Here is a 144,179-nt window from a genome sequence, read left to right on the forward strand (position 1 = left end):
AAGTTGCTTTGGAGGAGTGGAGGCACTGGCTGGAGGGAGTGGAACATCTGTTTATTGTCCGGACCAATCACAAGAACCTCGCATATATCCAAACCGCCAAACACCTGAATTCCCGCCAATCCCGTTCGGCATTATTTTTTGGCCGATTCAGATTTACGCTCACATATCATCTGGGGTCCAAGTACGGGAAGCCCAATGCTCTCTCCTGTCAATAATTTCCGAAGAGAGCGTTCCCAATCCCGAGACAATCCTTCCGCTATCCTGTGTGGTGGCTACCTTCACCTGGGAGATCGAGGCCATAGTCAGAGGCCCAACGGGCTCAATCTGACCCAGGAAACGGACCCTCCAATTGCCTCTTTGTGCCTGATTCTGTTTGGTCTCAGGTTCTCCAGTGGGGGCATACTTCTCATTTTGCCTGCCATCTTGGGATTGATCAGACTCTATCCCTTCTGAAGAGATATTTCTGGTGGCCCTCCATGGACACTGTCACCTGTTCCTTCGTCTCTGCCTGTTTTGTTTGTGCCCATGGAAAAGCTTCCCACCAACCACCTGCTGGATTGCTTTGTTCGCCTACCTGTCCCTAACAGCCCTTGATCTCATATTGTACTGGATTTGGTTACTGAACTACCCCTACCACTGCCTTTCTCATCATGGTGGACAGCTTCTCCAAAGCAGTGCACTTCGTAGCCCTTCCCAAACTCCCTACAGCTCAGGAAACAGCCGACCTTCTCATCTATCATGCCTTCCGCCTTCACGGGATTTCATCTGACATAATTTCTGACTGGGGTCCCCAATTCGTGTCTCAAGTCTGGAGATCTTTTTGTCAGGCCCTTGGAGCTACTGTAAGCCTGTCGTCCAGCTTTCATCTGCAGACAAACGGGAAAACAGAGCGAGCTAACCAGGATTAGGAAGCAGCACTGTGCTGCATAACCACCAACAACCCATCTGCCTGGAGCACTCATCTCTCTTGGGTACAGTACGCCCACAACTCCCTGGTCAGCACCGCCACTGGAATGTTTCCCTTTGAATGCTCCCTCAGTTACCAACTCCCTCTGTTCTTCGCTCATGAAGATGACATTGCTGTGCCTTCTGTTCAGGCCCATCTCCATTGGTGCCGCAAGACCTGGAAAGACACACATGCAGCCCTACTTCGCTCAACCAACAGCAACCGGAGGATTGCTGATCGCCATCGGATTCCTGCACCTGTTATCGGCTGGGGCAGAAGGTTAAACTTTCTTCTAAAGACATCCCCCTAAGAATGGACCCAAGATATTCAGCCCTTGGTACCTGGCACCACTCGAGATTGAGAGTATTATCAACAACTCGGCAGTCAAACTCAAACTGTCCAAATCTAAGCATATCCATCCTACATTCCACGTTTCCCAATTGAAACTGGTATCTGTCAGCCATCTGTGCCCTCCTGCCAAACCCACTCTACCCGCCCGGATCATTGCTGACACTCAGCGTACACCGTCCGGCGATTACTGGATGTGGTGCTGCCGAGGCAAGGGTCTCCAATACCTGGTCAATTGGGAGGGATACGGTCCTGAGGAGCGCACCTGGATTCCCCACTCCTTTATCCTGGACCCTTCCTTCATCCGTGATTTCCTTCGGGATATCCAGACAAGACTGGTGGATTGCCTGGAGCCTTCCCTTGTGGAGAGAAGGTACTGGCATGGTCCCGATCGTTAATTCCCTATCTTGCTCGTAATTTCCTTTGATTATGACTTGTTTCCAAACATTAATTTCCCATTTACTGCTAAGTCTCTTTGATGACAACACACCTGGTTCCATTCAAGACCTGCAGCATAAGAACCCTGGTGTTACAACCATTAATCGCCAGATCGTTGGACTTGGTCCTGTGAGATAACTACATATCCCGACCACTTAGAATCATTTGTTCTAATTTTAGCTCCAGTTTCAAGGATTACCTATGAGTCTCCATTTCTCTGAGTCAAGGCTCTGTGTCAAGGTTCCATTTCAGGGCTCTGTGTCAAGATCCCACCTGTTTGCTGTTTGGTGTTTACGCCGGTGTAAGCATCCAAACTCAATCTCTGTGCCTGTGTCCTGTACTTGGGTTGGCTTCCTTCACTCCTTGCAACATTCATGTCAATGGAGAATGCAGGATTCCAGGCTGCTGTTGGAGAAACCAGGTGACACTGTTGCCATATCATCTTATTTATGGTGGGACCATGAGTCTACAGTGAACCAGCAGAGAAAAGAGTCAGTATCTGAGAGCATCAATAGACATCTCTTCACTACAGCCAATCTATTCTGGATATCAGTGATTGTCTTGTTAGAGTTTCACATTTACATTCAATTAGAGAAAATTACTTTATATCTCTCACATACACTATCAATGTTACAGAATAGGAGAAGCATGAGACCCCACTGTCCACCTCCTCACAGCATCCTGCTCTGATCTGGTCCATTTGCCATTTGGCTGGTTCGTTAGATTTTCTGATCATGTTGACAGTCAGCAGGTGCTTGTTGGCATTTGCTGCTGCTCATTCCACTACATGATGTTACCGTGTAGACGTGATCAACACATGGGCAGACATAAGCATATAATAATTTCTCTGACTTCATATCGTTAGTTATATCAATTTGATTAATTCCTGACCAATGCAAATTATAACATTTTGTGAACATTTTTACAAGTGTGCTATTATTTACTACTCTCAGAACTGAAAGAGGAACCAAAACAATGTTGTCATTTTCTTAGGAAATGAAAAGCGTAATCATCATCTGTATTGTGACAGGAAGAGGATGTGTCTGTGATCAGTTCCCGTTTACTACCGCAATGAGCAAAATACTCAGCTGTTCTTTCCTTCAGACTCAGAGGTGTTAAAACATTGACTAAATACACTCCAGATTTACTTCAGGTCATTTCAGGAGTCTGGATCTACATGTTTCAGAATTTGTTTCACTCTGACAGTGAAAGGGATGGAATCTGTGAAATGAAGTTTCAAACTGGCTGCAGCAAAATGTCTTCTCTTCTGATATTCAGTTTATTTGTTTCGCTCCTTCAGTCTGGTTTCACCCAAAGTAAGTACTTTAGCTCACTGATTAGTCACTGTTGTTAGCTGCATTTTCAGTGCGTATACTTACCAGATGCGACTGTGGATCTGGTTTGTCTGGACTTTTAGCTGTTTCTTCAGTAAATATGTATACAACAAGTTAAAAGGAAATGATTCAGATGGTACTGGGTGTAACATGGAGATGTGCACCAAGGATATTCCAACAATTGCACTTTGGAAGGACAAACCAAGGTAGAACATACAAGGTAAATGGTAGGGCACTGAGGAGTGCAGTACAACAGAGGGATCTGGGAATACAGATACAAAATTCCCTAAAAATAGTGTCAAAGGTAGATAGGGTAGTAAAGTGAGCTTTTGGTACATTGTCCTTTATAAATCAAAGTATGGAATATAAGAGTTGGAATGTTATGGTGAGGTTGTATAAGGCATTGGTGAGGCCACATTTGGAGTATCATGTGCATTTTGGTCACTGAATTACAGGAAGGATATTAATAAGGTTGAAAGAGTGCAGAGAAGGTTTACAAGGATGTTGCCAGTACTTGAGTAACTGAGTTACAGAGAAAGGTTGAATAGGATAGGACTTTATTCCTTAGAGCGTAGAAGAATGAGGGGAGATTTGATTGAGGTATATAAAATTATGATGGGTATAGATAGAGTGAATGCAAGCAGGCTTTTTCCACTGAGGCTAGGGGAGAATAAAACCAGAGGACATAGGTTGAGGGTGAAGGGGAAAAAGTTTAAAGGGAACATTAGAGGGGGCTTCTTCACACTGAGAGTGAGGGGGTGTGGAATGAGCTGCCAGATGATATTTAATGCGGGCTCACTTTCAACATTTAAGAAAAACTTGGACAGGTACATGGATGAGAGGTGTATGGAGGGATATGGTCCAGGTGCAGGTCAGTGGGACTAGGCAGAAAAATGGTTTGGCACAGCCAAGAAGGGCCAAAAGGCCTGTTTCTGTGCTGTAATGATCTATGGTTCTAATTGAGGTGCTGTGGATATTGTTCAACAAAACAGGTGAAGTGGACTAGAACCGAGTTATTCAGTGGTTAAAAGAGTGCAAGACGATCTTACCAAAACATACAAAATTCTGGTGTGTCTAGAGTCAGATCAAGAAAAGGGAAAAAATAAAGATCCTTTTTGTATACTAGTAATTGTTCAGGATTTTCAGTTGTATGGAGCTGTGTACACTGTGTCAGAGCAAGTATAGGGATCAATAGCATTCTGGATGTTCAAGAAATTATGGAACATGGGGTCAGTAGAAGAAAGTGGTGCTGAGGATCAGGTCAGACATGATCTTGTTGAATGATAGAGCAGGAATGATGGGCTGAATGGCCTACTGCAGCTTCAATTCTTTTTATTATTACGTATTGAACAAAAAGGCTCTATTTCTTTCTATTTCATGCTCATTATTTATTGCTATTTATTTATAACTGCATTTGCACAGTGTGTTGTCCATTGATCCTGTTTACAGTTACTGTTCTATAGATTTGCTATGAATGCGCACAGAAAAAAAATCTCTGTTTTTTTTGTGGTGACATGTATGTACTCTGATAATATATTTCACTTTGAACTTTGAATTTCTTGAAGTCATACACTGGTTATTTTGGAATGTGTTCTTTATGTCCACAACGCCACACCTTACAATTTGTGTAAAAATGCTTTCAGCTTCCACAACACAAACAGCATCTCAGCAACTTTACCAGGAATTGTACAGTTGTCGAATTTGTTTTCCAGTCTTGTTCCCTGTCTGTATTCCATAACTTTAATGCTTCATCTATTTCAAAGACTGAATACTTGACATGTGACACATATCTGAACGTGTCAAAGATATGGAATGTTTGCAGTTACTTTTTCAGATCCGGTGTTAATTACTAAAGATACTCTTCAGTCAAAAGTGTTTTTTATCAGTGTTGGCTTATCATATGTGGAGTGGTAATCTTATTTCACATGCTATTCTTACTGACCAATTTATTATACTGTGTGTCGAGGTGGTACCTGGAGAAACAGAAACAGAATGCAGAGTAAAGTGTACAGCAGCAGAGAAAGTACAGTGCAGGTGTCAATCAGGTGCAATATCTGAACGAGTTGAACTCAGATAGAGAGTCCAGCTAATCACACTAGGAAGCCGTTGAACATTCTTATAACAGTGAGATAGAAGCAGTCCCAGAGCCTGTTGATACGTGCTTTCAGTACAATGTATCCTCTGTCCAATGGGAAAGGGACAATGGACAATGCCTGGAGAGGGTGGGCTTGTTGATGAAGTTGGCTGATTTACTGCAGCTGTCTTTAAGGAATACTGAAACTGCTCACACGGGCCATTGGGTTGTGAGTGCTACGTTATGTTGTGATGTAATTTAACATCGAGCTTCTGGACCACTGCAGCTCAGAGGTTGGGCGTGATTTTGTGACTGTGGTCAGAAGAAATATAGGATGGGGCCCTGAGCTGCATGACCGAGGTATTGTTGAATGCCTGAGCCATGTCTGCTGTCATCACTGATACTCCAGAGACAACCTGTAGCCAACTGGTGGTGTGGTCCACCATGGTAAGGAGATGTGTGAAACTACAATAGTGGGTGGTGAGAGGACTAACCAGGCCCACGTTAATGTTGTCAAACTGTCTCTCTGGGATGTCAAAAGACTTTGATGTTGACTGCACATGACAAGTAATCTTCACCCTATGACACACAATATAGGCTGCACTCCAGTCTCGCACATCCTCCCTAAGGCCATGCCACACAAAGTTTAGAGCAACCAGTTTCTGTGAAGCCTTCTCGCCAAGTTGGGAGAGGCTGTGAATGGAGTTATAAACAGTCTGCCTCCAGTTTGCAGGCACTATGGGGTGAGGGCAACCAGTTGAGACATCACACAGGAGAGAAACTCCGGTGTCCCTTCAGCACCTGACCTCTATCCTGTAAGCCTCTAAGTCAAGCAACACACATAAAATGCTGGTGGAACGCAGCAGCCCAGGCAGCATCTATAGGGTGAAGTACAGTTAATGTTTTGGGCCGAGACCCTTTGTCAGGACCTAAGTCTCTAAGTCAGTAGCTTGGTTGAATGCCATGCCAGCTCAGTCAATCCTGATGTGTATAGCATTAATGGCGGGCCATGAGAGGCAAACAGCCACAGCACTACTTTTCACCTCAGTGTGCTGTATGTCAATCATAATGTCCAAAATGCAGACCAGGTAGCATTGCTGCCATGCTGACAAGTTGTCTGATGCTTTGGCCATCGCGTACATAAAGCATTTGAGGTCATTGAACACCGTACACTGCTGACCCTCCTGTGGAAAACAAAATTGACAGATGGTCAGATGTAGGCCACAGAGCTCACTGACAAACGTCCCTCAGAGGGACAGAGGATCCGGCTGAAGAATGCAAACGTCTACTACATTCCTCTAACCAACTGTTCATGCACAGCACACACAGCAGAGACTGAAGTATCAGCAGTGATGGCTGTAGGTCATTGGCGAGCAGGTGCGCCAGTTGAGTCATGCTCGAAAGAGCTTGTTTGGTATCGTCAAAAGCTTTGATCAAGTCCATTGTTCAATCAAGAACACGATTAGGGCACGGCCTTCAATGGTACTTTTCAAGGGGAGTTAAAATTCTGCAGCTCATGGAATTCAATGGTGATAGAAATTCATCATAATAAGAATTCTTTCTGTGCTTCAGTAGTGTGGAGAAGAGGAAGTCTATAATAGTGGTGACTTTTCATAGCTGGGGTCGCACCTTCTGTGGTTATGTCGTGGCCAAGAAAGTTGATAGTAGACAACAAGAACTGGCATTTGGCAGAATTAATAATCATACAATGTTGGCTGAAGCTAGCGACAAGAATGTCATTTAGGTAAAGAAGAAGAACATCTGAAAATTTTAACATGGTCTTCATTAGGCGTGGCATGTTCAGCCCCAATGGCATGCCCAGAAACTCAAATAGGCCAGAGGGGGTTATAAACATGCTGTCTGGCGAATATTCTCTCCACATGTAGGCACTGGAAGGTAGCTCCTGACTAAGTCCACTTTAGAGAATTTCATCTTAATGACTAAACATGCTGAAAAATCTTTAATATGTGGGTCTGGTTAATAATTGCGGGTGGTGGCTTCATTATGATGGTGTTCATGACAACATGGATGGCAACTACCATCGGGCTTAGCGACCATGTGGGGAGGTGAAGCCCGAGGGCTATTCGACCCATGTACAATGCTAAGAATTCTCATGTTTACTGTCTCAGCTTTTGTGCTGGCCAGCTTTTCTGAGTCTGTCAACATGGACGGGCATGGACTGATGAGGCAGCTGTGGAAATGTGGTGCCTAATCCCATGCTTTGTGACTGTCGTGGAAATTGTGGGTTTGTAGAAGTTTCCAAATTTGCTCAGCAAGAGAGTGAATTCACATATGGTGGTGCATAGAAACATAGAAAGCCTGCAGCACAATACAGGCCCTTCGGCCCTCAAAGCTGTACTGAACATGTCCTAGTTATAAAAATTATCTAGGGTTAACGATAGTCCTCTATTTTTCTGAGCTTCATGTACCTATCCAGTTGTCTCTTAAAAGACCATGTCGTATCTGCCTCCACCACCGTTGTTGGCAGCCCAAATCACGCACTCACCACTCTCTGCATAAAAAAACCTACCCCTGACATCTCCTCAGTACCTACTTCCAAGCACCTTAAAACTGTGCCCTCTCTGTGCATGTTCTGGACAGAATTGTCTTGGAGAACTTACTGGGGGTACAGGTTAACAACTCAAAGTCCTTTCTGTCCACAGACCACCAGTTCTATAGATCTACAAGCACTCCTTTGGTGCACAGGAAATCTGCACCAAGCAGAGGTCTAGCAAATTTAGTCAAGAGAAAGTCCCATAGGTAGCATTGCCCACTGAAGCAGAGCGTCACATGACATGTCCCTGCTGCCACTAGCGCCTCCGTTGAGGAGCCATTGCTCTCCACCTTGTGGACGATGCCAGCAGCACACTCTGTTGAGCAGCAAGATCACACAGCTCGTGTCACCAGCATATCCACTGCCAATTTCGCTTGCCCTCCTCTCCATGGTAATACTGACCCCTGTAGATGAGCAATTAAAGTAAATTTTGTGTATCATCCCTTTTCAATGTCAATTGTTTTGTTTCAATGGTATATGACTGCAGTCAGGACAACATTGAACATACAGTATAATTGCCCATTTGTATTTGTAATAGATGCTACCTTGGTAAAGCAGGCAACATAATCAAAGACTCCTCCCATCCTGAACATTCACTTTTCTCTCCAATACCATTGGGCAGAAGATACCAAAGTCTGAAAGCATTTATCACCAGGCTGAATGAAAGCTTCTGTTCTGCTGTTGATAACAATTCAATGGATCTCTTGTACAATAAGATAGATTCTTGACCTCACAATACACCTCATTATGGCTCTGCCTACACTACACTTTCTTTGTTACTGTAACACTTTATTCTGCATTCTGTTATTGCTTTTCCTTGTACTGCCTCATAGTGCTGAAACAATTGCATGAACTGTGTGGAAGGGAGCTTAACAAAGCTCCATCATTCCCCGAACCACAGTGTGGATTTCCCTCACCACACCTCCACAATGTGGAGCTCCCTAACCACCTCCCACAATGTGAACTCCCACAGCACCCCTCCCACAGCATTGATTTCCCTCACCACATCTTCCACAGTATGGAGTTTTCTCACCACTCCTAACACAGTGTGGAGCTCCCTCTCCACCCATCCCACAGTGTGAACTTCCTCACCACCCATCCCACAGTGTGGAGTTCCCTCACTACCCATCCCACAGTGTGGAGTTCCCTCACTACCCATCCCACAGTATAGAGTTCCCTCACCACCCATCCCACAGTGTGGAGTTCTCTCACCACCCATCCCACAGTGTAGAGTTCCCTCACCACCCATCCCACAGTGTAGAGTTCCCTTCCCACACATCTCATAGTGTGGAGTTCCCTCACCATCCATCCCACAGTGTGGAGTTCTCTCACCACCCATCCCACAGTGTGGAGTTCCCTCCCCACACATCCCACAGTGTGGAGTTCCCTCACCACCCATCCCACAGTGTGGAGTTCCCTCACATCCATCCCACAGTGTGGAGTTCCCTCACCACCCATCCCACAGTGTGGAGTTCCTTCCCCACCCATCCTACAATGTGGAGCTCCCTCACCACCCATCTCACAGTATGGAGTTCCCTCACCACCCATCCTACAGCACAGAACTCCGTCACCAACATTCCGACAGCTTCGATTTTAATTGTGTTAGTGGCTATGCTGCGATTTCCCTCCCCACCCATCCCACAGTGTGGAGTTCCCTCAACACCCATCCTACAGTGTGGAGTTCCCTCACCACCCATCCCACAGCGTGGAGTTCCCTCACCATCCATCCCAGTGTGGAGTTCCCTCACCACCCATCCCACAGTGTGAAGTTCTTTCACTACCCATCCCACAGTGTGGAGTTCCCTCTCCACCCATCCTACAATGTGGAGCTCCCTCACCACCCATCTCACAGTGTGGAGTTCCCTCACCACCCATCCTACAGCGCAGAACTCCGTCACCAACACTCCGACAGCTTCGATTTTAATTGTGTTAGTGGCTATGTTGTGATCAACTGATAAAATAGTAACACTGCATTAATGGGACTCTAATATGAAGTGAAGTAGAATGAAGCATTTGTGATTTCATGCTGTAACATTTTTATTGTTTCTCTTTTTTAAACAGAAAATCCAAAATATATATACATTTTTGATAAGACAGATCAAATTGTGTTCACTGGACCAGACATTCCTGGAAATGGCCCTGTTGGCTGGGATTGGAAACCAAGCTACATTCAAGGCACACAGCCACTTGTGACATTTTTTAAAGAAGGATCCAGAGGGTGGACCCCACGTTGGGAAAGAAACTTCATATACACTGGCATCTTTCATGCTATGGACAATACGGCTGGTACCGTTGATTTGATAATTACTCGTCCCACATTTAAATTTACAGGATCTATTATCTTGGTGCAAAGAGAGCCCAGTTATGAAACCTTGAAACAATATGAAATTTTTGGTATCGAAGGTAAATGGGACAAAGATTTGAAAAGTGTGAAAAAAAAATTTCTTCATGAATAATTCACTTTCCAGTACTGAAAGTTTTATAGGGGTCATGTGAGATTTGTATTCTCTGCTTATTTACACAACTTATTTCTCCTAAATGGAGAAAGTTCTGTCCATTTAAGTGCCCCTCAACAATATAAACTGACAGGTGACTCGCCCTTGTATGGGGGCAATTTAAAAACCCTCTGATGGTCTGATTACATCATCTTCAGGAGGAAATGAAAGTCCAGGCAGGCATTTGGAGAACTATTCTGTCCGAAAGAGCTGTTCCTCATGGAAGCTCAGTAAATGGAACTCTGATAAGGTGCATTTTGGGACTTCAGAGATTTAAACTATTTCTGAGCTTGTCACCAATTTGATGTTTGTTTTGTGCACACTGTATCATTTTATACAATGGGGGGTCTTAATGAAGTGTGCCAGTAATCCAAAGATAGAATCAGACTGGACTGGTCCGTTACTCATACAATCAACCATCCTGTGTTTGGGATATGGGAAGGTCACCTGAATGAAAGCCACAGGATTTCAGGGAGAAGATGCCATTTCAGGACAGCACCATGGGTCAAGATTGATTCAGGGTCGCAGGAGATGTGAGACAGCAAACACCAGTCTCTGTGTCAGGGCACCACCCCGTGGTTGGCATCCACAGATAGTGGCCCAACTGTGTGACCCTAAACCAGGGGTGGGCAAACTTTTTGACCTGTGGGCCACAAAGGGTTCTAAAATTTGACAGGGGGGCCGGACCAGGAGCAGATGGACGGAGTGTTTTGGTAATACACCTCATAAGAGAAAATAAAATATCATGGGATATGTAGAAAACATGTGCTTTAATTTCAATTGAAAATGAACAAATGCATTACAACAAAATATCTGTCTTTGAAGTCCCATGGTATTTAGCTATTTATTGAAATGACTTTTAAAACACTGAAAATTAAATGAATAAAATACAGCTTTTTTAATAGTAACAGTTATTATTTTAAAGCACTGAAAATTCTGTTATCCTTCAAGATATTATCATCATCACTCTCCTCCTGACTGTCTTTATTTCAAAAACGGTAGGAAATGCAGGTCTACTTGTCCTGCTCCTTCTTATTCAATTGTCCCCTGTGCCAAAACTCAACAACGACCAGTGTCACTGACAGAACAGTGACAGCGCGCCAGTATGCGGAGCGCGTTATTTGATCTGGAGCGCATTTTTTATTTTGAGAACGTACGTGCACCTGCGCACTACTCATGTCCATCACTTAACAGAAATGACATGTAACATGTAAGGCTTATTGAAAAAAATATTTTCAAATGCATTTTTTACATAACACAACGAAGAAACTTATTTTTAATTTCAGTGGGAACAGTGTTGTTGGTCTCCCTTTTTAGCCAGCGCATCAAAGTCTGGATTTAGTTTTGTTGTGGCGATTCTCAGGATGGATCTGAGGTGTTAACAAGGTTTATTAATATAATTTCATCAAGTTCTGCAGGCCGGATTAAAAAGCTTAACGGGCCGCATATGGCCCGCGGGCCGTAGTTTGCCCATGCCTGCCCTAAACTGAACCCTGACATTCCATCAGGTTCAGGAGGTGGGTAAAGTGTTCAATCCTCTCACTGTCCTGCAGCAAGACACAAGTGTTGATCATAGTCACATCCTAAGGTCAGTTTGAACCCAATCATTGGGCATGCTACTACTCACTCCACTCATTCATTATACGCACCAAAGATTGAAAGGTTGAGATAGATTGGATATGCAGATGATGTTTCTGATAGTGGGAGAGGATAGGACCAAAGGGCACAGCCTCAGACTACAAGAATGTCCCGTGGGACACAGATGAGGAGGAATTTCTTTTGCCAGAGTGTGCAGAATCTTTGGAATTCATTGGCACAGGTGGCTGTTCAGATCATGTTAATAGATATATTTAAAGGGTAATAGGTTCTTGATTAGTTGGTGTTAAAGGTTACAGGGACAAGAGAGGTAAAAGGCCTCACAAAAGGAAATAAATCAGCTATGATAGAATGGCAGAGCAGATACAAATGGCAACTTGGTCTAATTCTGCTCCTGTGTCATTTTGTCTCATGGTCTTATTTCTCACAGTTGTAGCAAATCCACAATCACCTCTGAAGGGCAGTGACGTCACCCTCAGCTGTACCATCTCCAGACTCCCAGATACCGTCAGTCTCCACTGGAAACCAGTGGGCTCATCCCAGCAGAACAGGAGAAACACTGATCAGATCCGGCTGAATAACACCGTCTATCTGATGCTCCGACACGTTACAGTGGAGGATGGGAAGTTGTATCAGTGTGAAGTGCGGGAAAACGGAAATGTTGTTCTCACAAGCAAAGCAGATTTTACTGTAGACAAGGGTAAGTGCTGTTACCTCACTGTAGGTATTGGGCTGGAATATATCTGTCTGGTAGGAGATTGTTAAAAATAGCTCAGGAAGAGATCATGGCCAGGTCTTTATGGATACTCAGCAGTATTTACCATGGAAATTAGTGAATTCAGGCCAGAGAACACTGATATCAACAGTATGAAGGAGGAGACATCGGCAGTCTGAAAACCACGGAGTCGTAAATCATGGAAACAGGCTCTTCAGCACACCTGGTCCATGACGATCTAAGCTCATCTCATTTGTGGAAAAACTTGTTCCGTGTGGAAGAGTTGAACCGAGGGATCTGCTTCCCCAACATTTAAACCTGTGACTGAGATCGTGCAATGAGAGGACATTGAGGAAAATAATACATAGATCAAGAGAGGCAAATCTGTGGTGGGAACAATTTCAAATTTCATCATTACATGTTGAATTGAATTGACTTTATTTATTATGTCCTTCATGAACTTGATGAGTTAAAGTCTTTACGTTACGTTTCTGTCTAAATGTACAATGTGCAATTTAAAGTAATTTATAATACATAGTATATGCAACAGAGCAGTCAATAAAACATTGAAATAGAATTGTATCAGCATGAATTAGACATTCTGATGGCCTTTTGGAAGAAGCTGTCCCAGAGACTGTTGGTTCTGGCTTTTATACTGTGGTACTATTTCCTGGATGGTAGCAGCCTGAACTGTTGGTGGTTGGGGTGATGTGAGTCCTCAATAGTCATTCAGGCCCTTTTACATGCCTATTTTTGTGAATGTCCTCAATAGGTGGAAGTTCACATCTACAGATGTGCTGGGCTGACCACACCACTCTCTGCAGAGTCCTACGATTGTGGGAAGTACTGTTCCTGTACCAGGCAGTGATGCAGCCAGTCAGGGCGCTCTCAATTGTGCCCCTATAGGAAGTTCTTAGGATTTGCTGTTATGTGTTTTTCACCAAACAGCCAGTTTGTACAGAACATGTGAGATCCTCGGTGATGTTTATGTCCAGGAACTTAAAGCTATTCCCCCTCTCAAGCCCAAATCTGTTGATATCAATAGGGGTTAGCCTGTCTCCATTCCTCCTGTAGTTCACAACCAGCTCCTTTGTTTCTGCGACATTGAGGGAGAGGTCATTTTCTTGACACCACTGTGTCAGGGTGACGACTTCTCTGTAGGCTGCTTCGTTATTATTTGAGATTACACCCACTCAGTGTAGTGTCATCAGCAAATTTAATTAGCAGATTAATCAACAGTAATACAGTCATGGGTATACAGAGAGTAAAGGAAGGGGCTTAGGACACAGCCTTGAGGGGCACTCATTTTGTGGCTCAGAGTGGCAGAGGTGAGAGAGTCCACTCTTACCACCTGCTGGCGATCTGACAGGAAGTCCAGGATCCAGTTACACAAGGCAAAGTGAAGGCCAAGATCTCTGAGCTTCTTGTCAAGTCTTGAGGGAATTATGGTATTGAATACCAAACTGTAGTCCAAGTACAGCATTCTCACTTCAGTAGTTTTGATGGGATTATACAGTTCATTCCAGCAGGTCAATCAATATGTCAGCACTATATTCTCCAACCCTGAGACTAAAACCAATCTTAATCATGATTAGGTACTGTAATTGTTCAGCTGCAGTGGTGGATATTAAAGTGTTACTCATATCAAAGTGTTACAGAGAAGGAGGAGTCCACATGACATCCACCAGTACTTCCTACATACACTCAGCACTGGGTCGCGGTTCACAGAGCAACACTGAACAGCAAACCATTCTCTCTTTCAGTGACCCTTCCCACCAAGGCTTTATCATATTTGATGTGAATCCAGCTTTCGCGGCAGACTCAGCTGCTGCAGGAATCAAATCCCATGTGTGGACTAATGAGATGTTGAAAGCACGTGAGGTCCATTCAGAAATTGCAGCTGAATATGTGACTTAAACAAATTTGGAGAATGGGCTATTTTCTAAGTAGGGAGAAAATTCAAAAATCATAAGTAAAAAGAGGCTCAATATTCCTTGTGCAGGATTCCCTAAAGGTTAGCTTTCAGGTTGATTAAGTGGTAAGGAAGATAAATGCAATGTTAGTAATCATTTTGAAAGGAGTATAAATACAAGTATGTCAAGGCTTTATAAAACATTATTCAGACTGGATTTGGAGAATGGTGAACAGCTTTGGGCTTCTTATCTCAGAAAGGATGTTCTGGGTTCGAAGAGTGTCCAGAAGAGTGTCATGAGAATGAATCTGGGAATGAAAGGGTTAAGAATGAGGCATACCTGATGGCTCGAGGCCTTTCCTCTCTGAAGTTTAGAACAATGAGGGAGGTCTCATTGAAGACTATTGAAGTTTGTAAGGGCTGAACAAAGTTGTTGCAGAGAGGATGTTTCTAATAGTGGGAGTGTCTAATATCAGAGAGCACAGCTCAGAATAGAAGGTCATCCATTTAGAGATGAAGAGTGTGATGAATCCTTAGCCAGAGGGTGAGGAATCTGTAAAGTTAATTTAAAGTGGTGACTGATGGGTTCACAGTTAGTCAGGGCATCAAAGGTTAACAGGAGAAGGCAGAAGAATGGAGTTGAGATGGATAATAAATCAGCCATGCTGTAATAACAGAGCAGACTCGATGGGCTGAATGGCCTAACATTGCTCCTATGTCTGATGGTTTGATGGCAGCTTCTCATCACTCGCTCCCGAATGGCATTATAACATTTTAATGAGTTCTCCTCTCTTTCATGCAGGTCCATATAATAAACATTACACACTGTATCGCTCAGTTATGGATCACAGTGAATTTCACCTCATGTGTTACAGCAATACTGAACATTACAACAATGCTGCCTGGACTTGGCTGTCACATCTTCATCAAAGTTCAAGGAAAACAATTGCAACAGCATTTAAATCTCAGCCCATGAATGTCAGTGAGAGTCACTTTGTGAATCGACTGATGCTCACAAAGACACCTTTTAACGGCTGGAATTTCAGTATGAGGGTTTTTCCTGTGGTGTTTGAGGATGCAGGAGAATACACCTGTACTCTGGAAACTATTACATTTATGACTATCAGACTAAGCACAGTTAAAGGTAGGAGACAGAATGTGTGATAACAGATTTCCCAAAATCACTGCATTTTTCTTTTGTGCAAAATGTCGGTCCTGTTTTTAAGGAGACCAGTAATGTTTTTCTTGTTTCCACAGTCACAGCTGAACCGTCTGATACAGTGACTGAGGGAGACACCGTTACCCTGAACTGCTCTGTGTCTGACGTCCCTGCATCAACCAGACTGGTTTGGATCAATGGAGACGGTGAGACTGTTGGAGAAAAGACACTGAGTGGGGAAGAGAAATCACTGAGTCTGGTCATACAGAAAGCTGACAGAGGCAGAGGGAAATGGACATGTGGTGTTTTTGATCAGAAAACACTCCAACTTTCAGTACCATATAATCTGGAATTCAGAGGTAAGCATCTCAAGTTTTTCCGTGTACTGAATTTCACAATGAGGCTGCATTCTTTCTGCAGCAGTGATATTTTAGTTCCATGCTGTGGATCAATCCTATAGCTCTCCCTGTGACTGTGAGGGCTTTCAGCATCACAATGGTATGTGAGACATCAGGCTGATTTGCCTCTGGAAGTGACAATTTTTATTGATGACTGTTGGGAGTATTGTCAGGACATGCTTGTGGGCAGGTGAGGTAGGATCGGGTACTGGGAAATAAGTGTGGAATGAGATTGCACTGAGAGATGCCACACATTCATGGGATTAAATTACTTCCTTCCTGTTGTGAGAGATGTGGAACATCTCTTAACCAATCCAAGTTAACGATTCAGAATCAGAATCAGTTTTATTATCACTGTTATATTCTCCCACAGGTCTGTTTCAATATGTTCCATATTCTTCCAGGCATCCCAGAAAATTCCATTAATTCAAACCCTATGTGTTCTGAGAAAACATAACATATTGTATTGACTCCAAATAAATTACCCACTTCTTCATCTGTGTCATTCTGCATGTCCTATGTCATCAATTCATCACCACCCTATCTTCTAAACTCTAGTGGATACATGTCTAACCTACCCAGTCTTTCCTCATTGATGCAAACTAGGTATCCAGATATCAGCCCCGTGAAAATTAATGAGATCAATACTCCCCACAATCTCTCTCTCTTTTGCAATCCATCCCATAGGATGATGATGGCTCCTTTTGGTCAGTTAGTGGGAACTCCACTCCTCACAATACTCCAGATATGGTGTCATAAATACTTGTATTTATTTATTGTGACACAGTGCAGAATAGACCCTTCTAGCATTTTGAGCACAAAGGTATATGGGTTTATAGACAACTTGGCTCCTGAAACCACCAAATGAGTCTGAGGGGAGCATAGACATGTCAGAGTTCCTGAGGTGTTGGGGGGAAAGGGGAGGAGGGAGGGGTGCAAAATCCCTGAGCTTCTAGGATGAACTGATAGAAATGTATAAATATTATGAGAATCACAGACAGTCATAGATTTTTTTCCAGGATAGATATTACAGATACTGATGGTGTGGTAGGTAGTGCAACAGTATTACTACTCAGGGCCTCAGTGTGGAATTCAATTCCAGCACCAACAGAAGGAGTTTATACGTGCTCCCCGTGACCACATGGGTTTCCTGAGTGATGTATTTTCATCCACTATCCAGACATATTGGTTAATAGGTTTATTGGTCATTGTAAATTGCCCTGAGATTGGGCTTGGGTTAAATAGGTGGGGTGCTGTGCATCGAGACGAGGGTTAGATTTATGGGGTGCTGTTCATCAAGGCCGGGTTTAAAGGGTGGGGGGCTGATAGGCTGGAGCTCACTAAAATAATGTTCAAAGTGAGTTGGGTGGAAAGTTCATGGTCACAGAGAGGAATTTGCCTGGAATCCGCTGATGGAGATTTGGTAGCAACATTGTTGAAGAGGCAACCGGACAGACACGTGAAAGGTAGGGTACAGAGGGTTTTAGACCATGTGCAGAAAATCAGAAATTTCCTGCTCAGCACTGTAACTCACCATGGTTTGCTTTCTTGTGTCTGAGCAAAGGAGTCTGTGTATAAGACCATAAGACATTGGAGCAGAAATGGGCCACTTGGCCATTTGAGTCTGCACTGCCATTCAACATTGGCTGAGATGTGATCCCTCTCAAACCCCTTACCCTGCTTCCGGCCCTTAAACTTTGATGCCTCCGTAGACATCTGTGGCAATGAAATCCTCAGATTCACCATCATCTGGCAAAATAAATTTCTCTTCAAATTGTTCTAAAGAGGTGCCCTTCTATTCTGAGGCTCTGCTTTCTAGCTCTAGTCTCTCCCACTGTTGCAAATATCTACTCCATGTTCACTCTGTCTGAGGAATTCAATATTCAGTAGATCTTAATGAGTTCCCCTCTTGTTCTTTGAAACTCTGGCAAGAATGGCACAGAGATGTCACCTTTTCCTCATCCATTAAGCATTTCATTCCGGGATCATTCTTGTGAGACCTGGACCTGGACCTGGACCCTCCCTAATGCCAGCACATCCTCTCAGAGACAACTGGTCTAAAGCTGTTCACGATAGTTGTCGCACACCTGACATGCGGAATGAAGTGGGTAAACCTGGATTGTGAAAATACCGGTAAAACAATTGTACTACTTCTTGAAACATCGTGCTACTTAAAACAGTCCAAATGTTTATGTTGATATTTGCATTGAAACTTCTAGAGCAGAATACACTTTGAAAATGATCAATATTATGATGAACAGAAGTCTATTTCTTCCAGTCATCTTGATCTTGTTACAGTTGCTGCATCCACAAAGATCAGATAAAAATCATAAAACACAAAATCATAAATAATTAAAAGTAATTCTCAAAGTGTCCAACCATGAATATTTGTCATTATTTTATTGCAGACTGTTTTTGCAATCATGTCTTCTGCTGAATGTCTGACAGAACTACTTGGGCATTAAATGTGATGTAGAATTGTTCTCCTTTACTTTCTCCTTTACAGTGAGATCACTTCCGGACCGTTGGATCACCACAATTTCTGGATACCTGTTTGTTAAACTGGTCGTTGGTCTTGGACTCATCTACAGTGTGACGAGGAAAAACAGAGTAAGTTTTTTCTTAATTTTGTCGTGAATACCTGCAAGAGAATGAATCTTGGGTAGTATATGATGGAATACTGTATACCTCCTTGGTTCGTAAATTTACTTTGAACTTTAAAATCTTACTGACATTGCTCCTGGCTCCCGTCAGATTACAGAAAACAGCCGCAATAGCTGTTTCATTGGCCCTTCTGGCCTGTTGCACCCTTCAAAACAATCACGACTTATCATCTGCTTCAGTACCTCATTCCTGCTGGAGGGAGAAGCTGGAGACCAACGAGCCCGCCCTCATTAGGTGATTGGTTGTGGAAAGAATCAGTGGGGACTTCCGGTAAGATGGAGATTGTTTAGTCGCTTTAAACTTTCGCTCCGTTACATTTCTTACCTCCGCACTATGTATCTCCCTTCTTTTATTTCAGTTTGTTAATTTTTTTGTCTTTCTCATCTGCCTGCGAATACGCCTATCTCACAATGGCTACAAAGATTCCTAAATCTGGGAAAAAAGAAGCCTCCACGTCTCTGTCTGCCGAGATTCTCTCTGTCCTGGAACAGCATCAACAAGAAATTCTAACTGATTCTAAGACTGAATTTAGAGCTTCTATCAGTCAGTTGGAGTCAACATTGGATCAGATTAATGCTAGAGTGGATGAACATGCTGAACATTTATCTCGCATCAACTTAACTTCCGAAGATTTAAAACGTCGTGTTCAGCAGCTGGAAGCTGTCTGTTCCAACTTGATGGAGTAAAACAGCAAACTTTCTCTCAAAATTATGGATCTTGAAATTCAGAGCAGACGTTATAATCTATGAATTCTCAGTTTGCCAGAGGCCATCGAAACGGGCTCTCACATTGAATTTTTCTCTTCTTTACTTTGTGAGATTTTCGGGAAAGAAATTCTTCCGACCCCACCTGAGTTAGAGAGAGCCCACAGGATATTTGTTCCTCAAGCTGTTTTGGGTTCTAGATCACGTCCAATTATTCTCTGTTTTCATCGATACCAGCTGAAAAACCATCTGATCATGGAGGCACGCTGCAGAGGTAATTTGGATTACCGAGGTAATACCATTTGCATCGTTGAAGACTACGCCCCTCAGGTTTTGAAGATGTGCGCTGAGTTCAAAGGTGTTCGGAAAGAGTTCTTTAATCGTGGACTCAAGCCTTCCCTCCTTAATCCCACTGATGTCCGAATTACTCTTTCTACTGGGGACTATAAATGGTTTAAGTCAGTCAAGGAGGCCCAGAAGTTCACAGAAGATCTCCCAGCCGTTTCGACTTCTTTGGACTCGGTTTGACTTTCTAAAATGGCCGATAAGTACTTTCTAAAATAAAAGTATTTTTGCAGACTCAGATTTTATTTGAGTGATCTAGTCCACTTTTGAATATCCTTAACTACTAAGAACCATTAATGGCTTTAGTTGGTTTCTCTCTAGACTTGGTGTGACTTTCTAAAATGGCCAATAAGTACTTCCATTTTTTTTAAAAAGCCATCTTGTGGACTCAGATTTTATTTGCGTAATTTAGTTTACTTTTGAGTAACTTTAACTACTGAGCACCACAAATTGTTTCAGTCGATTTGGGAGGCTTAGAGTTTTATTGAAGGTCTCCCTGCCCATTTATTCTATTAGATTTGTTTTTTTTTTTTAAACGGCGGATAAGTACTTTTTATATATATATATAAAATTTCTCTTTTCTTTTTTTTCCCTTTTTTTCTCAAATTTACTTTTTTTCTCTCTCGTTTTTTTATATTTTCTCACAGATAGATTATTTCTCAATTATTCTTTCGTATTAAGTTTTTTATGATATAGTTTCTTTCTATTTGTAATCTTGATTTGCAGTGCATAAATTAGCTAGTTGCTATATTATTTAAATGGAGCCTATGTCAATGTTACGAATCTGGAAGCTGGTTTTTGGGGTCTCTTTTTACTTGTAGGGCTAGCTGCTTTCTTGGGTAGCCATCTAGTTTTGAGTTGCGAGGGTGGGGTGGGTTCTCCAGTACCAACACTATCCAATGCTTCTTTTGCTTTTCCTTGTTACTCGGGACATTTTTTGTCCTGATATGATTAATTTATATGTATATTTTTGCTCCCAAACTGTTATTTGAATGTTGGACCTTATATATGCCTACTACCTTTTATGTTTTAACAATTGATAATGGTTAGCCCATTGAAATTTGTAAGCTGGGATGTAAAGGCATTGAATCATCCTGTTAAAAGAAGGAAGGTCTTCTCCTATCTTAAGCAACTTAAAGCTGACATTGCCTTCCTACAAGAAACTCATATTCGTAGTTTCGATAACTCTCGTTTTATGTCAATGTGGGTGGGTCAACATTTTCATTCCTCCTTCCTGGCCAAAGCCAGGGGGGGTTTCTATCCTTATCAATCCAAAAGTTCCTTTTGAACTCCACAGTAAGATATCCGATACAAATGGCCATTTTATTATTGTTTCTGGCAAATTATATAGCACTAAACTAGTATTAGCTAACTTGTATGCTCCCAATTTTGATGATGTGAACTTTTTCAAACATTTTTTTCCTTATTACCACATCTGAAACTATATTCTCTTATACTGAGTGGTGACTTTAATTGCTGGTTAGATCCAGCTTTGGATTGATCATCCTCTGTTCCTAGATTACCTACTAAATCTGCTTTAGCTATTCATTCTTTTCTTTCTAATTATGGTATCTCTGATGTATGGTGTTTTCTTCATCCTACTGAGAGAGATTATTCCTTTTTTTCACATGTCCATCATACTTTCACTAGAATTGATTATTTTTTAGTAGATAACCAACTTATTTCATTTGTTCACTCCTGTGATTACCAGTGATTAAATGTTGATGTCAAAATTTTGGCCAAAGTTTTGGCCCACAGATTGGAAAACGTTATACCCTCTATTATTTCCGATGACCAAACTGGTTTTATTAAAAATCGTCTTCACCTTTTTAATATACGGTGTTTATTCAATATTTTATAATCTCCTTCAATTGGGACTCCTGAATGCGTTATTTCTCTTGATGCGGATTTAGGGCAATCAGACTGGCTATGAAAAAAGGACCAGAAGGTAAGATAGCGAATATTGGCTGCCCAGTAATGCAGACGGAAGTTAGGTAGAGCTATGCCACCTTCTTTTTTAGATTTTTGGAGGTAAGCTTTATTAAGTCTAGAACGTTTACCCTTCCATAGATAGGACAAAATAATAGAGTCTGAGGAATCATAAAAGGTTTTAGAAATAAAAATTGGAATAGATTGAAATAAATATAAAAATATATCCCCATTCTCCTTTCGAATCTTTGTAATACGTTGCTTAGATGCGATGTTTGATCGTGGAGAGTGGAATTACCTTTTTGCGGTTTTAGGAAAATTTGATTTCGGTCAAAGTTTTATTTCTTGGATCAAATTGTTATACCTATGTCCTACTGCCTCTGTTCTGACTAACAATCAGCAATCCCAGTCATTTAGCCTTAAACATGGCACCCGTCAAGGATGCCCTTTAAGTCCCTTCCTTTTTGATTTGGCTATAGAGCCACAGGCAATTGCACTTCGAAGTTGTCCTGAACTGACGGGGATCTGGAGGGGAGGTGTTGAGCATAAAGTTTCTCCTTATGCTGATGATTTATTACTTTTTCTTTCAAATCCGTCCACTTCCTTACCCCAATCTTTTCACATCTTGATCAACTCAGCCAGTTTTCTGGCTATAAACTCAACCTACACAAGAGTGAACTTTTTCTAATTAATAAAAAAGCACAAGCATTAGCATTTCGTGACCTCCCTTTTAAAGTAGTTAATAATCAATTTACTTATCTTGGTATTACAGTTACAAGGAATTTCAAGGATCTTGTTCATGAAAACTGCCAATCTTTTGAACTCTACAAAACAGAGTTTGTCACAATGGTCACCCTTATCTATGTCTCTGGTAGGTCATGTTAATGTTATTAAAATGTATATCCTTCCTAAATTTTTATATTTATTTCAGTCTATTCCAATTTTTATTTCTAAAACCTTTTATGATTCCTTAGACTCTATTATTTTGTCCTATATATGGAAGGGTAAGCGTTCTAGACTTAATAAAGCTTACCTCCAAAAATCTAAAAAAAGTGACATGGCTCTACCTAACTTCCGTCTGTATTACTGGGCAGCTAATATTCACTGTCTTACCTTCTGGTCCTTTTATCATAGCCAATCTGATTGTCCTAAATGGGCGGCAATGGAGTTGAACTCTACTAAGGATCTCTCTATTTCTGCACTTCTTGGATCTGTACTCCCTAGTCGCTTGCCTAGACTAATTGTTAATCCTCTTGTTAGATCTACTCTAAGAATATGGGCCCAGTTTAGATAATTTAATGGTCTTCGTGGTTTCTCGCTTTCTAGTCCTATTTTGCATAATCATCTTTTTTACATTCAATGCACGATTAAACATTTCATGATTGGTAAAGAAATCCTTTATTACCCAACTTTCCTGCAATGCCTGAGAAAAACGTTTGTGGACTTGTTTCTTTCTATTAATCCACTGTGGCTTAATATCTTTTATTCATGATAAATTAGTGCCCTTACGGCGCCCCCCCCACTTTGATAATATTAGAACGGCTTGGGAGCATGACTTAAATGTTTCTTTATCTGATGCGGTTTGGGACTTAATTCTCAAGTAGTTATTTCAACTTCTCTTTGTGTTCGCCACTGTCTTTTACAGTTTAAGATTCTACATAGGGCTCACATGTCCAAATCTAAATTGTCCCGATTTTACCCTAACATCAGTCCTGTTTGTGATAAGTCTAAAAGTGGCCAGGCTTCTCTTATTCATATATACTGGTCCTGTCCTAGTCTAGAGAAATTTAGGAGGGAAGTTTTCTAACCTTATCTCATATCCTTAATTGCCACTTAGAACCTAACCCTCTGATTGCTCTTTTTGGTGCCTTGGGTGAGAGGAATATACGTTTGAGTCCGGCTAAACACTGAACGTTATCTTTTGCTTCTCTTTTGGCTAGACATTTAATTCTTCTTTGGTGGAGAGATGTTGCCCCACCCACTCATGCTCAATGGCTTAACGATATTATGTCCTGTTTAGATCTTGAAAAAAATCACTACTCACTTCTCAATTTGGACATAAAGTTTCATAAGGTGTGGGGACCTTTTCTTGAATATTTTCATAACTTCCCTTTAGACTAGGTTTTTTTTTCAGTCCCTTACTTTCAGCTCTTTTTTTCCTTGGTGATAGGCATTATTATCTTTTGTTCTTATTTTCATTTACAGTTTTGGGGCTTTGAATGCTCCGATTTATATTTCCTACATCTCGTAATGGTTGGTCCGGAGTTTTTTTTTTCTGTGGGGGGGGGGGGTGGATACTAACTCTACATGACTTTATTTTGGATGCTTTTTCATCATTATTTTGAACCATATGATTACTGTATGTTTATCTTGCACTGTATTAATCTCTTACTTTGTAGTTGGGTTTTTGTTGTAGCAATAGTAGAAATGCATAAAAAAGTCAATAAAAAAGAAAGTAACTTTAGATTTATTAACAATGAAATCAAAGGATCTGATCTGATACCAACATGTAAGTGCCATTATGAAGTAAACATGGCAGTGCCTTTCTTTTCTTGGATGGTGGAAGTATCCTGACAGTTTGTATCACAGCCTGGTATGAAAATAGGAATGCCCAGAAATAGAAAATACTCAAAAAACTGGTGGAGACAGCTCAGTCCATCTCAGGCAAAGCTGTCATCATCAATGAACACATTTGTTACCAGCACGGGTGAATTATTGGCTGATCGGCAGAAAGCAGAAAGTGGGAATAAAGGGATCCTATTCTGGCTGGTTGCTGGTTACCAGTGAGTTCCACAGGGGTCAGTGTTGGGACCGCTGCTTTTTATGATGTAAGTCACTGATTTGGACAATGGGATTAATGGATCTGTGGCTAAAGATAGGTGGAGGAGCAGGTAATGTTGAGGAAACAGAGAGACTGCAGGGAGACTTAGATATTTTAGGGGACTGGACAAAGAAGTGATAAATGAAATACAATGTTGGAAAATGTATGGTTATGCACTTTGGTGGAAGAAATAAATGGGCGGACTCTCTCTGTCTCTCTCTCTCTCTGGCTATACATCCCATGGGATGATGATGGTTCCTTTCAGTCAGTTAGTGAGGTTTGATACATGCATCCTGGAGTGGCTATACAGGCCAATCCTTGACAGGCACTGTTTGCCACATACTTGGCAGGTGAGGCCTGGAGGGGCAGCAGGGGCAGAAGCTCTGCTGTGGCGCTTCCTGTGCCTTTCCTTTGTTGCCTCTATGAGCTTGTTCTCAGCAGCGTCCACACCTTTTGATGGTGTCCCTCCACTGTGAGCGATCTTGAGCCAGATCCTCCCATGTTGATGGGGCAATGTCAGTTTTCTTGAGGTTCCTGTGCAGAACATCCTTGTACTGTGGTCACTGGCCTCCTCGTTTTCAGGTACCATCGGACATTTGGCCATACAAGATGTCCTTGGGAAGTCTTCCGTCAGGCATTCTGACACAGTTGGGCAGACATCACCAAGGTTGAAACTGCTGGCATTCCAGCTCAAGAGAGGACCTCGGTATTGGAGACCTTGTCTCAGCAGGTGATCTTCATCAGAGAACGTAAGTGACGCTGCTGTGGTTGGTCAAGCTGGCGTAAGTGACTCTGATATGGGCACCACGTCTCACATCCATACAGCAAGGCTGATATGACAACGGCCCTGTATGTCTCGCACACGGTTGCCAACCTGATGTTCTGTGACTAAACTCGATCTTTCAGCTGACCAAAGGCAAAGCAGGCTTTTCTGGTTCTTGACTCAATCTCTACATTCAGAGAAGCTGAGGATGTTAATATGCTGTCCAGGCAGCAAAACTTGTTGACAGCATCGAGACGAGTGTCATCAATGAGGACAGTTGGTTCTTCGTAGCTTGAGTCAGGAGCCGGTTGGTACAAAAGTTCCATCTTTTTCAGTCTGATTGTCAGCCTGAAGCTTTTGGCTGCACTGGCAAAACGACTGGTGATCTCCTGTAAGTCTTTGAGGGAATGGGCAACCAGTGCTCAGTCATCAGCAAACTGTAGCTCACGTGCCACAATGTCCCTGACTTTTGTTTTTGCTCTCAGTCTTGTGAAGTTGAGGAGCCGCCATCAACCCTCGTTTGTAGGAAGACCCCTGACTTCAGTTCTGATGTGACATCCTGAAGAACAGCCACAAAGAATAGTCCAAACAGAGTAGGAGCCAAAACACAACTCTGTTTTATGCCGTTGGGGATGGGAAATGGGTCTGACCACTCACCACACATGTTGATGCAGCCTTCTATGCCTTTGTGGAACTGACGGATGATGTTGGTTAGGCGTGAGGGCAACCAAATTTTGGTAGGACCTCCTACAGTCCATCTCTACCAACAGTGTCAAACGCTTTCCTTGGATCAACAAATGTGACAGAGACTTCTCTGCTGCTCAACACATTTCTCTTGGAGATGCCTCAGTGAGAAGATCATGTCCATTGTACTGCAGCCTGTTTGAAAACCACACTGGCTTTCTGGAAGGATGTTGTCACTGATGTTGGACACCAAGCATCTAAGGATGATTTTTACGAGGTATTTTACAACAACTGACGGAATAGAGATGCCACGGTAATTGTTGCAGTCTGTCTTGTCTCCCTTGTTTTTGTAGATGGTCACGACTGATACGCCTTTGAAGTCTTGTGGCCGTTCTGCAGCTCCCCACAACTTTGCGAATAGCTGGTGCAGGCATGATGATAGTGTGTTACCGCCATATCGGTAGATCTCGGCTGCGATCCTGTTAGGGTCTGGTGCTTTATTGGGTTTTATCTGTTTGATGGCTTTGATGACCTCGTGAAGAGTAGGGGGAGCATCTAAGTCGAACAGTATGGGTTGAAGGTGTACCAGTTCAGTGCAGTGAAGTACCCAGTGCTTCATCGGTGATGGGTCCTGGTCTGTTCAGCAGCTTGTGGAAGTGTTCTTGCCGTCTTTTCATGTGCTCTGACTTCTCAGTGAAGATGGATGTACTGTCCTTGCTCAGGAATTGTGAGGTGTGAGGAGGTGTGAGGTGTAGGTGTTGCTCACTGAAGATGGATGTACTGTCCTTTCTCAGGAGCTGTGAGGTGTGAGGAGGTGTGAGGTGTAGGTGTTGCTCACTGAAGATGGATGTACTGTCCTTGCTCAGGAGCTGTGAGGTGTGAGGAGGTGTGAGGTGTAGGTGTTGCTCACTGAAGATGGATGTACTGTCCTTTCTCAGGAGCTGTGAGGTGTGAGGAGGTGTGAGGTGTGAGGAGGTGTGAGGTGTAGGTGTTGCTCACTGAAGATGGATGTACTGTCCTTGCTCAGGAGTTGTCAGGTGTGAGGTGTAGGTGTTGCTCAGTGAAGATGGATGTACTGTCCTTGCTCAGGAGCTGTGAGGTGTGAGGAGGTGTGAGGTGTAGGTGTTGCTCACTGAAGATGGATGTACTGTCCTTGCTCAGGAGCTGTGAGGTGTGAGGTGTAGGTGTTGCTCACTGAAGATGGATGTACTGTCCTTGCTCAGGAGTTGTGAGGTGCCTTGTTTTGATGGACCATACACAACCTGGATTGCTTCATAGAAGTTTCTTGAGTCATTACAGTCAGTGAAGGCTTGTAACTCCTTGGCCTTGTTCGCCCACCACTGGTCTTTCACAGCTCTGAGCTGCCTCTGCAAAGTTGATTTTGCACTCAAAAAGACACATTTATTAGAACTTGAGTTTGAATGTTGAAGAAGAGCCCGGTGTGTAGCTGCCTTAGCTCTTAGAAGGTCTTGGACAGATTGGTTGCTCTCATTAAACCAGTCCTGATGCTTGCGCTTGACTTTCCCAAAGGTGTCCTGGGCAGCGCTGTAGACCGTTTCTTTAAAAGGCATTCCAGTGCTCCGTAATATCGTCTGGTGGATTCTCAGCCGGTTTGCTTAGAGCAGTTTCCATAGAGGATTTCAGGGCATCTCAGCACACTCACGGTGTTTCACTTTGGTGGAGTTCAGCTTTTTGCGTGGTTTGGCAGCATTCAGTCTGCGTGAAGGTTTGATCGGTAGATATAGATCCGACCACACCATTCAATGATCAGTTGAGGACTCAACTCCACGCTTAGCTCTGGTGATATGAACAGGCAAACTATTAGTCAGAGCATGGAGAATTCTAAACGCAGAGATGCAAAGGGACTTGGGAGTCCTTTTGCAGGATACCCTATAGGTTAACCTCCAGGTTGAGTCAGTTGTGAAGAAGGCAAATGCAATGTTCACATTCATTTCTAGAGGTATAGACTGTAAGAGCACGGATGTGATGTTGAAGCTCTATAAGGCACTCATGAGACCACACTTGGAGTATTGTGTTCAGTTTTGAGCTCCTTATTATAGAAGTGATATACTGACATTGGAGAGGGTTCAGAGAAGTTTAATGAGAATGACTCCACAAATGGAAGGTTTACTGTATGAGGAATGCCTGGCAGATCTTGAGCAGTATTCCCTGGAGTTCGGGAGAATGAGGGGGATCTCATAGCATTTCCCATGGTAGGGGAATCTAGGACAAGAGGACATGACTTCAGGATTGAAGGACGTCCATTTAAAACAGAGATGCGCAGAAATTACTTTAGTCAGAGGGTGGAAAATCTGAGGAATTTGTTGCCACGAGCGGCTGTGGAGGCCAAGTCATTGGGTGCATTTAAGGCAGCGATAGATAGGATCTTGACTAGCCAGGGCATGAAAGGGTATGGTGAGAAGGCAGGGGAGTTGGGATGACTGGAAGAATTACATCAGCCACTATTGAATGGCGGAGCATTTTTGATGGGCCGAATGGCCTACTTCTGCTCCTATATCTTATAGTCTTATGGAGTCCTGCAACAAGAAAGCAGTATTCAACATCAAGGCCACAAACCATCCTGGCTTCACCTTCTTCCTCACCCCCATTCTGGGCCACAAACACCCCTTCTAGTTGAGACAACACTTCATCTGCAAGTCAGTCCGGTCATCTATTGATTCCAATGCTCCCGGTATGGCCTCCTCTACAGCAGCAAGTAATAATAAATGTACTTTGAATCTTCAAATCCTTCAAAGTTTGAATGCTGAACATTTTCCAATACAGCATATCTGCTTCGTTGGTTAGTAATGTAAACATGGTCAGGTCTTATCAGGGGACAGATGTGTGATGAATCACAGAGTACAATTTACTGAAGACATGAATATACATTCTATCAGTTAAAGAATAAAAATCTATTCCAGCAGATCATGCCTCAGGGATGGAACAGAAGGGGATGAGCCAGAGGTCACAGAGGGAGAGGAATGTCGCATCAGAGTTACAAGTTGGTAAGTATAATCATAGGAAATCTTCACACTATTTTCTCTCAGGAAGTTGAGTTGGTTTACAGTGTTAAATGGGTCCATTCCTTACAGACTTTAATGGTTGGCAATATCACATTAATGTTGCACCAATGATGTTTGGATCATGCGGAGATCTGTTCCTTATTCTGTAAACTCACACTTCTCTTTAATTTATTTATATCAATCATTTTCAGTGCATATTTCATGTTTCATGTCTGATTCATCGCAGACAGAATTCAGATGAAGTGAGAGGAAGAGCAACAGATGTTTCACAGGAAGATGCCACATTTCAGGCCTCGAAATCTGATACTGATCTGAGATTCGTGAATGAACATTGCAGCCCGCAGGGGTCTATTCGGCCCATCATGCCCATTCCCCAGAGAGATCTGCCAATTCCAGAATCCAGATTGATACAGCCTGGAAACTTTGGAACTTCTGATTTTACTCTCAATTTATTGCATGCGGCAAGAAAACTTTATTCCTCAAAGAAAATATTGCAAGCAATTTTCACCTCAGTACTGGTAACTGTGCTTGGCAAGAATATTCTTTCCAGGGAACTGTATAAATTTCCAAACTCCAGAAAGTACCTTTGTAAGCATCTCAAACACAGGCAGACTGGAGAGCACAGCATCATTTTGGACAAAATTTGTTGCACTTCCTTCACAGTGAGAACTTTGCAAGAGATGAAATTTGCACACAAATCTCTGTATAGCATTTCATCAACTACTGCACAGCTGCAGCAAAGCATTCTTGCTTGAATATTTAATTCCTCTTGCATTCAGTGCCAACAATATACTGTTTGCCTTGTTAATAGCTTACTGCTCCTGAACACAGTGCTTGTTTTCTGTATTTGATGTACAAAGACACCAAGATTTAGTTGCAACTTCCATTTACCCATTCTTTTATCATTCACATTATATTTCTTTCAGCTTTTATGGCCATAACTCAGTGTAGCATCGTAGCATTTTGGTAAGTGTAACATCATTATAGTGCAGCAAACCAGGTTCAATACTGCTACTGTCTGTAAGGAGTATGCACATTCTCCCTGTGACTGCGTGGGTTTCCTCTGTTTACTCTGGTTTACTCACATAATCCAGTGACATAGGGTCTAATATGTTAATTGACCACATGGTGTAATTGGGGAGCACAAGCTTATTGGGCCAATATTGCCTTTTACTGTGCCCTACATCTAATTAAAAAATAGATAATATGTGCTTCTTCAACATAGTCAAGGTCTATAATATAACAATTAGTGGCACTATCTGTCATGAATACCTCTAATCTGAAAGACTTTGTAAGTTTTATGAAATAATAAGTCTGTAGTTTGTGAATTAGACTCATATGATTGTAGAACACAGAAGCTCACCGTGTCCATTCTCACCACCCAGAATCCATTTCCTATCAGAGGGCAAGTGCCGGTACAATACAGCTATCACATCAAATAATGATAAGTCTCTGAACATAGACTCAATTCTCTGTTGTCTGCGTAATATGTCATTCTGAATCTAGAAACAGCTTATATTGTATTTGCCTGCAATAAAAGTCAAACTTACTACAATCTGTTGTCATTAAAAGTTCCTGCTTTGAATTTTATTTCATGTGTGAAACATTGATGACAAAATGTGGTGGTATGTTTATAGCTAGGATGTGAGAGTCACACAGTTTGCAAGACTGGTCTCCTGTAGATCGCTGAGACCTGATGAAGATTGAGAGACTATCTCAGGGTAGCAAACTACTCCTCCTCTGTAACCTGCACAGGGTCAAGAGAGTTGATGCACCTTTGCCTCATTTTTGTAGACACACTCAAGATGCAAAGAATTCATTTAAGATCACCCCCATCTGTTTTGGCAGCACACATGGATTACTAATCTGGATTTCCAGATGACCAATTTCATCCGTTGCAAACATTTTGTTCCGAAGAATCTGTAGAATCCCTTCGGATTCTCCTTCACCTTGTCTACTAGAGGAATCTTATGCTTTCTTTAAGCCTTCCTGATTTATTTCTTAAGTTTTCTCTGTCATTTCTAGTACTACATAAGCACCTCATTTATTACTGCTTGCCTGCACCTATTATACACCTTCTTTCGCTCTTAACCAGGGCCTCAACATCTCTTGAACATCAAGGTTCCGCCCTCACCACCATTCAGGGCCCCAGACAGTCCTTCCAAGTGAGGCAACACTTCACCTGTGAGTCTGCTGGTGTGAAACACTGCGTCCAGTGCTTCCAGTGCTGCCTTCTGTATACTGGTGAGACCTGACGCAGACCAGGAGATGGTTTTGCTGAACACCTATGCTCTGTCCACCAGAGAAAGCAGGATCTCCCAGTGGCCACACATTTTAATTCCACGTCCCATTCCCATTCTGATATATCTATCCATGGACTCCTCCACTGTCAAGATGTAGCCACTCTCAGGTTTGAGGAACAACACCTTATATTCTGTCTGGGTAGTCTCCAACCTGATAGCATGAACATTGATTTCTCTAACTTCCGTTTACGCCTCACTCCCATTCTTAACCCATCCCTTACTGATTGATTGACCAATATATTTATTTATTTATCCTTTTTTTCCTTCTTTTCTCTCAGTCTTTTTACTCTCTCTGTCTCTCTCACAATCACTCTTTGTTTGCTCTCCATCTCGCTCCGGTGCTCCCTTCCCCCTTTCTTTCTACCTAGACCTCCCGTGCCATGATCCTTTCCCTTCTTCAGCTGTGTATCCCTTTTGCCAATCAACTTTCCAGCTCTTAGCTTGATCCCTCCCCCTCCTGTCCTCTCATTTTGGATTACACCCCCCCCTCCCACTTTCAAATCTCTTACTATCTCTTATAACCATGTAACAATTACAGCACGGAAACAGGCCATCTCGGCCCTTCTAGTCCATGCCAAATACTTCTCTCACCTAGTCCCACCTACCTGCACTCAGCCCATAACCCTCCATTCCTTTTCTGTCCATATACCTATCCAATTTTTTTTTTAAATGACAAAATTGAACCTGCCTCTACCACTTCTACCAGAAGCTCTTTCTGCACAGCTACCACTCTCTGAGTAAAGAAGTTCCCTCTTGTGTTACCCCTAAACTTTTGCTCCTTAATGCTCAACTCATGTCCTCTGGTTTGAATCTCTCCTACTCAATGAAAAATGCTTATCTGGGTCTCCGAAGTGGACGCTGCCTTCTCGGAGCTGAAGAGGTGTTTCACCTCTGCTCCGATCCTGGTCCAGCCAGACCCCTCTTGTCAATTCATTGTGGTGAATCTGGGGTGAGAGCCGTCCTCTCCCAACATTCAGGCCCTGACCAAAAACTTCATCCCTGTTGCTTCTTTTCTCATAAACTGTCCCCCTGCTGAACGAAATTATGACGTAGGGAACTGGGAGTTACTGGCGGTCAAAGTTGCTTAAGAGGAGTGGAGGCACTGGCTGGAGGGAGTGGAACATCTGTTTATTGTCCGGACCAATCACAAGAACCTTGCATATATCCAAACCGCCAAACACCTGAATTCCCGCCAATCCCGTTCGGCATTATTTTTTGGCCGATTCAGATTTACGCTCACATATCATCTGGGGTCCAAGTACGGGAAGCCCAATGCTCTCTCCTGTCAATAATTTCCGAAGAGAGCGTTCCCAATCCCGAGATAATCCTTCCGCTATCCTGTGTGGTGGCTACCTTCACCTGGGAGATCGAGGCCATAGTCAGAGGCCCAACGGACTCAATCTGACCCAGGAAACGGACCCTCCAATTGCCTCTTTGTGCCTGATTCTGTTTGGTCTCAGGTTCTCCAGTGGGGGCATACTTCTCATTTTGCCTGCCATCTTGGGATTGATCAGACTCTATCCCTTCTGAAGAGATATTTCTGGTGGCCCTCCATGGACACTCACACCTGTTCCTTCGTCTCTGCCTGTTCTCTTTGTGCCCATGGAAAAGCTTCCCACCGACCACCTGCTGGATTGCTTTGTTCGCTTACCTGTCCCTAACAGCCCTTGATCTCATATTGCACTGGATTTGGTTACTGAACTACCCCTACCACTGCCTTTCTCACCATGGTGGACAGCTTCTCCAAAGCAGTGCACTTCGTAGCCCTTCCCAAACTCCCTACAGCTCGGGAAACAGCCGACCTTCTCATCTATCATGCCTTCCGCCTTCACGGGATTTCCTCTGACATAATTTCTGACTGGGGTCCCCAATTCGTGTCTCAAGTCTGGAGATCTTTTTGTCAAGCCCTTGGAGCTACTGTAAGCCTGTCATCCGGCTTTCATCTGCAGACAAACGGGAAAACAGAGCGAGCTAACCAGGATTTGGAAGCAGCACTGTGCTGCATAACCACCAACAACCCGTCTTCCTGGAGCACTCATCTCTCTTGGGTACAGTACGCCCACAACTCCCTGGTCAGCACCGCCACTGGAATGTTTCCCTTTGAATGCTCCCTCAGTTACCAACTCCCTCTGTTCTTCGCTCATGAAGATGACATTGCTGTGCCTTCTGTTCAGGCCCATCTCCATTGGTGCTGCAAGACCTGGAAAGACACACATGCAGCCCTACTTCGCTCAACCGACAGCAACCGGAGGATTGCTGATTACCATCGGATTCCTGCACCTGTTATCGGCTGGGGCAGAAGGTTAAACTTTCTTCTAAAGACATCCCCCTAAGAATGGACCCAAGAAATTCAGCCCTTGGTACCTGGCACCACTCGAGATTGAGAGTATTATCAACAACTCGGCAGTCAAACTCAAACTGTCCAAATCTAAGCATATCCATCCTACATTCCACGTTTCCCAATTGAAACTGGTATCTGTCAGCCATCTGTGCCCTCCTGCCAAACCCACTCTACCCGCCCGGATCATTGCTGACACCCAGCGTACACGGTCCGGCGATTACTGGATGTGGTGCTTCTGAGGCAAGGGTCTCCAATACCTGGTCAATTGGGAGGGATACGGTCCTGATTCTCCACTCCTTTATCCTGGACCCTTCCTTCATCCGTGATTTCCTTCGGGATATCCGGACAAGACTGGTGGATTGCCTGGAGCCTTCCCTTGTGGAGAGAAGGTACTGTCATGGTCGCGATCGTTAATTCCCTATCTTGCTCCTAATTTCCTTTGATTATGACTTGTTTCCAAACATTAATTTCCCATTTACTGCTAAGTCTCTTTGATGATGACACACCTGGTTCCATTCAAGACCTGCAGCATATGAACCCTGGTGTTACAACCATTAATCACCAGATCGTTGGACTTGGTCCTGTGAGATAACTACATATCCCGACCACTTAGAATCATTTGTTCTAATTTTAGCTCCAGTTTCAAGGATTACCTATGAGTCTCCATTTCTCTGAGTCAAGGCTCCGTGTCAAGCTTCCATATCAGGGCTCTGTGTCAAGATCCCTCCTGTTTGCTGTTTGGTGTTTACGCCGGTGTAAGCATCCAAACTCAATCTCTGTGCCTGTGTCCTGTACTTGGGTTGGCTTCCTTCACTCCTTGCAACATTCATGTCAATGGAGAATGCAGGATTCCAGGCTGCTGTTGGAGAAACCAGGTGACACTGTTGCCATATCATCTTATTTATGGTGGGACCATGAGTCTACAGTGAACCAGCAGAGAAAAGAGTCGGTATCTGAGAGCATCAATAGACATCTCTTCACTACAGCCAATCTATTCTGGATATCAGTGATTGTCTTGTTAGAGTTTCACATTTCCATTCAATTAGAGAAAATTACTTTATATCTCTCACATACACTATCAATGTTACAGAATAGGAGAAGCATGAGACCGCACTGCCCACCTCCTCACAGCATCCTGCTCTGATCTGGTCCGTTTGCCATTTGGCTGGTTCGTTAGATTTTCTGATCATGTTGACTGTCAGCAGGTGTTTGTTGGGATTTGCTGCTGCTCATTCCACTACATGATGTTACCGTGTAGACGTGATCAAAACATGGGCAGACATAAGAATATAATAATTTCTCTGACTTCATATCGTTAGTCATTTCAATTTGATTAATTCCTGACCAATGCAAATTATAACATTTTGTGAACATTTTTACAAGTGTGCTATTATTTACTACTCTCAGAACTGAAAAAGGAACCAAATCAATGTTGTCATTTTCTTTGGAAATGAAAACCGTAATCATCATCTGTATTGTGACAGGAAGAGGATGTGTCTGTGATCAGTTCCCGTTTACTACCGCAATGAGCAAAATACTCAGCTGTTCTTTCCTTCAGACTCAGAGGTGTTAAAACATTGACTAAATACACTCCAGATTTACTTCAGGTCATTTCAGGAGTCTGGATCTACATGTTTCAGAATTTGTTTCACTCTGACAGTGAAAGGGATGGAATCTGTGAAATGAAGTTTCAAACTGGCTGCAGCAAAATGTCTTCTCTTCTGATATTCAGTTTATTTGTTTCACTCCTTCAGTCTGGTTTCACCCAAAGTAAGTACTTTAGCTCACCGATTAGTCACTGTTGTTTTCTGCATTTTCAGTGCATATACTTACCAGATGCAGCTGTGGATCTGGTTTGTCTGGATTTTTAGCTGTTTCTTCAGTAAATATGTATACAACAAGTTAAAAGGAAATGCTTCAGATGGTACTGGGTGTAACATGGAGATGTGCACCAAGGATATTCCAACAATTGCACTTTGGAAGGACAAACCAAGGTAGATCATACAAGGTAAATGGTAGGACACAGAGGAGTGCAGTACAACAGAGGGATCTGGGAATACAGATACAAAATTCCCTAAAAGTAGTGTCACAGGTAGGTAGGGTAGTAAAGTGAGCTTTTGGTACATTGGCCTTTATAAATTAAAGTATGGAATATAAGAGTTGAAATGTTATGGTGAGGTTGTATAAGGCATTGGTGAGACTGAATTTGGAGTATTGTGTGCAGTTTTGGTCACTGAATTACAGGAAGGATATTAATAAGGTTGAAAGAGTGCAGAGAAGGTTTACAAGGATGTTGCTGGTACTTGAGAAACTGAGTTACAGAGAAAGGTTGAATAGGATAGGACTTTATTCCTTAGAGCGTAGAAGAATGAGGGGAGATTTGATTGAGGTATATAAAATTATGATGGGTATAGATAGAGTGAATGCAAGCAGGCTTTTTCCACTGAGGCTAGGGGAGAAAAAAACCAGATGACATAGGTTGAGGGTGAAGGGGGAAAAGTTTAAAGGGAACATTAGAGGAGGCTTCTTCACACTGAGAGTGATGGGGTGTGGAATGAGCTGCCAGATGATATAAATGCGGTCTCACTTTCAACATTTAAGAAAAACCTGGCCAGGTACATGGATGAGAGGTGTATAGAGGGGTATGGTCCAGGTGCAGGTCAGTGGGACTAGGCAGAAAAATGGTTTGGCACAGCCAAGAAGGGCCAAAAGGCCTGTTTCTGTGCTGTAATGTTCTATGGTTCTAATTGAGGTGCTGTGGATATTGTTCAACAAAACAGGTGAAGTGGACTAGAACCGAATTATTCAGTGGTTAAAAGAGTGCAAGACGATCTTACCAAAACATACAAGATTCTGGTGTGTCTAGAGTCAGATCAAGAAAAGTGAAAAAATAAAGATCTTTTTTGTATACTAGTAATTGTTCAGGATTTTCAGTTGTATGGAGCTGTGTACACTGTGTCAGAGCAAGTACAGGGATCAATAGCATTCTGGATGTTCAAGGAATTATGGAACATGGGGTCAGTAGAAGAAAGTGGTGCTGAGGATCAGGTCAGACATGATCTTGTTGAATGATAGAGCAGGAATGATGGGCTGAATGGCCTACTGCAGCTTCAATTCTTTTTATTATTACGTATTGAACAAAAAGGCTCTATTTCTTTCTATTTCATGCTCATTATTTATTGCTATTTATTTATAACTGCATTTGCACAGTGTGTTGTCCATTGATCCTGTTTACAGTTACTGTTCTATAGATTTGCTATGAATGCGCACAGAAAAAGAATCTCTGGTTTGTTTGTGGTGACATGTATGTACTCTGATAATATATTTCACTTTGAACTTTGAATTTCTTGAAGTCATACACTGGTTATTCAGGAATGTGTTCTTTATATCCACAACGCCACACCTTACAATTTGTGTAAAAATGCTTTCAGCTTCCACAACACAGATAGCATCTCAGCAACTTTACCAGGAATTGTACAGTTGTCGAATTTGTTTTCCAGTCTTGTTCCCTGCCTGTATTCCATAACTTTAATGGTTCATCTATTTCAAAGACTGAATACTTGACATGTGACACATATCTGAAAGTGTCAAAGATATGGAATGTTTGCAGTTTCTTTTTTCAGATTCAGTGGTAATTAATAAAGATACTCTTCAGTCAATAGTGTTTTTTTATCAGTGTTGGCTTATCATATGTGGAGTGGTAATCTTATTTTACATGCTATTCTTACTGACCAATTCATTATACTGTGTGTCGAGGTGGTACCTGAGAAACAGAAACAGAATGCAGAATAAAGTGTACAGCAGCAGAGAAAGTACAGTGCAGGTGTCAATCAGGTGCAATATCTGAACGAGTTGAACTCAGATAGAGGGTCCAGCTAATCACACTAGGAAGCCATTGAACATTCTTATAACAGTGAGATAGAAGCAGCCCTAGAGCCTGTTGATACATGATTTCAGTACAATGTATCTTCTGTCAAATGGGAAAGGAAAATAGACAATGCCTGCAGAGGGTGGGCCTGTTGATGATGTTGGCTGATTTACTGTGGCAGCAAGAAGTATAGATGGAGTTCCTGGAGGTGATGCTAGTTTTCACAATGAACAAACCAAACACAGTCGCCTTACACTGATGTCATTACATCTGAAACTGTTTCTTGAAGTGAACACAACAACTCGATGACAGTGTTTTTGAATTATGTAGGACAGCTTCGTCCATGAACAATATGTGTCATCTGTCACCCATTACTTTACAAGGGCTGCCCCAGAACTCAACAAAACCATTATTGTGAGTCTGTCTGGAGCTCAAACAAGCCATGTGGCCTGCGTCTTATGTGCCTTGGTTGGAATAACAACAAGTGTCTCTGGCTCGTGCAGGGGTGTGCTGATACCCACATTGTCACGTCGTGATGCACAGGGTATGAGAGTGGAACCTAGTTTAAGGCAAGCTACAAAAATACATTCAGGTTTACACTTCAGAACTACAATGAAAATCTTTATGCCTCTTTCAAAAATGCAGAACAGACGATTGTAAGAGGGCTTAAGGAGGGATTGATGTCATCATTGCAGACAAAAAGGAATGAACATTGGTCAACTGGAACACAATAAAGGGTGCGGCGTGGTGTGAGATAGGAAAAGGATTAGAGGAACTGATTTCTCTGAGGAAGGCAGATCGCTGCTGAGAAGCCAACCAAGTCATCATGACATCAGGAATAAAATCACCAGCCGACAATGCCACTGCAGATAAACCAACTCACCTGCAGAGGACTGCAAATCATCTTTTGCAGCCATTCAGAAACACAGGAGAACCCACAGGAGATGATTGTGCGAATCCTTGTCCATCAGAAGGGCCCCAAGAGCTGTCTTTAAGGAATAGTGAAACTGCACACACAGACCATTGGGTTGCGGGTGCTACATTATGTTGTGATGTAATTTAACATCGAGCTTCTGGACCACTGCAGCACAGAGGTTGGGCGTGATTTGAGGACTGTGGTCAGAAGAAATATAGGATGGGGCCCTGAGCTGCATGACCGAGGTATTGTTGAATGCCTGAGCCATGTCTGCTGTCATCACTGATACTCCAGAGACAACCTGTAGCCAACTGGTGGTGTGGTCCACCATGGTAAGGAGATGTGTGAAACTACAATAGTGGGTGGTGAGAGGACTAACCAGGCCCACGTTAATGTTGTCCAAGTGTCTCTCTGGGATGTCAAAAGTTTGATGTTGCCTACACATGACATGTAATCTTTATCCAATGGCACACAATATAGGCTGCACTCCAGTCTCGCACATCCTTCCTAAGGCCATGCCACACAAAGTTTAGAGCAACCAGTTTCTGTGAAGCCTTCTCGCCAAGTTGGGAGAGGCTGTGAATGGAGTTATAAACAGTCTGCCTCCAGTTTGCAGGCACTATGGGGTGAGGGCAACCAGTTGAGACATCACACAGGAGAGAAACTCCGGTGTCCCTTCAGCAGGTGACCTCTATCCTGTAAGCCTCTAAGTCAAGCAACACACACAAAATGCTGGTGGAACGCAGCAGCCCAGGCAGCATCTATAGGGAGAAGTACAGTTGTTGTTTCAGGCCGAGACACTTCGTCAGGACCTAAGACTCTAAGTCAGTAGCTTGGTTGAATGCCATGTCAGCTCAGTCAAACCTGATGTGTATAGCATCAACGGCGGGCTATGAGAGGCAATCAGCCACAGCATTACTTTTCACCTCAGTGTGCTGTATGTCAATCATAATGTCCAAAATGCAGTCCAGGTAGCATTGCTGCCATGCTGTCAAGTGGTCTGATGCTTTGGCCATCGCGTACATAAAGCATTTGAGGTCATTGAACACCGTAAACTGCCAACCCTCCAATGGAAAACAAAATTGACAGATGGTCAGATGTAGGCCACAGAGCTCACTGACAAACGTCCCTCAGAGGGACAGAGGATCCGGCTGAAGAATGCAAACGTCTACTACACTCCTCTAACCAACTGTTCATGGACAGCACACACAGCAAAGACTGAAGTGTCAGCAGTGATGGCTGTAGGTCATTGGCGAGCAGGTGCGCCAGTTGAGTCATGCTCGAAAGAGCTTGTTTGGTATCGTCAAAAGCTTTGATCAAGTCCATCGTTCAATCAAGAACGCGATCAGGGCACTGCCTTCAATGGTACTTTTCAAGGGGAGTTAAAATTCTGCAGCTCATGGAATTCAATGGTGATAGAAATTCATCATAATAAGAATTCTGTCTATGCTTCAGTAGTGTGGAGAAGAGGAAGTCTATAATAGTGGTGACTTTTCATAGCTGGGGTCGCACCTTCTGTGGTTATGTGGTGGCCAAGAAAGTTGATAGTAGACAACAAGAACTGGCATTTGGCAGAATTAATAATCATACAATGTTGGCTGAAGCTGGCGACAAGAATGTCATCTCGGTAAAGAAGAAGAACATCTGAAAATTTTAACATGGTCTTCATTAGGCGAGGCATGTTCAGCCCCAATGGCATGCCCAGAAACTCAAATAGGCCAGAGGGGGTTATAAACATGCTGTTTGGCGAATATTCTCTCCACATGTAGGCACTGGATGGTAGCTCCTGACTAAGTCCACTTTAGAGAATTTCATCTTAATGACTAAACATGCTGAAAAATCTTGAATATGTGGGTCTGGTTAATAATTGGGGGTGGTGGCTTCATTATGATGGTGTTCATGACAACATGGATGGCAACTACCATCGGGCTTAGGGACCATGTGGGGAGGTGAAGCCGGAGGGCTATTCGACCCATGGACAATGCTAAGAATTCTCATGTTTACTGTCTCAGCTTTTGTGCTGGCCAGCTTTTCTGAGTCTGTCAACATGGACGGGCATGGACTGATGAGGCAGCTGTGGAAATGTGGTGCCTAATCCCATGCTTTGTGACGGTAGTGGAAATTGTGGGTTTGTAGAAGTTTCCAAATTTGCTCAGCAAGAGAGTGAATTCACATATGGTGGTGCACAGAAACATAGAAAGCCTACAGCACAATACAGGCCATTCAGTCCTCAAAGCTGTACTGAACATGTCCTAATTATAGAAATTAACTAGGGTTAACGATAGTCCTCTATTTTTCTGAGCTGCATGTACCTATCCAGTTGTCTCTTAAAAGACCATGTCGTATCTGCCTCCACCACCATTGTTGGCAGCCCATTTCACGCACTCACCACTCTCTGCATAAAAAAAAACTTACCCCTGACATCTCCTCAGTACCTACTTCCAAGCACCTTAAAACTGTGCCCTCTCTGTGCATGTTCAGGACAGAATTGTCTTGGAGAACTTACTGGGGGTACAGGTTAACAACTCAAAGTCCTTTCTGTCCACAGACCACCAGTTCTATAGATCTACAGGCACTCCTTTGGTGCACAGGAAATCTGCACCAAGCAGAGGTCTAGCAAATTTAGCCAAGAGTCAAGTCCCATAGGTTGCATTGTCCACTGAAGCAGAGCGTCACATGACATGTCCCTGCTGCCACTAGCGCCTCCATTGAGGATCCATTGCTCTCCACCTTGTGGACGATGCCAGCAGCACACTCAGTTGAGTAGCAAGATCACACAGCTCGTGTCGCCAGCATATCCACTGCCAATTTCTCATACCCTCCTCTCCACGGTAATACTGACCCCTGTAGATGAGCAATCAAAGTAAATTTTGTGTATCATCCCTTTTCAATGTCAATTGTTTTTTTTCAATGATATGTGACTGTAGTCAGGACAACATTGAACATACAGTATAATTGCCCATTTGTATTTGTAATAGATGCTACCTTGGTAAAGCAGGCAACATAATCAAAGACTCCTTCCATCCTGACCATTCACTTTTCTCTCCAATGCCATTGGGCAGAAGATACCAAAGTCTGAAAGCATTTATCACCAGGCTGAATGAAAGCTTCTGTTCTGCTGTTGATAACAATTCAATGGATCTCTTGTACAATAAGATAGATTCTTGACCTCAAAATCCACCTCATCATGGCTTTGCCTATACTACACTTTCTTTGTTACTGTAACACTTTATTCTGCATTCTGTTATTGCTTTTCCTTGTACTGCCTCATAGTGCTGAAACAATTGCATGAACTGTGTGGAAGGGAGCTTAACAAAGCTCCATCATTCCCCGAACCACCGTGTGGATTACCCTCACCACCTCCCACAGTGTGGAGCTCCCACAGCACCCCTCCCACAGCATTGATTTCCCTCACCACATCTTCCACAGTGTGGAGTTCTTTCACTACCCACCCCACAGTGTGGAGTTCCCTCATTTCCCATCCCACAGTGTGGAGTTCCCTCACCACCCATCCCACAGTGTGGAGTTCCCTCACACCCATCCCACAGTGTGGAGCTCCCTCACACCCATCCCACAGTGTTGAGTTCCCTCACACCCATCCCACATTGTGGAGCTCCCTCACACCCATCCCACTGTGTGCAGTTCCCTCACCACCTCCCACAGTATGAACTCCCTCAGCACCTCTCCCACAGCATTGATTTCCCTCACCACATCTTCCACAGTGTGGAGTTCTTTCACTACCCATCCCTCAGTGTGGAGTTCCCTCACTTCCAATCCCACAGTGTGGAGTTCCCTCACCACCCATCCCACAGTGTGGAGTTCGTTCCCCACCCATCCCACAGTGCGGAGTTCCCTCACACCCATCCCACAGTGTGGAGTTCCCTCACTACCCATCCCACAGTGTGGAGTTCCCTCACTTCCAATCCCACAGTGTGGAGTTCCCTCACCACCCATCCCACAGTATGGAGTTCGTTCCCCACCCATCCCACAGTGTGGAGTTCCCTCACACCCATCCCACAGTGTGGAGTTCCCTCCCCACCTATCCCACAGTGTGGAGTTCCCTCACACCCATCCCACAGTGTGGAGTTCCCTCATTTCCCATCCCACAGTGTGGAGTTCCTTCACCACCCATCCCACAGTGTGGAGTTCCCTCACACCCATCCCACAGTGTGGAGTTCCCTCCCCACCCATCCCACAGTGTGGAGTTCCCTCACCATCCATCCCACATTGTGGAGTTCCCTCACACCCATCCCACAGTGTGGAGTTCCCTCACCACCCATCCCACAGTGTGGAGTTCCCTCACACCCATCCCACAGTGTGGAGTTCCCTCACCACCCATCCTACAGCACAGAACTCCGTCACCAACACTCCGACAGCTTCAATTTTAATTGTATTAGTGGCTATGTTGTGATCAAGTGATAAAATAGTAACACTGCATTAATGGAACTCTAATATGAAGTGAAGTAGAATGAAGCATTTGTAATTTCATGCTGTAACATTTTTATTGTTTCTCTTTTTTAAACAGAAAATCCAAAATATATTTACATTTTTGATAAGACAGATCAAATTGTGTTCACTGGACCAGACATTCCTGGAAATGGCCCTGTTGGCTGGGATTGGAAACCAAGTTACATTCAAGGCATACAGCGACTTGTGACATTTTATAAAGAAGGATCCAGAGAGTGGACCCCACTTTGGGAAAGAAACTTCATATACACTGGCATCTTTCAAGCTATGGACAATACGGCTGGTACCGTTGATCTGATAATTACTCGTCCCACATTTAAATTTACAGGATCTATTATCTTGGTGCAAAGAGAGCCCAGTTATGAAACCTTGAAACAATATGAAATTTTTGGGATCGAAGGTAAATGGGACAAAGATTTGAAAAGTGTGAAAAAAAAATTTCTTCATGAATAATTCACTTTCCAGTACTGAAAGTTTTATAGGGGTCATGTGAGATTTGTATTCTCTGCTTATTTACACAACTTATTTCTCCTAAATGGAGAAAGTTCTGTCCATTTAGGTGCCACTCAACAATATAAACTGACAGGTGACTCGCCCTTGTATGGGGGCAATTTAAAAACCCTCTGATGGTCTGATTACATCATCTTCAGGAGGAAATGAAAGTCCGGGCGGGCATTTGGAGAACTATTCTGTCCGAAAGAGCTGTTCCTCATGAAAGCTCAGTAAATGGAACTCTGATAAGGTGCATTTTGGGACTTCAGAGATTTAAACTATTTCTGAGCTTGTCACCAATTTGATGTTTGTTTTGTGCACACTGTATCATTTTACACAATGGGGGATCTTAATGAAGTGTGCCAGTAATCCAAAGATAGAATCAGACTGGACTGGTCCGTTACTCATACAATCAACCATCCTGTGTTTGGGATATGGGAAGGACACCTGAATGAAAGCCACAGGATTTCAGGGAGAAGATGCCATTTCAGGACAGCACCATGGGTCAAGATTGATTCAGGGTCGCAGGAGATGTGAGACAGCAAAACCAGTCTCTGTGTCAGGGCACCACCTCATGGTTGGCATCCACAGATAGTGGCCCAACTGTGTGACCCTAAACTGAACCCTGACATTCCATCAGGTTCAGGAGGTGGGTAAAGTGTTCAATCCTCTCACTGTCCTGCAGCAAGACACAAGTGTTGATCATAGTCACATCCTAAGGTCAGTTTGAACCCAATCATAGGGCATGCTACTACTCACTCCACTCATTCAGTATACACACCAAAGATTGAAAGGTTGAGATAGATTGGATATGCAGATGATGTTTCTGATAGTGGGAGAGTATAGGACCAGAGGGCCCAGCCTCAGACTACAAGAATGTCCCGTGGAACACAGTTGAGGAGGAATTTATTTTGCCAGAGTGTGCAGCATCTTTGGATTTCATTGGCACAGGTGGCTATTCAGATCATGTTAATGGATATATTTAAAGGGTAATAGGTTCTTGATTAGTTGGTGTTAAAGGTTACAGGGACAAGAGAGGTAAAAGGCCTCACAAAAGGAAATAAATCAGCTATGATAGAATGGCAGAGCAGATACAAATGGCAACTTGGTCTAATTCTGCTCCTGTGTCATTTTGTCTTATGGTCTTATTTCTCACAGTTGTAGCAAATCCACAATCACCTCTGAAGGGCAGTGACGTCATCCTCAGCTGTACCATCTCCAGACTCCCAGATACCGTCAGTCTCCACTGGAAACCAGTGGACTCATCCCAGCAGAACAGGAGAAACACTGATCAGATCCGGCTGAATAACACCGTCTATCTGATGCTCCGACACGTTACAGTGGAGGATGGGAAGTTGTATCAGTGTGAAGTGCGGGAAAACGGAAACATTGTTCTCACAAGCAAAGCAGATTTTACTGTAGACAAGGGTAAGTGCTGTTACCTCACTGTAGGTATTGGGCTGGAATATATCTGTCTGGTAGGAGATTGTTAAAAATAGCTCAGGAAGAGATCGTGGCCAGGTCTTTATGGATACTCACAGTATTTACCATGGAAATTAGTGAATTCAGGCCAGAGAACACTGATATCAACAGTATGAAGGAGGAGACATCGGCAGTCTGAAAACCACGGAGTCGTAAATCATGGAAACAGGCTCTTCAGCACATCTGGTCCTTGCCAATCTAAGCTCATCTCATTTGTGTAAAAACTTGTTCCGTGTGGAAGAGTTGAACCGAAGGATCTGCTTCCCCAACATTTAAACCTGTGACTGAGATCGTGCAATGAGAGGACATTGAGGAAAATAATACATAGATCAAGAGAGGCAAATCTGTGGTGGGAACAATTTCAAATTTCATCATTACAAGTTGAATTGAATTGACTTTATTTATTATGTCCTTCATGAACTTGACGAGTTAAAGTCTTTACGTTACGTTTCTGTCTAAATGTACAATGTGCAATTTATAGTAATTTATAATACATAGTATATGCAACAGAGCAGTCAATAAAACATTGAAATAGAATTGTATCAGCATGAATTAGACATTCCGATCGCCTTTTGGAAGAAGCTGTCCCAGAGACTGTTGGTTCTGGCTTTTATACTGTGGTACTATTTCCTGGATGGTAGCAGCCTGAACTGTTGATGGTTGGGGTGACGTGAGTCCTCAATAGTCATTCAGGCCCTTTTACATGCCTATTTTTGTGAATGTCCTCAATAGGTGGAAGTTCACATCTACAGATGTGCTGGGCTGACCACACCACTCTCTGCAGAGTCCTACGATTGTGGGAAGTACTGTTCCTGTACCAGGCAGTGATGCAGCCAGTCAGGGTGCTCTCAATTGTGCCCCTGTAGGAAGTTCTTAGGATTTTCTGTTATGTGTTTTTCACCAAACAGCCAGTTTGTACAGAACATGTGAGAACCTCACTGATGTTTATGTCCAGGAACTTAAAGCTATTCCCCCTCTCAAGCCCAGATCTATTGATATCAATAGGGGTTAGCCTGTCTCCATTCCTCCTATAGTCCATAACCAGCTCCTTTGTTTCTGCGACATTGAGGGAGAGGTCATTTTCTTGACACCACTGTGTCAGGGTGACGACTTCTCTGTAGGCTGCTTCGTTATTATTTGAGATTACACCCACTCAGTGTAGTGTCATCAGCAAATTTAATTAGCAGATTAATCAACAGTAATACAGTCATGGGTATACAGAGAGTAAAGGAAGGGGCTTAGGACACAGCCTTGAGGGGCACTCGTTTTGTGGCTCAGAGTGGCAGAGGTGAGAGAGTCCACTCTTACCACCTGCTGGTGATCTGACAGGAACTCCTGGATCCAGTTACACAAGGCAGAGTGAAGGCCGAGATCTCTGAGCTTCTTGTCAAGTCTTGAGGGAATTATGGTATTGAATACCGAACTGTAGTCCAAGTACAGCATTCTCACTTCAGTAGTTTTGATGGGATTATACAGTTCATTCCAGCAGGTCATTCAATATGTCAGCACTACATTCTCCAACCCTGCGACTAAAACCAATCTTAATCACGATTAGGTACTGTAATTGTTCAGCTGCAGTGGTGGATATTAAAGTGTTACTCATGTCAAAGTGTTACAGAGAAGGAGGAGTCCACATGACATCCACCAGTACTTCCTACACACACTCAGCACTGGGTCCCAGTTCACACAGCAACACTGAACAGCAAACCATTCTCTCTTTCAGTGACCCTTCCCACCAAGGCTTTATCATATTTGATGTGAATCCAGAGTTTGCGGCAGACTCAGCTGCTGCAGGAATCAAATCCCATGTGTGGACTAATGAGATGTTGAAAGCACGTGAGGTCCATTCAGAAACTGCAGCTGAATATGTGACTTAAACAAATTTGGAGAATGGGCTATTTTCTAAGTAGGGAGAAAATTCAAAAATAATAAGTAAAAGGGGGCTCAATATTCCTCATGCAGGATTCCCTAAAGGTTAGCTTTCAGGTTGATTAAGTGGTAAGGAAGATAAATGTAATGTTAGTAATCATTTTGAAAGGAGTATAAATGCAAGAATGTCAAGGCTTTATAAGACATTATTCAGACTGGATTTGGAGAATGGTGAGCAGCTTTGTGCTTTTTATCTCAGAAAGGATGTTCTGGCTTTGGAGAGGGTCCAGAGGAATGTCATGAGAATGACTCTGGGAATGAACGGGTTAAGAATGAGGCATACCTGATGGCTCGAGGCCTTTCCTCTCTGAAGTTTAGAACAATGAGGGAGGTCTCATTGAAGACTATTGAAGTTTGTAAGGGCTGAACAAAGTTGTTGCAGAGAGGATGTTTCTAATAGTGGGAGTGTCTAATATCAGAGAGCACAGCTCAGAATAGAAGGTCATCCATTTAGAGATGAAGAGTGTGATGAATCCTTAGCCAGAGGGTGAGGAATCTGTAAAGTTAATTTAAAGTGGTGACTGATGGGTTCACAGTTAGTCAGGGCATCCAAGGTTAACAGGAGAAGGCAGAAGAATGGAGTTGAGATGGATAATAAATCAGCCATGCTGTAATAACAGAGCAGACTCGATGGGCTGAATGGCCTAACATTGCTCCTATGTCTGATGGTTTGATGGCAGCTTCTCATCACTCGCTCCCGAATGGCATTATAACATTTTAATGAGTTCTCCTCTCTTTCATGCAGGTCCATATAATAAACATTACACACTGTATCGCTCAGTTATGGATCACAGTGAATTTCACCTCATGTGTTACAGCAGTACTGAACATTACAACAATGCTGCCTGGACTTGGCTGTCACATCTTCATCAAAGTTCAAGGAAAACAATTGCAACAGCATTTAAATCTCAGCCCATGAATGTCAGTGAGAGTCACTTTGTGAATCGACTGATGCTCACAAAGACACCTTTTAACGGCTGGAATTTCAGTATGAGGGTTTTTCCTGTGGTGTTTGAAGATGCAGGAGAATACACCTGTACTCTGGAAACTATTACATTTATGACTATCAGACTAAGCACAGTTAAAGGTAGGAGACAGAATGTGTGATAACAGATTTCCCAAAATCACTGCATTTTTCTTTTGTGCAAAATGTCGGTCCTGTTTTTAAAGAGACCAGTAATGTTTTTCTTGTTTCCACAGTCACAGCTGAACCATCTGATACAGTGACTGAGGGAGTCACCGTTACCCTGAACTGCTCTGTGTCTGACGTCCCTGCATCAACTAGACTGGTTTGGATCAATGGAGACGGTGAAACTGTTGGAGAAAAGACACTGAGTGGGGAAGAGAAATCACTGAGTCTGGTCATACAGAAAGCTGACAGAGGCAGAGGGAAATGGACATGTGGTGTTTTTGATCAGAAAACACTCCAACTTTCAGTACCATATAATCTGGAATTCAGAGGTAAGCATCTCAAGTTTTTCCGTGTACTGAATTTCACAATGAGGCTGCATTCTTTCTGCAGCAGTGACATTTTAGTTCCATGCTGTGGATCAATCCTATAGCTCTCCCTGTGACTGTGAGGGCTTTCGGCATCACAATGGTATGTGAGACATCAGGCTGATTTGCCTCTGGAAGTGACAATTTTTATTGATGACTGTTGGGAGTATTATCAGGACATGCTTGTGGGCAGGTGAGGTAGGATTGGGTACTGGGGAATAAGTGGGGAATGGGATTGCTCTGAGAGCTACCACACATTCATGGGATTAAATGACTTCCTTCCTGTTGTGAGAGATGTGGAACATCTCTTAACCAATCCAAGATAACGATTCAGAATCAGAATCAGTTTTATTATCACTGTTATATTCTCCCATAGGTCTGTTTCAATAAGTTCCATAATCTTCCAGACATCCCAGAAAATTCCATTAATTCAAACCCTATGTGTTCTGCGAAAACATAACATATTGTATTGACTCCAAATAAATTACTCACTTCTTCATCTGTGTCGTTCTGCATGTCCTATGTCATCAATTCATCACCACCCTATCTTCTAAACTCTAGTGGATACATGTCTAACCTACCCAGTCCTTCCTCATTGATGCATACTAGGTATCCAGATATCAGCCCCGTCAAAGTTAATGAGATCAATACTCCTCAGTGATCTTTTTATTTCCATGCCATGTGAGAGAATCCCATGGATATGAGCTTAGAATTACAGTACTGAGCAAAAATCTTAGGCACATACAGCTCGGATGCCTCAGACCTTTGCACAGTACTGTACTTGTCAATGTGAGAGGAGAGCGAGTTTGTAAACCTGGTGTGGAGCAAAGGATTTTGGGAATGGTTTTGGTTGGGTGCCGCAGCAGAGATGTGGGTCATGTGACAGAGGGGTGCTGAGGTGGGGGAAGGTGTGGGTGCATGAGACACCAGGCAAGGGCATTTGCTTCCTAACAATTGGTTTTTTGATCATTATGCAATGTTTTTCTGTTGCTTCATGCTCCTTCCCCTCTCCCTGTTCCTTTTCCCAAAAATGATTTCTCTCTCCCTGCTCCTTCCCACTCTCAGTCCACAATAGAAAACTGTATCAGAATCTGATTAATCTTTACTCACATTTGTCATGAAATATGTTATTTTTTGCAGCAGCAGTACAGTGCAATATATAAAATTACTACATTCTGCCAAAGTCTTGGACACTTCAGCTGTATATATGTGCCTAAGACTTGCGCAGTACTCTGGTTGGTATTGAAACCAGGTTTGTGTATGTGTGACACAACCTATCTTCAAAACTCTAGCAGATACATGTCTAACCTACCCAGTTTTCCCTCATTGGTGCAAATTCAGTATCCAGATATCAGCCAGATCAAAGTCAATGAGATCAATAGTCCTCACAATACTCCAGATATGGTGTCATAAGTACTTCTATGTATGTATGTATGTATGTATGTATTTATTTATTTATTTATTTATTGGGATATAGTGCAGATTCAACCCTTCCATCCCTTTAAGCCATGCTGACTAGCAATCCCAAGTTCATCCTTAATTAACCACAGGATAATTTACAATGACCAATTAGCCCACCAACCGATAGGTCTTTGGACTGTGGGAGGGAAACCCACATGGTCACAGGGAGAGGGTACAAGCTCCTTAGAGGCAGCAGTGGGAATTCAACTTGGGTCACCTGTACTGTAAAGCATTGAGCTAACCACTATGCTACCATACCACTACTCAATATCATTGAAGTATAAGTATCATTAAAGTACGAGAGCCTACTTTTGTGTACAACTGTCTTTGCAGTAAATGAAACATGTTAACTTCCCCATTTATATGCCCTGGCAGTACTTCATGTCTTAGGATCTCCAGATTCCTCTGGATCTCAAGGCTCTACTATTTTTTACCATTTCGATGATAAGCTTTTTTTCCCCCTTTCATTTATTCAGCCAGATCACTGCACCTACATCTGTATCACTAGGAATGACAAGGGTGCATGGGAGCAGCTCCACCAGTATGTTTCCCTCTAAGTTGCATGTTGTCCTGATTTTGAAATGTATCTTTTAATGCTTATTAATTATAAGATCCAAAACCTGGACCTCCCCACCCAACAGCACCGTGGGAGTACTTCACCAGAATGTCAGTGTGAGTACTCCCACCACTTTGTCATGGATAACAAGCAAGGAACAATGAATGTTGGCCTTGCAATGACACCACGTTCTGCAAAATATATTTTTAAAAATTAGATCTGTGCATCTTTACGATGTGGTCAAGTGATGGAATGTGTGTGAAGTAGGTAAATTTTTCAAACAAGCACAAGCACAATGGCTCAATGCCCTCCTGTGTAGCAAATTTTATATCAGCCCATGAAATACATAATGTTACACAAAGGCAATATCTTCCTTACATTGTTTAGTGTTCTTCTGAAATAGTAATTATTTCAGTGTCAGTCTAGAACAGGTGTTCCCAACATTTTTTTATGACATTGACCCCTACCATTAACAGAGGGGTCCATGGACCCTATGTTGGGAGCCCCTGGTCTAGACAATGAGTAATATACACTCAGAGTCCTTTTATTATATACACCTGCTCCTTAACGCAAATATATAATTAGCCCATCCTATAGCAGGAATTCTATGTATATAAACTTTTATAAGGCCAAGTGTTCATTTGTTGTTGAGATCAAACATCTGAATGGGGAAGAAATGTAATCTAAGTGACTTTGATCATGGATTAATTGTTAGTGGCAGATGGAGTAGTTTTAGTATTTCAGAAGCAGCTGATCTGTGATATTCACACACAACGGTCTCTAGAGTTTACAGAGAATTGTGTGAGAGAGGAAAAAATCCAGTGGGAATCAGTTCTGAAAATGCCTTGTTAATGAGATAAGTCAGAAGAGAATGGGCAGACTTGTTCAAGCTGACAGGAAGGCAAAATAACTCAAATAACCACACATTACAGCAGTGGTGTGCAGAAGAGCACCTCAAACGCATAACAACTTGAACTTTCAAGCAGATGGGCTACAGCAGCAGAAGATCACAAGCATACTCTCAGTGACCAATTTATTTGGTACAGTAAAAACTCCACTGAACTTATGGCTGTTATACATCAAAAGGTAAAGCTGAATCAGATCCTTTATTGATCAGCCAACTGTACATATCTACCAGATGGAATCTCTGAGTTGATACCACAAATGAAATCCCTGTGTGGTTCTTTTGCTCTATCTTAGTCAGAAGGGTCATTTGTAATACTCCAGTCTTCTTTATTGATTAATTTGGATTAGGAATCTAATGCAAAAGCATTTGGTTTTTCAGAGACCTTTTAAATAGTGATTAATTACTGTACATGCATAATCTGAAGGTGAAATTTGTGCTTACTCTTCTAGCAGATAACAACACTAATAAAATTGCTATTATTGGAAGTCTGGTTCTTCTGCTCATTATTATCCTGGGACTGGTGTTGTGTTTCAAGAAGTACAAGAGAAAAGGTGAGAGGCATGACAGAAATCTAAATTAAATCACAAATCCAAAACAAAATTACTATTGAGGATTTTATCTTAGATGCATTTACATGCAATCTGTTAAATATTGAGTGCATGCCATTGCCTGATTCTTTCAGTAATTGATTTTGCTTTAAAACTTAGCATTGGTAGGGAGGGTTCTGGTAAGGGTTTAGAAGGGTTTAGTATTCAATTGTGGTGAGAAATAAGGTAGTTGCAGTTCTACCAATAGTTAGAGCAATCACTTCCACTCAAAGTTTGGACAATAGTATATACAATGAATGGTCAATTTGCTGATAATTTGATGCTGGTGATGGGCAATGATGTTTAAGTTCAAGCTTACTCTCATTCAACCATACACATGTATACAGCTAAACAAAACAACATTCCTCAGGGATCAAGGTAATTGACGTATGGAGCATAATATAGGAAAACAGAGACTTTGAGTAGAGAATGAAAAAAACAACTTATTATTGATATGTGTGATACTAATAAATTTTGTGAGAAAAAAAGGATATACGTGCCCTATAGTGTGAAATACAAAGAAGTTGCATGCAGCTACAACAGATAATTAGGAAGGGTGATAGAATATCTATGGAGAATAACAGTTAAGAAGTTTTTATGCAACTTTATAGGGCATGCTGAAATCATACCTGAAGTGTTTGTGATAGTCTTGGTTTGCATACATAAGGAAGGATATATGGATAACATTGATTTCTGTAATGAAGGGCTTTAGAATTTATGGTAAAATGTCCCGTGTGCAGATATTCAGAAATGGAGTGTGGGGAAATGGTTCAGAACAAGGGATTGTTCTTTTAAAATGGAATTTCTTCTGTGAGCTCCTGATGCTTTGTAATTCTCTAATTCTAGAGCAATGTGGATGATCATTGAAGGCAGAAATTGACATTTGTCTGAATTATAGTGGAGTTAAAGGGTGTAGGGAGAGTGTGATGTGGTGTTACTCAATCACGATTAAACTTACTGGCACAACAAGTTCAAGTGGTTAAGTGACTGTTCTTGCTATGGCTACTTACGTTGATAGGGTTGTAAGTTGTGGTTATAGTATGCATTTGACTATTTATTTCAGTGTTCACAATGTTACGTACCTCATAACTGGGTGTCTTACCAGCAAAGCTAGAAGTATCCGTTGGAGTCTGGTACTATTTTCAAAACAGTGTTTATTAATAAAATATACAAATCAATATCAACAATGCAAATATACAGATAATACACATTAGAAGTACTAAACCTAAAAGTGTGGGTATAATAATAATCTATAATAAACAAGCTCTATCATTGTCTAGGGGTTAAGGAATTATCATGGGAAAGTATAAAGTTCAGTTCAGTTCAGTTCATGTAGGCTGAGGTAGTTGTTGGTTCTTTTGTTGTAACCGTTGGAGGGGGAGAGAGGGAGAGAGAGAGAGAGAGAAAGGGCAAGCAAACAGTGACAGCTACAGTCATTCAAACCTTCCTTTACTTTCTTGATCCGTCGATGTGTTGTTATGGCCATTCAGGTATGACCCCTCTGTCCTTTAGCTAGACCGTTCTTCCATGGTGGACTCGTCACCCAGGCAAGGGTGGACACACACACAAGCCCCCACCGGCCTCGCTATAAACACTGTGAGTTAAAATTGACCAATCCTTTGTTCGGTCTCCAATGCCCCACACTTTTCTCGTGGGTTCCAATCCTTAAACAGTGCTCACTAGTGTGTCTCTTGGTGTGTCTCCTGGTATGTCTCCCCAGACCTCACTTTTATCCCTACTCACGGGGTCTCAGGTATCAATCAATTTTGAATGGCTTAGTCCATCAAACCAGCCCACTTCGGCTGTCCACTGAGGAATTTTAATGAACAGAATAATACCAAGTAAACAGCCCTCTCCAGAGCCGTGAGTCTTACAGGAGTCATAATATGGTCTCTCTGCCCCGGTGTTATCTCGCCCTTGTCTGAAGTAAATGTTCCAGTCCCAGTATGTTTTGTTCCATCTCTTTCTCTCTCATTAACAGCCTGACAACAGTAATGGTTTGTAATTCTCCCAGGGGAGGGGGACCTTGCACCCTTCTGCCCATCAGAGCTGTTCATCCTTCGTAACACCCCCATCCTTCTAGGAATTTTCACCAAAGGGGAAACTAGTACAGTGTTTTACAGGATTACAGAGTTTAGCAAAAAAAAATACAGAAGTGTTCTTAACTATAAAGCAATACAGATATACCTTCACTTAGCATCTAGATAAACAGTCAGTGATTACATTATCACTTCCTTTAATATATTGTATCTTAACATCTTCATATCTTAATAAATTCCTGTAGCATCAGACTCCAATTTAATAACCACCTATTTTTTTTTCCCGTTTCCCTGTTAGCCAACAAATACCAAGGGTTGTGATCTTAGCTTAAGTGTATATTACAAAATGTGAACTAATACATGTGTGATTATACTGTAGTACATTACAAAAGTTTGTGCAAATACTAATCTTTATTTTACTTTTAAACTTAACAGTTAATCTTCCATATGTTTTTATCTTTCACATGCTTTGTCAAAATCCCTCAAAACCAGATCCTGTGTCACTTGTCAACCTTTGTCCCTTTTCCATTTATCTCTCATGTGGTTAGCTTGCTCACCAGTGTGGAATAGGCCTTTGCATACTCCTTTCATAGGAGTTATCTTATCACCAATGTTTTCCAAACTTAGCCCATTTTCTGAACTTCCACACAATTCTTTATTTTTGAGCAAGTCATTAATTTTATCTTCAGGACCCTTTATTCTATTAGTTTTCAGTTTAACATCTACAAGTGATCCCTCTTTGTCAAAACAACATTTTTGTTTCTGTCCCTCCAAATCACACCCTTGAATAACATCAGCAAGTTGTTTATCTTTACATTCCAAAACAAACCGTAATTGCTTCACAGGCACCTCGTTAACAAGCCATCGTTCCTTCAACCTGGTTACTGCTTCTAAAACCAATTCAGACTTTAAATTTTCTTTATTCAATTTAGGAACAACACCTTTCCCTTCTCCTTCAATAATATTCACATCACCACCTTTCATCTCCTCACTAACTTTTAACACACCTTCTAACACAAACAACTGAGAATTCTCACTCTCCACTGGTACCAAGGTTAGCCCTTTCTTCACTGAACCATGTCCATCTGACCCAAAAGGACTGCATTTCTTTTCAACTAAATCAGATACCCCAGACGTTTCCTGAGTTTCAATACTAGGTTCAGTATCATGTGCATCCACATCTTGAACACACTCAAACGGGACATCTACCTCTTCCAGGCTTTCCATACCAGTCCCTTTTTCAAATTCTAAGTTCCCCTGATCCTCCCAGTTACTCTCTGGGCAACTCCCATCTGGAGTAAACTCAACCCTGCGGGTTAAAACAACTTCATCTGCTAACCCAGCAGACTCCTTCAAGGTAATGGCATCGTTTTCATCTAGGACTGCCCTTATATCATTATTGGGAACACATTTAAATGTTTCAACTTCTTCAAACTGCTTTGTCAAGCCAGACAGATCATCCATGTCCAACCCTGGACGTTCTAACTGCCTTATCTGTTTCTCATCTTTACTCTGTGCCTCTATAAAGTCCCTCCTGGCTAAGGGTAGGTCTATCTCCTCTCCTTTACTCTCTTTCACCTCAATATTCTCCGCTTCACCATCCCCTAACCCCTCTTGGTACAGGGTCAGTAAAAACTTCTCAGCCAAATCAACACTGGACTCATTTAAACTGTCCTCTTTCTTGTCCGCCTTTCTTGCGCATGCAGGGTAGATCTTAGAATCCAGGGGCGGGTCCTCAGCACTCACAGGCTTGCTCGTTAATTTCTCTGCTGAACGCACGTCACCACCTTCTAAATCATTACCAAGAAGGATGTCCACGCCGTCTCTCAGTAATTCTGACTGCACCCCTACTTCAAATGGTCCAGATACCAGGTCACATTTTAAAATGATCCCATGCAAAGGCACAGCTTCTGTCCCTTTTCCTATACCTCTCCAGTCTCAGGACCAAAATCAGACCTAAAACTACCTCTCCAGTCTCAGGACTAAAATCTAGCACCTTACTTAGGATCAATGACTGATCAGCCCCAGTATCTCTCCAGATTCTCACTGAAACTGGGGTCTCTCCTTCTTTCACAGACACCGTCCCTTCTGAAATAAATTTCTCACATCCCTCTCGTACTCTATCTACATTTGCCTTCCTCGTCGATTTGCTAATCGACTCAATACACCCTGTAGGGACTGCTGTTTTCCCTTTTCCTGTCTCCTTCTTCAGAGCAAAGCACTTAGATACAATATGACCAACCTTTCCACAATTATAACAGGTCAAGCCAGGAACCTTCCTGCCAGCCTGCTTGTCCTCCTCCTCACCTTTTCCACTAGCTCCCGACCTACTCTCTACTTTAGCCGGTGGGCTTTCTCTACCATCCCTACTGCCTTTCTGGTAACTCTTATTTGAGGAAAACTTTGTCTTGTGGGTTAGGGCATATTCATCTGCGAACCTGGCAAATTCCGATATAGACTTAATCGTCTTCTCATTTAGATACATCCTGATATTATCCGAAACACAACCTTTAAATTCCTCAATCAGAATTAACTCTCTGAAACAATGGAAATCCTCCTCCACCTTTTCTGCAGCACACCAGTGATCCAAGAGCACACCCTTTTCATAGGCAAACTCTGCATACGTCTGATTCCACAGTTTCTTTAAATCTCTGAACTTTTGTCTATATGCCTCAGGTACCAACTCGTAGACCCAAAGGATAGCCTGCTTTATTTCCTCATAATCCTCAGACTCTCCCTCGGACAACGCCGCATATGCCCGTTGAGCCTTACTTTTTAATGCACTTTGTAACAACGCCACCCACTGATCTCTGGGCCACTTCTGATTCACTGCCACCTTTTCAAAATGCAAGAAGTAACTATCAACATCTGTCTCCTCGATCAGAGGTATTAACCTAATCTCCCTACTAACATTAAATTTCTCCTCTCTTGAGGCTTCCTCTCGGTCTTTTCCCTGTTGCTTTACCCTCTCTATTTCCAGCTCATGTTGCCTCTCTTTCTCTTTCTCCCCTGCTTCCAGCTGTTTTAACCTAAGTTCATGCTCCCTCTGATTCTATAAGTCAGCTTTTTCCTTATCCCTTTTAGCCTTTTCTTTCCCAGGCAGCTCTTTCCCGCTCCCTTTTCACCTCCAACTCCTTTAGCTGGAGCTCATACTCCTTTTTCTTCTGCTCCGTGTCCAACCTTTACTTTTCCAAGTCTAACTGAACCACCCCAACAACTGGTTTATTTTCAGGGAACAGATCCAATGCATCAGGTGTGAACACATGCTTGGATATATAATACTGGGCTATGGCCCTCTGTATCTCCCACTTTTTCATTGACGACTTCACCTCTGTGAGATTTAATCGTTTTGCAATATTCATCAATTCAGCCTTCCTGGCAACCTCTAATGCCCCTGCAGTCAGGTCTTTTACAAATTTGACAATGTCCATCTTTGCTGGTTTCCCATCTGGTTACCTACGCAACCAGATCAAATAATGGACTTATAGCCTGATTCACCGGCTCTCCAACTTGGTAGAAAATCCCGGACGAGCCCCCAATTTGTTACATAGCGCGTAACTGGGTGTCTTACCAGCAAAGATAGAAGTCTCCATTGGAGTCTGGTACTATTTTCAAATCAGTGTTTATTAATAAAATATACAAATCAATATCAACAATGCAAATATACAGATAATACACGTTAGCAATACTAACCCTAAAAGTGTGGGTATAATAATAATCAATAATAAAAAAGCTCTATCATTGTCTAGGAGATAAGGAATTATCATGGGAAAGTATAAAGTTCAGTTCAGTTCATGTAGGCTGAGGTAGTTGTTGGTTCTTTTGTTGTAACCGTTGGAGGGGGAGAGAGAGAGAGAGAGAGAGAGAGAGAGAGAGAGAGAGAGAGAGAGAGAGAGAGAGAGAGAGAGAGAGAAAGAGAGAGAGAGAGAGAGAGAGAGAGAGAGAGAGAGAAAGAGAAAGGGCTAGCAAACAGTGACAGCTACAGTCATTCAAACCTTCCTTTACTTTCTTGATCCGTCGATGTGTTGTTGTGGCCATTCAGGTATGACCCCTCTGTCCTTTAGCTTGACCATTCTTCCATGGTGGATTCGTCACCCAGGCAAGGGTGGACACACACACAAGCCCCCACCGGCCTCGCTATAAACACTGTGAGTTAAAATTGACTGATCCTTCGTTCGGTCTCCAATGCCCCACACTTTTCTCGTGGGCTCCAATCCTTAAACAGTGCTCACTAGTGTGTCTCTTGGTGTGTCTCCTGGTGTGTCTCCCCAGACCTCACTTTTATCCCTACTCACGGGGTCTCAGGTGTCAATCAGCTTTGAATGGCTTAGTCCATCAAACCAGCCCACTTCGGCTGTCCACTGAGGAATTTTAATGAACTGAATAATACCAAGTAAACAGCCCTCTCCAGAGCCGTGAGTCTTACAGGAGTCATAATATGGTCTCTCTGCCCCGGTGTTATCTCACCCTTGTCTGAAGTAAATGTTCCAGTCCCAGTATGCTTTGTTCCATCTCTTTCTCTCTCATTAACAGCCTGACAACAGTAATGGTTTATAATTCTCCCAGGGGAGGGGGACATGGGCAACTTTGCACCCTTCTGCCCATCAGAGCTGTTCGTCCTTCGTAACAACAAACTGACAACAGAGCTCTCCCTCTGTATTATATGGATGACGAGACCTTATCATGTGCCCATGATATAGAAGAGGTCCTGATGCCAAAACGCTTGGAAACAAACTGCATTGTACTGTATCTTCATATCTGCATCCAGTTTCATTATATGTTATTATAATATATTTCATATAATGAAGCATTGCAGCAAATCAAGTGTTTTATAGAGTTTGTTTAGGGGGAATACAAGGAAATCATAAGAAAAAATGAATGCATTTTAATCGGTGTCATCTATGTAAACAGATTCAGGAAATCAAAATCAAAAGCCTCTGCAAACAGGTGGAAATAAAGAAGAAACATCTCATCTTTACTCAAATGCTGTTGAAATCCAGCAAATGCAAGGTAATATGAAAACATTTAAACCAAAACTGGGCTTTTACTCACCAAGTGTTCTAATGCTATTGACAATGGTTCAGTCACTTTTGCCATTTTCAGATTAGGAACTCTTCATGGCACAAGCTGTGTATTTATTTAGCTTCAGTCAAAACCTCAGAGGACTTGAGAGAATTTGATAATTCTTCACAGTCTCACTTGTTGCTTTGTCTCACACATACACAAGACACACATAAAGTGCTGGAACAGCTCAGCATGTCCAGGCAGCAGCTATGGAAATGAATAGACAGACAACTTCTTCCAGCATCTGCAGACTTTCTCATATTTATGATTTACGGATTATACATAATACATTTTCTCTATAAAGATCCTGAACAATTGTTCAAGTTGCTACAATCAGCCACCCAAAACCCAATGAAGCTCATTCATTCAAAGCAGTGGAAATGATCTGGAATATTTACAGTTGAGTACATTATTAATTAATGATGTGATCTGGATACCAATAATTGTCAAATTTTACATGCAAGACAATGTATCATATTCTAATTTTATTCTTCATCCCCTGTAAACACTGGGAAAACATAGCATGCAACAATCACTTGCATGAAATTAAATCTTAAATGATGATTAACTTGCACCTTGATGAATCCTGAAAATAACGATGCCATACTGACTGGATAATCGTTTACTTCCAGGAGTGATCCTGCATTTCTTGTGAAATCATCTTTCTGTCATTAAATTAATCTGACATACACCCAGTGTACTTTATTAGGTATACCTACATACCTGCTCATTAACGAAAATATCTAATCAGCCAATCATGTGTCAGAAACTCAATGCATAAAAGCATGCAGGCATGATCAAGAGATTCAATTGTTGTTCAATCCAAACATCGGAATGGGAAAGAAATGCGATCTAAGTAAGTTTGACTGTGGAATGATTGTTGGTGCCAGATGGGGTGGTTTGTGTATCTTAGAAACTACTGGGATTTTCACACACACCCATTGTGAAAAACAAAGAACACCCAGTTCTGAAAATGCCTTGTTAATGAGAGAGGTCAGAAGAGAATGGTCACAGTGGTTCAAGCTAACAGAAAGGTAACAGTAACTCAAATAACCATACATTACAGTGGTGGTGTGCAGAAGAGCATCTCTGAATAAACAACACATTAAACCTTGAAATGGATGGGCGACAGCTGCAGAAGACCATGAACATACACTCAGTGGCCATTTTATTAGGTACTGGAGATACCGAATAAAGTGGCCATTGAATGTATTTCACAAATTATCTTCAGAGATGAAGTTATAGATTCTCTCTACAATGAGTATTGCTTTTACATAGGATAGTTTTCTCTGATGGGCGGTACACATTCCTACTCATTCTTATTGCTCTCTATAGCAATTGAGTACTTTTTGTGTATATATATCTGGGAAAAATGTTTTAAAGTTAATCTGAATTAGAAAAATATGTATATTTTCCAGGAGATCTGACACCTGTAACTGAGACCAGTCATGTTGCTGAATATATGTCTGTTCATAACCAGTCAAAGCAAGAAGGTAAGGGGATGAACCCAGTTATACACCTCTCAATGCAAGTTTTTTTTTTTTGCTTGCACGTTACTGTTTCTGACTGGCAAAAAAATTGTTCTTGGCAAGTGATTAAAGTTCCTGGACTTCATGCATCATCATTCTGGAGGCATTCTGTCAGAAACTTCAAAGTAGGTTGTCATGATAGAACTGACAGTTCCTCAGGAAGAACGGATTGAGGATGAATTTGAGTGTAAGAAAGTCACACACCAGCAACAGCAGGTAGAACAGTGCCAAAGACATGGTGGAGCACACAATACAAGCTTATAGAGGTGGAGTGTTGAGGTTTTGCTGGCTGTTCACTGTGTAGAATCTACTCTCCCCTTGGCATTACAGGGGTTGCAAAGAGCTATCAAGACTATAACAGAGGCTGCTGAAGAAGCCTCAAGATTGCTCTGGATCAAGAGGTGTAACTCGTGGACTAATGCTGCTAGGAATCAAGCCACGGCCTGATCTACCCTGGCCAGGTTGCCTGGGTGAGAGTGTCTGATGTTGAAAGACCTGAAACACCCGATGACCCTAGGTTACATAACAGATGATGTGTCCCAGGTCTTCCTAGGATGTATCTCAGCATTCTTTAAATAAAGACACTGCCATATTTCACAGACCTAAAGTTTTTGTAGGTAATTTCATGTTTCATACTGGAAGCCCTATATATTTATCAGAAATCTGAACAATCTTCGGTAATGTTTGATTTTGTAAAGCTGTATGATCGTATGTTATAATGATGGTCCTGAGTTTTGATTTTTTTTCAGAAGTACATTATTCAAGCAAACCTCACAGAATGTTAGAAATCTTTATTGGCCTCTCACTACTTATTGCTCACTTTACACATTCCAGTATTTGCATCATTTATTAAAAAATATCACCCCATATTTCTGAAATCATCCTTATGAAATGTTGTACTTTCTCCATTTGCTTTTCTAGTACAATGCCTCAATGTGGTCAAACTAACATTTGGTGAAAGTTCACTTCCTCTCAACAATATATTCATTGTCCTTATTAGGTTGTGACCCTACCTTTAGTGAGTTACTTATTTAGTTCCTGGACTCCTTTGCTTAAGTTTGATTATTTTTTAATCCATCCCATATTTTTTCTTACCAAACAATAAAAGATTACCTTTATAATTGACAGCTAAATGTCAACACTGATAATTCTATTCTGAAGTTTCTTGAAACTTCCTGCAAACTTCCTCTGTCATGACAGTTCATTCACCTGCACCAAAGGCCTGAATTAGATGGCCTTTCAGATGTTCCTCTACTCTCCCAAGGTCAGATTGTTGTAAATTTATTCCATGTTTGTTTTACTCTACATTGTCAGACTGCTGCTACTCTGCTGCAACAGTAAAAAATCCTTGATACTTCACAATCTTGATATTTCACATTCTCCAGTCATTTGTAGATGTGAAAATGAATAAAGTATACCTGATGAAGTAAACGTGGATGTCAGGAGCACACTTGATTTTGTGACTTCACATAATCATTTAGCTTCCCATCACTATTCAGGCTGAAGGAATAAAGCACATTAGTTTGCAAGCCAGAAAACTCTTGGTATTTGTAGAAATACAACATAATGACACATTGCAGAGATGGAAGTAAAGAGAAATATATTGGAAAAGAAAATGTGATTAATAGGATTTTTTTTATTCTAAGTTAGTATAATTTTGAAAAGAGAAATCTGGGTTCAAGGCCCACTTTGGCCTTCATTGTGTTCTTTCTATTAACAAAACATTTGGAGAACTAAATTTGGAAAAGTGTCTCCTTTCAGATGAGACCTTCCTAAAGAACGTATAACATAGAAATTTATAGCACATTACAGGCCCTCCAACATGCTTGTAAATCTCCTCTGCACTCTCCCTATAGTATCCACATCCCTTCCGTAGTGAGGTGACCAGAATGGAACACAGTAAAATTAATGTTCAAATTAATGCTATGATTGTATTGATTGAGGGAAACCAAAGGAGTGGACAGGTGAAAACTCTTCCCTAAACTGTTAAGACAACTACAGATTAACTATTTATTTGATTTTTTTATTTTTCTATTTTTAAAAGCATGAATACTGTTTGTTTGTCTGACATTTAACATTTCCATTTTTAAGTCCAATGTATGCATTATGTAAGTTTTATGTTACTTGTCTCTGCAGACACAAAGGAAGCTATTCATTATGAGGATATATACTTTAAAAATGAATCATCAGGTAATGAAAAACAATTTTTCTTCAATTTTCTTTTTCACTTTTGCTTTATCTTTTCAGGCAGTTAGTGCCGGGTAATAAAATTCATTGCTGTTAGTCTCCTTTGAACAGCTCAGAAGATGGTGGTGTAAAGTTCCTCACTATGTACCTTATCAGGAAATTAGCAGCAGAGGCACAATCAGTTTCACATGCATCTCTGAGTCAGATCAGTGGTTTAATCGTTTTAAGAATATTGGTTGACTGGTATCCACCTGTCTCAAAGGACAATGGGTGAGGATCATCATCATTCCGGGCTTGGGTGGAAGGTATGAAGATCCTGAGATGCCTGGTTATCAAGATCCCTCTCTTGGCTTTACCAGTGTAGTCCAAAGGAAAGCATATGAAGCAATATGTTTGGCATCAACTTTGTTGCAAGAGCTGCCAGAAAGATGTTCAATGACATCCAGCTGCCTTAGGGGCTCCAGTCTAGATTTGCCTGTCTAGGTTTACTTTCATAGCCTATGTCTTTTCTGAGGCTGCCCACAAGGCAGTGGGGCTATTTACTCATAGCTGGGATCTGGTTCATGAGCACCAGGGTGTGTCCACACAGGTGGGCTTATATGCTACATCTGCAGGGGCCAGACCTCCTCCCCATTCTCTGTATTTCAGCCTGAGTCCAAGTAAGTTCAATTTCATATGTCATTAACAAGGGGGCATTACATGAGGCTTGCTGCTGGAGAGGTTATGTACTGGCAGCAGAGACTTACACATTCAGCTCACTTTTTTGTGAAACTGCTAGCCAGTGATGTAAGCCTGAAGTGAGAGCAACAAGCACTACCCGCTACACCACCACACTAGGCCTATCACAACAACGAATTTGACACCAGTACTGTAAGACTTTTAAAACACAGGAAACTATAATAATGGCCAAAAGTGCTGCTTTTCAGATAAAATGTTACACCAAGGCATTGTTTGCGTACACAGGTGATTACAAAGCTCTTTAGTTCAATGTTTGTTTTGATAAATGCATTCATTTACATATCAAATAGGAACACTATATGGAATTTTGAAAAAAAAATCTACATGTGGTCCCAAATTATTAGAAATTTTATTGAGTTTGCAGAACTTGAAACAAATAACATGAAAACATAAAGGACAGACCAAGCATTCAATTGATATTGAATATGACAAAGCTAAATTGAATTTGTTTTTCCCTACCATGATAATGTCAAGGGCTTCATGGGGCAATTTACATGAAAGCTGCTGGGACTTAAGGACATGAATTATAGGGAAAAGTTGAAAGGTTAGGACTCTATTCCCTGGAAAGTAGGAAAATAAGGGGAGATTAGATAGAGGTATAAAAGATTATGAGGAGTACAGAATAGGTTAATGTATGCTTTTACCATTGAGCTTCTGTGAGACTAGAAATGGATGTCATATGTTCTGGTTGGAAAGTTAAATATTAAAGGGGAAGCTAAGGGGAAAGCTCTTTACACAGAGAGTGACACAAATATGGAATGACCTGCCTGCGGAAGTGGTACTTGCAGTTTCCATTGCAAAATTTAAAATAAGCTTGGGCAAGTACATTTATGCAAGGGGTTTAGACAATAAGATATAGTAGCAGAGTTAGGCTATTTGCCCATCCAGTCTCTTGTGCTGTTCAATCATGGCCAAACCTTTTTTTCTCCCCTATTCAGCCCCACTCCCTGGCCTACTCCCCATATCCTTTGATCCCGTGGCAATTATGACTTTCACAGCTGCCTATTGTAACAAATTCCATAAATTCATCACCCTCTGGCTAAAGAAATTTATCCACATCTCTGTTTTAAATGGATACCCCTCTATCTTAAGGCTATGCCCTCTTGTCCTGGACACCCCAGCATAAGAAACATTCTTTCTACATCTACTCTCTCTAGGCCTTTCAACATTTGAACGGTTTCAATAAAATCCCCCTCATCCTTCTAAATTCCAATGAGTTCAGGCCCAGAGCAATCAAAAATACCTCATATGATAAACCTTTGAGTCCCAGAATCATCTTTGTGAAACTCCTCTGGAGCTTCTCCAATGCCAGCACATACTTTCCTGGATGAGGAGCCCACATCTGTTCACAATAATCAAGGTAAGGTCTCACCAGTGCCTTATAAAGTCTCAGCATCACTTCTTTGCTCTGTATATCCTAGACCTCTTGAAATGAATGCTAACATTGCATTTGCCTTCCTCGCGAGCGACTCTACCCGCAAGTTCATGTGTTCTGCACTTGAACTCCCAAGTCCCTTTGCATTGCATATATTTTGGATTTTCTCCCCATTTAGAAGATTGTTTGTACATTTATTTTTTCTACCAAGGTGCATAACCATGCACTTTCCAGCACTATATTTTGTTTGCTACTTTTTTGCCCATTCTCCTAATCTGTCTAAATCCTTCTCTAGTCTTCTTGTTTCCTCAACACTATCTACCCCTCCACCAATCTTCAAAAAAAAGTTGAATTTCCCCATGGGGATGAATAAAGTATCTATCTATCTATCTATCATCTGCAAACTTGGTACCAAAGCCACCTATTCCATGATCTAATCATTGATGTACAGCATAAGCATAAAAAGATGCAGTTCCAACACTGACACTTGCCGAACACCACTAGTCACTGGCAGCGAACCAGAAAAGGATCCTTTTATTCCCACTCACTGCCTCCTACCAATCAGTCAATGTTCTAACCATGCTAGTTGCATTCCTGTAATACCATGGGGTTATAACTTAGAAAGGAGCCTCATGTGTAGCATCTTGTCAAAAGCCTGAATATCCAAATATACAACATCCACTGCATCCCCTTTATCTATCCTACTTGTAGTCTCCTCATAAATTCCTACAGGTTCATCAGGCTAGAGTTTCCCTGAAGGAAACCATGTTGACTTTGTACTATCTTGTCCATATTGACCTTGTACTATCTTGTCCTGTGTCACCAAGTACTCCATCCTTAACATTGACTCCAACATCTTCCCAACCACAGAAGTCAAGCTAACTGGTCTATAATTTCTTATCTGCTGCTTCCCTCCTTTCTTAAAGTGTGGAGTGACATGTGCTATTTTCTAGTCCTCCAGAATCATGCCAAAGTCCAATGATTCTTGGAAGACATTAACTCATGCTTCCACAATCTCTACTGCTACCTCTGTCAGAGCCCTAAGATGCAGTTCATCTGATCCCGGTGACTTATGTACCTTTAGGTCTTTCAGATTTTTGAGCACCTCTCTTGAAATAGTAAATGCACTCACCCTTCTTCCCTCATATCCTTTAACACCTGTCACACTGCTAGTGTCTTCCACAGTGAGGGCTGATACAAAATACTTATTTAGTTCATCTGTCATCTCTTTGTTCCCCTGTATCATTTTTTTGGCCTTATTTTCTTGTGGCCCTATATCTACTCTCATCTCTCTTTTATTTTTTATATACTTGAAAAGGATTTTTCTAACCATCTTGATATTATTTGCTAGCTTGCTTTCATATTTCATTTTTTCCCTCTTAATAATTCTTTCAGTTGCTTTCTGTAGGTTTTTAAAAGCTTTCCAATCCTCTATCTTCTGGCTAATTTTTGCTTTGTTGTATGCCCTCTCCATTGTTTTACATTGACTTTGACATCCTTTGTCAGCCATGGTTGAACTATTTTGTCATTTGATTTTTTTTTTGGATTACACCTATTTTACAGCTTCCTCATTTTTCCCAGAAACTCAAGCCATTTTCATTCTGCTGTCATCCCTGCCAGCTTCTCCTTCCAATTTATTTCAGACAACATCTCTTTCCTAAGAGTGCAGTTTCCTATACTCCAGTGAAATACTGCTATGTCAGATTTTACTTTCTACCTGTTACATTTCAAGTTGACCTCAATCATACTGTGATCACTGCTCCTAAGGGTTCTTTTACTTCAAGCTCCACAATCGCCTCAGGTTCATTACATAACACCCAATCCAGTATAGTAGGCTCATTGACAAACTGCTCTAAAAGCCATCCCATAAGCATTCAACAAATTCACTCATCTTGAGATCCATTACCAATCTTATTTCCCCAATTGACCTGCATGTTAAAATCTCCCATGACATTCATTACATTTCCCTTTTTACTCACCCTTTCTATTTCCTTTTGCCATCTGTTGTCCACATTCCAGCTACTGTTTGGAGGCCTGTATATAACTGCTATCAGAGTCCTTTTACCATTGTAGTTTCTTAACTCAACCCACAAGGATTCAATATCTTCTGATCCTATATCACATCTTTCTAATGATTTGATGCCATTCTTTACCAGAAGAGCCACACCTTCCTATACCTCCAATACAGTGTGTAACCTTGGACATTCAACTCTCAACTACAACCATCCTTCAGCCACGATTCAGTGATGATCACAATTTGATACTCGACAATCTGTAAAAGCGCAACAAGATCAACCACCTTTTTTCCTATACTCCATGTATTGAGATATGACACTTTGAGAAGTGCATTATCTATCCTTTTTTTTTGTTTCCCGAATGCAATGTTATTCACCCTGCTGGCTGCAATTGACCTGTCATCTACCTGCCCTTCCTGAAATTTTAACTGCACACTGTCTTTGTTCTTTTACTATCCGCCCTCTCCTGAGTGCCTTCACTACAGTTCCCAGACCCCTGGCAAATGAGTTTGAACCCTTCCCAATAACCTGCTGAGTTCTTCCAGCATTGTGTTCATACTCTAACAAACCTCCCTGCGAGAAAATTGGAGGGCTATGATCCTCCTGCCAGTCGACAGGACTAGGCACAATATCAGCTTGACATGGACTGGATGGGCAGAAGGGCCTGTTTCTGTGTGGTGCTGCCCTATGATTCTACAATATTGCAGTACCTCAATAACCAAATTATCATGGGGGCAAAAGTGAAAAAGGTGATGAAGGCCAGACTGAAGGTGTTATATTTGAATGCAAACTAAGTTAGATCAAGTTGTACCACAATTGGAGATTAGTAGGTATGATGTTGTGGACATCATTGAACCCTGGCTGAAAGATTATAGTTAGGAGCTGAACATCCAAGGATACATCTTGGATCTAAAGGACAGGCAGGTAAGAAGAGGGAGTGAGAATGCTCTGTTCATAAAAAATAAAATAAAATCCTTCGAAAGAGGAGACATCAGATTGGAAGATGTAGGATCCTTGTGGGTGGAGTTAAGAAACTGCAAGGGTAAAAAGATCCTGATGGGAGTTATGAGTAGGCTTCCAAATAGTGGACAGGATATGGGACACAAATTGCAATGGGAGATAGATAAAGAATGTAAAAAAGGCGATGTTATGATAATAATAGGGGATTGCAAGATGCAGACAGATTGAAAAAATCAAGTTGATGCTGGATCCCTAGAGATGGAATTTGTAGAATTCCTACAACTTTGCTTTTCACAGCAGTTTATGGTTGATCCCACTAGGGGATCAGCTATTCTGGAGCGGATGTTGTATAACGAACTGGAGTTGATTAGAGAGCTTAACGTAAAAGAAACCTTAGGAGACAGTGATCATAATATGACAGAATTCACTCTTCAATTTGAAAGGGAGAAGCTAAAATCAAATGAATCAGTGTTACAGTGGAATAAATGGAATTACAGCAGCATGTCTCTCATGCCAGAGATGGCCAAAGTTGATTAGAAGGGGACTCTAGCACAGATGACAGCAGATCCGCAATGGGTGGAGTTTCTCTGTGCAATTCAGAAGGTGTAGGACAGATACTTCCCAAAGATGAGAAGCACTTGGAAAGGAAGTATGAGGCAACAGTGGCTGAGAAGGGACAGCATAAAAGCAAAAGAGAGGGCATCGAATATATGCAAAAGTATATACAGGAAATCAGAGAATTGTGGAGCTTTTAAAAACCAACAGAAGGCATCTAAAAAAGCCATAAGAAGAGAAAAGATGAAATATGAATGGAAGTAAGCTAATAATATCAAAAAAGTGTACCATATCTTTTTTTTTTCAAATACACTGCATAAGGAGTAAAAAATAGGTGAGAGTGGATATCAGACCACTTAAAAATAACAATGGAGAGGTCATAATAGGGGACCAAGAAATAGGAGAGGACTTAATAAAGTACTTTTCATCAGCCTTCACTGTGGAAGCCACTAGCAATTTGCCAGAAATTCAAGAGTGTTAGGGGGCAGAAGTGAGTGTTATTGCTTTTACTAAGGAGCAGCTTCTTGGGAAGATGAAAAGTCTGAAGGTAGATAAATCATCTGGACCAGATGGACTAAACCCCAGCGTTCTGAAAGCAGTGGGTAAAGAGATTGTGAAGGCATTAATAACAATCTTTCAAGTTTCACTAGATTCCAGAATGGTTCCGGAGGACTGGAAAATTGCAATGCCACTCCACTGTTTAAGAATGGAAGAAGACAGAAGAAAGGAAATTATAGACCAGTTAACTTGACTTCAGTGGTTGGGAAGACAAAGAAGAGTCAGTGCAAGTTACCCAGATTTTCAGAAGGTCTTTGACAAGGTTTTGTATTTAAGGCCACTTAACAAGCTAAGTCCCTACATTATTACAGGAAAGATACAAGCTGGTCCTTGACTGGCAAGAGGAAAAGAGTGAGAAAAAAGGGCTCTTTTACAGTTGGCTGCTGAAGACTAGTGGTGTTTCACAGGAAACAGCTTCTTTTCACGTTATATGTGAATGATTTAGATGACAGAATTGATGGCTTCATGGCCAAGTTTGTGGACTATATGAGGAGAGGTGGAGGGACGAGTAGAGTTGAGAAGCAGGGAGTCTACAGAAGGACTGAGACTGATTGAGATAACAGGCAAAGACGTAGCCAATGGAATAGTGTTGGGAAACGTATGCTCATGAACTTTGGTAGAAGGAATAAGGGTGTAGCCTATTTTCTAAACTATGCGAAAGTTTACAAATTCCAGGTGAAAAGGGATTTGGGAGTCCTTGTGCAGGATTCCGTAAAGATTAACTTGTGGAGTGAGTGGGTAGTAAGGAAGATGAATGCATTTTGAGAGGATGAGAATGTAAGAGCAAGGATGTAATAGTGAGACTTTATAAGGTATTGGTCAAATCACATGTAGAGCATTTTGAGCAATTTTGAACTCCTTATCTAAGAAAAGATGTACTGGCATTAGGGAATGTCTAGAAGAAGTTCATGAGAATGATTCTGGGAATGAAAGGGTGAACAGAAGAGGAGCATTTGATGGCTCTAGGCCTGTACTCCCTGGAGTTTAGAAAAAATGAGTGGAGATCTCATTGAAACCTACAGAATATTGACAGGTCTGGATAGAGTGGATGAGCCCAGTCGATGTGTTTCCTATAGTGGGTGAGTCTAGAACCAAAAGGCGCAGCCTCAGATGAGAGGGATGTCAATTTAGAACAGAGATGAGGAGGAATTCCTTTAGCCAAAGGGTAGTTAATCTGTGGAATTCATTGCCACAGGCAGCTAAGAAGGCCAAGTCTTTAAGTATATTTAAATTGGAGGTGGATAGGTTCTTGGGACAAAAGGCAAAATCTATTCCTATGTCTTAAGGTCTAAAATCTCAAGATGTGGAATACCAAGGTTATTTGTAAATTCTGCCATCTGGGGCCTCTCTAACAAGAAGTTTAGCACTGACTCGATGAGACTGGTCTGACTAATGAAAAAATAATTAAGCCTAAATGCTATTGGTAGTTGGACTGGAAACTCTCGAGGAGAAATAAACAGATTTGCATTCACTTGAAAACAGAATTCCAACAGAAAGACAGGAACCTAAAGCCAATGCAGAGAATGTAACGGGCTCAGTAAATCAATGGCAGCCAAGACACAAGTGGATGTCAACAGGTTAAAAGACAATTTACAGATCAAATATCGAAGACTCCAATGCACTGAGAGCCAGGAACGGGGCTGATTTCTTCAAGAACAGAGAGGCCATCCATACACATTTGAAGGAACACTTCAAAGAAGTCTTCCATCACAACACATAGATTCATAGCATTATAGAAAATTATAGCCCAGAACCAGGCCCTTTGGTCCATCTAGTACATGCCAAACCATTTAAACTGCCTTCTCCTATTGATCTGCTCCAGGATTAGAGCAGCCCCCCCCCCCCCATACCCCTACCATCCATATACCTAGCTAAACTTTTCTTAAACATTGAAATCAAGCTTGCATGCAGAACTTATGCTAGCAGCTCATTCCACACTCTCACGACTCTCTGAGAGAAGAATCTTCCCCTCATATGCCCCTTAAACTTTTCACCTCTCACCCTTGACCCATAATCCCTGGTTGTAGTCCCACCTGTTTGCATTTACCTTATCTATATCCCTCATAATTTTGTATACATCCATTAAATCTCCTCTCAATCTTCTACTTTCCAAGGAATAAAGTCCTAACCTATTCAATCTTTCCTTATAACTCAGATCCTCCAGATCCGGCAATATCCTTGCAAATTTTCTCTCTACTTTATCAATCTTATTTCCATCTTTCCTGTAGGTGGGTGACAAAAGCAGCATACAAAACTCCAAATTAGGCCATACCAATGACTTATACAACTTCAACATAGCATCCATTTATTGTACTCAATATTTTGATTTATAGAAACATTGAAAACCTACATCACAATACAGGCCCTTTGAACACAAAGCTATGCCGAACATATCCCTACCTTAGAACTACCTAGGCTTTACCCATTGCCCTCTATTTTTCTAAGGTCCATATAGCCATCCAGGAGTCTCGTAAAAGTCCCTATTGCTTCCACCTCCACCGTCGCCGGAAGCCCATTCCATGAACTAATGAATGCCAATGCGCAAAAAGGTTTCTTAGTGTTCCCATCTACCTGTGACCACTTTCAATGAATTAATAGACCTGGATTCCCAGATCCCTTTGTTCTACCACACTCCTCAGTGCTCTACTGTTCTCTCTGTAAGAGCTACCTTAGTTGGTCCTACCAAAAGACAACTTCAAGGAGTGGTGCCTCAGAAAGATGGCATCCAATTTTAAGGACCCCCATCACCCAGAACATGCCTTCTTTTTACTGTTACAATCAGAAAGGAGATACAGAAACCTGAGGGCACACACTCAGTGATCTAGGAACAGTTTCTTTCCCTCTGCCATCTGATATCTAAATGGACATTGAACCCATGAACACTGCCACACTTCTTTATCATTTCTGTTTTTGTACTATTTTTAATTTAACTATTAACTCTGTATATATACTGCTGCTATGTTAACAAATATCACTATGTATACCACTAATAATGAACCTAATTCTGATTCTGATCCCCCATGCTTGTTAGTTGTATTCTCACCCTACCTCAGTGGAAAAAGCTTGCTTGCATTTAACCATATAACCATATAACAATTACAGCACGGAAAGAGGCCATCTCAGCCCTTCTAGTCCATGCCGAACGCTTACTCTCACCTAATCCCCCTGACCTGCACTCAGCCCATAACCCTCCATTCCTTTCCTGTCCATATACCTATCCAATTTTGCTTTAAATGATAATACCGAACCTGCCTCTACCACTTCTACTGGAAGCTCGTTCCACACAGCTACCACTCTCTGAGTAAAGAAATTCCCACCATGTTACCCTTAAACTTTTGCTCCCTAAGTCTCAACTTATGTCCTCTTGTTTGAATCTCCCCTACTCTCAATAGAAAAAGCCTATCCACATCAACTCTATCTAACCACTCATAATTTTAAATACCTCTATCAAGTCCTCTCAAGCTTCTACGCTCCAAAGAATAAAGACCTAATTTGTTCAATCGTTCCTTGTAACTTAGGTGCTGAAACCCAAGTAACATTCTAGTAAATCTTCTCTGTACTCTCTCAATTTTGTTGACATCTTTCCTATAATTTGGTGACCAGAACTGTACACAATACTCCAAATTTGGCCTCACCAATGCCTTGTACAATTTTAACACTACATCCCAACTCCTATATTCAATGCTCTGATTTATAAAGGCCAACATACCAAAAACTTTCTTCACCACCCTATCCACATGAGATTCCATCTTCAGGGAACTATGTACTATTATTCCTAGATCACTCTGTTCTACTGCATTCTTCAATGCCCTACCATTTACCATGTATGTCCTATTTGGATTATTCCTACCAAAATGTAGCACCTCACACTTATCAGCATTAAACTCCATCTGCCATCATTCAGCCCACTCTTCCTACCAGCCTAAATCTCTCTGAAAGCTTTGAAAACCTACTTCATTATCCACAACACCACCTACCAAAGTATCATCTGCATACTTACTAATCCAATTTACCACCTCATCATCCAGATCATTAATGTATATGACATTTACCCTATCAATACCTCTCATAGTTTTGTCTACCTTTTCAATTCTCCCCTTAGTATTTTATGTTCTAGGGAATGAAGTCCTAACCTATTTAACCTATCCCGATAATGGAGATCCCCAAGTCCCAGCAACTACCTTGTAAATTTTGTCTGCACTCTTTCAATTTCAATCACAACTTTCCTATAGTTGGGTGACCAAAACTGCACAGAATAATCTAAATTGGGCCTCAACAAAGTCTTATACAATTTCAACACAGCATCCCAAATCCTGTACTCAGTACATTGACGTCTGAAGGCCAACAGGCCAAAAACCTTCTTACAACTCTTTCTACCTGTGATGCCACTTTCAAGAAATTATGGATCTATATTTCCATATTTCTCTGTTCAACCACATTTCTCAGTTCCCTACCGCTCACTGTGTAATACCTACCCAGTTATTCCTCACAAAGTGCAACACCTCACTTTGTCAGCCTATTGTTCCAGCTGGTCCAGATCCTACTGCAAGCTTTGATATTCTTCCCAGCTATCCACTACACCCCCAAACTTGCTGTCATCAGCAAAGTTGCTGATCCAGTTTACCCAGTTATCCTCCAGATCATTGACATAGATGACAAACAACAAACAGACCCAGGACCAATCCTTATGACACACCACTAGTATTAGGCCTCGGATCAGAGAGGCAACCATCCCCCCCACCCCCCCAACCATGGGAATATCTTAATCAGAAAATACCAGTGCTTTACCACTATCACCATCAAGAGAGGTTGATGAACAAATGGAGCCAGTTGGGAAATGTAAAAGTAGAGACAAAGGCTGGGAGGTGATAATTGGAGAAATCAAAGGTCTTCAAGTTCTGGAATATGATCAATAAAGAGTAAGATATGTGGATGCAAATAAGGGAAGAATGATGACCTTTGCAAAATATTCCATCATCAATATTTTGTGAATTATCATTTCCTAGAAAATTAACTGTTCCTTGAATTCACTTGGAAAAACACACAGCCCACCCCCCACTTGCTTCCCTGTGAAAATACTATAGTTAGTTTGGATTGGACTCTCAGAAATAGCAACTAAGTCACTGTCAATTTGTGCCTTTGTTGAACTATGACTTTGTTGTCTGTATAAGGCAATAGCAACACAAGAAAAGATAGTTGTATTTCATAAATGTTATTAATTAATATTATCTTCAATGTGGTGTTTGCAATTATCACAGGTAGCAGGCATGAAATGCAGGACAGTGACAAATCATCAATTGTTGTAAGTAAATCAATTCCTATTGATCAAATCTTGAACTAATTTTTACATGATGGTACAAATTTATAAATTGTTCTTTAATGAAAAAGGTCTAAAGATAGAATACCTTTACAAATGTTTATTCTGTCTTCTCTTTCAGAATGTTGGTGATGATGAACATGTTGTCATCTATACACAAATAGCACAAGTAGCATATGAATAAATTCATAAAAACAAGGAATTCTGCAGATGCTGGAAATCCAAAGCAACGTAAACAAAATGCTGGAGGAACTCAGCAGATCAAACAGCATCCACAGAAATGAACAGTCAACGTTTTGGGCAAAGACTCTTCCTCAGGACTGGAAAAGAAGGTGGAAGATGCTGACATGAAAATGTGCGGGAGGGGTAGATGGCTAGTTGGAAGGTGATAGATGAAGCCAGGTGGGGTGGAAAGGGAAAGGGTTGGAGATGAAGGAATCTGACAGGAGAAGAGAGTGGACCATAGGAGAAAAGGAAGGAGGAGGAGCACCAGTGGAATGTGATAAACAGGTGAGGAGATATAAGAGCTCAGATTGGGAAATTGAAGAAGAGGGGAAGGGGGAAATTTTTTTACCACTCTTTACTTCTATCAGACTCTTCCAACTCCAGCCCTTTACTTTTCCTACCCACTTGACTTCACCTATCACCTTCTAACTATCCTCTTTCCCCTCCCTCCATTTTGTTTTATTCTGGCATCTTCCCCCAATTTCATTCCAATCCTGAAGAAAGGTCTTGGCTCAAAACACCAACTGTTCATTTCCATGGATGCTGCCTGACCTGCTGAATTCATCCAACATTTTGTGTATGGTGATATGAGTGAACTGTTTGGAATATAAACCAAAATTTTGTAATTGTATGTCTTTGGGATTTGAAATCTTTCCCTTGAAACTGTTCTGTACATGTTTTTCATGGGAATCTGTTCTGATATAACATTATTCAAAGAAAAGCCTCAACTTTTGAAAAATTTCTTGGAAGTAAGAATTGTTTTTTTGAGATTGAAGATCTTTTCACAATTTCTGAAGATGCTATCTAAAATGCAACTCCATTATGTAAACTATATTGAACATTTGTGGTGACTTTACAATTGACTCAACAAATATTTCAAAATTGCAACAATTAATGATTTAAAATGAGCATGAAAAACACACACGAAGAAATCTGCAGATGCTGAAAATTCAAACAACAACACACACAAAATGCTGGTGGAACACAGCATGAAAAACACAAGTTGTCAGTGATAAGGGAGTGCAGTAAATTCCGGGACAATGTGCTGTTTACGTCGTCCACAATGGAGTGTCAAAAATGTCATATCACCTGCAGATTATTCCTCTGACCTACCTTCAAAGTGGCTCTAATTGATCAGCTTGTGATGTGTAACTTGCAAGGCAAAAAACAAGGAAGTAGCACAGCTGCCAAGAATTATCAACTATTTGCACAGCACAGGTTTGTTGCTACCTAAAAAGTCAGAGTAATTTCTAGATTTCCATGGATACCAACTCAAAAAGGCAACTGGCAGCAGGTGAAAGGCAACCAGATATTCAAGTGTCAGTCCCTGAAATAAAAATAATCACATATTGGCACTATTTGAATGTGAATAAGGCAATTTCCATTTAATTTCTTGGAGAGAAAGGAGTTTCTTTTCTGTTTAAGAGAAAGAAAGAAATTAAAGAGAGAAAATAAAGCTTCTAAAATATTACCTCACTAAAAGAATGATGCATTTCCTTTTTTTACTTTACAAGGTAATAACTTTGAATGGGTGCTTTTTCACATTTTTGAAGCTGCAAAACATACTGTCAGTTACCATGTTTTTGATAATTATAAAATAGTGAAATTATAAAGGAAATTTAAAAGTAGGAAATGCTCAAAGGCTTGACTACAACAGAATATCTGCTATAGAAGGACAAGAGAAAATTAAAAGGAAATGAGGAAGTATCAAGCATCAGGGTTGGTGATTGATTTTTTTATTGTCACATATACCAAGATGCAGAAAAACATTTTGTTTGCATGCTGTTCAATCAGATTATTCCAAATGTAGGGAGTATATGTTAAAATTAAAAAAAAATCAGAATGCAGAGGTTGATGTGAATTCAAGGTTTCTCATCAACATTCGAGGTGTGTTGCATGTAATATGGTAAAAGCATTATTAGATGTGAACAGTATTTGTTTCTTTAAGACTCTTACCCCTGTGGGAGTCTTTGGGTTGCAACAAAATGTATGTAAAATTTTAAAGGAATTAAACTTTTAATAAATGTATTTGTGTTCCTTGTGTCTCCGCATGTATCAAATTTGTGCAAAGGTTTGCTGTTGAGGTATGGAGGGTGGAAGTTGTTAAACTAGATTTCAGGGGGAAGGAAACCAGAACACCAGAACAGGTAGTGGAGCGGTTGAGTGACTGAGGAGAAAAATGATGTTAAGCCCACATGCAAGGTCAGTTCAGAGAGTTGACTAATGTCAATGCAAGAAATATTTTAGGAAAGGCAGATGAGCTTAGAGTATGGATCAAAATGTGGAATTATGACATTGAAGCCATTAGTGAGACTTGGTGTAGGAGAGGGAGGACTGGCAGCTCAGTGTTATTTTAGACACGATAAGAGTTGAAGGGATTAAAGGGGCAGGGATGGCATTAATAGTTAGGGAATATACATCATGATAGTGCTCAGTCAGGACAGACTGGAGACCACTCCTAGTGAGGCTTTATAGGTAGAACTGAGGAATAAAAAGGAAATGATCACATTATTGGGATTATATTATTGACCACCCACAGTCCACGGGATTTAAAGAAATACATTTGCAGAGAGATCACAGACTGTTGCAAAAAACACAATGTTATGACTGTAGGTGACTTTATCTTTCCACATAATGACTGAGACTCCAAAACTGCAATGGATGGGAAAGAGTTTGTCATGTGTTCAAGAAAGTTTCCTTAATCAGTACACAAGTTCCACTAGAGAGTGTGATACTAGATCTCCTATTAGGGAATGACACAGGGCAGGTGTCAGGCATTTGAGTAGAGGAATACATTGCATCTAGTGATATTAATGTCATTGGTTTCAAGTTAATTCTGGAAAAGATAGGTCTGGTCCTTGGACTGAGATTGTAAATTGGCAAAAGGCCAGTTTTGATGGTATCAGAAAGGATGTGTCAAAGGTGTCCATGATAAATAGAAGGCTTCAAAATTGAAATTTTGAGAGTCAGAGATTGTATGTTCCTCTCCGAATAAAAGGCTAGGATAACAGTTAAATGTAAAATTGGCTTTCAAGAGCTGTTGTGGGCTTGGTTATGAAAAAGAGGAAGTAGATAACAGTTATAGCAAGTAGAAACAAATGAGGTACTTCAGGAGTATAATACATGCAAGAGAAAACTTAAGAAGGAAATCAAGAAGTTTAAAAGAGGTCATGAGGTTGCTCTAGCACACAAGATGCAAGAAATTCCAAGGGCTTCTACAGATGTATCCAGAGTAAATGGACAGCAAGGGACAAAATTGGTCTTCTGGAAGGCCAGATGAGTAGGTGTTTTCTGGTAAACTAGATCAGCAAATTTGCTGATGACACCAAGATTGGGGGTACGGTGAATAGCAAAGAAGACTATCAAAGCTTGCAGTGGGGTTTGGACCAGCCAAAAAATGGTCAATGGAATTTAATGTAGACAAGTATTAGTTGTTGCACTTTGGGAGGACCAACCAAGGTAGGTCTTACATAGTGAGTCATAGGGCACTGAGGAGTGTGGTAGAACAGAAGGATCTGGAAATAGAGATCTATAATTTTTTGAAAGTGGCGTCAGATAGGATCATAAAGAAAAAAATTGGCATATTGGCCTTCAAAAATCAATGTGTTAAGTACAGGATGTTATGTTCAAATTGTATAAGAAGTTGATGAGGCATAATTTTAAAAATTGTGCACAGTTTTGGTCAACTGCCTACAGGAAAGATGTAAATAAAATTGAAAGAGTGAAGAGAAAATTTACAAGGCTGCTGCTGGTACTTGAGGACCAGAGTTATAGGGAAAGGTTGAATAGGTTAGGGTTTTATTCCCTAGAACATACAAGAATGAGTGGAGATTTGATAGTGGTATACATAATTCTGAGGAGTATAGATAGGGTAAATGCAAGCAGTCCCACTGAGTTTGGATGGGACTGCAACAAGAGGCCATGGCTTAAAGGTGAAAGGTGAAATATTTAAGGGGAACATGAATGGGAACTTCTTCATTCAAACGGTGCTGAAGATGTGAAACATGCTTCACATGCAAATAATGGATGCAAGGTTGATTTCAGCATTAAAGTAAAATTTGGATAGGTAACTGGATGGGAGGGTTACCGAGAGCTATGATCCAGGTTTGTTCGATGTCGCTAGGCAGACTATATGGGTTAAAGGGCCTTTTTCTGTGCTGTACTGCTCTACGACTTGATAACTTTATAATCTGCAGTGGCACTGTCAAGTTATATAGCCTGACAAAGAATGATTACAAACACAAGTGACAAAGCAGCAATATCTGGTTATCTTTTGACCATTTGGCCATATTGACAGTGAGTCAGTGAAGATTACAATAAATCAGGTCTAAGCAATGGACAAGAGTGAAGAAAGGGGGAGAAAAAATGCATTGTGTGCAAAATTAATTGTAGTTAGAGACAAATCTGGTGATTATCCTAGTGTACATAATCCAGCAGAGCAGGTCAGTCCTAAACTGGAGGAAAACCTAGTGGTTTTGACATAGCCCTTGCATATTGAATAGAATTATTGACATAGATGAGAATGTCCAAAACCGAGCTACATGTGGATATGTGAAGGAGACATATGTAATTTAGTAATTTACCTTCCTGTTATCGGTCAATTAATGCTCACTTCAATAAACCAATAGAGACAATCCTTTCCACCTTGCAGAAAAGTTCAAGTTTGAAATCCATAACCAGAGCCAAGAGAAAATGGTTGGAATTGAGGATCTAGAAAGAGGGAGGAATAGAAAGAAATAAGAATTAGGGATGTTCATGGGAAGCCAATATACACTCAGTGGCCACTTTATTAGGTACACTTGTGCATCTACTTGTTATAGAGTTTATAGTTAATAATGCAAGAAACAAAAAAAATCCAGCGGAAAATCACAAACATATATTCAATGACCACTTCATTAGGTACATCCTGTACACAATAAAGTGGCCACTGGGTGTGTACCTAGGTTCTGATACTCTACACTTCATAATACTTCGGGAAATGACCAGAAGCAGCAGATGAATTGACCATCATTTTCCAACAATTTTTTTTTGATTCTGCATCAGTTGCTATGGAGTATAGCAATCATGGATGATATTATTTTTAGCTCCACTGCCCTGCATTCTCCCTGTATGTAACCGTTAACACTTTATCAATGAAGAACCTATCAATTTCTAACATAGATACACCCTGTGACTGGATTGCACTGCCCTATGTGGTAATGTATTCTATAGTTTCACCATTCACTGGCTGAAGAAATTCCTTTTAAAGGGAAGTTTCTTCTTTCTGAGGCTGTGCCCTAAAGTCCAAGACCTGCCTACCAATAGAAATATCCTCGCTGCATCCACTTTTTCTAGGCCTTTCAGTATCTCGTAGGTTTCATGGAGATACCCCCATCCTCCTGAATTCTGTCGAGTGTAGTCCCAGAAATATCAAAAGCCCTCACATGTTAATTCTTGTGAACCTCCTCTGGACTCTCTCCAAGGACAGTGCATCCTTCCTTAGATACAGGGCCCCAAATTGCTTAAATATTCCAAATACAGTCTGTACAATACCTTGTAAAGCCCAAGGAGTACAGTACATCTTAGCTTTTATATTCTACTCCTCTAGAAATAAAGGCTAACATTTCATTTGCCTTCTGTACTACTGACAGAACCAGGAAGCTAATTGTAAAGAAATCCTAACCTAGGTCCTTTTGCACTTCTGATTTCTGAATTTTCTTCTCATTTAGAAAATATTCTACTCCTTGACTCTACCTACCAAAATGCATAAGCTTTTACTTCCATATGTGGTATTCTGTCCACCACTTCTTTGCCCACTTTTCTAACTTATTAAAATAATTCTGCAGATTCACTGACATGTGACACTATTGTTCTCTGCTTATTTTGCTATCTTCTGAAAATTTAACATCAGTTCCTTCATCGAGTTCATTAATGTGTAAAGGGAAATGATGCAATCCCAACATGAAACTTTGGTACACCATTTGTCACTGGCAACCATCCTGAAGAGGACCATTTTATCACCATTCCCTGATGTCTGCCAGACAGTCAATCTTCTCTCCATTCTGGTACCTTGCCTCTAATTACCGTGTTGTTTAGCAGCCCTGTGTGCAGCACCTTGATAAAGGCCTTCTGAAAATCCAAATGAATAACATCCACTGATTCTCCTTTATCTAACCTGCCTGCAAACCCTCAAATAATTTGAAAAAAATATGTCAAATAATTACAAAAATGACTAACATAGAACATTGGGCATTGCAGGCTGATTATGTTTGACAAATTTATGAAAACTCATTAAAGAGGTAACAGTAGAGTGAGTGGAGAAATCCAGTGTAGGTGGTGTACTTGGATTTCCAGAAGGCTTCTGACAAGGTCTTACATGTCAGATTAGTGTTTGAAATTATAGTGTATGGGATTAGGGTTAATGTATTGTCATACAAAGATAGCTGATTGGCAGCCAGGAAGAAAAAAGATGGAGTAAATGGTTTTACCACTTTTTACAAGTGGAAAATAGTGACCTGTGAAATATCACAGGATTCATCTCCTGTACACATAACTGTTCATTATATTAGTAACACACACAGAGTGCTGGAAGAACTCAGCAGGTCAGGCTGCATCTATGAAAAAGAGTAAACAGTTGACGTGTTGGGCCCAGACCCTTCATTCGGACCTTCACCAGTGCGGATGGAAGGTCTCAGCCTGAAATGTTGACTATTCACTCACATCCATACATGCTACCTAGTCTGCTGAGTTCCTCCAGCATTTTGTGTGTATCAGTTTGATTTCCAGCACCTGCAGATTTTTTCTTGTTTTTGTTCACTAAATTAGTAATTTAAATGAAAGAAATAAGTCCATAAGACCAGAAGATAGAGGAGCAGAAGTAGGCCATTTGGCCCATAGAGTCTACTCCACCATTGAGGCATTGATTGTGTGGATAGTCAGAGGCTTTTCCCAAGGGCTGAAATGGTTGCCACAATAGAACACAGGTTTAAGGTGCTTGGGAGTGGGTACAGAGGAGATATCAGGGGTAAGTTTTTTATGCAGAGAGTGGTGAGTGCATGGAATGGGCTGCCGGCAATGGTGGTGGCGGCGGATACAATAGGGTCTTTTAAGAGACTTCTGGATAGGTACATGGAGCTTAGAAAAATAGAGGACTATAAGTAAGCCTAGTAATTTCTAAGGTAGGGACATGTTCGGCACAACTTTGTGGGCTGAAGGGCCTGTATTGTGCTGTAGGTTTTCGATGTTTCTATGTTTCAATTTTGGCTGATCATTTTTTCCTCAGCCTCATTACCGGGCCTTCTCTTAGTAACATCTGACGCCATGTCCAATCAATAACCATCTAAACTCTATCTTAAATATACCCAACAAGATGGCATCTACAGCTGCCTGTGGTAATAAATTCCAGAAATTCACCAACCTCTGGCTAAAGAAATTTCTCTGCATCTCTGTTTTAAATGGATGTCCCTTTATCCTGAGGTTGTGCCCTTTTGTCCTAGACTCTCCCACCATGGGAAACATGCTTTCTACGTCTACTCTGTCAAGGGCTTTCAAAATTCAAGATGTTTTCAATGAGATCCCCCCCTCATCCTTCGAAATTTCAGTGAATACAGATCTAGAGCCACCAAATGTTTCCAATCTTCTAATCCTTTAATTCCCGGAATCATCCTTGTGAACCTCCTCTGAACCTTCTACAATGCCAGCACATCTTTTCTTCAATGAGGAGCCCAAAACTGTTCACAATATTCAAGATGAGGCCTCACTGGTGCCTTATTAAGCCTCAGCATCACGTCCCTGCTCTTGTATCCTAGACTTTTTGAAATGAATGCCAACATTACATTTGCCTTCCTCACCATCAACTCTACCTGCAAGTTATCCTTTGGGGTTCTTCTGCACAAGGACTCCCAAGTCCCTTTGCATTCCAGATTTTTGGATTTTCTCCCTGTTTAGAAAATAATTTGCATATTTACTTCTATTACCAAAGTGCATGACCATGCATTTTCCAAGATTGTATTTCATTTGCCACTTTCTTGCCCATTCTCCTGATCTGTCTAAGTCCTTCTGCAGCCAACCAGTTTCATCAATCGTACCTGCCCCTCCACCAATCATTTTTTCATCTGCAGACTTGGCAACAAAGCCATCTATTCCATCATCTAAATCATTGATATACAGCATAAAAATAAGTGGTCCCAACACCACAAGTCACTGGCAGCCAACCAATCAATCAATGCTCTAACCATGCCAGTAACTTTCCTGTAATACCATTGGGTCTTAACTTGGTAAGTGGTCTCATGTGTGGCACTTTGTCAAAGGTCTTCTGAAAGTCAAAATATACAACATCCACTGCATCCCCTTTATCTATCCTACTTGTAATCTCTTCAAAGAATTCCAACAGGTTTGTTAAGCAAGATTTTCCCTTAAGAAAAACATACTGATTTTGTCCTATCTTGTCCTGTATCACCAAGTACTCCATAACTTCATTCTTAACAATTGACTCCAAATAAATAGAATACCGTCTCTAGCTCACATGATCTCAAAGGGCAGAAAAAGCAGTTCAGGCAGGAAAATATGATCCCATTGCTCTATGAATCACTCAGTTTAGTGAACTTCCCACAAAACACTTCTGTACAAATCCAGCAACATCTTGAAAAGTCCATTCCACCTGCCTCCCTCCCTTCTCACCACTACCTTTGTGTGGGAGGTGCAGGAGTAATGGTTCCCATGCTGCCAGGTTTGGAACAGTTCATGCCCTGCAGCCACAAGTTTCTGAACTGGCTTCACTTGCCTCAGTGCTGAACAAATACTGTCAAGTTGTTTGATATTTAACTATATACATGCATACCGTTAAAAAAGACAACATTTCTCTGAACAAGGGTGCAAGATGCAGTATTACACATAACACATGTGTATATAAAAAGTATTCATCCCCCCCCACGTAATATTTTTTTTACATTGGATTTATTTTGTTTATTTCGACACTAATCAACAGAAAAAGACTCTTTTATGTCAGAATGAAAACAAATCTCTACAAAGTGACCTAAATTAATTATAAATATAAAACAGAAAGTAATTGATTGCATATGTATTCACCCCCTTCATGTCAGTAGATCTTGCACATCTGGACTCTCAAATTTTCTCCTTTCTTCTTTACAAAACTGCTCAAGCTCTGTCAGATTGCATGGGGATCCTGAGTGAACAGCCCTTTTCAACTTCAGCCAAAATTCTCAATTGGATTGAGGTCTGGTGTCTGAATTGGCCGCTGTAGGACATTAACTTTGTTGTCTTTTTTAAGCCATTCCTGTGTAGCTTTGACTTTGAGTTTGGGTCATTGTCTTGCTGAAAAACAAACCTTATCCCAAGTTGCAATTCTCTTTCAGACTGCATCAGGTTTTCTTCCAGGATTTTCCTGTATTTTGCTGCATTCATTTTACCCTCTACCTTCATAAGCCTTCCAAGGCCTGCTGCAGTGAAGCATCCCCACAGTATGATGCAGCCTCCAGCATGCTTCACAGTAGGGATGGTGTGTTTTTAATGATGTGCATGGTTTGGCTTATGCCAAACATGTAGTTTTCTCTGATGGCCAAGAAGCACAATTTTGGTTTATCAACCCAAAGAACCTTCTTCCAGCTGAATTCAGAGTCTCCCACAGGCCTTCTGGCAAAGTCCAGCCGAGATTTCATGTGAGTTTTTTCAACAGTGGCTTTCTCTTTGCCACTCTCCCATAAAACACCTGGGGAACAGTTGTATGGGCATTCTAATCCATCTCAGCCACGCAGGCTTCTAACACCTCCAGAGTTATCATAGGTCTCTTGGTGGCCTCCCTCACAAGTCCCCTGCTTGCATAGTCAGTCAGGTTTTGAGGATGGCCTGCTCAAGGTAGATTTGCAGCTGTGTAACTTCTTTACATTTCTTGATGATTGACTTAACTGTACTCCGAGGGATATTCAGTGACTCGGAAATGTTCATGTATCCATCTCCTGATTTTGTGCTTTTCAATAACCTTTTCGCGGAGTTGCTTGGAGTGTTCTTTTGTCTTCATGATGTAGTTTTTGCCAGGATACTGACTCACTAGCAGCTGGACCTTCCTGATACAGGTGTATTTTTGCTACAGTAAATTGAAACACCTTGACTGCACACAGGCCTCCAAAAACAGATCTCCAATTAACTACGTGTGCAGAAGTTCGCTGATGACACGGCCATAGTGGGGTGTGTCAGGAATGGACAGGAGGAGGAGTATAGGAAACTGATACAGGACTTTGCGATATGGTGCAACTCAAACTACCTGCGTCTCAATATCACCAAGACCAAGGAGATGGTGGTGGACTTTAGGAGATCTAGGCCTCATATGGAGCCAGTGATCATTAATGGAGAATGTGTGGAGCAGGTTAAGACCTACAAGTATCTGGGAGTACAGTTAGACGAGAAGCTAGACTGGACTGCCAACACAGATGCCTTGTGCAGGAAGGCACAGAGCCGAATGTACTTCCTAAGAAGGTTGGCGTCATTCAATGTCTGTAGTGAGATGCTGAAGATGTTCTATAGGTCAGTTGTGGAGAGCGCCCTCTTCTTTGTGGTGGCGTGTTGGGGAGGAAGCATTAAGAAGAGGGACACCTCATGTCTTAATAAGCTGGTAAGGAAGGTGGGCTCTGTCGTGGGCAAAGTACTGGAGAGTTTAACATCGGTAGCTGAGCGAAGGGTGCTGAGTAGGCTACGGTCAATTATGGATAACTCTGAACATCCTCTACATAGCACCATCCAGAGACAGAGAAGCAGTTTCAGCGACAGGTTACTATCGATGCAATGCTCCTCAGACAGGATGAAGAGGTCAATACTCCCCAATGCCATTAGGCTTTACAATTCTACCGCCAGGACTTAAGAACTTTTTAAAGCTATTATTAATGTTTTTTGAGATGGTGATTTAGATGCATATCATATTTTTTTTTTACTGAGTTAAGTATTGTATGTAATTAGTTTTGCTACAACAAGTGTATGGGACATTGGAAAAAAGTTGAATTTCCCCATGGGGATGAATAAAGTATCTATCTATCTATCTATCTATCTATCTATCTATCTATCTATCTATCTATCTATCTATCTATCTATCAATTATGTGACTTCTAAAGCCAGTTGGCTGCACCAGTGATGACTTGGTGTGTCATATTAAAGGGGGTGAATAATTATGCAATCAATTATTTTGTGTTTTATATTGGTGATTGATATAGATCACTTTGTGGTGATCTGTTTTCACTTTAACAGAAACTTTTTTCTGTTGATCAGTGTCAAAAAAGTCAGATTAAATCCATTGTGATTCAATGTTGCAAAACAATAAAACATGAAAACTTCAAAGAGGGATGAATATTTCTTGTAGGCACTGTAACACATTATATTTCAGCAGAGTAAAGATAAAACCTACAGATGAATTACGCATAAGTAAACAAAGTAAAGTGCATAAATTAAATATTATAAGGTACAGAACAGATTAACCAGTGAAACTTCGAATGTGATCTGCCTGATAACCTGAGGGAAGAAACTGTTTCCCATCCTGATCATTCTTGTTTTTCTACATTAGAGTCACTTGCCTGATGGTTCAAAGTCAAGGAGAATGCTGGATGGATGGGTGAGATCCCTGATAATACTAAAAGTCCTGTGTACTCAGTATTCCTGATAAATGTCCCCAATGGATACTAGGGAGACCACATGAATCTCACAGTATTTCGTTAAGTCTTCCAGTCTGATGCTTGGCTGCTCCCATACCAGATGAAGATGAAACTTGTCAGGAAACTTTCAATGGTACTCCTATAAAAATCAGTTAAGATTTGGAGGGGGGAGTGTAGCCTGTGGGCTCAATTCCAGGGACTCTACAGTTAGTATTCTAAGTATTATTTCTTTACTTTTTTATTATCTGAACAACTTGTCCTCTGTTGTACATTGGATGTGAATTGCTCTTTGCTATATGTGATTTTTGTCGATTTCTTTGATTTGTTGTGGGTGTCTACAAGACAGTAAATTTCAAGGTTGTTTATGGAATGCATACTTTGATTATAAATTACTTTGTACTTTGAACTTCAGTGGTGTTGGTTGAAAAGAAGCCAGTTGCTTTGTTTTTAAGGTGTAGTGTACTGCAAACCTAATAAGTGGCAATAGGCAGTGTTCAAATAGAAGAAAAACATCCCACCACAGAACAGGAGATTACACAACTGTTGTAAACCAATGGTTGAGTAAAGTTGGAAATGCATGAAACACCGATCAAGTCAGATTATGAAAGAACAAGTTCCTGATTTTAAAAGCTGACCTTGCTTATATTTGAAAAACAATCAAATATGCATATTTCATTGAAGAATGAACAGCTGATATTTAAAAATGTGTTAAGATAGACAGAAACATACAACATTTATCCATACAAAACAATACAGAATATTATACTGATAATATTTTTTGGGTCTTATATCAATAAAATGTGAGTTCATAGTTTTCCTTTAACACAAAATAATTCTATCGCTGTATTCTCTACTGGAAATTATGACAAAATGTATTGTTCTGTTAACCACAGCATGCTGGTATCATTGGCAAAGCCAATAGTTATTGTCTACTAACAGGTGAGCTGACTCCTTAAACAACTAAGATTCATGTGTCAAAGCTGCAGCAGTGGTAAGTGTTCTGTAACTTTGATCTAGTTACACACATGCTTCCATATTTAGAAACCTGACATATTATTTTCCCATTTCAAACTGCCACTGTTTGTTAATATAAATGAGGAAGTAGATAATGATGACATTTCCTCATCCATGTGTTGCCACAATTTAGCTTGTGTGCTCATTTCCAATTGATATTAACTATTTCTCCCCTGAATTCCACAGGATGCAAATGTATTTCTTTCTCAATTCACACATGGTAAACTGTAAAATCTGATTAAATTAACAGGAAGTTTCTGAAAAGCTGACTGAATGTCGGAGAAGCTGAGAACTCAGGAAAGTAGTGAAATCTTAATAAACGGCCCCAAACAGAACTACCAATTCCATTAATTGTAACTTAGTCTGTTAAATTCCTATTTTAGTACAAGGTTTTGGGATCTGAGCTTTCAGGTTACAACTTAAACTGAATTCCAGTAATTATACTCAAGTATGCCAAAGACATTCATGCCATAAAAGTATTTGAAAGAGTGTTGTATAAAGCAAGTCAAAAATGTATTATAGTGCATTCCTGAAAAGGATATGAACATTGCAGATGTTGAAACTATTTGCAGACACCACTAACATTTATTGTGCATTTTGGAATTTTCGATGAGGCAGTTGTCTATTAACAGAAGCATGTTTCAGATTTGCTGTAGGCTAATATCCAATGGCTGATGAACACCTTGGTGAGTGGCAGTGGATCTCTTGCTATGAGTGGGAAGGAGCAAATGAGGATAAGAATGGGCCAAGGACATGGTAAAGCTGCAATCACTAAAGTTTGCTGATGTTAGCAGTGGGACCTCATGAACCTATTGTACTTGGACCTCCCACCTCTGCAGTTGGCTGGACAGACAGACTGCCTGGAAGGCAGATAGGAAGAAACTCAAATGTCACAGAAAACAGGGACACTAAACAATGTTCCTCAGGAAATAGGAGGAAGGGGTAAATCAAAAACTAATATTAACTGATAATTATTATAAATAGACTTGATGAGCTATCTGTATTATTGTCTTATAACACGGCTGCCCCTTTTGGTTCAGCTCCTTCTGAATGTGACACAGAGCAAAGCAGAAGCTCCACTTGAACTTAAACTTTTAAATATAACATTTATAGCTCATGTGAAACCTGCTGAAATACAAGAAATTTCATGACATACGTCAGCGATACTAAACCTCATACTGATTTCCATGTGAACAGTTTGCTGCGAAACTTTACACTTACATAAATGTTGACGCCAGATATGTGTATTTGGGAAGACAGAACACAATGCAAAGGAAGTGGAAGATGAAAGCTCGGGACCTTCTACATTAGGTCAACTTTATGGTCCCAGAAATACTGACATCCTTGGACGGATCTGAATGCCCATGTCACAACTGGAGATCAAGGGGACAGTGCAGGGTATCTGTTAGCAACAATGATCTTTTAGTGATAGTGAATCACTGCCCTACAGATTTGTACTGTCCTTGGTTTAGACAGAAGTTGAACTCTGACTTTAAAATTCTCAGGGAATTTTCTCAACAGTTAAACAGAATCATGTAATTTCAGTTTTGGAAAATCTTGGAATCTTGGAGTTTTCTGTTTTCTCTTTCACTTGAAGTATTGTTGGATTTGTCAGGGTCCGGTTTGTAGTCCACGTTCCGGGTCTCGATCTGGTCTGGGTGCTCCGGACTCCGGGTCTTGCAGCTGTCCCTCCCGGCCCCGTTGAGCCTGTTAAGATCATCCTGGATCAAGGAGGCACACCTGTGACCAATTCGGCTGCAGGTGTTTATAAGGGGCCGTGGGACAGAGACCAGGTGGGTGGTTGTTTTGTTCTGTATGCTCCAAAGCCGGTTTAACCTGCTCTATACCTGGTTCGTTTGCTCCGAATCTTACTCCGTATCCTGCCCTTTGCATGTTCTGCAACCGGCTCTGTATTCTGCTCTGCAACCCACTCTGTACCTGTTTTACCCAGTTCGTCATGCTTTTCCTGCTCCTCTCGGGTGCGCTGGTTCTGCTGTTCCGTCTCATTCGTCCTGCCTGTGCTTTCGGTTGCCTTTACCAATGTACCTGTTAGATCGCTGTAGTTCTGCTGCTCACCCTGGACCCAGCTTCCTACCTGCTGCCTCCATCGGGCGGATCCGGCCAGACTGCTGCTGCCCGGTGGGGTTTCTGCTCCCTCCTACCCATTGCCTCTGTCGGGCGGGTCTGGCTGGACTGCTGCTGCCCGGTGGGGTTTCTGCTCCCTCCTACCCATTGCCTCTGTCGGGTGGGTCCAGCTGGACTGCCGCTGCCCAGTGGGGGTTCTGCCCCTTCCTACTCGTTGCCTCTGTCGGGCGGGTCTGGCTGGACTGCTGCTGCCCAGTGGGGTTTCTGCTCCCTCCTACTCGTTGCCTCTGTCGGGCAGGTCCAGCCAGACTGCCGCTGCCCGGCGGGAGTTCTACCTTGTCCACCTATTGCTCCCTAAGAGTAGTGCCCCGCACCTGCCCAGGTGTCCGCTTCTGGCCCAGGCCTCTGTGTTCCTGCCTGGGAGGCGGCCCTGCCCGGAATCCATGCGGCCCACCCTAGGGACTCCTACCCTTGCCTCCCCTCATGTCCCATGGATTGTGAACAGCACCTGTCCAGGTGTCCGTGACTGGCCCAATCTTTTGTGTTCCTGTCAGGGGTGCGGCCCTGCCCGGGATCCCTGCGGCCCGCCATGAGGAATCTGCCCGCCCTGAACTGTGGGATCTGCCTGCCCGCCCGCCCCGAACTGTGGGATCTGCCTGCCTGCCTCGTCTGAACTCTGGGATCCTCCTGCCTGCCTGCCTGCCTCGTCTGAACTCTTGGATCCAGCCTCACCTGCAGTAACCTTTAAAAGCCATGGCATCCCCATCCTGTCCTCCCCCTAGTACTTCAGTGTCTGCGTCCTGCGTTTGGGTCCATCCGGCCCCCGGTCCTAACAGGATTACAGTTCTTGAATGCTGGCTGCTTTGACATTGATGAGTAACAATGGCCAACTCACTAATACAGTTCATAACCAAGCTGCTTAAGGCAGATATTCTTTGTCTCGTGATTAGCTGGAGGAATTTTTTAGCTGTTGGGAAAGTCTCACCAGCTGATGTCTTCAATCAACCACTGTAAGACAATGCTGGCCAGTCTCTTGTTTTTACCTCGATGAATGAGGTCTACCAAAATTTTCATGCACATCTTCTCCTACATCCTTCTGCCACATCACTAGGGATAGGGTTCCCCTTGTTCTCACCTACCACCCCACCAGACTCCAGGACCAACATATAATTCTCCGTAACTTCCGCCACCTGCAATGGGATCCCACCACCAAGCTCATCTTTCCCTTCCCCTTTCTGCTTTCCACAGGGATTGCTCCCTACATGACCCCCTTGTCCATTCGTACATCCCCATCCCTTCCCACCGATATCCTTGTAAGCGGAACAAGTGCTACAACCGCCCTTACACTTCCTCCCTCACCACCATTCAGGGCCCCAAAGAGTCCTTCCAGCTGAGGTGACACTTCACCTGTGAGTGGGCTGGTGTGGTGTGCTGCGTCTGGTGCTCCCGGTGCGGCCTTCTATATATTGGTGAGACCCAACACAGACTGGGAGACAGTTTTGATAAACACCTACACTCTGTCCGCCAGAGAAAGCAGGATCTCCCAGTGGCCACATATTTTAATTCCACATCCCATTCCCATTCTGATATGTCTATCCATGGCCTCCTCTGCTGTCAAGATGAAGCCACAGTCAGGTTGGAGGAACAACACCTTATATTCCATCTAGGTAGCCTCCAACCTGATGGCATGAACATTGATTTCTCTAACTTCCATTAATGCCCCTCTCCGCTTCTTACCCCATCCCTTATTTATTTATGTATGTATGTATTTATTTATCCTTTTTTTTCTTTTTTCTCTCTTTGTCCCTCTCATAATCACTCCTTGCCTGCTCTCCATCTCCCTCTGGTGCTCCCCTCCTCCTTTCTTTCTCCGTAGGCTTTCCGTCCCATCATCCTCTCCCTTCTCCAGCTGTGTATCCCATTTGCCAATCACCTTTCCAGCTCTTAGCTTCATCCCTCCCCCTCCTGTCTTCTCCAATCACTTTGGATCTCCCCTCCCCCTCCCACTTTCAAATCTCTTACTATCACTTCTTTCAGTCAGTCCTGACGAAGGGCCTCAGTCAGAAATGTTGATTGTACTTCTTCCTATAGATGCTGCCTAGCCTGCGGCATTTCACTGGTATTTTTTGTGCGTTGCTTGAATTTCCAGCATCTGCAGATGTCCTTGTGTTTGTGTCTACCAAAAATGTGTTGCTCGTGTTCTAAGTCACCTCCATTCACTTTCACACATCACTTCAAAGTGTATCAATGTATGATGGCTTCCAGGTAAGCAACATCACAATTTTACATTGGATCCTTTTCTTTTCCCAAATCTTTCCAAGGAGTAACCTCTCCCTGTTATCAAAAACTCATCCAGCCTTGCAGTGGTCATGAGATTTGTCTGTTCCTTCAGTTATGTCCTCATGAGCTTCCCAGCCTGCAAGATTGTTGATAGTGCCTTTGGGTGGATGTAGCTGTACTGGAGAGGTTGCAGAAAAAAATCACCAAGGTATTGCCTGAAATAAAATACTTTAATTATGGGAAGACATTGGGTAGATTGGTCTTGTTTACTTTCCCTGAAGCAAAGGAGTGATCTTATAGTTATATAAAATTATAACAGGCATAGATAAAATTGAGCACATCTTGAGACATTGATTTATCCATTTGCTGTTGTTGATTGGGGAGTTCCATCACACAGAGCTGAGACACATTTCAAATCAATATAATGCTTCAACAGCCCAATTAATTGAATATGTAATAAAACAATTTTAAAGTAGTTAGAATATTAACTGTTAATAAAATCTTTAATTATTGAGATTTTGATAAATTGAGTCTCCTCTATCGACTGAGTGGCTTGTTAATTTTATCAATATAAATATTCTGAACTGACTCTGGAATAGAAAGATCTGAAAGGGGAGCAATATATCCCTCGCACATTCCAAAGATGTACAGGTTAGTGTTTATAAGCTGTGGACATTATTCGTTGAGACTAGAGGTGTGGCCATTCTTGTGGGCTGCCCTAGAATAAACTAAATTATGAACCTCACATCCAGTGCAAGTTAGAGTTAGATTCTGGTATTCTTCTTGAGTATCAAGTCAGAATTATGCCACGTTGTCACTGGACCGAAGACACATGATGATTTGGAGGTGAAAATTTAGCCTAATGGCTGGCATTTACAGGCTATTTTCAGAGAATAGCAGAATCAACAATTGCACTGAAAGATTTTAATGTAACATTTATGTCTCATAAATTTACTTTGAACAATAGAATATTTTACTCATGGTAGAGATCTCAAAAACTATGCTCCGTTCACCATAACTAATGCTAAATTTTCACCTCAATATTCATCAAGAATATGTCTCAGATAATTCTGCTTTTAATAGCCTTTAAGGAGGAGTTCCAAAGGCTCATGACCAGCTGAGGGGATAGTAAATGAACCCTTATCTTAAGACAATGGTTTCCATGTTTCTCCCATAAGAGGATTTAGCCACCTGTCAAAATCACTCAGTAAGTTGAATGCTTCACGTGATCATATCTTAAAAGGGTAAATTCCTCTACACCTGGGTTCCCAACCTGGGGTCCAAACACCCCTTGGTAATTGTAGGGGTCCATGTCATAAAAATGGTTGGGGAACACTGCTGTACACAGTTCAAAATGCTGGTATTGACCAAAGTAGAGAAAGCTGAATTCTTTGAGTAGTGCATGTGAAATTTTATTTTTTATTGAGTGTTCTATATTAGTTACATGTTTGCAAAGTTGCCAAGTCATATTGTGCAAGAGAGCCACTCATGAGAGTTAAGCACATAAACTTGGCTAACCATTTAATTCAATGCTGAGACAGAGCTGAATTATCACAAGCTTTAGATTGCATGAGATGATGAAGCAATACTCCTGTATGTCTAATCAGATAAATCTTTATTATTTCAGGACAGTGCTTGAAATTTGGCGTAGACTTGGTGGGCAAAGAAACCACTTTCTTTCTTCTGTTTGTCTCTGCTTTAGCCTAGAATTCAAAGTTAACCAGGGTAGTGATTCCTCTTTGGACCACCAGTCCAATCATGAACTTGATGATTCCCAGACTCATCCTGGGCACAACCTGTTTTGTGGATGTGATGTTTTAACATCCTTATCTTCTGTATTTGGAATCATGTTCCAATGACAGCAATGTCTATTCCACTGCCTTCTTCCTTTTTTTCAAGGCCACCAAGCTTATCTTCTTCAGATTTCTTCACCATTAGCTTTAAACAGATGGCTAGCTACCAGTCCAGCTTCCATGTTAATCTCCCCATCCCATCCAGATTGATTTTCCAGCACTGTTGAACATGGCACTTTTGATGTAATCTACGTGGGTTTTAACACACAATCCAACATGATTGATTGCTCAAGAAAGCAAAGGTGGATGGATTCCAAGGATCCCGTTAAATTGGATTAACAAATTGATCAGTGGAGATCTGCAGGGTTTGAGATTGGATCTGATGGGTGGAGGGGAAAAATTATTATCGTGCAACAGTATTGACAATAGGATAGGAATAACTAGCCTATCACTAAAAGTCACTGTTTTGATGAACAGAGAAGGGCCTCACTTCTGGGGATTAGTGGTGGAGGGAATTATTAGCTTTAAGATCCTGCATGTCAATACATCAGATGACTTGTCTGGACCCTGCACATTGACAAGGAATGCTTACCAGCACTTAAGGATGTCTGGTTTGTCACTGAACTACCATCGAGATATTGCTGGAAGTTTCTCCTGATTTGTTGCATCATTGTCTGGTATTGCAATTCAAATTGGGGTGGCATAGTAGCATTGTGGTTAGCATAACACTTTTACAGCACCAAGGGCTTGGATTCAATTCTGCCACTATCAGTAAGGAGTTTGTACATTCTCCCCATAACTGTGGGTTTCATCTGGGTGCTCCGGTTTCCTCCCACATTTCAAAGTCCTATGGCTTAGTAGGTTAACTGGTCACATAGGTATAACTGGGCAGTGTGGGTTGCTGAGTTGGAAGACCTGTTACTCTGCTGTATCTATAAAATACAATAAAATGCACATGAACATACATTGCAGAGAATGGTTGACTGGACAAAATACATCAACTTCAACTGTAATTGTCATTCAACCATACGTGATAACCCATGAAAACAACCAAACAAAACAGCATTACTCTGGGGCCAAGGTGTGAAATGCAGTACCAACAGTCACACACAACACAAGGCACATATACACATATAAGATATCAGTAAAATACAGTCCCACACAAAAATCAACAGTCCAAATCCTGAGTCCCTGAATCTTACAGAGTTAACAGTTGAACACAATATGGCTTGTCTTCTGCTGTGTGATCACCGGGGGGGGTGGGGGGGGGGACAGCGCTGACTTTAGCTTGGACGCAGCACCACACTGGAGCACACCAACTCCAATACCTCTCTTCTGAGTGGCTACAAACAGGCAACACAGGGGCCTGAATTCAATTTCTTGCTATGACCGAGGCCAAGCAGCTCCCCTGCCATCCTCCAATAAATCAGTGAATCAGACTTGATGCATTCCATGTTAACAACGTCCAACAGGGTCTTGTGATCACAAGAAAAACAATTAAGATGAACGGTCACTGTTAGACTTCACTTTGCCTTTGTGCACCAACTTCTCTGATGCAGGCAGCAGAATGATAGCACCAAGTCCAGCTCCTTCAGTTTCTCCACCAATGAGCAACTCACTGTTGGGGTCGACCTGTAGTACTTTAACTTCTTAATGTCCAGCAGGGTTTTGTGATCAACACACTGCTGGTGTTTAGGGCACCAATGAAGGTTCTCCATCTCTGTTTGTGTAGAAGAATTTGTCATGCTTTTTCTGTCACAATTGTTTTTTGACCAGTCAGGGCAAACCTACCAAAGCACAAGACCCTCACTCCGGACAACAAAGTTCCAATAAACACCCTTAGTTAGTAGCAATACTAGACTCCAAAGTGTTTTCTATTTCTGCTGGTTCTTTAACTCATCACGGGGTACTTAACAAAATTGGGGACTCGTCCGGGATATGAACACTTTTTTTGGGGATTTGTTTGAATTGATTGGGGACAATCCCTTTGGATTTGGTTGTGTGGAAAAACAGCATAAATGGTTGTTAGGGATTTTCTGGCAAGGCCAGATCCTGTGGCTTTGAAGAGAGCTAGAAAGGAGGAGTTGAAGGTAGTTGTGGAGGAATTGAAACTTACAGAGGTCAAGAAGGGTATGACAAAGGCAGAAATTCAAAGGAAACTAGTTGAATAGTATGTCTCTGCAAATAAATTTGATGAGGAGGAGTTAAAGGGTTTTCCTATAGAGAAAGGGGAGGTCCAGGTACAAATGGAACAGATGAAGTTAGAGAAACTTAAATTAGAGGCTGAAGAAGCAGAAAGACAGAGAGCATTTGAGAGAGAGAAATGGCAATGTGAGGATTGTGAGGCACACCATGGGGAGAGGTTTAGTGTTAGTCGAGAAATTAAGTTGGTACCTCTGTTTGAGGAAACAGAAATCAATAGGTACTTCCTACATTTTGAAAAAGTGGCCATAAATCAGAACTGGCTGGGAGAGCAGTGGGCTGTTCTGTTACAAAGTGTGATTAAGGGGAAGGCCCAATGAGTGTATTCAGTGTTGTCTGTAGCAGACGCAAATAATTATGATGTAGTGAAAGGTGCTATACTTAAAGCTTATGATTTGGTTCCGGATGCGTATAGAGAAATGTTTCCAGATTTGAAGAAGCCTTTGAACCAAACGTATGTGGAGTTTGCCCATGAGAAACGTGTGTACTTTGATCGTTGGTGTGCTTCGGAAGAGGTGGCTGAGGACATGGACAAATTGAAAGAGTTGATGTTAATTGAAGAGTTTAAAAACTGTGTCTCAGCTGAAATAAGGATGTACTTTAATGAGAGAAATGTAACAGTTTGACAGTTTTGTAAAGAATATCACAATCAAAAATATACTGATACTGTCAGCTTTCTTTTATTTAATAAAGATACCACATTCCAAATGTAATTAATGATTATTTCCCAATGTTTGAGAGACAGAGAGAGACGTAATGAGATAGGCTCCTTTCCAATTGTATCTGATACCCTAGTCCTTCTGTGTTCCTTCCCATTCACATACCTCACCAAACCCTGGACCTTGCACCAATTATGCATTGGACACAAAACCCAATTGGGTTCCCAGCCTGCTTATTATCTAGTTGTAGCTGGCTCTTGAATATGTTGTTCATTTTCACTAACTGCTTTTCTCTTGATATTCCATGCAAGTTAATACAATTTGGCAGAGCACAAGAATTACTTTCACTACACTGAATGTATTTTAAAGTGTCATGTCAATGTGTTCACTATGGTTTAAACATCCTCATATAAAGCAGGAACATTCATTAAAAAAAACAGGGAATAGAATATGATGTGATAGGATGTGTTAGTACAATGGGTATTTCTGAAATTCTCTGCTCTATCATGTCACATCTTTGATGGAAAGAACAAACTTGGATATTGTGAAGACAGAATTTGATATACTGTATTTGCTTGGATGGTAATCATTCACAGTTCTCTTCAGGATCAAATTTTGCTGTATGGTGCTGCATAGATATTCACCATAGAATCAATATAGGACTGTAGTGTAAGTATTGGGCAAATGTGGGTTAACACTTGCCTTGCACTTGGACAGGCTTGGAAGTGACATCTACATTTAAAACATTAGTAATTGGAAGTTGTTAGAGTCTCTCATTAAGGGTGTGATAAAAGAACACCTTGAAAAACAATAATAATGTTGGGTAGGATCAGCATAGATTTATGAAAGCCATGTTTGATTAATCTACTGAAGTTCTTTGAGGATTTGACTGATAGAATAGTTAAGGGGAAACCAGTAGGTGTGCAGTTTTTACATTTTCATAAGACCTTCAAAAAGATCTTACATGAGACCATAAGATCACAAGATATAGGAGCAGAAGTGGGCCATTCAGCCCATCGAGTCTGCTCCACCATTCAATCTTGAGCTGATCCAATTCTTCCAGTCATCCCCACTCCCTTGACTTTCCCCCATGCCCTGGCTAATCAAGAACTAATCTATCTGAGCCTTAAGTGCATCCAATGACTTGGCCTCCACAGCCACCCATGGCAACAAATTCCACAGATTTACCACCCTCTGACTAAGGTAATCTCTCTGCATCTGTGTTCTAAATGGATGTCCTTCAACCCTGAAGTTGTTCCCTCTTGTCTTAAAATCCCCTATCATAGGAAATAATTTTGCCATATCTAATCTGTTCAGGCCTGTTAACATTCAGAATGTTTCCATGAGATTCCCCCCTCATTCTCCTGAACACCAGGGAATACAGACCAAGAGCTGCCAGATATTTCTCATACAGTAACCCTTTCATTCCTGAAATCATCCTCATGAATCTTCTCTGAACCGTCTCAAGTGTCAGAATATCCTTTCTAAAATAAGGAGCCCAAAACTGCATGCAATACTCCAAGTGTGGTCTCACGAGTGCCTTATAGAGCCTCACATCACATCCCTGCTCTTATATTCTATACCTCTAGAAATGAATGCCAACATTTTGAATTTGCCTTCTTCACCACCGACTCAATATGAAGGTTATAATTTTGGATCTCCTGCACAAGGACTCCCAAGTCTCTTTGCATCTGTGCATTTTGAATTTTCTACCCAACTGAATAATAGTCTGCCCGTTTATTTCTTCCACCAAAGTGCATGACCGACACTGTATTTCATTTGCCACTGCTTTGCCCATTCCCCTAAACTATCCAAGTGTCTCTGTTTCCTCAACACTACCCACTCATCCACCTATCTTTGTATCATCGGCAAATTTAGCCACACATCCATTAATCCCATAATCCAAATCATTGAAATACATTGTAAAAACTAGTAGTACCAGCACCAACCCCTGTGGAATTCCACTGGTAACTGGCAGCCAGCCAGAATAGGATACCTTTATTCCCTCTCTCTGTTTTCTGCTGATCAGCCTAAGCTCCACCCATGCTAGTAACTCCCCTGTAATTCCATGGGCTCTTATATTGCTAAGCAGCCGTATGTGCAGCACCTTGTCAAAGACCATCTGAAAATCCAAGTACAGCACATCTACTGCATCTCCTTTGTCTACTCTGCTTGTAATTTCCTCAAAAAATTTCAATAGGTTAGCCAGGCAGGATTTTCCTTTCAGGAAACCATGCTGGCTTAGGCCTATCTTGTGCCTTCAGGTATTGCATAATCTCATCCATAACAATCGATTCCAGCAACTTCCCAATTACTGATATCAAATTAACAAGTCTATAGTTTCCTTTCTGCTGCCCCCACCCTTCTGAAATAATGGAGTAACATTTGCAAATTTCCAGTCATCCAGTACAATGCCAGAATCTATTGATTCTTCAAAGATCATTGTTAATGCCTCTGCAATCTCTCCAGCTACTTCCTTCAGAACTGGGTGTGCATTCCATCATGTCCAGGAGTTTTATCCACCCTCAGACCATTAAGCTTCCTGAGCACCTTCTCTTTCGCAATTTTCACTGCACAAACTCCACTTCCCTGACACTCTTGGATATCTGATATACTGCAGATGTCTTCCACTGTTAAGACTGATGGAAAGTACACATTTAGTTTCTCTGCCATCTTTGTGTCTCTCATTACAATGTCTCCAACATCATCTTCTATTGATCCTATATCTACCCTCAACTCTCTTTTACCCTTTATATACATACAAAACTTTTCATATCTTCTTTGATATTAGTCACCAGCTTCCTTTCATAATTCATCTTTTTCTTCCTAATGACTTACTTAATTTCCTTTTGCAAGTTTTTAAATCCTCTATCTTCCCACTAACTTTGGCTTCCTTGTATGCTCTCTCTTTTGCTTTTACTTTGGCTCTGACCTCACCTGTCAGCCATGGTTGTGACCTTCTTCCACTAGAAAATTTATTCTTTTTGTTATATACCTGTCTTGCACCTCCCTTATTTTTCGTAGAAACTCCAGCCATTTCTGCTGTACTGTCCTTCCTGATAGTGTGCCTTTCCAGTCAACCTTGGCCAGTTCCCCTCTCATGCCTTTGTAATTTGCTTTATTCCACTGAAATATTAACACATTGGAATTTAGTCTCTCCTTCTCAATTTTCAAAGTGAACTCAGTTATATTGTGATCACTGTGCCCTAAGGGTTCCTTAACCTGAAGTTCTCTTATCACCTCTGGATCATTGCACAACACCCAGTCCAGCACAGCTGATCCCCTGGTGGGCTCAACAACAAGCTATTCTAAAAAAACATTTCTTAGACATCTACAAATTCTCTCTCTTGAGGTCCAGTACTGGCCTCATTTTCCCAATCAACTTTCATGTTAAAATCCCCAATGTTTATCATGACATTGCCCTTCTGACACACCTTTTCTGTCTCCTGCTGTAATTTGTAATCCACGTCCTGGCTGCCATTTAGAGGTGATCAATAAAGTTGGAGCACCTCATACTGAGGCTGATATACATATAAACTGAGCTGTAAAGTCATAGAACACTAAAGCAGAGAAACAAATCTTTCAGCCCATGTAGTCTAGGTCAAACCATTAATCTGCCTAGTCCCAGCTACCTGCACCTAGACCATAGACCTCCATACACCTCCCATTGTTGTACCTATCCAAATTTCCCTTAAGTATTAAAATCAAACCCACATCTATCACTTGCACTGGCAGCTCATTCTGCACTGACACCATTCTCTGAGTGAAGATGTTCCCCCTCATGCTCCCATCAAATGTTTCACTTTTCACCCTTCACCTATGACCTCTAGTTTTAGTCTCCCCAACAATAGCAGGAAAAGCCTGCTTACGTCTCCCTATCTCTACCCTTTATAATTTTATATACCTCTATCAAATCTCCTCTCTGTCTTCTACATTCTAGAGAATAAATTCCTAACCTGTACAACCTTTTCCTATAACTGCGGTTTGAACAACATCCTTGTGAATTTTCTCTGCACTTTTTTCAATCTTTCCTCTAAGAAGGTGAACAAAACTGCACATAATTCTCTAAATAAAGCCTCACTTATATCATATACAATTTCAACACGACACTCCGATTCCCATGTTCTAAACATTGATTTATTAAGGCTTTCTTTACAACCCTACCTACTTTTGACACCATTTTCAAGAAATTATAGAACTACATTGTCAGATCCCTCCCTTTTACAGCACTCCTCCGTGCCCTACCTTTCATCATGTAAGACCTACCATGGTTTGTCCTCCCAAAGTGCAACACCTCACATTTGTGTGCATTAAATTCCATCTGACATTTTCAGCCCATTTTCCATCTGCTCCATGTCCCACTGCAAGTTGTAATACTCTTACTTGCTGTCCACTACATCCCCAATCTTGCTGATCCAGTTAACCATATTGTAATCCCGATTGTGGATATAGATGATGAACAATAGACCCAGCACTGATCCCTGAAAAACACTATTAGTCACAGGCCTCCAGTCAAAGAGGCAACCATTTTTTACAAGTTACTGGCTTCTCCCATGAAGCTAATGTCCAATCCAATTTACTACCTCATCTTGAATGCCAAGTGACTGAAAAATCTTGACCAACCTCCCATGTGGAACCTTGTCAAAGGCCTTGCTACCATCCAAGTAGACAACATCCTCTGCCTTGCCTGGTAACTTCCTCAAAAAACTGTAAGATTGGTTAGACATGACCTAGCATGCACTGCCTTTGTCAGTCCCTATCTATCCAAATACTTATATATATCTTGTCCCTTAGAATACCTTCCAATAACTTTCCCACTACTGATGTCAGGCTCACCAGCCTATCATTTCCTGGTTTCTTCTTAGAGCCTTCCTTAAACAGTGGAACAACTTCATTAATCCTCCCATCCTCCAGCGCCTCACACCTGGCTAAGTATGTTTTAAATGTTTCTGCTAGGGCCCCTGATATTTCTGCACTAGCCTCCAAAAAGATCCAAAGGATCATCTTGTCAGGTACTGGGGATTTATCCACCCTAATTTCCCTCAGGGCAACAAACACTTCCACCTCTGTAATCTGTAGAGGGTTTATGACTTTGTCACTGCTTTGCCTCACTTCTATTAACTCTGTGTCTGTTTCCTGAGTAAATACAGATACAAACAATCAATTCACGATCTCTCCCATCTCTTTCAGTTCCATGCATAATTATCACTCTGATCTTCCAGAGGACCTATTTTGTCCCTTGTGCAGTGATTTTATTTTCATGGTTTTCTGAAAAAGCAGTGTGTCCTGCTGGTAGACTCTTTTTGGTTTCAAGATGGTAGGATTGGGATAAGACTCCAGAGTGAGCTGGGCAGACTGAGACCTGTGATGGACAGCGGAGGGGTTCATAATTATTTGATGGGAGATGCAAAGAAGATGGGAAGATGGCCCATAGGATTTGATTCAAGGTGAAGGCGATATTGCAAGGAGTGCTTTGCAAGATGAAGGAGTAAAAGATGGGAAGTTCGATCAGTGATTAGCGATGAGAATTCAGTGACATGAGTGATGGTTATACTCAGCTTTTGGAAGAAATGAGCTGCAAAGGTCATGTGCACATTTAGACTGGTCTAACTGTAATGGGCCCTTTCATTTGTTCTTTCTTTTCTTTCTCTTAATCCTTGTTTGATAAAACTGGGATTGGTAAATACACTTCTTTTATAATTCAATGCTGGTGTATGATTTATCATTTCTTGGTGACTGGTAATTCTATATGGGCAATATTTGCACAACTTCCACTTAATCGAGGTTCCATTAATCAGAACAGCCCAACGTTCCTGTTTAGTTGAACCCCAAATCATAGCAACTCTTTGTGTATATTGTTATAAAGGTGGCCTTCTCACCGCTGAGTCATGTGACTGTTAACAGAGTTAGCTATCAGGCCAAATTCGCATACGAGCCCAGTGAGAGGGGTACATTTGTTATTCTTTTCCTCTATTGCAACTACAGAATCTGTAAAAACTCTTTGGATTATCCTTTACTTGTCTGCTAGAGCAAATTCATGCCTTCTTTTAGCCTTCCTGATCTCCTCCTTAAGTTCTCTCTTGCATTTCTTATACTCCTCAACGAGACATGGTTATTGGACAGAAGACAGATCAGAAGATTAATTGCAATTTTCTGTTTGGCAGGTTGAAACTACTGAGGTACTGCAGAGATTAGTACTTCGGAGTCAGCTACTCTCAAAACAATATTAGCAATTTGGCTGAAGTGACCCAAAATGCTATATTTCTAAATTTATTGACTTATATAACTGGCTGGGATTATAAGGATGCAGCAGGATGTAAACGAGCGGAGTCACCAGGAGATGCTCATGGAGTGAGCACTGTTTTAGATTTGCTCCATAACCTTTACTTTTTTAACCTATGATCACCCTTATTTAACTTATTTTTACCTACACCAGAAGATTCTTGTTACTTTTTTGGACTTATCTTTAAGAGGGTACTCTGAATTTTGAAGAAATGAGTACTGAAATGGCTTTAAGATCTAAAGGGCGAGACCCTGGGAAAGATTCTAACGGCAATGGAAAGTAAAAAAAGACTGATCCGAAGCGTACTGAATGGACTTATGATACGTTATTGGAGCTCTTGAATGAAAAATTTGAAGAACAACAACAAACTTTCAAAGCAGATTTAAAGGTTTTCCAGGATTTTCTGGATAAAATTGATCATAAAGTTATACAGCATCAAACTCTCATTACAACTCTGCAAGAGGACACTCGGAAGCGAGACTTGAAAATCGAGAAACTGAAGCAGAAATTATCTTCAGCAATTAAACAGTAGGAAATACTTAAAGCCAAGAGTGTCAATTTTGAAAATCGGTCTAGAAAACAGAACTTACGCATACTTGGTCTCCCAGAAGGTATCGAACAAGGGAACCCCTCGAAGTATTTCGCTCAACTTTTAAAGGATGCATTCTGTATTCCCAAATAGTCCTCCGTTACTTGATTGTGCCCATAGAATTATGCGCCGATCACCAAGTTCTTCATCTAAATCACCTGTTGTAATTGTTCGATTTCATTATGTGCATGTTAAAGTGCACCTTATTCGTTTGGCTTGGCGTTTAGTGATGGCTAAATTGAGAGAATTCCAATTTCAGCTTGTGGAGGATTTCAGCCCAGAAGTGATGAAGGCGCAGCTCACTTTTAAACCTTTCATGTCTGAATGTTATGAGAAAAACCTAAAACCAACGCTTTTATATCCTGCGAAACTTAGAATCTCACCTTCGAATGCACCATGACGTGTTTTTCTCTCCACATCTGATGCTCGAAGCTTTCTGGATGAGAAATATCCTACTGCTTCGGATTCTCGCCTCTAATAAATGTATGGTTTTGATGAGTACAAGATAGTTTATTATTTCCAAAACCAGTTTTTGTTTCTGACTATTGGTGTAGCTTTATTTTACATTTTATATTCCAATTAAAGTTTTTTCTTTATCGATGTACTAATCTTTTTAATTTACTTACTTTAACCATTGTATTTTATTTTTGGTCATTATTATTAATCCTTTGAAGGTGAATTTTTTAAAATGTTTTGATATATATCTTTTTCATTTTTTGTGTAACTAAGATGGCAGTTTCTTTTCTAAAATATGTCTTGCCTTTTTTAAATTTCACCATTTTTTGTTGTTGTCTTCTTCCTATAATGCCTTTCTTATCACATCCTAACTTTTATTTGTTCGGGTTTTAACCCGATTTATAAGTTACCAGTGTTTGTATTCTTCTTGTTTTTTTTTTACTAGCAATTACATTAAGAAGTCTGTGTTAGTATAGTGTTAATTACTTTTTAGGATTTTGGGTGGATCTTTTTTTTTCTCCTTTATATATCTGGAGTCACCTTCTGGAGACATGGGGGTAGATTTAGTCTCACAATTTTTTTTCCTGACCTCCTTCAGGCCTAGGAGGTTCTCTTTTCCGTGGGTGGTGGGTGGTGGGGTTCCTTTCTAATTCTATTGCTCTTTTTATTATTTATTTCTAGTTTTTTCATTCGGGCTGATTTCAAACTACTAAAATGTCCGCCATGTTGTCATTTCCGGGTCCTCCCCTTATTTTTGTTCCTCTTCCGGGTGCATGAGTTCATACTTTGGTTAACTCTTTATATACCAAAGGGTTGATTTTAGAAATATGGCTCAGACCATTAATTTTGTCTCTTGGAATACTAATGGCTTAAACCATCCAATTAAACGGAAAAAGATTTTTAAAGTATTCCAAAGACTGAATGCGCATATTATTTTTGTACAAGAAACTCATGTGAGGAAAGAGGATAATCAACACTTTTTTAGGTTTTGGAAGGATCAACAGTACCATTCGAATTTGAATGCTAAAGTAAAAGGAGTTTCAATTTTTATTGACTCCTCTATTACATTTGTTCAACACGATATTATTTCGGATCCGAGTGGTAGATTTTTGTTAATTACTGGGTTACCTTTTAATAAGAAGGTTGCTATGGTTAATGTTTATGCTCCAAACGTGGATTATCCTGATTTCTTTAGATCTTTATTTACTTCTCTACCTAATCTAAATGAATATATGTTAATAATGGGTGGTGAATTCAACTGTTGTTTAAATCCTTTGCTGGATAGATCTATATCCATTCAGACTTTACCAAATAAGTTGTCCACTTACATCAATTCTTTTTTGATTGATAATGGAATATTCGATATTTGGAGATTTCTGCATCCTAAGGACAAAGAGTTTTCATTTTTCTCACATGTTTAGCATTCTTACTCGAGAATTGACTATTTTTTCATTGACTCTCGTTTTATTCCATCTGTAACTGGTTGTAATTATGACATTATAGCCATCTCTGATCATGCTCCAATGAAACTTTCTATTAAATTAACGGATACAGCTTCTAGTACTAAGCAATGGTGATCTGATTCTACCTTACTGCAAGATCCAGATTTCATTAAATATATGAAGGAACAGATTGATTTCTTCTTTTCAACTAATTCCATAGATGAAATTTCCTGCGGAATACTTTGAGACACTTTTAAAGCATATATACGTGGACAGATTATCTCCTATTCTGTTGGCTTGAGAAAACGTATTAAGAAGGAAACTCTTTTATTGGTTGATAAGATTAAAGAAATTGACAAGAAATATTTGATTGCTCCTAGTAAGGAGCTTTACAAGCAAAGGGTTGAGCTTCAAATGGAACATAGTTTATTACTTACATCTTCAATTGAAAATCAATTAATGAAAACCAGAACCAATTTTTATATACATAGTGATAAATCGGGTAAACTGTTAGCTAACCAATTGAAAAATGCTTCCGTTAAATGTCAAATTATTAAGATTCGTCAACAGAATGGTGAACTGACAGTTAACCATGATGAGATAAACAAATCTTTTCAAGATTTTTATACCTCCCTGTATCATTCTGAATTTCCTCATGATCATAATACCATGCATGATTTTCTTGGGAAATTGAATTTTCCAAAATTATCATCAGAAGAACATTTAATATTAGAAACTCCTATTACAGATGCAGAAATTAAAGGTGTTATTTCCTCTATAAATTCTGGGAAAGCACCAGGTCCAGATGGGTATACAGTGGAATTTTTAAAGTGTTTTTCCTCTACTCTTTATCCTTGGTTATGCAGGGTTTTTGAAGAAGCAATTAGACTAGGTAAATTGCCACAATCTTTTTATAGAGCTTCCATTTCTTTAATATTGAAAAAAGATAAAGACCCTACTGACTGTGCATCCTATAGACCAATAACCTTATTGAATGTAGATTCCAAGATCTTTTCCAAGTTACTGGCGGCCAGGCTGGAGAAGGTATTACCTCAAATTATCTCGGAGGATCAAACTGGTTTTATTAAAAATCGCTATTCTTTTTTCAATATTAGGAGATTATTGAATATTGTTTATACTCCACGCAGCACCTCAGAATGTGTCATTTCATTAGATGCGGAGAAATCATTTGATAGAGTTGAATGGCCATATTTATTTACTGTGCTTGAGAAGTTTAATTTTAGTCTGACATTTATATCCTGGATTAAATTGATATATCATACTCCAGTAGCCTCGGTTTTTACTAACAATCAAAGTTCTCCCTTTTTTCGTTTACTTCGGGGTACCAGGCAAGGCTGTCCTCTTAGTCCATTATTATTTGATATTGCTTTAGAACCTTTGGCAATTGCTATTAGAGGATCACCTAACATTTTTGGCATTAATCATGGGATGGATATACATAAGTTATCATTATACGCAGATGACTTGTTATTATATATTTCTGATCCTGAGAAATCCATTCCTGCAGTTATATCATAGTTGGCTCAGTTTAGTATTTTTTCCGGGTATAAATTGAATCTTAATAAGAGTGAATTGCTCCCCTTAAATAGACAGGTTCCAATTAATAGAAATTTACCTTTTAAATTAGTTAATGACTTTTTTATATACTTAGGGATTAAAATTACAAAAAATCATAAGGAGTTATTCAAGGTTAATTTTTTTTACCCTTAATTGATCAGATTAAATGTTTGTTCACTAAATGGTCACCATTGTCTTCATCTCTGATAGGTCGGATTAATGCTATTAAGATGATTATTTTACCCAAGTTTCTATATATATTTCAAGTGGTACCAATTTTTATTCTGAAATCCTTTTTTGACAATGTTGATTCAAAAATTTCCTCATATATATGGCAGAACAAAAATCCTAGATTAGGTAAAAGATATTTACAGAAGGCAAGGAAGGAAGGTGGATTGGCATTGCCGAATTTTAGATTTTATTATTGGGCAATTAATATTCGATATTTGAAATGTTGGTTAAGGGATTGGGATTTATCTCCCAGCCCTCATTGGGTAAATCTGGAAACTAAATCTGTACAAGGATTTTCATTGGGTTCTATTTTAGGGACTTCTATTCCCTTTGCTCTTTCTAAATTGCATAAACAAATTGACAATCCGATAGTCAAACACACTTTACGTATATAGTTTCAATTTCAGAAATGTTTTGGGTTGAATCAATTTGTTTTAACTATTCCTATTATACCAGTTTCTTTTTTCATCCTTCTATTATGGACCAAGCTTATTCAGCTTGGAAGACTAAAGGAATACTACGATTTTCTGATTTATTTTTGGATAATTGTTATATGTCTTTTGAACAATTATCTAATAAATATAATTTGCCCAGATCTCATTTTTTTTTAGATATTTACAGATTAGGAATTTCTTAAACACTGTACTTCCTACCTTTCCAAATCTTGATTCTTCGGGTATTTTGGAAAAATTGTTAGAACTAAATCCTTTTCAGAAAGGTGTAATATCAAATGTTTACAATATAATTATGAAAATACATTCAGAGGCCTTTTATAAGATTAAAAGTGATTGGGAAAGAGAACTTAACTTTACTATCCCCATTGAGAATTGGGATAAAATTCTTCAATTAGTTAATTTATCCTCTATATGTGCTAAACATTCATTGATACAGTTTAAAGTTGTGCATAGGGCTCATATGTCCAAGGATAAATTGGCTCATTTTTATTCCCATATAAATCCTATATGTGACAGATGTCATTCTGAGATAGCTTCTTTAACTCATATGTTTTGGTCATGTCCACTTTTGAAAAAATATTGGAAAGACATTTTTGATATTATTTCCACGGTATTGAACATTGATTTACAACCTCATCCTATTACTGCAATCTTTGGTTTACCAATGATGGAGTCAATCTGTTTATCTTCTTCTGCTTGTCGGATGATTGCATTTCTTACATTAATGGCTAGAAGATCTATTTTGTTGAATTGGAAAGAAATTAATCCCCCTACCATATTTCATTGGTTTTCTCAAACTATGTTATGTCTAAATTTGGAGAAAATTAGAAGTGTCGTATATAACCCTTCTATTAAATTTGAAAAGATTTGGAGGCCATTTATTCAATATTTTCACATGATGTAATTTGACCCTGTTCCAATCCTATTTGTTTTTCCGGTTTTGATTATATATATCAGGCGTGTCAAACTCATTTTAGGTCATGGGCTGGATTGAGCAAAATGCAGCTTCATGCGGGCCGGATCAGTTGGACGCGTGCGAACGCAGCTTTCGTTGCCTCCATTTTTTCAGCCTGCTCTCATGTGTCTCAGTCTCTGCTATAACTACAAAGTGTTCCACTTTACAAATTCTGTTTCTTATGAAGAAGACTGCCGAGCAAGACTGCCGAATAAACACTAAAAAGCCTGAAAACCTGGTACCTGAATAAACTCAGCATTAGCCATATCATACGCCATAGGCGCTTCGATTACTGGGGCCAGCTTTAATAGTAATTAGATATTATCTCGCGGGCCAAAGATAATTCCACCGCGGGCCGGATTTGGCCCGCGGGCCTTGAGTTTGACATATATGATATATATATATGTTGAGAGGATCAGAGTTGGGGACACTGATGGTTTTGTAATTGTTTTTATAGATACTATAAACAGCCAATTTTTTTTTCTTCTTTCCTTTTTTTTCTTAATAATTAGTGGTTAGTTTGTTAGTTTCATTTTTCTTAGGGTATTAATATATTTTTTTCTTTTTCTCTTTTCTGTTTTTTTTCAACATGAATTACTTAGTTTTTTTTGTTTTGTTTATATGACATTTGTATCATTCATGATTTGGGAAGACTTAACTATATTGTACTTATTGCTTGTGTATCCTTTTATGTTCATTTTAATTTTGTAAGTTTGTAATCCCATTATCTATGTACTAATCTTATCATGTTGATATTAATAAAAAGATTGAAAAAGAAAGAAAGGATGTAAACGAGCTTCAAGAGGAAATGGAAAAGCTGAGTGGCATGGCCGTGAGGTGGTAAGCATTAAACTTTACAGAGCCAGATGTAAAATCAGATTTCAATTCCCATTGCTCTCTGAAAAGAGTTTGCACGTTCTCCCAGTGTCCGCATGCATTTCCTTCCAGTGCTCTGATTTCCTCCAAATTCCAAAGATGTAGTAGTTAGGGTTAGTAAGTTGTGGGCAAGCTTTGTTGGTGCCAGAAGCATGGCAACACTAGTGGTTTCATCCACACGCTTGGACACAAATGACACATTTCACATGCAGCTTCCACAAGCAATTGTTATGTTGGCTGTCAGTTCAAGATATATGGAGTAAAGGAGCAGAGAAGTCTTGCTGCAATTGCATAGGGCAATTGAGAGATCACATCTGGAATATTCTGGGCAAATTTTGTTCGCATAACCCCGAATGAATGTGCAGACTTTGAAAGGTGTGAAGTAAGGATTCACTACATGATTCCAGTGATGTTATGTTAACCATATAAGGAGAGATTGAAGACACCTCATTATTATTTTTCATAGTTCAGAAAAATGTGAAAGGATTTCAGTGAAATTTATAAAATTATTACAGGACTAAATAAGCTGGATGCAGGAAGAATGTTTCTCATGGATGAAGAGGTTAATACCCTGCGTTAATATTTCAAAATAAAGGGTTAGGCCATTGGTGAATCTTTGGAATAATCTACCCTGGAAGTTAAGCACAATCAGTCACTGAATTTATACAAAGCAGAGATCAAGTTATTTCTGGACATTAAAGGAGCCATGGGATAAATCAAGTGTTGGAAAGCATTTGGTGGAAAATCAGCTATGATTTTGATGAAGACAGTGCTGTTTCAAAGGGACATATGGCCTATTACAATTCCTGCTTCTTATATTCTTATGAAAACCACCTTGTTATCCTGAGAGAAATTAAATGTTTAAAACCTTTTTTGCTGTGAGGTGAGCATCATTGGACAAGGAACCATCAATTGCCCATCTTGATTGTGGAGTGCTGCCTTGAACTGCTGCAGTTTGTCACGTACCCCGTGACCAGGTTACCAAACCAGCAGAAATGGAATGATACGTTGGAGTCTGGTATTACTGTAACTAAAAGTGTTTATTAGTAAACTAAGTAATACAGTACTATAAAATGCAAATATATATAAAACAGGTTAGCAATGATATATACAGAAGTGTGGAAATAGGAATCAGAACCAAGGTCTATCGAAGTCTAGGGGTAAATGAATAGTATTATGATGGTGCAGAGTTCAGTTCAGTTTAGTTTAAGTCGAGGTAGTTGCTGTTGTACTGTTGGAGAGAGAGAGAGAGAGAGAGAGAGAGAGAGAGAGAGAGAGAGAGAGAGAGAGAGAGAGAGAGAGAGAGAGAGAGAGAGCAAGAGGTGATGCAGTTGCAGGCAAACCTTCCATTGTCTTCTTGTCCTGTTGTGGTCACCGACTGTGACCCCTCCATACCGGGCCAGACCATTCTTCAGTGGTGAGCCTGTCACCCAGGCGAGGGTGGACACACACACAAGCCCCCACCGGTCTGCCTTCACACACTGTGAGCCTCTGATCGATTCCCCTGAATCAATCCTCCAAACCCCCACCTTCCTGTGGGTGCACAACGCTCTTTCAGTGTCCCGTGGCGTGTCTGCTTGTGTCTCAGCAGTCTTGCTTTTTATCTCCCCTGACAGGGTACCAGCCATCCATCCTGTCCATCACCTAGTCCCACCTTGCTGTCTCAGCAGGAATCTACACAAGCAGGCAAAGTGAGTGTCCTTGGAGCAAAGTAAACAATTATCGAAGAAGCCATAATACTAAATCATTCTGTCTCTCTCTCTCATTATCAGCATCTGCAGCAGGATGCCTCCCCCCTCTTCTTCTTTCTCTCTCGTTAGCAGCATAGTTCACAGGGGGTTCAACTCTGGACACCATCTCAGCCTGGTTTGCTCATCACACATCACAAGTTCCCCTGTTGAAGGTGCTCTCCTAATGCTGGATCAAAGAATTCCAAGGTTTGTAACCAGTGAAGAGGAAGTGATATCCTTCCAGGTCAAAATGATATTTGACCAAGGGGGCAATCTGTAGACATTGTTCTGCTCTGTACTAGTAAGCCCTGTCCTTCCTGGTGATTAAGTGTTCAGGTTTGAAAGTTGTAGTCAAAATAGTCAAGTTGCAATAGGAATGTATTTTGCAGATGATATCCGCAAGCCAATGCTCTGCTGGAGCTGGGAAGATGTTTAGCATAGTGGATGAGGATTAATGATGTGGGCTGCTTTTGTCTGAATGTTGCTGAGCTCCTTCAAGATTGTTTGATGCAATTTTCAGTACACAAGTGTAAAAGAGTACAAATTAATTGTTACTCTGCCACAAAAAATACACAATAAGATAATGAACAGAATTATTTTAAAAAGACAGAACAAATATAAATTCATAAGATAGCTTATATACTGTACATGGTCGATTGTACAACCATGAAGAGACCTAGGCACAGGAATGTATGTACGTAAGGTGATTGATAGGAAATGATAAAGGATTGGTGGTGCGGGTTGTGGAGGTGTCAGTTAATGAGTGAAGGTGTCAATTAACTTTACTGCTTGGGGAAAGGGACTACTTTTTGAGTCTGGTGGTCCTGTTAATGATGCTACATAGATTTGGGGTTCTAATGTTTTCCTGTCATTCATTCTTTGGGGTTTTTCATCTGTTTCATGGATGTCTGTGGAGTGTAAGAAGTTCAGGTTGAATATTGTATACATTCTCTGATATTAAATGGACCCATTGAACCATGCAACATAGTCTCCTTCCTGATGAGAGTGAAGGATGGGTGGGATCCTTCATGATAATACTGGCCATTTTCCAGCACTGTTCTGTATACATGACTTCTATGGCGAGTAAGCTGCTGCTGGTGATGTGTTGAGCAGTTTGACTACCTGTCGTGGAGCCTCCTTAAGCACTGTTGGAGATGTACACATCCATCATATTCCTTAACTGTGCCTTGTGAATGCTGGATCTGTTTTGGGAGTCAAGAAAATAGCAACTTGCCACAGAATATCACACCCAACCCTTCCCTTGTAGTTAAAGAATTTATGTGGTTGAGCATTTAGTCCCTGGTGACAATCAGGATGTTGATGGTGGGGTCCATGGTGTTGCCAAAGATGATAGTTAGACACTCATTGCTTGGCACTGTTGTGACATGCCATTATTTATCAACTGCCAACATGTAGCTGTTAGCATAGACTGATTCATTCCTCCGGTCTTAGAAATGGAATTGTAAATTTTCAGTGCATCTCCCTACTTCTGATGCCACAATGGAAGAAAGCTCATTAATATTGCAATTGAAAATAACTCAGCCTAATCCATCCTCTGACATAAGGGTAATATTTGCTGCATGTTAAGAGTTTGTAAATTTTGATGAAAGGAGAGGGTCTTTAACTCTTTTGGTGATAGTTGGACTTGTTACGGTTTGGAGAGAGAATTGAGTCTTGTCTTCCTCCAGACTGGTGGGACTTGCTTATTCATCACACTTCTACTGAACAGATCTAAGTTCCATTACTGTATGATATTTCTGTAAGTTCTTAGGAAGCACTTCTTAAATATTGCAATTGACATCAAACCACTATTAGTCTTGTGAGATTAAAGAGCTTATTTAAAACTGGTCAGTGTGGGATCAGTGAAGAATGCCCTCCAGTAGTTGCAGTTAGAACTACACAATTATGATAGGCTACTACTACTACGTCGACTCAGGCCTGGGGGACCGGTGTCGGGCACGATGACAAACTCTCCCCTCCTCCCTCTCCCTCATCAGTGTGTTCAGTTCATCTACATTAGCCATGCCGCTATCTTCTATGAGTGTGTTGACTATAGTCTTGGGATGGTGCCCAGGGTTTATCCTCCCGTGCTTGGGCTCCCATGTGATGACTATGCTGGCAGGTAGCTCAGGGTGGTGTAGACAGTGCCCCGCTAGTTGCAGTCTTCTCGCCTCAATTTTAGTAGTGAGCATTGGTAAGTCATCATAGAGCTCAATGTTCGTCATGTGCTGTTGCCAACCCACGTCAAGAGCCATCCAGAGCATTCTTGTATAGCGACCATCTAGTGACTTTCGCACGGTCTTGGTGAGTGTCCACATCTCGTATCCGTACATGAGAATGGACTCTATGACTGCTATGAAAATCCTCTTTTTGAGCCCTCTGGTCAGGTTTGACCTCCAAATTTCCTTCATGTCGTTCATAGTCCTCCACACCAGCACCTTCCGTATTTTTATGTCCTTCTCCGAACTCATTATTCTTGACCTAAAGTTCTTGAAGTCTGAGACTTTCTTAATGGTATCATTCTTTATGGTCTTGAGAGTACCTTCATTGCAGTTGAACGCCATGTACTCTGTCTTTATGTTTAGGTGAAGTGCAACTTTATTGCACTCAACAGCTGCTGTGCTTCCTCCATCTGGTCAGAGTGCCGAACAATGTCATCTGCAAAATTGAGATCTGTGAGCCTAACTGGTTTGACCCTTTTTGGTTCATTCCAGTTTTATGGTAAAACCAAGCTTGTCATGATCTTTGGTAGCTTGACGTAGAGCATAATCAAGAACAATTATAAAGATGTAGGGTGCCAGAGTGTCTCCTTGCAGCACACCAGCTAGGAGCTCGAACACTGCTGTTTCTCAGTTTGGTGATACAACATTCGCCATAGTCTTGTTATAGCTGGACTCTATTGCTCTCAATAGATGGTCTGGCACTCCATAGGCTTTCAGGGTCTTCAACATTTAACCTCAGTGAATGGAGTCAAAAGCTTTGTGAAAATCGATGAAAGTAAGCACAGCTGGTAGATTGTTCTTCTTGACTTCCTCGATGATTCTACGGGGAGCAAGTATTTGCATTACTGTTGTGCGCTTCTGCTGAAAACCATTCTGATTGAATCTTAGCTTAAGGTCAATGGCAGTGCGAATCCTGTTCAGGATCATCTGATTGTATAGTTTTGCTAAGATGCAGTTCAAGCTGATACTGTGGTAGTTATCTGTCTTCATGAGGGATCCGGACTTGGGGAGAGGGATAGGCTGAAGAGTACATTACAAAGGTGGTATAATGTTTGAGAGTGCTTGGTGAGGACCTGCCTGTCACCACAAATCTTACTTGATCCTATGATTTGAATGGTTAAGTTGCTCGCTATATTTCATATGAAATAGGTGGTCAGTTGTACATTTCTTTCTAGTTTACTTTCATTTTATCTTCTTGTTTATATATATATTTTAGTTTATTATTATCTGATTTGTAAAATTCTGTCAGTCCTTAGATTTACTAAACATCTTTTCTATTTTACTTGTTCTTTTCAAGTTCCTTGTATAGTTAGTTCCTAAAAGTGTAAGTACAGATGTATAATAACACTTAGCCAATGCCAATTAGCTTTATGCCTTTATTTTGTCAAATTTCTATATGAATATTTTTTACTCAGTTAAATCAACATTAATTTTCACTTTCTCCTAATTGTGTTACAACCACAGACTCTGCTGCAGAGTCTACATGTCCACATGGGCACACTGCGCAACAGATTCAACAATTGCACTCATGAATATGCACATTCCAGCAAATTACTGTTTCATTATGGTGGTATTTAATTCCCTTCTTTCCATTCTAGTTTTGTCAAGACTTGACCAAAAGCACAGCAGCGTTCTCACTCCCTACTTACCCTCATCCTTATTGGGGATAGAGGTCTACTGTTTTGACTGATGCTGTAAAGGAGTGGTATTCATTTACTATTTATTTCTTGCTTCTTACCGCAGGTTGTTATTTAATTTTCAGTTTGAGAGTTTTAACTAATGGCCCTGCTGGCCTAGCATTTATTGTTTTCCATTTCACTTAAATTATGCGTCAGTTCTCATTAACGTCAGCAAACTGTCAACCCGCTTCATTGTTTCTCTCTATGTGCACTTGGGCCATATCTGAACATATTGACAAATTGGACCTAATTAATGAATCCTTAGTTACCTTTCATGTTTGCTGTTCCCTTCTATCAAACATTGCTGATCATTAACCAAATAAATAAATAAATTTGCAAACTCTGTCACTTTTTCTGTTTCCATAGATGCTGTCTGACATTTGAGTATTTGAGGACTTCATTCTCATTTCTGTCATGTACCCCGCGATAGGTTAAAGAACCAGCAGAAATAGAAAACGCTTTGGAGTCCAGTATTGCTACTAAGGTTATTAATTAGTAACTATACAATACAGTAATATATATTCAGATATATTAAACAGGTTAGCAATGATTGTGTGTGTGTGTGCGCGTAAATATATGAAAACCAAGCTTCTTCAAGCATAGGAGTGAATAGATACAGTCTTACGGTGAGTAAAGTTCAGTTCAGTTCGTGGCATGGAATTGAGTAGTGATGGAGAGAGAGAGATATTTAGTTCTTCAGGTGAGCCGATGCTGTTGATCTTCCCGTTGTCCTCCGAAATCCTTCAGAAGTCACTGACTGTGACCGCAACAAAGGGGACTGTTCTTCTGTGGTGGAATTATCAACCCAGGCGAGGGTTGGACACATGAATAACTCCCCACCAGTCACACCATTTCACACTGCAAGACCCACTGATCAATCTGCCTGATCGATCCTCCAAAACCCACCTTTTCTGTGGGCACAACAAAGCTCATTCAGTGTCCAAAATCATGTGTCTGTAGGTCTATCAGCTGACCTTCAATTTATCTCACCATGCTGAAGGCCAGCTGTCCATCAAGCAGCTCCTTCCTTCTCTCTCTGTAAGAATACAGAAGCTGACAGTGTCCTTGAAAAAGTGTAAACATGCTTGCATGTCATCGCCTCTCTGTCTCTCTCTCTCTCTCTCTCTCTCTCTCTCTCTCTCTCTCTCTGTCTGTCTGTCTCTCTCTCTCTCTCTCTCTCTCTGTCTCTCTCTCTCTCTCTCTCTCTCTCTCTCTCTCTCTCTCTCTCTCTCTCTCTCTCTTAATAACAAGGTGTCTGGTGTTGAACAACAACTCCCTCTCACTTTTCAAAAGCACAGTTCATAGGGGTAATTCAGGATCCTGTCACATTTCAGAGAATATTCTATTTACACTTTGTCTAGTAAAAAAATGTGGTGACAGACAAGTACTCAGCAAGCTTTCTCAAACATTACAGAAACCTTGGAATGTAGTTTCCAGCCTATCACAGATATTCCCTCCCCTTCTTTCTTTCCATAGACCACTGATCTTCTCTGTCCTGCTAATAATCTGCTACATTTTCTGTTATAGTTCCAATATTCAATACTGTTTTTGACTCATTTTTAAAACATTCTATAGTCTTTGAACAGCACTTTGAATTTGTAAATTCCATCCCTACCTTACCACCACTACCTTGAATCTGACGTCTATTTTTCATTGAATTTAAACAGCAATCTATAAATCTATTTATTTGAATTGTTGGTGCTTGCGTTTGTGGTACTTTTGCCAGCTGAAGAGGAAATCAAGACGGCAAAGAGCAGGTATTAGATGGATCTGATGGGAACGTTTAAGGAAAATCTCAAGAGTTTCTATTGCTATATTAAAAGTAAAAGGGTGGCTAGGGAGGAGTTAGTCACCATGGTAATCATCAGGACTGCTTATGTCTTAAATTGCTGGAAATGGGTGGGATTTTCTTTTAATGTTTATTCACAGTATTTATCAAAGAGTAAGTCATCTTTGTTCAAGAGATAAGGGAAACAACTGGAGAGAATTCTTGTTACCTGGGAGAAGGATATGCATTTGTTACAAAATGTTGAGGTGGATAAATCCCCAGGACCTGACTAGGTGCATCCTCAGACTTTGTGTGAGGCTAGAGAGGAAATTGCAGAGACCCTTACAGAGATATTTGCTTCATCGTTTGCCACTGGTGAAGTTTTTGTCAGACCAAAGGTGGCTAATATTGTTCCATTGTTTATAAAGGATAGCAAGGACATGCCAGAGAACTGGAGCTGGACAGTTGACATCTGTGGTGGAGAGTTACTGGAAGAACTTCTGAGGGACAGGATCTACCAGCATTTGGATAGTCAGTGTCTGATTAGGAGGAACACATATCAGGGCCATGTGAAGCCATGGGAGTATGTGGTGGATGGTCGTATGGGTAGCTGGTACATATCACAATTCCTGCTTATGTGACCACTGACACTATGCAGACACTATGCAGAGGCTGGGGCCACCCATCTTGCAAAGACACAGCCCAGAAGAGAGCAATGACAAACCACTTCTATAGAAAAAATTGCCAAGAACAATCATGGTCATGAGACCAGGATCACCTATGTCATACGACACAGCACATAATGATAATGATGATGAAGGTATACAGGACTGTTATTTACAGCAGCAAACTTCAGCAGGATGCACTTTAGTATGAGAATTGTTCCTGTACTGTTTGAAGGTGCAAGGGTATATTCATATTATTTGGCCACAAATAAATATGTGGCCAAATGAATCACTGTTAAAGGTAAGAACACAGAATGCTAAATCTTACAGTGATGAGAAAACTGTTTAAAATCTAAGTGATGTGTTTTGTTCTCTCAGTCATGGCTGAAGCATTGGGTGCAATGACAAAAGGAGATAATGTTATTCCACCCTGCTCCGTGTCTGAGGTCACTGAGTCATGGAGACTTATTTGGATCAATGGCAAAGGAAAAACTGTTGAGAAAATTTTTAAGGATGACAAGCCAGAGGAGAAATTTTTACAATTGACCATTCCGGAAACCAATCAAGATAGAACAATCTGGAAATGTGATTTGTTTCTTCAAAGCATTCCAAAACATTTGATTCTGTTTCAGAGAGTTTACATTAAGTGACTCGGTTCTTGTGCTTTATGACTTCCACAGAGTGTCCTTGAAACCTGCTAATTTTTATCATCTGCCACCTATTTTTCATGTCTAATTGCACTCTTCATTATTTAGAGGTTTTCCATGATTCAAAATTCAAGTTTATTTATCATATAGACATCAAAACATACAATGACAGTTTTCTCTTATTATCTCACAAAACTCAGCCTAAAATGTCAATTTATTATCCAAAGACAATATTAGAAAGTGCTGTTGTGTCAAGGTCGTTAACACTATAGCTGAGCAGTGAGATCTTGGAGTTCAAGCTCATAGGTCCATAAAAGTGGCTGCACTAATCAATAGGGTGGCGAAGAAGGCTTATGGAATGTTTGTTTTTATTTGTCGAGGCATAGAGTTCAAAAGTCAAGTGATTATGTTGCAACTTTATAAAACTCTGGTTAAACCACTTCTGGAGTACTGCATACAGTTCTGGTTGCCCCACTAAAGGAGGGATGTTGAGGCTTTGGAGAAGGTGCAGAAGAGGTTTACCAGGATGCTGTCTGGTTTAGAGGGCATGTGCTATCATGAGAAGTGGGACAAACGTGGGTTGTTTTCTTCGGAGTGACAGAGGCTGAGGAGATTTCTGATAGAGGATTATGAGAGGTGCAAATTGAGTAGACAGGGAGTATCTTTTTCCTAGGGTAGAAATCTGTAATCCCAGACAGCATGAATTGAAGGAGAGCTGGGGTAGGTTCAAAGGGGATGTGAAGAGTAAGTTTTCCCAGATGCCTGGAATTCGCTGCCAGGTATGGTGGTAGAGGTAAATACATTATAGGCTTTTAAGATACACTTAGATAGGCACATGAATGTGAGGAAGATGGAGGGATATGGACATTATGTGGATAACAGGGATTAGTGTTTGTGTGTTTTTGATTTACTTTTTAGCTGTTTCAGCACAACATTGTATGACAAAGGACATGTTCCTGTGCTGTACTGTTCTATGTTCTGTCAACATTAATCACTTATAAGAATATGCTTTGCCATTGATAAATATCACTTCTGGCTGAACAGCTGGTTACATATAATTGTAAGGTGCATCATTGGCAAATTAATAATCATGAGGTAATTATTACCCATAAATAGTTGGCTGAGGATATCTGAATGGGAAGTAACTGGCTGATGTATAATAGATGGGATTGATTGGCTCAAGGATGATATGCTGGATGGATAGAAAAGGACTATGATTTAATTCACAAAATCAGGGGTGATTATGAAATTTAAAATGATAGGGAGAGGAAATAACTTGTTTGACATTGAATATTAAAATGTTATATATTTATTATACAGATACATATTTCATTTCTGGAAGTACTTTCTGTGTTTAAGCTTCAGAAAGGTTTGCCTTTGAACTGCACGGGGGATTGGATAGAACATCTCTACATGTATAATTCTGAGACTCAGTTGCATGCAATTGATATTATCAGCTGAAAGAAATGTCACTTACCAGAAAATCTACCTGTTTGGAGCTTTATACTGGGCTTCAGGTGGTGATAGATGAAAAATAGCAAATGTACTTGAATCTTTTAAGTCATAAAATGTTCCAGGGCACATAGGAGTGAGACATAACTTGGAATGTTTGATCAAATGCTTGGACAAGAAAGCAAGTTTTGAGATAAAGGTAGAAACAGTTCCCATAATAGTTGGTCTTGTAATCCATGCAAGACAAACTGTATTGGGCAGAATATTGGGTTTGATTTTTATACTGACATCTAACTGTACTCATGATGGAGTTGACACGAGTGAATTTGCAGCTGCTGGAAATAAATAAAAACACAAAATGCTGGCAGAACTCAGCAGGCCAGACAGTATCTATGGGAGGAGGTAGTGATAATGTTTCGGCCCGAAACGTCGTCACTACCTCCTCCCATAGATGCTGTCTGGCCTGCTGAGTTCTGCCAGCATTTCGTGTTTTCATGATGGAGTTGGCTCAGTTGACAATTTCTGCAGCTCTTTCCAAGCCTCTGCAGTGGTCCCTCCATTCTAGACGGTGATGCAATCATTCAGAATGTTCTCCACTGCACATCTGTAGAAATTTGCAAGTACCCTTGGTGACATATCAATTCCCCTCAAACTCCTAATGAAATATAGCTGCAGTCAAGCCCTCTTTGTAATAGCATCGATATGTTGCACACAGGAAAGATCCTCAGAGATATGGACAACCAGAAACTTGAAACTGCTCATCCTTTCCACTTCTGTTCCCTCAATGAAGACTGATGTGTGTTCCTTCAACTTGTGCTTCCTGAAGTCCACAATCAATTCTTTGCACTTATCACAACACCACACAACAAGCTGATCTATCTCGCTCCTGTACACCTCCTCGTTACCATCTGATATTCTGCCAATACTAGCTGTGTTGTCAGCAAAGTTATAGGTGCCATTTGAGCTGTACCTAGCCACACAGTTGTGGGTGTAGAGAAAGTAGAGCAGTGGGCTAAGCACGCATCCTTGATGTGCACCAGTGTTGACTGTCAGCAAGGTGGAGATGTTATTCCTGATCCGCACAGACTGTGGTCTCTCAGTGTGGACGTCAAGGTTCCAGCTGCAGTGGGAGGTACAGAGGCCCAGGTTCTGGAGCTTCTGATTAGAGCTGAGGATATGATGGTATTGAACCCTGAACTGTAATCAGTAAGCAGGAGCCTGGCATAAGTATTACTTTTGTACAGATGATCCAAACTCAAGTGCAGAATCAGTGAGATTGCATCCGCTGTAGACTTAATGAGGCAAATTTCAGCTGGTCCATGTTCTTGTTAGGCAGGAGCTAATTTTAGCCATGACTAATTTGTCAAAGCACTTCATCACAGTAAATGAGAGTGCCAGTGGGCGATAGTCATTGAGGCAGCTCACGCTGCTCTTCTTCGGTAGTGGTATGACTGTTGCCCTTTTGAAGCCCTCCCAACCTCCAGGAAACCTTCAAAAGATGAGGCCTCAGAAAGGTCGCATCTATCTTTAAGGATCTGATCACCGAGGACATACCTTCTTCTCATTCCTCCCGTCAAGGAGAAGGCCTGAATTGTGCCTCAAAAATGTTTCACGAACAGCTTCTTCCTCTCTGCCATCAAAATTCGGAATGGACAATGAGCCCATGTACATGACCTCAGTATTTTTCCCTCCCTTTTTGCACTACTTATTTAATTTATTTTTAATATATTCTTTTCAATTGTAATTTACAGTTTTTATTATTATGCATTGCAATATATTGCTGCCACAAAACAACACGTTTCATGACATAGTCTGGTGACATTAAATCTGATTCTTAAAGCACGACCCCTGCTCTACTCAGATTTTCCAGGGAAAAAGTAATGATTACATTTAATGGAAATGAGCTAGATCCTCTTCAGAAAATAAAAAAAATGTTTCATAGTGTTTCAGTCACTTTAGACATGAGAGAAGGTAATGCAGCATCTTTGGTGTATCAGATACTCTTGGCCATGCAGCTCCAAACTCCTCGGCTACTGGATTTGCTCATCTGATGATTCCACACACTACTGCTGTCTACGAGTTGAAGGGGATGACGTTGTTTCTCCTTCAGGCCAGCTGCGTCATATTTTCTTACAGTGGGTATTGAAGGTACTTTTTGCTCATTTAATGCTACTTTTAATGGAAATGCCCTCTGCCATATTACTATAAAGCTTCCTGCACATCAAGCAAATCTTCCCATTAGGTTACTCATCCAAACTATGGAAGCTGCAGTCCATCTGTCCTGTACCTTGCATCCTGGGAAGTGGCCCACTGGTCCATTGCCTCGTGAATATAAAGTTCTCCCAGCTGCCACATCTCTTTATTAATATTTAATGAAATATATCTCTGTTTCTAATCCACAAAAAAGGCTTCAGTCATAATATAGAACTATGTTTATTAAATTGCCTTTGACATTGCTAATTTCATGTTTGGTATAGAAATGATCTTCGGGGGGAGAAAAGCAATTGAGCCCCAGTGTTCTCTGCTTTCTTCGCTCACTATCAGGGAAACCTTTTAAACAACATTGATGTCAGGAAGGGTGGATGAACTTGATAGTCCACCAAGGATAGACCATAAAACCATAAGACATAAGAGCAAAATTAGGCCTCTCAGCCCATTGAGCCTGCTCTGCCATTCCATCATAGCTGATTAGTTAACCCTCTCAGACTCATTCTCCTGCCTTCTCCCTTTAACCTTTGACTAATCAAGTTTACTAATATTGAGTATCTCATTGAGACCTACTAATGTTGAAAGGACTAGATAAGGTGCACGTGGACAGCATACTTCCTATGGTGGGGGCATCCAGAACTAGTGGGCACAGCTTCAAAACTGAGGGGTGGCCCGTTAGAATAGAGTTAAGGAGGAATGTTTTTAGAAAGAGAGTGGTGAATCTGTGAAATGCTCTGCCACAAACAGCTATGGAGTTCAAGATTGAGGGCATATTTAAAGCAAAAATTGATAGTTTCCTGATTGGTTAGGGTATCAAAAGATATGGCAAGAACATAGGTGTATGGAGTTGAGTGGGATCCAGGATCAGCCACAATGAAATGGAGGAGTAGACTTGGTGGACTTGTTACGTACCCCGTAACTGGGTGTCTAACCAGCAGAGAAAGAAGAATCTGGTGGTACTATATTCAAAAGTGTTTAATAGTAAAATAAGCAAATCAACATCAATAATGCCAATGTATAGATAATAAACATTAGCAATAATATACCTAAAAGTGTGGGAATAATAATAAGCAATAATAAACAAGCTCTATCGATGTCTAGGGGATAATGAATTGTCATAGAAAAGTATAAAGTTCAGTTCAGTTCAGAAGTGCTGAGGTAGATATTGGTTGTTGTGTTGTAATCATTGGAGAGAGAGAGAGAGAGAGAGAGAGAGAGAGAGAGAGAGAGAGAGAGAGAGAGAGAGAGAGAGAGCAGTAACAGCTACGGGCAGGCAAACCTTCCTTTACATTCTTGATCCGTCGTTTTGTTGTGGCCATTCAGTTATGACCCCTCTGTCCTTCAGCTAGACCATTCTTCTGTGGTGGACTCATCACTCTGGCATGAGTGGACACACACACAAGCCCCCACCGGCCCTGCTATAACACTGTGAGTTAAACTGACCGATTCATTGTTTGGTCTCCGATGCCCCACACCTTCCCGTGGGTTCCAACACTCAATCAGTGCTCAATAGTGTGTCTCCTGGTGTGTCTGACAGGTGTCTCCCCAGACCTCACTTTTATCCCTACTCACGGGGTCTCAGTTGTCAATCAATTTTGAATGGCTGTGTCCATCAAACCAGCCCACTCCGGCTGCCCACTGAGGAATGTTAATGAACAGAATGGTACAAGATAAATATCGCTCTCAGAAGTCATAAGTCTCTCAGAAGTCATAACACGGTGAATCAACAGATCTCTCTCCCATCCCTTATCTCTCTTATCTGTAGCAGATGTTCCAGCATGTTTTCATTTCATCTCTCTCTCTCATTAGCAGCATAGCAACAGTAACGGTTTGTGATCTCCCGGGGGGGGGGGGGGGGGGCATGGGCAACTCTGCACCCTTCTGCCCATCAGAGCTGGTCATCCTACACAACACCCCCATCCTTCTGGGAATTTTCACCAAGGTGAAAATTAACTAATACAGCATCTTACAGAATTACAGAATCTAACAAAATACAGAGGTGGTCTTAACTACAAAAATAATACAGATATACATTCAAATTAGCATCTAGATAAACAGTCAGCAAATACATTGTCACTCCCTTTAATATGTTGTATCTTAATATCAAATTCCTGTAGCATCAGACTCCAACTTAGTAACCTCCTATTTTTATTTTTCATATTAGCCAACAAATACCAAAGGGTTGTGAACAGTTTAACTTAGGTGTATATTACAAAATGTGAACCAATACATGTGTGATTATAATACAGTACATTACAAAAGTTTGTGCAAATACTAATCTCTATTTTACTTTTAAACTTAACATTCAAACAGTCAATCTTCCATGGTGTTGTCTTTATTATTTACATGCTTTGTCGAATTCCCTCAAAACCAGATCCTATTATTCAAAGTGGCATTTTGTCAACCTTTGTCCCTTTTCCACTTAACTCTCACGTGGCTAGCTTGCTCACCAGTGTGGAATAGGCCTTCACATACTCCTTTCACAGGAGTCACCTTATCACCAATGTTTTCCAAACTTAGCCCATTTTCTGCACTTCCACACAATTCTTTATTTTTAAGCAAGTCATTAATTTTATCTTCAGGATCCTTCATTTTATTAGTTTTCAGTTTAACATCTGCAAGTGATCCCTTTTTGTCAAAACAACACTTTTGCTTCTGTCTCTCCAAATCACCTCTTTGAATAACATCAGCAAGTTGTTTACCTTTAAATTCCAAAACAAACTGTAATTGATTCACAGGCACCTTGTTAACAAGCCATTGTTCAGTTAACGGTCCCTTCCCTTTTGTCAATCCTTCTAAAACCAATTCAGACTTTAAATTTTCTTTATTCAATTTAAGAACAACACCTTTCCCTTCTCCTTCAATAATATTCACATCACCATCTTTCATCTCCTCACTAACTTTTAACACCCCTTTTAACACAAACAACTGAGAATTCTCATTTTCCACTGGTACCAAGGTTAACCCTTTCTTCATTGAACCAAGTCCATCTGACCCAAAAGGACTGCATTCCTTTTCAACTAAATCGGATACCTCAGAATTTTCCTGAGTTTCAATACTAGGTTCAGTACCCTGTGCATCCACATCCTTCACATCCTGAACACACTCAAACGGGACATCTACCTCTTCCAGGCTTTCAATACCAGTCCCTTTTTCAAATTCTATGTTCCCCTGATCTCCCCAGTTACTCTCTGGGCAACACCCATTCAGAGTGAACTCAACCTTGCGGGTTAAAACAACTTCATCTGCTAACCCAGCAGACTCCTTTAAGGTAGTGGTATCCTTTTCATCTAGGACTGCCCTCACATCATCGGGAACACATTTAAATTCTTCAACTGTAAACTGCTCTGTCAAGCCAGACAGATCATCCATGTCCAACCCTAGACCTTCTAACTGCCATATCTGTTTCTCATCTTTACTCTGTGCCTCCATAAATTCCCTCTTGGATAAGGGTAAGTCCACCTCCTATCCTTTACTCACTTTACCCTCACTATTCTCTGCTTTACCATCCCCTAACCCCTCTTGGTACAGGGTCGGTAAAAACGTTTCAGCCAAATCAACACTGGACTCATTTAAACTGTCTTCTTTCTCGACATGCTGCGAGTGATTGCGCATGCGGGATAGATCTTAGAATCTATGGGCGGGTCCTCAGCACTCACAGGCTTGCTCGTTAATTTCACTGCTGAACACACGTCACCACCTGCTAAATCATTACCAAGAAGGACGTCCACACTGTCTTTCGTAATTCCGACCGCACCCCTATTTCAACTGGTCTAGATACAGGTCACATTTTAAAACAATCCTGTGCAAAGGTACAGCTTCTGTCCCCTTTCCTATGCCTCTTAACACAACCTCTCCAGTTTCAGGACTGAAATCTAGCACCTTCCTTAGGATCAATGACTGGTCAGCCCCAGTATCTCTCCAGATCCTCACTGGAACTGGGGTTTCTCCTTCTTTCACAGACACTGTCCCTTCCGAAATAAATTTCTCACGCCCCTCTCGTAAGCTATCTACCCTTGCTTTCCTCATCGATCCACTGACCGACTCAATGCACCCTGTAGGGATCGCTGTTTTCCCTTTTCCTGGCTCCTTCCTCGGAGCAAAGCACTTAGATGCAATATGACCGGCTTTTCCACAATTATACAGGTGAAGATAGGAACCTTCCTACCAGCCTGCTTTTCCTCTTCCTTACCTTTACCACTAGCTCCCGGCTTATTCTCTACCTTCACTGGCGGGCTTTCTGTACCATCCCTACGGTCTTTCTGGTAACTCTTATTCGAGGAAAACTTTGCCTTGTGGGTTAGAGCGTACTCATCTGCTAATTTGGCAGTCACAGACAGAGTCTCCGTCTCCTTCTCATCCAAGTACGTCTTCATACTTTCAGGGATAGAACTTTTAAATTGCTCCATCAGCATTAACTGCACCAGTTTATCATAACATCCAACAACCCCTTTTGAGGCACACCAACGCTCATAACACATCTGCATCTCACGGGCAAACTCTAAGTTCACGGGCTTTCTCAAGTTCTGGAACTTCTGCCGGTATGCCTCTGGCACCAACTCGTAACTCCTTAATACAGCCCTTTTTACTTCCTCATAATTCCTAGACTCCTCCATGGACAATGCCGAATACAGTTGCTGAGCCTTCCCCCTAAGTACGCTCTGTAACAGAACAGCCCATTTCTCCTTAGGCCAGTTCTGGTTCACAGCCACGTTCTCAAAATGGAGGAAGAACTTATCGACATCCGTCTCCTCAAATGGAGGTACCAACTGGATCTCCCGACCAATCCTGAACCCCTCACCTGAGTCTGCCACCCGGTCTTTTCCCTGCTTTAACCTTTCCAGTTCCAGCGCATGCTGCCTCTCTTTCTCCCTTTCCTCCATCTCCCTTTCAGCTTTTTCCTTCTCCCTTCGTGCCTCCAACTCAGCCCTTTCTTTTTCCTTCCATGCCTCCAACTCAGCTCTTTCCTGTTCCCTCTTCGCCTCCAACTCCTTTAGCTGGATCTCATACTCCATTTTCTTCTTTTCCGCATCCAACCTTAATTTTTCCATCTCCAACTGAGCCGCCCCATCAACTGATTTCCTCTCAGGGAACAGGTCCAATACCTCAGATGTGAACACAGCCTCGGATACATAATGCTGGGCTATGGCCCTCCGTATCTCCCACTTTCTCATTGATGACTTCACCTCTGGGAGATCTAATTGTTTCGCATCATTCACCAAGTCTGCCTTTGTGGCACCCTGTAGCACCTTCAAAGTCGGGTTTTCTATAAATTTGTCTATTTCCATCTCTGCTGGTTTCCCGTCTGGTTACGCACACAACCAGATCAGGTAAGGGACTTTTAGCCCGATTCACTGGCCCCCCAATTTGGTAATCAAATCCCAGAAGAGAGGCCCCAATTTGTTACGTACCCCATAACTGGGTGTCTAACCAGCAGAGAAAGAAGAATCTGGTGGTACTATATTCAAAAGTGTTTATTAGTAAAATAAGCAAATCAACATCAATAATGCAAATATATAGATAATAAACTTTAGCAATAATAAACCTAAAAGTGTTGGAATAATAGTAAGCAATAATAAACAAGCTCTATCGATGTCTAGGGGATAATGAATTGTCATAGAAAAGTATAAAGTTCAGTTCAGTTCATACGTGCTGAGGTAGATATGGTTGTTGTGTTGTAATTGTTGGACAGAGAGAGAGAGAGAGAGCAGTAACAGCTACAGGCAGGCAAACCTTCCTTTACGTTCTTGATCCGTCGTTTTGTTGTGGCCATTCAGGTATGACCCCTCTGTCCTTGCTAGACCGTTCTTCTGTGGTGGAATCATCACTCTGGCATGAGTGGACACACACACAAGCCCCCACCAGCCCTGCTATAACACTGTGAGTTCAACTGACCGATCTCTTTGTTCGGTCTCCGATGCCCCACACCTTCCCGTCGGTTCCAACACTCAATCAGTGCTCAATAGTGTGTCTCCTGGTGTGTCTGAGGGGTGTCTCCCCAGACCTCACTTTTATCCCTACTCACGGGGTCTCCGTTGTCAATCAATTTTGAATGGCTGTGTCCATCAAACCAGCCCACTCCGGCTGCCCACTGAGGAATTTTAATGAACGGAATGGTATAAGATAAATAACCCTCACAGAAGTCATAAGTCTCTCAGAAGTCATAATACAGTGAATCAACAGGTCTCTCTCCCATCCCTTATCTCTCTTATCTGTAGCAGATGTTCCAGCATGTTTTCATTTAATCTCTCTCTCTCATTAGCTGCATAGCAACAGTAATGGTTTGTGATTCTCGCGGGGGTGGGGGACAGGACATGGGCAACTCTGCACCCTTCTGCCCATCAGAGCTGGTCATCCTACATAACAGACTGAATGGCTTAATTCTGCTTCTATGTCTTATGATTTTATGGCCCTTGCACCTGCTATTTTGGGATCTGCTTGGTGAACTCATTCTTGATAAGGCTTATCTTAATCAGACCAACTGAAAATGGGAAATGAGTTTTCTGCTGAGACAAGTTTTGGATAAGAAGCTCTTTAATATCTCAAAATCAATACTGCAGAAGGAACAGCCTATTATCTGGTGTGTCTGGACCCAGGATATGGCTGACTTGGTTGAACGGGTTTGAACCAGTCTGAGTTGGACAGAGCAAAAAGAAATCAATGGCTGAAGGGAGAGCCATAAAACAATACTGATTGTTGACTTGGGCCATGTCCAGTCAGCAGCTGACCCAGGTCAGTCAGCTAACCTTCAGACAACAAATTTGCAACACCATAGGTTGTTCTGATTATGAAAGATTTTGGGAGCACAGATGGAGACAACTCTGCAGATGTGGACGACCCTACATCGGACACATGGAGGTTACATTGAAACCATGAGGAACACCTGGATAGACTCCATAGACCTGCATAGACTCCTTTTGCAGGGGATTACCTGTTTATAGAGAAGTTATAAGTTTATAGAGAAGTTAGAAAAGTATTTAATTGGAGTAAGGGGAATTATGAAGCTATCAGACAGGAACTTGGATGCATAAATTGGGAACAAATGTACTCAGGGAAAGGTTCAGAAGAAATGTGGCAAATGTTCAGGGGATATTTGTGTGGAGTTCTGCATAGGTATATTCCAATGAGACAGGGAAGTTATCATAGGGTACAGGAACAACGGTGTACATGGGCTGCAGTAAATCCAGTGTAGAAGAAAAGAAAAGCTTACAAAAGGTTCAGAGAGCTAGGTAATGTTAGAGATCTAGAATATTATAAGGCTAACAGGAAGCACCTTAAGAAGGAAACTAGGAGAGCCAGAAGGGGCCATGAGAAGGCCTTGGTGGGCAGAATTAAGGAAAACCCCAAGGCATTCTACAAGTATGTGAAGAGCAAGAGGATAAGACATGAAAGAATAGGACCTATCAAGTGTGACAGTGGGAAAATGTGTATGGAACCGGAGGAAATAGCAGAGGTCCTTAATGAATACTTCACTTCAGTAGTCAGTGTGGAACAAGATCTTAGTGATTATAGTGATGACTTGCAGCAGACTGAAAAGCTTGCGCATGTAGATATTAAGAAAGAGGATGTGCTGGAGCTTTTGGAAAGCATCAAGTTGGATAAGTGTCTGGGACCAGATGAGATGTTCCCCAGGCTACTGTGGGAGATGAGGGAGGAGATTTCTGAGCCTCTGGTGATCATCTTTGCATCATCAATGGGGACAGGAGAGGTTCCGGAGCATTGGGGGCATTGTGGATGTTGTTCCCTTATTCAAGAAAAGGAGCAGAGATAGCCAAGGAAATCATAGACCAGTGAGTCTTACTTCAGTGGTTTATAAACATAGAAACATAGAAAATAGGTGCAGGAGTAGGCCATTTGGCCCTTCAAGCCTGCACCACCATTCAGTATGATCATGGCTGATCATCCAACTCAGAACCCTGTACCTGCTTTCTCTCCATACCCACTGATCCCTTTAGCCACAAGGGACATATCTAACTCCCTCTTAAATATAGCCAATGAACTGGCCTCAACTGTTTCCTGTGGCAGAGAATTCCACAGATTCATCACTGTCTGTGTGAAGAACTTTTTCCTCATCTTGGTCCTAAAAGGCTTCTCCTTTATCTTTAAACTGTGACCCCTCATTCTGGACTTCCCCAACATCGGGAACAATCTTCCTGCATCTAGCCTGTCCAATCTCTTTAGAATTTTATACATTTCAATAAGATCCCCCCCCCAATCTTCTAAATTCCAGCAAGTATAAGCCTAGTCGATCCAGTCTTTCTTCATATGACAGTTCTGCCATCCCAGGAATCAATCTGGTGAACCTTCTTTGTACTCCCTCTATGGCAAGAATGTCTTTCCTCAGATTAAGGGACCAAAACTGCACACATTACTCCAGGTGTGGTCTCACCAAGGCCTTGTACAACTGCAGTAGAACCTCCCTGCTCCTGTACTCGAATCCCCTTGCTATGAATGCCAACATACCATTTGCCTTTTTCACCGCCTTCTGTACCTGCATGCCCACTTTCAATGACTGGTGTACAATGACACCCAGGTCTCGTTGCACCTCCCCTTTTCCTAATCAGCCACCATTCAGATAATAATCTGTTTTCCTGTTCTTGCCACCAAAATGGATAACCTCACATTTATCCACATTAAATTGCATCTGCCATGAATTTGCCCACTCACCTAACCTATCCAAGTCACGCTGCATCCTCTTAGCATCCTCCTCACAGCTAACACCACCGCCCAGCTTCGTGTCATCCACAAACTTGGAGATGCTGCATTTAATTCCCTCGTCTAAATCATTAATATATATTGTAAACAACTGGGGTCCCAGCACTGAGCCTTGCAGTACCCTACTAGTCACTGCCTGCCATTCTGAAAAGGTCCCGTTTATTCCCACTCTTTGCTTCCTGTCTCCCAACCAATTCTCTATCCATATCAAAACCATACGCCTGATATCATGTGCTTTAAGTTTCACACTAATCTCCTGTGTGGGACCTTGTCAAAAGCCTTTTGAAAATCCAAATATACCACATCCACTCGTTCTCCCCTACCCACTCAACTAGTTACATCCTCAAAAATTTCTATAAGATTCGTCAGACATGATTTCCCTTTCACAAATCCATGCTGACTTTGTCTGATGATTTCAATGGACAAAGTTGATGGAGAAGATCCTGAGAGGCAGGATTTATGAACATTCAGAGATGTATAATATCATTAGGAATAGTCAGCATGGCTTTTTCAAGGGCAGCTCATGCCTTACAAGCCTGATTGAATTTTTTGAGGACGCGACTAAACACATTGATGAAGGAAGAGCAGTAGATGTAGTGTATATGGATTTCAGCAAGGCATTTGATAAGGTACCCCATGCAAGGCTTATTGAGAAAGTAAGGAGGCATGGGATCCAAGAGGACGTTGCTTTGTGGATCCAGAACTGGCTTGCCCACAGAAGGCAAAGAGAGGTTATAGATGGGTCATATTCTACATGGAGGCCGGTGACCAGTGGTGTGCCTCAGGGATCTGTTCTGGGACCCTTACTTTTCGTAATTTTCATAAATGACCTGGATGAGGAAGTGGAGGGATGGGTTAGTAAGTTTGCTGATGAGACAAAGGTTGGAGGTGTTGTGGATAGTGTGAAGGGCTGTCAGAGTCTACAGTGGGACATTGATAGAATGCAAAACTGTGCTGAAAAGTGACAGATGGAGTTCAACCCAGATAATTGTGAAGTGGTTCATTTTGGTAGGTCAATCATGATGGCAGAATATAGTATCAATGGTCAGACTCTTGGCAGTGTGGAGGATCAGAGGGATCTTGGGGTCCAAGTCCATAGGACACTCAAAACATCTGCACAGGTTGACTCTGTGGTTAAGAAGGCATACGGTGTACTGGCCTTCATCTATCATAGAATTGAATTTAAGAGCTGAGAGGTAATGTTGCAGCTATATAGGACCCTGTTCAGACCCCACTTGGAGTATTGTGCTCAGTTCTGGTTGCCTCATTACAGGAAGGATGTGGAAATCATAGAAAGTGTGTAGAGATTTACATGGAAGTTGCCTGGATTGGAGAGCATGCCTTATGAAAACAGGTTAAGTGAACTCGGCCTTTTCTCCTTGGAGTGACAGAGGATGAGAGGTGACAGGATAGATGTGTATAACATGATGAGAGGCATTGATCGTGTGGATAGTCAAGGGCTTTTTCCCAGGGCTGAATTGGCTGCCACAAGGAGGAATAGGTTTAAGGTGCTTGGGAGTAGGTACAGAGGAGATATCAGGAGTAAATTTTTTACTCAGAGAGTGGTAAGTGCGTGGAATGGGCTGCTGGCAATGGTAGTGGAGGCAGATATGATAGGGTCTTTTAAGAGACTTTTGGATAGGTACATGGAGCTTGGAAAAATAGAGGGCAATGGGTAACCCTAGTAATTGCTAAGGTAGGGACATGTTCGGCACAACTTTGTGGGCCGAAGGGCCTGTATTGTGCTGTAGGTTTTCTATGTTTCTATGTCTACCAGATCATTATAATTGAGAGATTAATCTTGCCACAATACACTAACACCAGGAAGCTGTGGACCATGTGATTTACTGATAATCTTATATGGTTATCTCTTGCTCTCACTGATGTGTATACTACTTCCTGAGGCAACTAAAAATAAGTAATATTGTATGGTACAGACAATTATCATCTGCATCTTGAGGACAAACAGCAATAGCAGAATAACCAATGCAAGCAATGATTCACTGTTAGCGCTTTTTATTTATAGAATCTTGTTTCTGTCTGACTTCACAAATATTAAGTATCAGGGACAAGGACCTATGAGTAGTTGTGCTTGCAAAAAGGGAGAAAGTTTTCAGCTAAATGAAGACAGTATTAAGAAATTATCTGACGATTCTTGAATGATATCAACTCAGATATTGGAAATATCTTCAAAAAACAACTGTGTGCTATCTGGACTCATTTGATAATACCTATGAATGATAGCACTCTGAGAGGAGTTGGGGAGAAGTCCTTGAATCAGGCTTTGCTTGCTACAGTCTGAGCTGAAGTACTATGCATGACTGATGATGTGGTTCATAATGTAAATTTGTATCATTGTCTCCTTTGGATTCACATAGATAACCATCAGCTCTTGATAAAAACAGAATCTTACTGATTAATTCCCTGGATGGATTAAATGAAATTAGTTAAAGCACATATATTCCACTGGTAAGTTTATTTTTATCAATGTTATCTTTTTATTGTGTTGTTTAGAATTACCACAGGAAATATCGGAAGTAAATTGATTCTTATTGTTGAAAGTAACTGCAAACAGCAAAAGAAAATGAGAATAAAACAGTGAATATATAACTTCAAACCCATGGTAAATGAAACAGCACAGGAAAGTTCAGTTTTAGCTCAGTTCAGATCAATCTAGCACAGTGTTGTTCATTGACTTCAGGCCACAGTGCCAGTCCGCACTGATCAAAATTGCACAAAATAAGGAGCAACCAGATCCAGAATCACATCATAACATGAGCTACAGAGAGTTCAATCTACAAACCATGTTGATTTAAACGTTTCCTAAGACCCAAAGCTTTGGCAGCATCAAGCAAGATCGAGAGAGAGACCTGTCAGTCGCAGGCTGATGGTACTGAACCTCTTTTAGCTCTCAACTCCCATCCTTGATGATTTCAATCTTCCTCGATGAGAAAGATAGGTGAGAAATTGAGTTGGTCATGAGCTCATGTCCTGTCTCCAAGCATCTTGGCCTCGAGGCCACACACTTTGCTTGGAAGCTCACCGATCTCCCTTGGAGACAACAACGCACCAAATGACTCAGTCAGCCTGAAAACACAGAATAAAACTGTAGATCACAGACTCCAGTGGTGGCTGGATCATATTTGAAAGAAGAAGAAGAAGAAGCAAAGGAAGTAAAAGAAGTAATTCTGTGAACCATCCGAAGGATGTTGCCTTTGGTCACATTGTTCACCGGCACCTTCTTCTAGTGTAGACTTGTCCATGGTTTACAAACATTGAACCTTTGTTACTGGTTTTGCCTTCCTCATTGGATATGGAACATAAGAGTACCTCATGGATGGCAATATAGTTCACCTCCATCTCAATTCCGTCCTAATGCATGTATTGTATAGGATAAATAATCACTATTTTTTCCATTGATTGTCTGTTTAAGGTAACATGAGACATATGACCAACAGTAATTGTGAAACATCCTGTTTTTTCTTCTTCAGGTAAGTGATATTTTTTCAGATACCATTTCTATGAAGGATCCTGTGGGCTATCAAGTGAAGAAGGCCTACTGTCATTGTTTGCATACAAAATTTATTTCACTGAGTTTGCTATTATCCTTCACTGCAATGGTTCAAAGCTCAAAAAAGAGATATGAATTCTTATCATCAGTAACATCATTGGGTTTGGAACTTGCAAACATTATTCAAGTCATTATGTACTTCAGTGCATAATACTTCTCAAGTATTATTAAAAAGAAAAAAAATCTATCAAAAATTTTAGAAATGCGTAAGGTATTAAGAGAGCAGATTTTTAAAGGTGCAAATTTTCATACCAATTCACGAATCTGCTGCTCAATTTCAGGCTTGTATTTACTGTTATAGAGGAGTATTAAGACAACTTGGCAGTGATAAGTTTGGAGAAACTTGAAATAGGATTTGCAGACATGTTTGTTGATTACAGCTGACTACCAGCCAACTTGCAGTTTTTCCTACGGTTTTAACTGATAAAGATATGAAAGAGTTGTAAAGCATATGACAAGAAGGAAAAATGCCATGATCAAATGGCAGAACAGCCTGGATCCATATCCCTTCAATCCTTACCTGTTCAAGTGCCTTTCTAAGTTTAGGAGAATATGCTGGATCGATATTCTTCTCAACCTGTCTTATCCATGTACCAGCCCAACGATCTTTAAAAAGTTTAAAAAGTTCTTATTGTACCTGCTATTTCCTCTGGTAGTTCCTTCCACATACATATCACCCTTAGAGTAAGAAAGTTACTTCTCAAGTTCCTATTAAATATTTCCTCTCACCTTAAACCTAAGTCCCCTAGTTCGTGTTTTCTCAACCCTTGGAATTCTTCATCCTTTATTCAAAAAAAAAGTAGGTAAATTTTGGACTTCAAAGGAATCCAGAGATATTAATCATAAGGGAAAATGGGGATGAGTTAGAGGATCAGACATGATCTAAATTAATTGTGTAGTTCAGTCTCTTACTTAAAGAAAGGGATATTGTGGCTTTAGAGGCAGAGTAGAGAAGGTTCACCTGGTTGAATCTGGAGCTGAGGGTGATAGCGTATGTAGACAGATTAAGTAATCTGGGTCTATGTACTTGATGGGATTCAGATGAATGGGTGGGGGGGGGAGGAACTTAAAGAACATATAAAATTAGACATATAAGAATGTTTGCATTGCAAAAGAATTAAGCATTATGGGGAAAAGTCTGGTAAATGGAGATGAGTCTACAGCCAGATCAGCCATCCTGCTCCCACTGCATTTCTTATGTTTTTATGAATGCAGGAACAGATACATTGGATTGCTCACTGCTGTCCCTATTTCTTCTTATGCTGTAAATGGGAACATCACAAGCCATTTATTGCATCTACTGTGGAATGTCAGCCTTCCATGCTGACTATTGATCTCATTTTTCCAAACTGTAAGTAGCATGTTCATACAGTAAAGGACTCTGGTTGAGCTCATTTTTGAAGAGTCTATCATGTCATCAGTTGTAAGAAAACAATAGCACAAACGGAGAATCATTATGGGGAATCAGGCCCTTCAGCTCATCTAATCCATGCTAACAAATGTGCCTCCCTGAGCTGGCCACATTTGTTTTTATTTAACGTATATTTTTTTCTAAACGATTTCAATTCAAATACTTGCCAAAATGTATTTTAAACATTGCAGTTAAACAAAGCTCCATCATTTTTCCTGATGGGTCCTTCCTTATACCGAGCTCTGTTTTTACATTGCTCATCTTAAACTCGAGACTTTTATTTTTAGATGTCATTGCCCTGAGAAGAAGACTGTGACAATTCACCCTTTCTAAACCTTATGATTTTATATACTGCACCTCTTTTGTTGTCTTCCTATATTTCAGGGGGAAAGAAAGAACAGCCCCAGCCTCTCTTCAATGCTCAAGCATATATGTCAAACTCAACGCCCGCGGGCCAAATCCGGCCCGCGGTGGAATTATCTTTGGCCCGCGAGAAAGTATCTAATTACTATTAAAGCTGGCCCCAGTAATCGAAGCGCCTATGGCGTATGATATGGCTAATGCTGAGTTTATTCAGGTACCAGGTTTTCAGGGTTTTTAGTGTTTATTCGGCAGTCTTCTTCATAAGAAACGGAATTTGTAAAGTGAAACACTTTGTAGTTATAGCAGAGACTGAGACACATGAGAGCAGGCTGAAAAAACGGAGGCAACGAAAGCTGCGTTCCGACTGATCCGGCCCGCATGAAGCTGCATTTTGCTCAATCCGGCCCGTGACCTAAAATGAGTTTGACACCCCTGCACAGGAAGCCATTGACATTTGAGGGCAGCAAGAGACCAGGAAGAGAGACTTGTGCTGAATAGGACATTCCGCAAGGGAGTTCGGCTGTTGCAGAACTTGTCAGCGGCTGAAACACAGCTGCTGCGCAGAAAGGCAGCGACATACTAAGAGACGGGGTTGTTGGGGCACAATGCCAAGATGGATGATGATGCCTATCTTCTTCCTGCTGACCGGCTCCGTTTTCACACAGGGTAAGTGACCAATGGTTTTCGAACAAACCACTTAGCGAATGTGAACAACAAGTACTCGCGCTCTTTCTCGGGCAGAGGAACATCTTTTAGACACTTTGGGGCGAGCCACTGTCTAAAATAATTCACACCAGGAATGACTGCTGCTCAATTAAAACTGAATAAAGGGGATAAGATAGACATACCCAGTCTAATGAAGCCGATGTGTTAAATTCGGATGGATAGACATTCCACTGTAGTGAATCGAGACTTTTCCGGCATGTTACTTGTAAGTGAAATTTAAATTTCCTAACCGAGTTGTAATACATTCTAAAGTTGATTATATCTTCAACTTTCTCGTAGAAGAGCCCATTTCTATTTATATCGGGACGCAAGAAAAGCACATTGTACTGAATGGATCGGATATTTCCTTTGATGGCGTTGGTGTCTGGGAATGGAGCCCACACCGGGACAATCTCAGCTCGAAAACACTGGTCAAAGTGAAGGCTAAAGTGGACGGCTGGACAGCAGAGTGGCTCAGTGAAGACTATGCATTCTGGTCTCATCGGATCAACGACTCCCCTCATCTAACCATTAAAAACGCTGCTTTTGAAGCTGCCGGATTGTTCACCTTCAGACAGACGGCACCCGAGGGGAAAATACTGAAGCAATATGAAATATTTATCACCGAAGGGAGGTAAACTAAGATTTAATTTATTTAATAATAAATAATCCACAATTTGTTTAGGGGAGTCCTACAATGATTGCAAATATTCATTCAAAAACGATGATAATCAGTGTAAAACTGTTTTTGTCTTGTATTTTCCTTACATTTGTCCGTTGACTGTGGACCGGACTGTCGTGAACTCCAGGGAGCTTAATGATGCGCACGTTGTGAATTCTGCATTTCAGAACCTCTTCATTCTGCCGTCTTGGTTTTGTTCCCCTCCTCTCTCGGTCCAAACGTAGCAGATTCCTGTTCTTCTTTCATGAATGTGGCCAGATCTGCTGTCTGTGACTCTGGAACGTCTGACAAATTTACCCACAACTTTAACCAGCGTACTTTTCTGCCATTGCGTCTGCCACTCTTTGGCCTGCTCTGTATCCGTGTCGGAAAATAATCAGCCTCGCCATTTCGATGTCCTTTCGTCACCTCACCTTGCTCTGTCTTAGGGCTCAGAGTCAGAATCAGGTTTAATATCTCTGGCAAATGTCGTGGCATTTTGTTGTTTAGCGGCAGCAGTACATTGTAATATATAATAATACAAACTATAGATTGCAATAAGAAATATATATGTATATAATTAAATTAAAGAAGTCGTGCAAAAAAGAGAACAAAATAAATAATTAAACAGTGAGGTAGTGTGCTTGGGTTCATTGTCCATTCAGAAATCTGATGAAGGTGAGGAGGAAGGTGTTCCCGGAATATTGAGGTGTGTCTCATGCTAGTGTACCTCCTCCTTGGGTACCTCAGCTAATATTCTACACACACTGACTGCTTCATCATGATCACCTTCTATTCTCTACCATCACCAGCCCCAGGTTCACTTTCTCTTCATGTGCCTTCCGAAATAATCTTCTTAAAGCCCAAGTGTACTCAGTCAAAGTTTCATGCTGAGACCTTTTATCAGGAGTAGTCTAGGCCTGAAACATCAACTGTTTATCCTTTTCCACAGATTTCACCTGGCCTGTTGAGTTCCTCCAGCATTTTGCATGTGTTACTTGGATTTCCAGCATTTGCAGATTTTCTCTTGTTTATAATATTAATAACTGTTTGATAGGCTCTTTAGCCTTGTGTGAGCAACTGGAGAGCATGGGGCTCCAAGGACTTTTGAGCCCCTGAATTGGCTAATTGTTGTTGAATAAGAATTATTAATTGTTTAGAGCTCCTTGTGTCTTTTCTTAAGTGACTTGCTCTTTGTAATGTGGTCTCCTGATGCTTTCTGTTTTAACTTGTTAAGTTTAGACCATAAGACCATAAGACATAGGAGCAGAATTTAGTTATTTTGCCCATCAATTCTGCTCCACCATTTCAGCATGGCTGATCCAATTTTCCTCTCAGCCCCAATCTCCTGCTTTCTCCCCACATTCCTTAATGCACTGACCAATCAAGAATGTATCAACCTCTGCCTTAAATATACACAAATACATGGCCTTCAGAGTTGCCTGTGGCAATGAATTCTACAGATTTACCACTCGCTGACAAAATAAATTCTTCCCCATCTCCATTCTAAAAGCACGACCCTGTATTCGGATACAATGTCTTTTGGTCCTAGGCTCTCCCACCAAAGGAGATATCCTCTCCATATCCACTCTATCGTGACCTTCTACCATTTGATACGTTTCAATTAGGTAACCCCCCATTTCTTCTGAATTCTATTAAATACAGGCTCGGAGCCATCAAACACTCTTCATATGACAAGCCACTCAATGCTGGAATCATTTCCATGAAAATCTTTTCAACTGGAGTTTCCAGTGACGTCATCGTCGAGAATGGCAGCTTCAGTCACTCACTCCTCCGGAAAAACACGTATTAAGCCCCATTAACCCATCAAGTATAATATTTTTCAAAAAATATTTGAACTGAAAAGAGGGGCAAAAATGGGGAAAAGAAATAGAAATAAAAAAAGCGAAACTGCGGAGCCTGCGTCCGGAGTGCAGCGAGCGGCTCTCCGACCCAACCGTGTGCTAGCGAGGCGGACGCCGGGCCTTGTTCAGGCGAAGCGGCGAACATCTTCGAAATCCTGAAAGAGATAAGGGAGTTCCGGAAAGAAATAGAGCAGCAGCTCCATGATATTAAGGCAGAGCTCACCAGCGTTAATCAAAAAATAGCAGTGGCTGAGAGTCGAATTGAGAAGGTGGAAGATCGCATTCAAAACGTGGAACGGATACTGAGTAAGACAATAAAAATAATACATCACCAAGAAGGTAAACTGCTTGACCTGGAGGGAAGATCACGGCGGAAAAATATCAGAATCTACAACATTCCCGAAGGAGCCATAAGGTTTCGCTAACTTTAAAAATGTTGAGAAGCTAAACAGCAGCAAAAGTACACGGTGATATACCTATCTCGAGAAATACTTATTAGAATGTGGATTTTATATTACTTAGTTGTTATTCTTTATTCGCTCACTTACTCCTTTTTCCCCACCAAAATAAGAATATATATATATATATTTGTATGTGTGTAATGTGTGTGTATATATATATGTCTGTATGTGTGTGTGTATGTATATATATATATATATATATATATATATATATATATATATATATATATATATTTCTGTGTAATGGATTTGTTCACAGATTTTTATGAATACTGCAATGGGAGCCCTCAACACACAAGTAGGAGGGGTTATCCCCCAAAGCTAGACATTTCCTCTAGCTCAACACAGAGTCATTTACTAGAGACCTCAGCCTTGGAATCACACGTTTGTTGCCATTTTTGTTATTATTTGTGTTTCTTGGTTCCTATTTGTTCAGGGAGTAGATTGAATCAGTTTTATTCTAATTTCAATGATACATTGACAGATAAATAAAGATGGCTAAGGACAAGGTAAAATTCATTTCTTTTAATGTCAATGGGCTATTAAATCCAATCAAACGTAAGAGAATTTTATTCAAAATGAAAAAAGAACAAGCCCATGTAGTATATTTACAGGAAACTCATTTAAGTGATAATGAGCATAAAAAACTAAAGAGAATGGGCTTCACTAATCTGTTTTTCTCCTCATATAGATCAGGACATAGGAGAGGAGTTGCTATTCTTATCTCAAGTAAGCTAAATTTTGAAAAAGTATTTGAAATGGGAGATAAAGAGGGCAGATATATTCTGGTAAGAGGGAATATAGATGGCAATTCAGTTATTCTATTGAATATATACACACCTCCAGGAAGTGATATTGGTTTCTTTCAGAAAATTACTGATATTATGGTAACGGAAACAGGTTTCCTGATATGTGGGGGAGACTTAAATTTACAATTACAACTAAAATTAGACTCTTCCAATAGAAAAACCTATGAAACAAAATCTTTACATAAGAAAGTTAATACACTTTTTGAGGATGTTGGTTTAATTGATATATGGAGGGACCTTTTCCCTGACAGAAGGGATTACACTCATTATTCTGCTCCACATTCTGTATATACAAGAATAGACTATTTCATAACATTTGGAAAAGACAAAGACAAAATAAACACCTGTGGAATTGGGACAATAGATGTAAGTGACCATGCACCTATATATGTATCTGTTGATTTTGACCTACAACCAAAGAATACAATTTGGAAACTAAATCCAAGTCTACTCAATGATCTGTAGTTTAAGGAACAAATTAAAAAAGAAATTGGTCTCTACTTAGAATTTAATGATAATGGAGAGGTTTCACCTCCCATTTTATGGGATACGCTGAAGGCGGTCTTAAGAGGGAAAATTATAACGATATATTCATATAAGAAAAAAATAAGTAATAAAACGTCAGCTAAATTACAAAATAGGCTGAAGGAACTAGAGAAAAAAACACAAATTTAATTTGGCACAGGATACATTAGGGGAAATTAAAAGAATTAGGAATGAAATAAATAATTTGGCTATGCAAGAAATCAGGAAAAACTTAACGTTTCTGAAACAGAGACGTTATGAAAGTGGATCGAAATCTATGAAAATACTGGCGTGGAAACTGAAAAAAAAGATAGCAGAAAATACAATTTATACAATTAGGGACCCAAGAATGAAAATGATAAAAATTAAGCTAAGTGAAATTCAAGAAGCTTTTGAAGTGTTTTACAAAAGTCTATATTTCAAAGTTCCAGGGGGAAGCATAACCCAAATTAACACCTTCTTGAATTCGCTAGAGTTACCCACTTTGTCAGGGTCCGGTCCGGTCCAGAGTCCGCGTTCCGGGTCTCGATCTGGTCTGGGTGCTCCGGACTCCGAGTCTTGCAGCTGTCCCTCCCGGCCCCGTTGAGCCTGTTAAGATCATCCTGGATCAAGGAGGCACACCTGTGGCCAATTCGGCTGCAGGTGTTTATAAGGGGCCGTGGGACGGAGACCAGGTGGGTGGTTGTTTTGTTCTGCATCCCGTCTGCTCTGAAGCCGGTTTAACCTGCTCTATACCTGGTTCGTTTGCTCCGAATCTTACTCCGTACCCTGCCCTTTGCCTGTTCTGCAACCCACTCTGTACCTGTTTTACCCAGTTCGTCATGCTTTTCCTGCTCCTCTCGGGTGCGCTGGTTCTGCTGTTCCATCTTATTTGTCTTGCCCGTGCTTTCGGTTGCCTTTACCAATGTATTCGTTGGATCACTGTAGTTCTGCTGCTCACCCTGGACCCAGCTTCCTACCTGCTGCCTCCATCGGGCGGATCCGGCCGGACTGCCGCTGCCCAGTGGAGGTTCTGCCTTTTCCACCTATTGCTCCCTAAGGGTTGTGCCCCGCACCTGCCCAGGTGTCCGCGACTGGCCCAGGCCTCTGTGTTTTCCGCCTGGGAGGCGGCCCTGCCCGGGATCCATGCGGCCCGCCATGAGGAATCTGCCTGCCTGCCCCGAACTGTGGGATCTGCTTGCCTGTCCCGAACTCTGGGATCCTCCCGCCTGCCTGCCTCGTCTGAACTCTGGGATCCTCCCGCCTGCCTGCCTGCCTCGTCTGAACTCTTGGATCCAGCCCCGCCTGCATTAACCCTTAAAAGCCATGGCATCCCCATCCTGTCCTCCCCCTAGTACTTCAGTGTCTGCGTCTTGCGTTTGGGTCCATCCGGCCCCCGTTCCTGACACAATTTAAGTGAAGAACAAAATAGAACGATGACTGCTGACATAGCTGAAGTTGAATTAAAAGCTGCAATTAATAGGCTTAAATTAAGCAAATCACCAGGATCAGATGGGTATATGGCAGAGTGGTACAAAGAATTTAAAAATGAGTTAATTCCTGTTTTACTCCCCACACTGAACTGGGCTCTAAAAAAGGCACAAATGCCACCCAGTTGGAAGGAAGCAATAATCTCAGCTATACCAAAAGAAAGCAAGGATAAAATGGAATGTGGGTCATTTAGACCAATATCTGTTCTGAATGTAGATTATAGGTAATTTACCTCCATCATGGCCATACGATTAGAGGAGTTTCTACCCATACTGATACGTAACGATCAGACAGGTTTTATACGACAACGTCAGACTCAAGACAATATACGAAGGACACCACATTATGGATCAGATACAAAAAAAAATCGAAGCAATGGTGATAAGTGTGGACACTGAAAAAGCATTTGATTTGGTTAATTGGAATTTTCTTTACAGAGTTTTACATTGATTTGGTTTCCAAGACACAATTATTAAAACTATACAGACACTATATGACAATCCTACTGCTAGGATTAAAATCAATGGATATTTATCAAATAGTCTTACCCTAGAAAGGGGCACGAGACAGGGTTATGCATGGTCACCACTACTCTTCGCGTCATATCTGGAACCATTAGCTCAATACATCAGACAAAATGAAGATATCAGCGGAATTACTATTAAAGGGACAGAGCATAAATTGGCTTGTTATGCGGATGACATTTTGATCTATCTAGGGCAAACAACATACTCTTTACCTAAATTGATGCAATCCTTTGAACAATATGGTCAATTATCAGGATACAAGATCAACATAGATAAAACCCAATTACTTTCATATTACTATAGCCTACCAAGAGAAATTGAAAGTCGACACCCCTGGGCATGGCACACAGAGTCTTTCAAATATTTGGGCATCATTATGCCAAAAGATTTGGCAAAATTATCAGAATGTAATTAACAGCCTTTATATAAAAAATTAAGGAAGATGTGGCAAGATGGAACCTGATTCCTTTTTTCAGTCTCAGTTCAAGGATTGAGTCTATTAAAATGAATATACTGTCCAGACTGTTATATCTCTTTCAGACCATACCAATAGAGATTAATCAAAATCAATTCAATGAATGGAACAAGATGCTAACAAGGTATATTTGGCAGGGTAAAAGGCCTAGAGTTTGTCTCAAAACTTTGCAATTAGCAAAGGATAGGGGGGATAGGGCCTACCTTCTCTTAGAAATTATTATTTTGCAGCACAGTTGAGAGCTGTGATATGTTGGTGCAACCCATCATATGACACTCAATTGAAAAACATTGAGGAGCGAGTACTTCCCATCCCTATACAAGCAATTTTTGCTGATAACAACCTGCAAAGGTACATAATTACTATTAATAACCCATGGGTGAAATTGACTCTTAAAATATGGAAAACTACTATCAAAGGATATAAGCTAGAGGGAGATATTGCAATTCTTAAATGGTGTGCATATGACTCGGATTTTACACCAAATAAATTGGATGCTAGATTTAAGGACTGGACAGCTGAAAGAATAACAGTTCTTTGCTACATAATGAAAGAAGGAACACTGTTCAGTTTTGAAATGCTAAAAGTGAAACACTTATTGGAAAAACAAGATTTCTATTGGTATTTACAGATGCGACAATATGTTAATAAGACTCTTACAAATGTAACCAAGGCAAGTACGTGCTTGATAAAGCTATTTAGAAAAGCATATAATTCAGATAATTGTAGTAGAATCATTTCAAGCATGTTTCAGGGGTTGTCAAATCTTAAAACACATTCGACTTCATACATTAAAACAAAATGGGAGAAGGAAGGAGGGATAATTATATCTGAGGAAGAATGGGCAACAATATGGAAATATCAATGGAAGTGTACCAGTTCACAGAAATGGAGGGAGTTTGGATGGAAAAACTTGATAAGATATTTTATTACACCCTCTCAGAAATCCCACTATGATAGTAACCTCCCTGTTTGCTGGAGAAATTGTGGAAATCAGAATGCAAATCATTATCATATTTTTTGGGACTGCCCTGTTATCAAAAACTATTGGAGGGGGATACACAATGCCCTACAAGACATCTTTAAATGTGAAATACCCTTAGAGAGTAAGACGATATATTTTGGATATATACCTCAAGAATGGTTGAAAAGAGATAAATATTTAATGAATATACTGTTTGTGGCTGGTAAAAAGACTCTTACTAGGAAATGGTTATCACAGGAGAACCCAACTTTAAATACATGGATGGAAATTACAATGGACATTTACAAAATGGAGAAGTTAATAGCGTCTGTTAACCATAAGCTGGAACAATTTGATTCATACTGGGAAAAATGGTTTAACTACATAATGCCTCAAGGGACTGATTTTATTCTCACAAATCAACGATCTGTTGTATTTAAAAAGATCACTCCCTACTTGTACATAGTTCTTTCCTTTTGCTTGTT

General features: G+C 41.0%; 1 protein-coding gene across 4 annotated transcripts; it reads left to right on the forward strand.

The window, feature by feature from the left end:
* The first annotated feature begins 22,389 nt into the window (after positions 1–22,389).
* Positions 22,390–76,272, forward strand: LOC140739240 (uncharacterized). Of its 4 annotated transcripts, XM_073067352.1 has the most exons (12): positions 22,390–22,482; positions 28,804–28,884; positions 42,856–43,197; positions 44,448–44,717; positions 47,446–47,787; positions 47,901–48,161; positions 51,571–51,672; positions 58,659–58,757; positions 60,230–60,304; positions 62,477–62,530; positions 73,987–74,030; positions 74,167–76,272. In XM_073067352.1, exons 1-12 carry the CDS (start codon positions 22,458–22,460, stop codon positions 74,227–74,229), a joined length of 1,758 nt encoding a protein of 585 aa, XP_072923453.1. In that variant the 5' UTR covers positions 22,390–22,457; the 3' UTR covers positions 74,230–76,272. The 4 variants fall into 4 exon arrangements, with proteins under 4 accessions (XP_072923453.1, XP_072923452.1, XP_072923455.1 ...); XM_073067351.1 differs by lacking the exons at positions 22,390–22,482; positions 28,804–28,884 and adding an exon at positions 35,090–35,316; XM_073067354.1 differs by lacking the exons at positions 22,390–22,482; positions 28,804–28,884 and adding an exon at positions 35,090–35,316 and having other exon boundaries at positions 42,856–43,080.
* Positions 76,273–144,179: the final 67,907 nt, after the last annotated feature.

Source organism: Hemitrygon akajei, chromosome 15, assembly GCF_048418815.1.
Source record: "Hemitrygon akajei chromosome 15, sHemAka1.3, whole genome shotgun sequence".
In the NCBI taxonomy this organism is placed as follows: Eukaryota; Metazoa; Chordata; class Chondrichthyes; order Myliobatiformes; family Dasyatidae; genus Hemitrygon; species Hemitrygon akajei.

Excerpts from the sequence above, each read along its gene's own strand:
- LOC140739240 (XM_073067351.1), top strand. The coding sequence starts at position 35,178 with ATGTTTCAGAATTTGTTTCACTCTGACAGTGAAAGGGATGGAATCTGT. Across the intron at positions 44,718-47,445 it reads AGATTTTACTGTAGACAAGG|GTCCATATAATAAACATTAC; the intron begins GTAAGTGCTGTT and ends TCTTTCATGCAG. Across the intron at positions 48,162-51,570 it reads ATATAATCTGGAATTCAGAG|CAGATAACAACACTAATAAA; the intron begins GTAAGCATCTCA and ends TTACTCTTCTAG.